Source organism: Phalacrocorax carbo, chromosome 15, assembly GCF_963921805.1.
Source record: "Phalacrocorax carbo chromosome 15, bPhaCar2.1, whole genome shotgun sequence".
In the NCBI taxonomy this organism is placed as follows: Eukaryota; Metazoa; Chordata; class Aves; order Suliformes; family Phalacrocoracidae; genus Phalacrocorax; species Phalacrocorax carbo.
The window spans coordinates 3,183,890-3,328,068 of record NC_087527.1 but is presented as its reverse complement, the minus strand read 5'-3'; positions in this window follow the sequence as shown (position 1 = coordinate 3,328,068).

The following is a 144,179-nucleotide window of genomic DNA, read 5'->3' as shown; positions in this document are numbered from 1 at the left end:
TATTTTGTTCTTACAGATTAGCAAATTCTGCAAAGAAACTGTAAGATTAAACTGAAAGATGATTAAACAAAAGAAAAATGATGCTTCTCCATCATTTTTTTATCACATATCACAATCGGATGATGTTGTTAGGAGTCGTTATTCCTGGATTTCTAATGACCCTTCACCTCCCTGGGGTGCAGGATCATTTGCCTCCGGGGTGCAGAGGTATCTTGTGGGTCATTGCATTGCTCTGGGCCTTGCAGTCAGATGGGCTCTACTCCTGTCAGACCTAGAGGAAGGATACAGATCGGAGGAGAGCTGGAAAGACGGCAGGCAGTCTGTGTTATTTTCAGACATTCAAAGAGGCCTTGAGTCTTGGTTCCTTAAAATCTATAAGCCCAAAGGCTGTGCAACTGGTGTGGCAAAGATCTCTGGGTTTTGACTCGAAGCCAGGATTACTTCCAGTGATGGCTAGCCTTTTATCCGTGTTGGATGTAAGAATCTGTTGTTTTGTCCAAAGGTGAAAGATGAGTGTCTTACTGCACTTTACATATATGTACTCTTTAAAACTTCTAGAGAGTTTGAGATTGCTGTTTTTTTTTCTGACAGAGAGGAGAATTTTTAAATCACTCTTCTAAGGCCTAGTAGATTATAGTTCAATAATTTCTTTAATTTTTTTCCTCTTTCTCTCCCCTCCCCCCATGTTTTACGTCATTGCAGTGGTGAAGAAGGCAGGAAATTGCATCAGTTCCTGTGGAGGGGACTCACAATTAATTTATTCCCTCAGATGCAAGAGTTTGGATAATTAGGGAAATACAATGAATAGCGTCCACCAGATTTTCAAAAGAGCTCAGCACCCTACAGTGCAGCAAAATGGGGTTAGTAAGTTTGGCTTTTGTCCTCCAAATAAGCTTTCTGTGTCAGATACTGCACTGATGAAACTTTCACCTTGGCTGCTGAGCTCTTGGAAAACCAGATGAGCTCTTTTAAAAGACGTGGCTCCCTTTGATCCTAGTATTCAATCCCAAAATACTGTGAAAGGTGGCGTGGCAGTTTGGCAGAGGGTGTTGGCAGTTACCCTTGCAGTGCAAGCATGTTCTTTTCCAACAGTGTGGTGATGTTTTTGCAAACTTTTTCCAAATTTGCAAGTGATTTAGAGCCCATTTGGAAGAACAGATACTTTGCTATGGATATATCAGACCCTTCAGCTTAAAAACTTAAGAGAATTCCCTGCCACAGGTCTGGGAATTCTGGGGAGGACTTTTCCATTTGGATGTTTGTGCTCAGACCTGGAGCAACCATGTGCCCTGATTTGTTAAGGAAAACCAATGGATCATTCTTCAGTTTGTGGTAAAAGAAAATAAATGAAGGAAAAATATTTTGTATTAAGCAAAACACTTTTTGCATCCTTTTAATGCTGCTTTTTTCATCTGGCTATGGTATAAAATCTGAAAGTTATACAAATCTGGGCTTTTTTGAGAGATGTGGTGGCTTCCCTTCAAATACAAATAGCTAAGGATGTCTTAGAGTTTCATGATTCTGTTCCTGTGGTGGCAAAGTTCAAGCCTCTCCTTGTTCTCATCTGTGTTCTAACCATAAGAACTGCGTTTGAAATGGGCATTGAAACATCATCTGGAGGACAGTTTAGGGAGCCAGTTAAGTGACTGAAATGTCTGCAAATGTGTAGGAGGCAAGAGAAAACATGAGAAGCTTTCACTAACCATGCAGAGCATGGCCAGAAACACCAAGCGCCCTCTAAATATGTAAGTTATCTAGTTCAAAATAAGTAGCAAGAGAAGGGGCAGTACTTAGGCAAAGCTGTTGGGATGGCAGCTTTTCCACTGCAAGGCATAAATCTTGGGCCTGTCTGACAGGTGCTGTAAAATGCTGCTAGTTGAAGAGAAAGGAAGGAGCAGAACCTCTCGGAATGCAATTCTTGCCGTGTTCCTGGGATGCTCTTGGGATGACAAAATGAGAAGCAAGCATGCAGAGGTCTTGGGGTTTTCTTTGTTTGTTTGATTTGTTTGGGGTTTTTTTTGTTTGTTGACTTGTTTTGGGTTTGGTTGTTTTGTTTCGTTTTGTTTTTCAGGAGACCACTGCTTTTAATTGTCATCTATTGTCCTCCTCCTTCCGTTGGTGATCTCAGGATTGCTGGTGTCCAGCATTCTGGCTATAGGCCACCTGGAAGCCCTGTGCTGCAGACACCATTAATCCAATGCAGGACAGGTTAGCCATACTCATTTCAGATCTACAGATGTTGGCAAATCTGATTATCCATCTCCTGTGCAAGTCTTATAGAAAAACTGTAGCTGAGCCCTTGGAATTTAGTGAGAGGACTTAGGGTATAGTTTCACAGACATTTTAAGCTGGCAGTGCTTGTGAAAAGTGTCCTGGCTGATCATTCTTGTCTTGTGCTCTTCTTTACCCTGTGCTAGTACTGCAAGTCTTGAGAAAACCAAGTGTGGTTGAATATGGCTTCTTCTGATTTACTGATCTGGTGCATCCGATTAAAGCTGCTGACTTGTGTACCCATCCTTTGGAAATCTAAAGAATGTACCGACAGTCTGGGTCAGCTCTTTATTCCTCTAGACTCAGTTTAACATTCAAAGCTGGCTGTTGACCAAAGAACTTTGGGAGGTCTGGAAGCCTTTCTCCTTGCAACTTTTGCCAACCTTTTTCCTTGTGGGTCACTTCTATTAGTGAGTAGGTCACTGCTTTTCTCACTATTTAGTGAATGTGAAGTCTGTGGGCAATGTGAAGTCACTGGGCAATGCTGGCTGCAGATGTCCATGTGGGATCAGTCACACTGTGATGCCAGCTTAATAATTTTACCGAGAATTGGGTTATGCTATCTCTAACATACATCTCTCCCTGTTTCTTGAACAATTTTGGATAGATACACCAGGTTGTTCTTCTCCTTAGTCTTGCACCTAAAAGCTCTTCCAAGCACTGTAGCTGTTAGGCAGCCCATTAACAGGTTATTCTGGGCACTACAGAAATCTCTGATCTGGTTCTTCTCCCAGGCATTGTACCCAAAGTCTGTTCCAGGTGATGTAGCAATCCAGTTCAGGTTCTCTTCTGTCTTGCAAATGATTTAGCAAACCACATCCTTTCTGTAAGAGAAAAATGATCGTTCTTCATTTGTAATATCTTTCCTAAAATGTGCTGTACAATCATGTCTCTAAAATATATGAGGCGGTAGAGCAAATATATTGAAAAATAGCACATACTTGGGCAGTTTTACTAATAAGTAAAATATACGGGTCTGTATATGACAACTGCATGTGTTGAAATATATTGAAAACATATTTGGATCATTCCATCTATACAGAAATATTGAAAACTGGCCAAATCTGTAAAAAATTTAAGTCTGTGTTTTATATATTATATATTTTAAAACCATTTGCACAAATAGATAGCAAGGAAACTTGCTATGAAGATGTGGGAAATACTAACCATGCTTTATTTTTTCCTGATGGAAGCCAGTGATCAGGGATGCTGTGTCATTATAGACACTGCAGTAATAGTTAACGTGTCTGCTAGCTAATAATTTGTGTAGTGGGCCTAGCACAAGGGTTCATTGATCTTAATAGAGACCACTCAGTAACAGTGAATTCTAACAGTAACGGCTCCCTTGGCATTGCTGGTGCTGATTTAAGTCCTAGCATTTCTTCCTCTGCAGTCTCTTCGGATTAGTCTGAGAATGGACGGGGGAGTGGGAGCGAGAGTGGTTGTGACAGCTCTTAGGTGGAGGAGCATGCAAGTGCTTCCAGTTTGTAGAGAAATGAGAAATTTCTGGAGAATGACTACTGAAACAGTGAGTCTTAGAGAAGGGATGTGACCCCTTAGAGAACGCAGTTGTCCTGGCCTTTGCATGCAAACAAGCATCTCCATTAATTGTTAGCTCCTGCTGGCATTCGTAAGCATTCTCTGGATAAGACTAGAGATGTCTGGATGCTCTAGATCCTCTGGGGAGTGCCCTTTTACAGTATGACACATAACCTGACAGGGTTATCTGTGATTAGAGCAGAGCTCTAGGCACAATGCAACTGGGATTCCCATGTCCTTTGTGTGTGCTGAGTTTACTGTGAAGCCCTGCTCTGAATGCCCCAGTAAATGTAGCACAGCTGTAAATGGTGAATATAACCTTCCAAACCAGCACTACCACACTCTACCCCTAAAAGCCAGCAATTGCCCCTTTTTGGAAGGTTGTCAGGGTCTAAATTATGCTTTTGAGTTTTTATGGATATATTGTTATATCTCTGAAAGGCATGGGGCAGGAGACACTAACTTTTTGCCATGGAAGATGCAGGGCTTTCTATAACTTTCCCTGCATGTTCTGGCAGCAGTTAGATCCTCAGTGAAGATCCACTGAGAGCTCCATATACACATTATGTATACAGCAGTCACATTGTCTGTATGTGTGTTTCTGGTTAGGGCTGGGATGGTCTACTTTGCTGATGAATTTACTGTGTTTTGACAGGGAAACTATTTACGGTGATGGCAACTGAAAGCAAATTAGTGTTTTCAAGTTAGTGATGAGTGTTCTAGAAATGGTAAAAAGGCGTATGGGCCACTTGAAGACTTGCGAGGAGAGCTGGTTCTGTTTGAGAGTTAGGTTCTAGGAACCAACAAGGGCCTGGTTTCCTCATCCCAGTTAGAATAGGTTAGCAGCTGAGGGAGGAGGAGACCTCATACAGTGAGCAGCGTTTAAAGGAAGGCCACTGTTCCCCCGAGATGACCTTGCTGCCTGGTTTGAAGGTGAATGGAATTTTCTTTGGTTCTTTAAATTGTCCTATTCCTTTGTTAGGAAAAGCATTAAAGACAATTTGGGGTCTTAAATCTGGCTCGCTGTGTAAATCATTGATCTCTCATACAGGAGAGATCAATATTTCTATGATACTTTTGACCAGGTGAACTTACTTCTGTCTACTATGCAATACAGTGTTTGTGCAAACATTTCCTCCAGGAAGCTGGAGGAAGACCAGCCCCAGACAGAACTGAAAGCCAAGTATATCCAGGATCCTGTCATGAGATGATTGATGTGGCTAGGAGTGTCAGAATGAGTCATCACTGTTCTACTCTTCTGAGATCCCTTCTGCTCTGGAGATTAGCTGCTCTGAATGGAGCCGATGCCTAGAGCAAGGGCGGTTATTCTTGCTCTGCAGCGCATCAGCCGGCTTAGAGCTGGAACACCTCAACATCTCACAGCTTAATGAAAACAAGGAGCAAACCAGAATTCTTCTGAAAAATAAACAAGCCCACTTCATGACCTCTTCTTGACCTCCCAATGAGGTGCTAATTACTAGAGGATTAGCACCTCTTCTGTATCACAATGGACCCAGCCAAGGAGCATGAGGTGACAATACTCTGCACAAAATGCAAATCCAGAAGAATTAGTCCAAGGGCAATAGACAAGTGACAAAGTTAAGAACAGAGAGACCTTCTCAATTGTGAGTTCAACCTGTTGTCTAAAAAAACTGCAAGATTAGCAGGTTTTGGAGGAGTTAGGCAGGAATGGATTTTTTTTCTCCTTTCATGTTGGGCAAATATGCAGCTTTTCTTAATTTTACTTCACAGCTCAATAGAAAGCATTTCTTCAGTGTGTTACAGTGATAACAGTATCAAAAAAGGCTTATTAAAAATTAACTGCACCAGCAGAAGTATCTTTATGTATCTGTGCTGAAATATCATATCTGTTACACTACATCCACTGGTAGACTGATAAACTGGAATGAAAACTATATGAATTAGTACTTGTAAAGGAAGCCCTAGCAGAGATTTGTGTGATTCATGAGTGGTGTTCTGTCAGGCCGAGACACTGAGAGCTCATAAGCTGTGTGAGATTCTCTGGCTGTATTTGTATGGTATGGCAGTTGAATGTTTTTGGAATGTGCTCGTCTGGTTTTTGGCAGAAAACGAGAGTGCCCAACAAATCAGCTGGTCACACCAGAAGTCATCTGTCCTCGATGTGGTTGCAGAGCCGTCCACACTACCTCATACTCCTCAAATTCTACAAAAGCACTGCTGAACAGAGAAGGTTCAAATTTGCACTGGATTAGCCGCTGCACTGGAACGTGTTCCTCAGGGTACAGCAAATCTTTTATTTGTGGTACTGCTGAGGACTGAGATACTTGATTTACAAAATGTACATACCCAAGGGAACCAATCTTTGGAAGTATTATAAACTCAGATCATCTCAGTGTCTTCTGTGGGAGCTGATTGCTTTGATGACTGTTCTTGGTTGCTTCTGAAGATCAGCCCATGTGTTGGGTCTCCAGCACAAGGATTGTGTAATTATCTAGAAAGGTGCCTTGTTCTGGGGATTATGTGATGGTTGAAGTGATAAAGTCTTTCTGTTGTGGCTACTGTTTTTCTGCCTGGGGTTTTTCATCTGTTTGGTCCTGTATGGGATGGGAAATAAAATGCTCTGGTTATAAGGCATCTTTACATTTGCATGAGGCTTTGTATTGGTGCTTTTATTTTTGGTAGAAAACATATTTCTCATTAAAATTTCGATGTAATAAATTATGTTAATGATAAGTCCTATTTTAGGAGCTGACTTTAAACATGGTCTTGGCCTGAAGCCAGGTCTGCTTAAAACCTTTTGCCAGCAAAGGTATGAAGTGAGATCCCTGGTATAGGAGGAAATGCTGTTAATGCTACTGGTGGTGCATCAGCAAATTGGTATTTTAATTACTCTTGCATGTTTCATTTGTAAGTGATGACCATCAGCTCGAGAACTTCCATTATATAGGTGTGAGGCATAACTTTTCCACTCCAAGCTCCACGTAGGTTGGATCTCCACTGGGATGGAGACGCCAGGTTTGCCTCGGCGGTGGTGGTTGTGCTCCTGCTCCGGAAGAGCCCTCGGTGCCCTCTTGTGATTCAGGCCAGCAGGTGCAGTTACATCTGTGCAGGTCTCTGGTGTGGGGCAGGGGCTGACAAGTATTGCAAGTTCATGTCCTGCAATGTGTGTCCGCAGGTTATGCCATCACGTGCCTCAGTTTTCTTCTCCTTAGGATGCTCCAGTTTATGAAGGTGTTTGGGAGCTATATGTGAAAAATTCTGTAATAATAATCAAGGTTTATGATTATAATTTTTTTTTCTGAACATCAGTGAGGGCCGATGAAAGCTCTCACCATATGCTCTTATATAACTGCATTTTACATAGTGCGTGGTGATGTGTATTCTCTAACATAAAGTGGCATTGCATGTTGTATTTGTAATGAATGTTAGAAGGAAAGACTCTCTTCTTTAGTCTGTTACCTGTCGTCATTCAGTCCACCGACAATTGCTTCCCTGCACAAGAGGTGTTTCCATTTTCCTTGGTATAATTATACTTGTATCTCTTCATTTGTATGGTTAGTCGTATTGTAAAAGGAGAGTGACTTAAGCTGTTTCAAAATACCAGCAGGAACTTTGTCCTAGGGTTAGGAAAAACTTTGAGGTGTGAGATACAGGTAGACTGGGACAGCCCAAAGTCTGGTGGCCAAGATGGCCACCTGGAAGGTGAGAGATCAAAGCTCCAAGCGCCTTTGCTGACAAGTATTGGGTGAGATTTGCAGATGAGCAAGAGCCTCCTTGGGAGCAAACTGGCCCAGCTGTCCCTCAAAACAGGTAACAGACCAGTGCTCTGCTGAGGGAGGGAAGACTAGCTGTAAACCTGAGTCTCCTGAAGCTCAAGGACCTCTCCCAGGTAGCAGCTTATTAGCTGTTTTGGGTTTTGGTTTTTTTCTGAGTGGAAGTTTACTCATGAACCCAAGAATGCTATTCCCACAACAGTTTTTTCAGTGCTACATTGTTGGGGGGAAAGTTTCTGTCAGTAGAAGATCTTGTCATCAATAAATTCCTGCTCAGCTCTCCACTGACCAGCTGCTTTGCCTTTACTGACTTTCTCTGTTTTCTTAGATGTGAACATGAGCTGCTTATACAACAGTCCAGGAGAACCCAGTTTGGATGAAATCTGTCCTCTTCGCTGGTTAAGCCATCTAAAGACATAGTTTTCAGAGCTATTCCTTGCCTTGTTCATGGCAGTGTGTCTTTTGCACTTCTCTTCCACGGGTGAAGTGACTGTAACTCAGTTGACTTCAGTAATGCTGCCTAAGCTCACACCGGCAGAGGAGCTGTAATTTTAACTACTTGGCTGCATAATGCAGCCCCATTAGCGACAGTGGCAGACACACTGCATAATGTAATTTCCTGTTTTTGGAATTATCTCCCAGATTTTCATATGGTCCAAGAGACTCCCGTCTACATTGTTCTTCTGCAAAGGATATGTGCAGTATGGGGCCAAGGTGACACAATCAGGATCTCCTCAGTGTAGTGTCTGAGTGGGGCCTCTGAATAATAACCAGATTACTATCTCCAACTTATCCTAAACATGCCTGCCTCCTTTTACAGTTTTTGTTACAAAGTATTGTTGCCAGGATGGATTTATGCTGGGCCATTTCCCACTCCAGCTGCGTCATTACAATCATTGTCATGAGAACACAAAAGCAGAGACTGAATGCCTTGTGTCTTCCGAAAAATATATTTGTCCCATTGCACTGTTGTGACCTTTGGAGTACTATGTGGCTTGATCTGCTAGTGGCTACTAAAATGAAGACTTCCTGATGCTTGATTACCAACAATCCTCAAAGGCCACAGTGACTCCTTGTTGTCTCAAATAATCTGGCTAGAATATGCAAAGCAAAATTGCCAAGTGAGGAACATTTCCTAGAGGATGGTAGTCAAGATGCATGCCTACAGCTGTTTTGACCTAAATAGATTTTTTTTGTTGTTCTTTTACGGAGTCTTATGCCCACCCCCTTTTTCCACGCATAAGTGTTATCTAGCCGCTAGAAGGCACTGTTGTACAGTGGACAGACTGGGTGGTACAGTCAGTAGACTCTTGAGTGACATCAGGAAAGTCCCTTCCCCTTTGTGTGCCTCAGTTTCCCCATCTGCCAAATGGTTAATATTTTGAGAAATGTTGACCGATGTGGTGTAGAGCAACTGGGTGTTATTAAACCACCAAAGCAGTCAGTCAAACCATATGCTTGCTTTAGGAAACTGAGATCAAACCAGATGCCTTCAGGCTCCTCTGCATGACACAGAGCCACAGAAGGTGAAGAGACTGTTTCTTCATTATTGCATTAGTTTCCCATTGTTTTGTGCCTGCTCTCATCTCCAGCCTCCTGTAACATTTTGCCATGGGGCTTGAAAGAAAACGACTGCTCATTCAAAGGGGCATGTGCTAATTTTATAAGCTTACATGGCTCTAGCATACAGCATGTGAGGTCAGTACAGAGCCCTTCCCCGCTTAGCTTCCTGAGACACAAAACCTAGAAGAGCAGCCTGACCCCGTTGGTCACTTTGACACCAGTCAGGAGCCCCTTTATGCAGCTCCTCATCGTGTGTGGTGGATCTGATAGCAATCAGGTTTTCTCCATCAGTGTGTTGATGCTGAGACGGTGGGTTAGTGCTTCTCTGGGTCTCATATGCATCTCCTCAGCTAGGACATTGCCTTTCATTTGTTCTGTTTGCAAAGCTCTGTGTGGTAGAAAGTGGTTTTCTCTAGTGTCCATGGAATAATCTGAAGAAACTATCTGAGAATAGTCACAGCTCCTACTGGAATTCTCTGCTTTGCAGGAAGAACATATGTGATTTCGTACCAGTCTCCTCCTAGCTGCAGCCTGAATGCTGTCAGTGTTAATGGAGATGCAAGGTTATGGGCCTCTTACCTGCCTCTCCCCTTGAAGGTGTTCTGAGAGTAGGGAAAGCCTCCCTTGGTTATCACTTCCATTGTGTCCATGGCAAGCTGGAATGGGGGTGTCTTCAACTGTGTTTATAACCTCAGGGAGGGGAAAAAGCTGCCAAAGCCTCCTAATCATTTATGTTCATCATAACATCAGCCTAAAGTGCCAGTCTCCAGCGGGCTGAGCATTGCAGTCTGTCACTGATTTCTTCATTATGGATGAAAAGGAGGTTGTGGTGCCCTTTCCCCTCTCCCCAGGGCTGCACTGGGGAGCACAGACTTAATCTTCTGGGGCTGCATATCTGTGCTGGCAACTGCATGCATCCCTGCACTAAAAGATCCCTTTTCTTCCTTCTGTCCAGAGCTTTGGGCCTCTTCCTGGTGCTGCACTCAGCGTGTTTCTCTTTCTTTTCTCTCATTGTCTTTTGTTTCTACCCTACTTATTTCTAACTTTTTTCCAATATAGTTCTCCCCCAAAAAATGGTTCAAGACACCACCCAGGCCTTACTTCTCTTTGCAGCCAACCTAGTGAGGACAAAGTTCTTGCATGGGAAATAATTTCATACTTAGAATTCACTCAGAGACTCAAATAAAGAAAAAAGCTTTCTGATCCCTGTCTTCTGTGCAGTCATGCAATGAACAGGGACGGTCTGGTCCTTCATGCTTATCACCTCTTGCAATTCATGACAGCCAGCTGCTGCTTGTTAGTATCATATGGCGCAGAACCAATGATTTCAGCAATTGATGTGACTACAAAATACTCCCTTCACATCGCTAGGTCCACCAATCTCATATCTTCGTTCCAGCCCTCGGGTACATTAAATGTTTTGGCCTAATGAAGCTCTCTGATCTTAAAATCACTCCAATCTCAATGACCTCCTGTAGCAGCAGGTAATATTTAAAAGCCTTATGTGCCTGCAGAGGCTCCTTGTCTCTCTTTTGGGTTAATAGTTAAAAATTTATGGTTGTTTTTCAAAACCTAAATTGCTTTACTCTCTGCAAATGATTCCCCTTTCAATTCAAAAATCAAACCTTTGTCTAGACTCAGCAGACTCTTGGCTAATAGCTCTGGCAGGCAAAGATACCAACAGTTTATCAAGATACTCACTTTCTACCCCAAACTCACTCATATCAATTTCACAAGGTGGTTTTTGTTTTAATTTTTTTTCAGTGGCAGAAGAGTGTTTAGCTAATTGGGTTAAGGAGCCTTAGATGTTACTTGGCTCTCCACAGAGTGTTTCTTTTTTAGCAGTGCCAATTTCCTTAACAAATGTATTTCATTGTGTGGCGCATTTGATCCTCATATCCGGAACTGTATGTGAGTCCTGAACCACCCCGGAGTCTTCTTTATAGCTGCCATGTTACTGACTGTAACGCTGCAGAAGGCTCCATTGACTTAGAAAATGCACGTCAAAATTCAGAGGCTTGTTTTAATATGAAATGAGAATATAAATAAAGATAAATAATGCATCTTCTTCAACTCCATATTTCCCCTGTGTAGCTGCTGATGTGGCTAAGTGGCATCACCTGCAGTAGAGCTACACAGAGGTTTTCATCAAGTCTTCTCTCAAGTCTTTGATAGTTGTCTGTAGAGAATGACCTTTCCCTTTACTCAGGGTTCAGAGGAGCTCAGCAGTGATTTCCAAGCATCTGCACTCAAAAATTCAGCTGCATTTGCATAAGAGCTTGGGAAACATATATATGTGCCAAGCTGGGAGTTTTGAAAGCCTGACTATGTATGTCAGCATTACTAGGCCTAGGCAGAAAACATTTATCATGTATAAGAACTTGACTACAATTATTTTGTTAAAAGAACAGCTTTTGTATGAGATTTTTGTGTCTGTGTTTAGGGACTCTGACTCTGATGGATAGAGGCAAACCATTTGTTACCAAAAGGTAGCCTTAAAGGACCTTAAAGGGCAAGCTCAGATCCCAGTGAGCAGTCAGTTTTAGTCTTCTATTTTTGCATCTCCTCAACAGACTTACTGTGAACTATTGAAAAGTTCAGAGTCCAATTTGCCTTTCTACTAAAATCCTGTTACAAATAGTACCTGAAAGGTTTGAAAATTTACATACACTTGAAATCTCCTTTTTTGCTGCCAGAATGGTGTAAAGGAGCCTTAGTGTAAATGTGAAAAAAACCTTCAGTCTTTGTTACAGTAATAGGTTGTGTAAAGGTAGCGATTACACAGTGTGGTGTTCTCACATTATGAAATCTCCACTATAACTGAAAATTGCTATGCGAGCTTAATCCTGACACTGTCGCCTGTAGTAACGTAATAGTGAACAAAATAGTACTTAGCACATATATTTTATTTGCATACTGAAGCATCCTAAAACTGTATTTCTCGGACCACCCAAGATGAAAATAAATACTGTTTTGTAAATGGGGAAACTGGGGTGGGGGGGAATCACTCTGCATCACAAAACATTTTGAAGATGAGACAGAGCTGAGACTAGAGTTTCAGACCGCTGTATGGCTTTATGGCAATCCTTCATTACAGGAAACTGTAGATATAAGCATTGTTGCTTTCATAGGGAGGATACATGCTGCTGGGAAAAAGAGGACTACTTTTGGGTAGAACAACTACTTTCTATTATTTTATTTCAGGATTAAAGTGGGCAACTTTCTCATGATTACTGATAATCAATTATGGCTAGAAATAACCACATGTTAAAATATGCAATCATAAGTCAAATGGAAACAGACATAGCATGTGGGTTTTTCTAGTGGTTTGTAACTGGAACGAAATAAAATGTTAAATAAGCTTTGCAAGTATTCAGTTGTGGTGAACATTTGTTTTATTTTGTTTTAAAGGCCAAAGACTGGGAAAGCAGTACACATCCTGTACTGCAAAGTGACCGCTTCCAGCATGGACACACAGTCTAGGCATCAAACTGTGCACTGACTACCACTAGAACAGACATGCAGAAACTCTCCAGCTGTCGCCTTAGCCAGCAGCTAGCTTAGACCCGCAAGCATTCAGAGGGCTATTTTGGCATTTCAGCTTTCCAGTATTGAAAACCACAAGCCTTTGGAAACATGAATCAGGCCTTCCGAAATGGAGACTAGCTTAAAAATGATGAGATTTTAAAAAACCAAAAATAATCTAAAAACACATTTGTTGTTTTTACATTTGCTTTCTGATTTTTCCTCCTCCTGGGTCTTATGCCTTCAGTCTGTCCCCTGAACCCAGGATGATTAGAAACTCTTTTTTCTTCCTCTTGATGAAATTTGACAGTCTTGTGTAATCATGTGACTCCAGGCACCAGTATGGTGAGGAAGAGAAGTTTGAAACAAAATTCTGAGAGCTGTCTCCACTGACATGGAGGGATGACTTCTGAATCCAGGTATGGGGTTTTCAAGTTTTGATTTTTTGCTGGTTTATAATGTAAGTGAGCTAAACATGTAAATGGTCACCAAAATGAAGCTACAATGAGTAGGACTTGTCATTGGGACTGAAATTAGTCCTCAAAATGCTTTCTGCACATAAATACAAGTTGTGAGTTAAATGAGGAAGATATGTGCCTGTGCTGCCTGTTTAGGTGCCCTACTGGGTGGGACAAGTTTACATGTTGTCTCAGAGTAGTGGCCAGTAAGCTCCTGCAATACCAAAAGAAGTCCTGTCTCCAGTTGTAGGGCATGCGAACCGCAGGAGGCAAGAAGAACCAACACTGAATTGAGGTAGAAAGTTGTGTAATTCAGCTCTCCAGAGTGTTACTCTTTTACTCTCCAGACCCAAATACTGCCTTCTCTCACTCTTCCCAGACGGGGAGAAGGTAAGCCTGGAGAGGGAAGAACCACGGCTGCAGGGAAACATCATCCTTTCAGACTTCCCACATTCAAAATCTGGGGGCAGATCAATAGAAGTTAATGTGGCTGAGGTTCCCCAGTCCTCACTGTATACTGGAGGATTTCAGCTGGCACTCCATAACAAATATTAAGTTGCAGGAAACAAGCAGCATACTACTGATGCCTCTAACACCTCCTTTCACCATGTGCATAGCTTCCAATGTCATTAGAGCTTTCACAGCTTGACAGAGTCAGGACTAGGAGGAAACTCATGGTGGTGCACTTGATGAGATTGCTCCTGATGTGAACTGAAGCAGCACTCACTGCAGCTAGAGCAGATGGCAAAGATTAGTTTGTAACGTCTTTATTTCCCTCTGCTGAGGCATTGGCTAATCACTGTAAATGCAGAAATGCTCCTTTTCAGGCTGCAAAAGGTATTTGTGATGTGGAGGTGGGTATGGATACTGTACTACCCAAGTGTTACCTTTTCAGGAGGACTCTCCAACGGGCTGTCTAAGTTCATTTAACAGCCATTATGTATCACAGAGGAAGGTAATGAGGACTGTACTGGGCCTCGAGGGTCAGACCCGACATAGCCCTAAGGGCTTGTCTTCACTGCAAGATTTGCTCTTGCCTTGTATATTGCCCCAGCCTGAGGTCCACTCATACAAAAATACTCTCTGCTCAAATGTAGCAGTGCTGTTAATTCAAATGGTTTGATCCAAGTGGAGATGCTGGTGTTTGGTTAATGCACCTGCCAGCCAATAGCACAGCTACTTCAATCTGGACTCAAGGTGATCCATTTGAGCCCTTTCACAGCTCCTCTTCGGGTGCGATAGAAAATTCTCCTACAGGTTACTGGGAAAGAATCAGTGGAGCAGCTCAGCAGTGCAACAAGTTACGGTATTTGTCATGCAAGCAAATTTCAGATTCAGTAGCTGGAATATTATTAGGTGATGTAACTGCTCATCCTTATGGCTCAGGAGTAGTATTTTGAGGGTAGGCAAATTAACGGCACAATGCAGCTGAGGTATTCCTTTAAAAATCTCCCTTGAAGTAAGGAGCAATGCCCAGCGAAATCCTCACAGCCCTTTTAAAAGGCATATTCCTGTGCTATGGAGGACCAGTAGACTCTTATGCCGTTGGCATTGGACAAGGAAGAATCTCAAGACACAAAGGATTTGTAAGACGTGGTGTTGCTCTATCGTCCACATCCACATCTGGGTCGGAGTTGAACTCCTCAAGTAATTCAATGTGAAAAAATTTACTCTGAAAAGTGTGGAATAGAGGAGGTGGGAGTCCCAGGGTGGGGATGCTGCTAACACCCAGCAATAACCGGTTACCCTGCTTGGCAACCCCCGTGCTGGTCTAGGTAAATGGAAATGATTTCATTATTTGTTTGTCCCTTGTCCTAGTGCCTTTTATTTTTAAGCCTGCATAACGCAAACCACAGCCCCTAGGGAACTTAACGAGGGTCTAAGTGGCACCAACGGTCCTTGTTAACAATGGGCTTTTGTTGTTCACACTTTCCCTATCAGAGTGTCCCGGAGGAACGTCCTTGCTTAGGAGACTATATTGTGATGTTATGACCTCAGAGAGGGGTGGGAGAGGAAGGGAGGGTTCAGGTGTATCTTTAACTTACTTGAATAACTTTCTTCTAGTTGTGTTTTCTTCCCACCAGGATCTTTAATAACTCCTCTGAGGGGGCTGCCTCTGTGCTATAAATACAGCCGCATTATCACTTGGCTGTATTGTGTGCAAGCGCTAATTTTCTGTGCTGGGTTTGAACTTGTTGACTTTTGCGGTCGGTGTCAGGAAATGTTGGGTGGGAAAGGATTAAAGAGGCTATTGATGTGACTCGGAATCTCGGGCCAGGAAGACTGGTTGTATCATCTTAGATCTAGAGACTGTGGTGTTGATATCCAGCTTTGGCTTTTTTAATAGAGTCACTTAAGTCAGATCCCTGTTTCTCCCTCCCACCTCCCCCATTGCAAGCACACTGACTCCGGCACTCTAGGCCTTAGTCTCCAAGGAGGAAGTAGACCCTGTAGGCGAATTTCCTGGTATTATGCCATTTTAACAACCTCTCTCTTGATTTAGGTGTTGCAGGCTGGCTAAGAATATTCCTTGACACTTGAAAGGGACCTTTATTGTTTTCTTAATTTGTGAAGAATTGCTTTTTTTTTTTTTCTCTCCAAACTTTTCTTTGTAGGGTCAGACTGGAGCCATGTTATTGTTGTTAAATTTAGATCTGAGACTATATTAAGTCCTCTGGCAGTCTGCCCTAGCGCTTTCACTTCTTAAAACAGGAAGGCAGGCCTTGGCCTACTTGTGCTCATGTACTTAAAACGGGTGAGAAGATGACTTTTTACACTGCTGAGAAATAAATATAAAACTGCATGGTGTATGTACAGCAACTGTTCCGCTGGAGCCAAGAGAGAATTTCAAAGGTATAAGCTCTCACGGCTCATAGTTCTTCAACAGGAATTAGGCACATAAGTGCCTTTTTGGAAACTCTGTCCCCAAAATAATCCTGTCACATGAAAAAGCCTTGTGTTATGTGTGGTGCAGAGAGAGAGCTGATTCAGCAGCGTAGGCTGATCATGGCAAGCTTTGAAAGGCAGCAGGTATGTAATGGTGCAAGCATCGTAAAGGTTTGAGTGATTGATGAGGTATAGCATTTTTACCAGGGAAATAGGCTCCTTCCCAAGGTGCTGTGTGCATTTGGTGTAAGAGTTCTTTTTCAAAGCATTGTGGAGGGTCTCATTAAAAAGGTGTCCACCATGACAAATAGGTGAAACAATTCCAAACTTTTTTTTTTTTAGTGTCCAAAGTGCAGAAAAGTCAGCATTGGGGAAGGAAGGAATTGCCTTGTGCGGTCAAAAATCCTGAAGTTCTGTCTCTGACTTTGCTAGTGACTTAATGTGTGACTTGGAATATTTATTAAGGATTTGTCTCTGCTCATCTGATTGTGATGTTTGACACCCAGATTTGAACGTCAGTATTAGTCTACCCTTTTGTCTGAACATTCAGGTAGAAATACCATGCTCATGGTGCTGTTCCTGTGGTTTTCCTTGTGGGTCAGGAAGAATATCCCATGATTCTGTTTGACAAATAGTATTAGCATTCTTTTCCTGGTCAGTGTGGAGCAGCTGTGGGAAGGCACCAGAGCACTATCAGCACCTGAATGATCTTTTCTTCATTTTCAAACCAAAGTGGATACATTCCATGACTAGTGAAAACATTGTCAAGCTTCTCAATAACTGTGTCTCAGTCAGGTAAGCTACTCCAGACCGAAGGCACTTCCAAACCAGAGAATGTGTTATATAAATACTTAAATGGGAATTACATGCAGCTGATACCTCTTTGTCCTGAAAAGAGTGTGAACTTCGTGAGCCGCCTGCGTTATGCTTCAATCTGTGGCGATGCAGAGGAACCTGGTTCAGGTTCTCTTTCTCAGGTCTGTGTTCCCAGGTAACATTATGATTTGCTGTGCATCCTGTTACAGGAACTCTGCAGCTAACTGTCCCTCCCACTTCATTTAGGAGCCTTTGCATTGGAGCTGCCTTCCTTTTTTTTTGTCTCGGAGCTACCTTTCTTCATGTGGCTGAGTGGGTAGGGGATAAAAGGTAAGGAAACATTTGGCTGAAGTAGGGAGATGTTGAACTGACATTTGGCTGCAGCAAAAACTGAAAAGATTCTCTCTACACTATATTTTAGGCCAGTTTAACTACAGATATCTGTGCAGGAGGTGCAAATAATCATCAGATTAAGCAAGAGGTCAGGATGAAGTCCTACTAGCGATAATTGCATTATACTTGGGTCCAGGGAACTCCTTAGATCTGGCGTTCATATCTTCCTTGGAGGCAGCCTCGACTCAGAATTCAGGATATTGACAGGGTTTGGGATCCACCCAGTTTGCTGACAGACAGCACTGGAAGGTGCTTCTAGGAAGGACCCCAGGCCATCTTCTTACTGTTTACCTGGGGGCAGAAGGAATAGACAGAGGCTGGCACGTTGATTACTGTGCGTTTGGTGTTGAAGAAGCTATTTTTCTCTCTGGTTACTGGATGTCCTTTCATGCCCCTGATGAAAATAGCTCTTATTTTTTCTGAATACAGTTTTATTTCTAGCTTCTGGTTAACGGAATCACCAGACTCCTTAGCTGAGAAATTGCTCAGCTCAAGATGGCATGTATTTTGAAGACATAGAAACAGAGGTCATGTGGATTAAGGTTTTCTTTTGATGGGGAGGTTAGTGGAGGATTTGTAGCTCATCTCTCCCTTCTAGGAAGAAAGTTCACAACGCGTCTGCTTCTGATGAGAGGTAGAAGAGGAAACTGAAGAGGAAAGGAGAAACATAAGGAGATACTGATTGTGTAGTAGAAGCATCAATAAATCTTAACATTCCATTTCAAGTATCATGATATTTGGTGTCATCTTGTTTGTTGCTTGTTTTTAACCAGCCTCCCAACTCTTCCACTGATTTGGTTATGCAGTGATGTTGGTGTCTAAAATGTAACCTCCTACATTATTTTTGTGCAGCTTGAAGAAAGTAACCTGGCTCCTAAGATTCCCAAGATTCCTGCAGAAGGCAGTGAGGGGGGAATGCTCAACACTTCAGGAATAATGACTAACTCAAATTATAAAGTCTGGCATTGTAATATCTGGCATCCGGGTTTGAAAACTCTGCCTCTCAGTATTTAGTGTAAAAACAGATTAAAATATCTGTCCATGTTTGTAAAGAACAACTTGAAAACGTAGTCCCTAAAACAAAAAATGGTGGGGAAGGGAGAAAGCATGAATACATTCATAACTTTAAATTTTCCTCTTTTATTTTAACCTCTCTCAGAATTTTGGAGCACACTTGACTCTTGCCTTTTATGAGGGATGGCACAGTCAGAGTGAAAGGCAATATTGCAGCACCTGCAGTTTCTTCTTTTATGGAACTGTGGCTGAATGTGAACAAATTGCTTGGGTGGGCTGGAGGTCTGTGCTCCCCTCTAGTTTTGACTCTTTCCCTATGCCATTTCTGTAGCTAATCCTTCCTATCAGCAGACAGCTAGGAGCCAGCAGCCCATTGAAAAGGGAACTAGACTGAGGACAGGCTGCTGAGAGGAGTCTAAAAACTGTTCCTTCGAGGACTCTATAGATTTTTATTTTTTTCTGTGTAAAAGCATTCTTGTTCCAATATATATGGTGGGGGGGAGATCAAACTGCAATAAAAATACCTCTGTGCTTCACCAAGGCTCTTTCTACCTTTTCATAATTCAGGAGTCTGTCAATCACAGCCCAACAAGAGAAGCTGACGAAGGAGGGTGTGTGAGGATGTATATGGGGAGGGCTGGGGCAGGTAGAGACAGCAAAATACTGCTGTCCTCCAGATTGCTGACAGTCCTATGTCGCAGGATACCACTGTAAATGGGCAGGCAGGAGCAAGTGACCCCTTTTTGTGGAAATACAAATATGTTATTGGATTCATGTTAGGAGCAGGCTGGTCCTGGAAGGGTTCAGGTTCTGTCTAGAGAAAGACAGCTCTGTGGGTACCAATTCAAATGCATGGGGTGTGCGCTCCAAGTTTGTTGACACGCTTGTATGTGGTGCAGAGCTGAATGGTTTGGTTTGTTATCAGAGAAGTGGTCAGCATGAGTTCCTACAGTAAATGGGAAAAACTTGCTCAGATAAGGATTGTCTTTCTACTGCCTTTCTTTGAAGCTGGCTGTACAAAACTGAATTAGAACGCTTCCAAGACCCACCTCTCTAATAGTATTTCAGCACTTCCAATTTTATGTCAGATGAAGCATAGAAGAAATTCACAATGTTGGTCAGTCATTTCGGAACACCCTGAATATTCGGTTCAAGACAAGGGTTGGTAAGAGCAAGGCAAGGCTTAGTAAGAAGGCAGCAGCGTCTGGAAGATTGCTGGAATTTTTCAGTGATAATGAAACTTTGAAGAACAAAGTAGTTGAGGGCTTGGGCTGAAATGCCATTCCTTCTCTTCTAGGAAGGCTTATAGCAGGGGAGAAAGTGGAAAGACAGTATTAAAATAATATTCTCCTCTTCTCCAAAGGAAAATCTTGTAATGTTGCTGAATCAGTTCTTTTTGGATTTGTTTTTCCCCTTTAAAACCACTGCAGCATTCCTTAGTTTCAAGCAATTCTTCACCCAAAAGAAAAACTTCAGTGCCAGAGCTGAAAGTCTTTTCACTGGGACCAATCCTATCTGCTCTTATCTTCTGGGTCCTGCAGCAGGGCCAACGATAAGCCAGGGCCTCAGAATTCTTTCGTTTGCACAATCGCCCTGACAAACACTTAGATGAGTGACAAGAAAACCTGAAAGCGTGTAAAAAGCTCAGGCTTTCTGGTCCTCTGAATCTCCAGATAGATTTAGGATTGTTTTATCTGAACTAACTTTGGAATTATTTTTACAGGGGGTGGTTGGGGTGGAAAGGCTATTTCTTTTTGTACACAGGATCTAAAGTTTCCCCAGGTTCATTTTCTCAGAACTTTACTCCTTTATCTTTGGTTCCTCCTGGCCCTGAATTCCATTGCTGCCTAACTGTCTGCTGCCTTCTGTCTCAGCATCGTGGGATGCTCTGGAATGACATGCAACCTGTGTTACTGTCATTATCTTGGCCTGAAGCCTGCAAGTTTGCAAGGCAGAACAGTCGGTTATTTAGTGCCTTCCTTCCAGAGGCAGAAGATGGAATCTATGATCGTTTTTTTTCTGCTGCCTGCTGCATACTTTTAACTTAGTGCCTTCTTGTTTACCTTCTGGCCCCGTTTCTGTATTGTCTGACCAGATAGCAAACTCATTGAAGTAGTGGTTGTCTCTCTCTTTGTATACAGCTCTGAGAACAGTAACACATCCTCAGTACAAGTTTTTGCCTCTCAGTCCCTTTGCCGTTTATCAGTCAGTTTGTCTTACCCATCAGCGGCATGTTGTTGCAGGATGCTGAGCAGGGTGTTGCAATTTCATGGCAATCTTAACTTTTTGTTTCTGTGTGATTGTGCTGGTTTCTAAAGAGGCTATAAATCAATTGCTTTTAGAGCCTGGCCTGTGGATGTCGCCTGAACAAACAGCCTCTGACTCTGTCTGTTAGAGCACACCTGTCTCCTCAAACAGAGAGGTTTGCTTTCTGTGGAACCTAAGTATCTTATCCGCGTCCCTTCCCCGGAAGAGACAGGTGTCTCCTGGCTGTGAAGCCTTTACACACCCCTCCTCCGTCACTCTGCAGGCACGGTTCTCCACTTATCAGACCGCTGGGTGGACTGGCTCATTAAGCAGGGGGCGTGCTTGGGAGCAGAGGAAGGAAGGTAGAGTCAGAGATACTGAGACACAGTTGAAAAGCCCAGATCAGTGGACAAGATGTCTGAGGCGTATGATGCTTATCTGCTGGAGTGGGTGGAGGAGGAAAGGGCATCCCTTATCTCTTCGCTAGTTCCCAGCCCGCTCTGGCTTCTTAAGGAGGCTCGCTGGAGTCTTCCCACATTCCTGTACATTCAGGTTCCTGCTAGACAGGAAACGGCTGCTGCTCCAACATCCATTACATCTCAGCTGGTAGTGTCATTTACAGTCAGATTCCCAGAATCCCCCAGGGTTTGGGGTGGAGTGGGTAGAAGTGGGGGGAGTGGAGGGTTGGAGGGGATGGTGATGCTTGTTCAGTGACCCCCGGGTGAAAATATCTCCCTGGGAAAAGAATAAAAACATTTAAACTTGCCTAATTTCTTGAGCAGTTGGTGAGCCTGGCCTGCGGTATTTAGGCACTTTATGAAATACAGAGACCCTTTGGAAAGACTAGGAAAGTTGCAATATGTGTAAGCCTGTATCTAATAGACCCTTAAGAATAAAAAAAGTCAAACAAAGAAACAAAACCAAACAAAAAAAAAACTGGCCTGCAACCATATCAACAGTTAGCAGATAGCACAAAACTGATCAGGGTAGTCCCTGATAAGCAGGACTCTGCTGGGAGACTTGATCAAGAAGAAGCCACAGGAATTGGTTTAGTGTGCACAGATTCAGGGGGATGTCGCCTTCCACTCCAAGTTAACACTAGTTGGTGAGTGCTGCCAGCTAACGTAAGAGAGGAGCGGTCACCCCCTGCGTAGGCCCACAGCCAGTTCTCTGCAGCAGAACCAGGTTGGTGTCGGAGCGCAGTGACTGTGGGGGCAGTGCACCAGACAGCCCCAGATCTTCCAGAAAGTGTGGTTTCCGTGGTCCTGGTGAGCAGTGATTACTAAAGCAAACGTGGCCTGTGTGCAAAGATCAAGATGCTTTTCGATCAGACTGAGCAAATTCTCCTTCCTAAATTCTGGTTCCTGTTTCAGTTTGATCTGTATACAAAGGCATTCTCACTCGCTGCAGGGAACTAATGTGTATTTGTGATTATATTGTGCATTATTAAACAGTGGCCGCTGCTATTTCTGCCCAAATTCTCTTCTGTGCTTTAGCAAAGAGTAAAAAGTCTCTCTTTCACTTTCATTAAATAGTACAAAAAGGCAGTTACTATTCAACATTATAGGAAGGAGCTGACCATTCCAGTATTATTTTATGTCTCAAAGGAACCTGGTAATACAGCATTTGTAGGTAGGATTTCTACTCGTGCAGATGCTCTTGTGCATTCGTTTGGTTACAAGTGCGGTGAGGTACAGAGAGACACAGATGCCACTTAAAGTGAGATACCCCATGAGCTGCAAACATGGCTTGTAGTCTTTTAGGTCTGACGTTCAGGCATGTTGAAAACCAAAACTCCTGATAGTGACTGTGGTGGTAATGTTATGTTTTTTAAATTAAGATGTATGTTTTGTGATTTGTTTAGGTCGTCAGAGTGTTTGCTGCTGAAGGTAATATTAATGGCATGCTAATATGATAATTGTTTAGTGTTGCAATTTAGGCAACCTCTTGAAAAATGTTGATATTTATCACATTTGCCTAATTAACAGGATAAAAATAGATTTCTTCTTTCTTCACCCGACCAAAGTTCTTGAACCTTTTCCTCCCAACTGCTTAAAATACTGTTCTTTAATGTATAATACATATTACAGGTGCTCAGAATAAGTTTCACCATTCACATGTAAAACATTCATCATTTGCACTGTGATTATTAGAAAAGAAAAATCTTCAAAGGGTCTAGAAGACTCCCAGAACCTGTGATTCTTCAAACTTTGTGTCATAGTCTCATCTCTTTGCATCAGTATAATTTTATTTAAGTCAGTAGGGTTACTAATTCTTTCTTTTGCTGATGATAAGAGTACCGACCTTGTGCTAATATGAACCTATTGCATGTACAAAGCGGAGCTGGAAACCTCATTATCTTTCTCTGGTATTATTCATTGTATTGTTCACTGCCACTCAGCCTTTCTCCATGTATTTTTGGTTTGTGCGTGTTCAGTCTGAGTTGGCAGACTCGGAGTCATAACCTGTGTTTTGAGATCATTATCACATATTTTATATTTAGTTTCTCTTGAATCCATTCTGGAGGACTGGAGGACTTGATAGATGAAGACCCTTCCACAACTTGTACAATGCTAGTTTCTGCCCGTTGCAACCCAAACCTGTTCCAGGTTGATCTAGTATCACCCCAGTATTACGCACAGGTTTCCCGTCTCTACAGCTAGAATCCCACGGAGGTATTTAAGCTTCGGTGAACATGGGTAACAAGCTGTCCAGCATGATGTAGTACTTGGACAGGGTATTTATCTCAGCTGGTAACCTTCAACAAATCTTATGCTTCTGTTCCTCTTTTTCCATTGGTGTCCATTGCATCTCACTCCAGGCTTGTATAACACCCAGTACAGTAAGTTTTGACATCAGCTAAAAGTTCAAGGTGCTAGTGATATATAAATCAATACTGACAGTAACTTCTTCAAAATTTAATCTGTTACAGAAAAAGGGTGTTGACTGGAGGCTGGGAGTTACCGTGCTGCTGACTGTGCTGTAGAGAGACTTCTGTTAACTGCTGGGAAATACATCTTCTTCCCCTGTCCCTAGAAAGGCTGCCTTTAGGATTCTGCCTCTTAGGAAAAAAGAACTGAGAGTCTGTGAGCAGAGAGAATCCCAGCAAATTTTCCTAAACTGAGCTTCACTCAGTTGACTGGAGGGGTGCAGTATCCTAACGCTGTCACTTGCAACGAGTTGTGATCAGTGGCCTCCAAATGGAGAACAGCCAGCAGCTGTAACATCAAGTGTAATCTGTCTCCTGCTGCAGATGATGCAGGGTAAATCCATGTTTAAAGACATAATGGTGGATTTAAAACTATATTCTTCCAACAGGTGTACTGTATTCTGTCAGGCTCTCCAGTAACACGGGAGAGCTTCAGTGAGCAGGCCAAATGGAATGAATTGGTTTGGGAAGTGCAAAAATGTATTCTTTGAATAGATCCACTTGCTTTTTTGTGTTTCATTGCAAGTTTATTCTTCAGACAGATTAAATCCTTTACCAGGTCCTGAGCAAAGGGTTGCATGGCATATCTCTGCAGATACGGTGCAATGCCAGATGCTATGGACATCTGGTTTTTGTCTTGTGAGTTTTAATCTTTTAGGATGGGCTATTTCAAATTGTTTTCTCTATCTATTTTAATGGATTGCTGGGGTTTTTTTGCCCCAGTCTTTGAAATTAATTCCACATTCTGATATGAATTTCAGTTGGGTTTTGCTAGACTTGCAGGTGTGTTGCAGTCTTCCATGGTTATCGCTCACTTCTCAGCCTGCTTGAAACCCATGTGAGTGGAATCAGAGGTTATTGACTTATTTGCCCAGTTCTCATGAGTAAAAACTCAGACTGTCCTGGGCATTATGTTCAATTAATCATTTGTAATGGCTACATCCATATGTGGGGGACATTTATGGCCTGCACTTTGGTTTTTTTTGGTTTTGGGGTGGTTTGTTTGTTTGTTTTTTAAGAAAGTACAAAAAACCATCCTGAAATATGGTTAAACTTCTAAATTGGCCCTTCTTATGCACAAATTGAGAATCCTGTTGGAAAGTATTTGGGTGATTGTGGTGCTAGAAGGTCTTATAGAAAAAACATTAGTAATGTGGAGAAGGTCAGATAGATCCCAAATCTAAACATCTTTTGGAACTCTAGCACTGTTACAAAACAGTTTCATTTTAGTTGCCATTATAAACAAAAGACAGGAAATGCAAATCCTGTGAAGTGGAGTTTTGCGATTGGATTCCTGGTTCTATCTGTATCAGGGAAAATCTTGAATAGGTATGTGATGGAGATTGGCAGCTATGTATTGTTCATCCTGCACGTGGATATAATTAACATTATATTGCACTTTTGCCCTCCTTCTGACCTTGGTGAGTTTCCAGTTATGGCATCGCCTGTCTATTGTCTGACATTGCCTTACATCTTCAAATACGTTCTTCCTTCCCGTGATAAGGAAAAAACTGCTGAGGCCGAGTGTATGGCTCCTCCTGTGCTATTTGGCATCTTGGTCTTTGTAGAAATTCCAAAATGACATAGAATTCATTTTCCAGGCCATCTTTTTTCTACCTTAGTTCTTCAATATATTTAAATTGTTGCCTTCTCTCACATCTACCTTCTATCACATCTCCTACTTGATTCATACCTTTGTCAGAACTTGATTTGGCCAGTCACATTTCTTCTCAGTGTTGGGCAATCCTGGATTCAGGTCTTTATGAAAGTTAAAAGGTTCAAAATCCTTTCAAAAAAAAGGTCGCACATAAACAAGTCCAGTCTGTGCAGCTGTCAGCTGTCCAGTTTGTGCATGTCTTTCAGTAAAGAGAGCCCTTCTGGGGAGCATCTTTCCCACTCTCTTTTGTGCCTGTGTTCTCTCTTTCTTTGGAGAGAAGTGGAGGGAGCTGCCAAGGGGGTGATGGCAAAGAGGTGGGAGTATAAATGAAGAAGCGAAGCCTATATTTGTGTCTGTATCCTTGAGTTAATGTTGTTGGATATTACGAACTGCAATATCCTGCAATTGCAGTGCCTGCCATTAGAGTACTGAAAGTACCAGACTGGTTAAAAAAAAAAATTATATCAAAATCATCCTCACAGGAAAATGAATTTCATTTGAAATGAACATTGTTCTAGAAGGCTTCTCTTCCTTCAAAAAGGGATCAACTTCTCCATTGGAAAGCAACTTTTAAAGCTTTGAGTAAAGTCTTCAGGCTTTCAGTTTGGGGTTTCCCACTACCCAGTTAAATACATTGTATAGCTTTTGTGGTGTGGGGGTTATTTTTGCAACTGTCTCTCCAAGAAAATGCATATTGTCTTCTGGATTGTAAATTTACACTTGATTCTACCTATGGTACATTAGGTTTTTGAAATACAGTTTGACCAGTTGTTCTGACCATATGTCTCTATTCACACACACTCCTGATAACTCTTTCTCCTGTGACATGTATCATTGGTACTACACCGTACTGCGTATCGCCAACCTTCCTGCATTTGTGAAGCAACAGTCAGCCGAGGATGGCTTGGCACAAAAGGCAGCATTCAACAGGTGGTTTCATGAGCCCTTGAATTAATGGTTCTGCTGCATAGATTCTGTGACGAGGGTGAGTTTTGCTGTAGTCTTTCCAAGCGAGGCAATAGTACTATCTCCCTTTTCTTCCCTTGCTGCTTGTTTGCATGAAATTTAGAGGAACTGAGTGTTTTGGGGGTGCTGTACTTCTCTGTTCAGGTAGGCACTGAATTGGCACAATGGTTTGAGAACTGTTGTTGGAGAGGGAGAGTCAGTCACGTGCCTGGGATGAAAGTAATTAATACTGTGTTTTAGACTGAACGGAATGAATGGATTGCCTAAATACCCGTGCTGAACCGCTCACTTGTCACTCCTAAGGCTTTTTAATTTTAGAGACCCAACATTTCATTTTAATTGACAAAGTTTCAATGACGGCCTCCAAACCAGAAGCAAAGCATTCAAAATTGTGAAAACGCGCAGGACTCTCTGGAGGTCATTCATATATTAGAGGGTCTGGATATCACTCATCTGGAAAGAATACAAAATTTGCCATATGTTTCTTCTGTAAAATATTTGTAATGATATATCACAGATATTTAAATATTGGAAAATTGGCCAATTTCCATGGTATTTAAAATATATTATGTTGTACCATGTAAGCTAAATTGTAAGGAAACTGGCCAATTTTCTGAATTACTTTTAAAATCTTTGGTGCATTATGATATACACACACCAGAGGACGTCTAATAAATATATATTTATGCAACATGGTTATAGGAAATATATGCCCCTAAATGTGTGTATGTATTATATATGTACCTGTAAATGGAATATATATTGTTTTTCCTTTCGAGTTCCTTTATTCACTTGACAGCACAGATAAGCCTCCAAATGCATGCCAGAAAGGCAAGGTTGTTTAGCCCTTAATGATGATGTTAATAATCTAAGTAAAAAAAACTTTAATTTTAAAATTAAAAGTAAATGCCGATGTGGTCTCAAAGCAGCAGAGCTCTACTTGTGCATGCGCTGGGGCGTGGGGATGGCTTGTCACTTTCCAACTTTCTTTAATATGATTTCTGGAGCTGTCGTTAGTAGAATATCTTGTCTGCACATCCGGACCAGTCTTCAGGCTTTTGGAGACCCTTCTGTGAAAGAAGCTTTTATGTTGTGTCTCCAAGCTGTGTTTTCCTTTTGTGCCTCTGCCCCCCTGCCAGCCCTCTAGTTACACGTGCTGTAAGGACACTTGAATTTTTGAACAGCTCTAACAATTGTAAACAGTACAGTCCACTATTCAGACAGAAGGGTCTGAGCAAAGGCAGAAATAGCCAAGATGGTGTTGGGATAAAGGGAGAGTCTTTGCACCTGCTTACTGCTTCTCCGAAACATGAACTGGTGTAACTCGGGAGGAGAAGCAGCCAGGCTGATCCCATCCTGCTACCATACTGGCTTTTGTTACCTAATTGTTTTTAATTTAAGCTGTTACAAGGGAGATTTAAAGTTAGCCTTTAACTTGGTGGATATAGATTTTTCATGCTGGTGGCTTATGTAGCACCCCATTGTATTTATTGTGCAAACTCTTTAAAGTTTTTGAGTTTTATTGAACCACTGTGGGAAAAAAAAATGAATTCAGTGTAAACTTAAAAGAAGCAGTGAGACAAATTTCCAAGTTGTAATAACCACTCTTGCTCCATCCTGGCTTTCTGTGCAAGTAGATGTATACTGGAAGGGTGGGAGTGAAAATAGGAGGCTGGGGAGATATTCTCCACTCATTAAAAAGAGGAGGTGAGCATGAGTGTCAGCGCGGACACGCAGGCCTGTGTGAGAGTGAATGGCCATTATGGACCTCTTGTAACTCTGATGTGTAAGGGGTCTTCTGTTAAACTTGAAGGGGAGTTCCAGACATCGATCAAGGACGGTATGTGTCCTTAAGTTCCCCTTCTGACCCGTTCCTCTTGACTCATTAATCCTCAGTAATTTAGATTTATGTCTTGGGGCTTCAAGAACGATTTTCTGCCCTGTTCTTAGGGCTTCTCTCGCAGTCTGCCATGTGAAATGTCCCTGCTTGGTTTCATTTGGTGGAATCTTCCTTCTCTTCCTTCTCCTGTTTTCTTTTCTCCCCTCTTCCCTCTCTCCCTGGTAAAAGTAACCTGCTCCAGTAGCACAGGTTGCAGCATGTTGTTACGTGTCTAGTTTTCTTCCTCTCTGGAAGAAGCCAGCAAGCTTCAGTTCTGTGGCATTGCTCCGGTAGCGTGTTGGCAGGCACATGAAGCAGATTCTTCAGTCACCCTTAACGCCAACAGTGAGATTTATTATCTCCATTGCTCTTAGGGAAATTAGCCTAGGGAATTAATTTATGGTGTTTTGAAATGCTGTTGTCTTATCGAGTGATTGCTTGCTTACACCCAAACTCCCTCTTACCTTTGGTCACAGGGATTGCGTGTTTAATGTGTGCTTTAATGGGGGCAATTAAAAGGGCACAAGCGAAGCACAGTCACACTCTGGGACGTTTATGGCATTTGATCCTTGTACAGCAGGAATGACCCCCTCCAGCTCACCTTCTCTCTCAACATTGTATCTGGGAAGAGAGATAAATTCACAGTTAATAAAGATAAGAATGGAAAACTCCCTTTGTGAACTTGTGAATAGCTCACAAGTTGCAGTTCAGTTTCTAACAGCAGGATGCAGCAGTATCTCATAATTCCATGGTCCAAACGGAACCACTGTTGAGGGAACAGGGGAGTCTGAATACCTAGGTTTGACTGTTCTGGACAGAAAGATTTAAAGGGTTAAAGTCCTCGGCATTAGTGTACTATTGATAAAGTCCTTTCATTTCCCATGATACACGCTGCAACCTTTTTGTGATTCTTCAGCATTTCTGTATGTAATGGTGCTCTTGGCAGGGAAGACTATTGTGGGCACATTGCTTATCCAAGCATCCAAGATGGTGTTCAAGATGGAGTGGTGACTCTTACCCTTCTGTCTCCTACATTATTCATATTTGTATTATCATTAATTAATGATTTATGGAACCCATTTTGCAAACCACAAACCCATTTACGGCAGCATAAAGCAGCGTGTATGTAAAACGTGCACGCGCGTACATACGCACGCAGGTGCTTATCCCTGTGCAGAAAGGCAGTAACATTTGAGATGGAAACTGGCATTAGTTAGAAAAATGTACAAAACCTATTTAGGCAGAAAGCAGAGTGTCCTGTATCCCAAGGAGTCAGAGAAGGATCATGAATAAGTAGAATGTAATTATTCTGAATTGTATTTAAACATCAGCTTTCTCTTGCAGAAGCACTACGGTGCCTGTTATATAGTTGGACTCAGACTCTTTACTGAGCAAAATGGCATAACATCGAGTGGATGTTGCCCCTGCAGGGAGTTTCTTCTCAAGTACCTGGCCAGGATGTTGAGAGGGATATTTCATCATGGTAATGGAGATATATATGCAAGATACACTGCTTTTCTAAAATGAAATTAGACACCCACAGTTCAACAGCTACCTTGGGGTTTTGTATCAAACCACACATCTAGAGGTCCCCAAAGGGCTTGTTTTCCCCTAGTTTCTGCACTGTATGCAATACCTCTCACAGGGTTTCTCTCCTTTCATCCCAACTCATATTTACAGTTCATTTTCTTGGAAAGGTGCTTCAGGAGCTCTTCTTGAACTTCCTTTTTCTTTGAATCATAACTCACACCTGTTTGGATATGTTTAATATGCCAGTCTAGCTTTGTAAGGTTTTTATATATTACCTATCACTGACACAGGATAGCATTAAACAAAGTTGAATTAAAAATCCAGCTGATGCTAGAAAACATGTGGTGTGAGAGACACTGAAAGGGCAATTATGGTCACTTGTTCTTCATACAAACAGGCTGTATCCCTGTCATTTTAGAGTGGGCAAAATGCACTGGTCAGTCTTTTCACCATAAACATAAACAGTAGCTCTGAGGTCTTCATGGTTCAGGGTATAAGGATAAATGTCCTTGCCTGTATTTAAACCTACATCTTCCGCTCTGAGTTGGATAGCATAGTGACAATTGCGTGTGAGCTTTTTATTTGTTTATTTTTATTTTGTGGCATAGAGCACTCATACTAGGTTGGCTTATGATGGAATATCTCAATCACTGGCATATTACATGCAGGTTACATCAGTGCAGCTGAAAGCTTTCTCTGTAGTTATGCCACACAGGTTTACCTCCGTGCCCATAAAACCACATCCACCAGGGACCTCATCAATGCAAATACACTCAAGAGCAGCTAATGAGGATTTTAATTTAGCTTTAAATGACTTTGGTGCTGGGTAGGCCTTTATGGCACCAGGCGGAGAAATCTCCGAAGCTCTGGCGGCTTTCACCATAAATGTCACTGCACCATATTTATTATTTGTTTTAGCCGCATTTCTAATGACCAAAAAGCTCATTTCTCAGATTACACCGATGCTGTGTGTTACTTACCAGCACCTTGGTTTGTTTAAAATACAGTGCAAAATGCAGGGGTTGGCCAGGAATAATTTTCCCTTATGGGACTGAATGGGGGAGAACTGACAGGCGTCTTCAGAAAGGATGTGAGGGAGACCCTAGGAAGGTCCTGACTTTACTGGATGGCAGGATTTTATGGAGGTTTGGCTGAGGCGTAACAGATACCTATGATCATCTATCAGCATGAATCCTTTGGAGGACTTTCCTCAGGTTTACTTGATAAAGAACATTTTGCTCTATGTAGCTGAGCCAGGCTTGTAAGATGAAGGTTTGTCTTGCCAATGTTTTATAACTGCCCAGCCATTTGCAGGCAACGATTACTTATTAATGTCGCTGTTATATTGAGTGTCACCTTTCGTTCTAATTCCCTCAATCCTAAGTGAGTCATTATATACTTCAGAGCTGACTTCAACGTTTCTCGAAGCTTGTGTTTGCCAGACCCTATCAATAGGAGATTTATTGCCCTGAGGTGGTATTTTCCAGCCTTGGTCCAGAACCGGTCTCTTTTATGGCAGGCTAAGGGCAGACTTTTCATAGGCTCACAGTATTGGTCCTTGTTTGAGGCACCTGTCTTAGGGTATTACATGCTCCCATTACGACGTAGTTCTGGTGCTGCTTCTCTTTAATTTTTTTTTTTCCTTTCCTTCCCCACCCACACCCCTCCTTCTCCCACACCCTTTCTAGTGTCCACTTTGCACCAGCTTGTCCAGCTGGTCTCCTACCCTTGGAGTGCCCAGAAATTCCAACTTTTCTTAACCTTTTCTCCATCTGCAATTCTCTCCTTCCACAACCTCTATCTCTTGACCATTTTCTACAGTCCCAAGTTTCTGTAACCCAGTTTGTCCTGTGTGGAAAAATTATACCTGGTCATATGCTGGGACCTAGCCAGAAGTAATCTCCAAGTCACCAGCAGGCTACGGTTTAAGGCTACAGTATCTTATATGTGATATATAACTTCCTTAAATCAGAGGGAGAAAAACAAGATGCCCAAAGCCCTCTTACCCAGACATTGAGATCCTGCTCTGTGCCACCCCATGTGCACTAAGACCAGCAGTAGTGGGGCACAATGTGCTGAACAGTGATTCAGTCTGCCTTCGTGTCTCAGGTGCTTTGCGAAGCAAAGGGGTCTGATGAATTGCTGGGATAATAGTTCTTTGCTATATTTCCCCAGCTAGTTAGGGGTTTGTAGTGTAAGCTTCTAGGAGTTTGTTTGCACAGCTGGAAACCTGCATTAGCCAACGTGGTTTCCTCCACTTATAATGTTCTACTGACTGACATGTTTGGTAGCCTCCGGGAAGTGCCTCTCAGATCTTAGACCAGTGCCTGGCCATTGCTGTCAAAAACGTACTGTCCCTTCAGTTTTGTGGCCAGCCTCAGCAGAGGCAAAGGATTAGCCTGTTCCTTTGAATAAACTTTATGTGCGGACAAAATGAGGTGAAAATCCTCCTTCTGGCTTTTCTTAATGGAGTTTGCAACACCTGCCTTCACCAGGTGGCAGGACTAAGTGCCCAGTAAACATAGAAATATCGTTCTGTGTGTATACATTCAGATACTATTAAAAGCCCACCAATAAAAGCCTGCGCTCAGAATCTGAGCTTTCTCATCTGATTAATGCCTGGCTCCTGCACCCGAGACATTTTGCTACTTGACGGCTGTTCTGTGGCCTATATACAAAATGAGTCAGAAATTTCAGTTTGATCATTACAGGACTTGCAACTGCATCACAGAATCCACTCTCACAGTTTGACAGCCTGGAAGGAGATGCTGTAGATCTGGGTTCAGATGAATTCCTCTTGGAGTTTTAGGAACAGGCTTACAATGCCAGGCAGAGGTGGAGAACTAGAGACTTGGCAGGGAAAGCCTTCATTTCCCAGGCATGTGTGTTGTGTTTGAAGCATGAATTGAAAGCAAGTTTTTCCAGCCTTTTTAAAACTTCAAGAATCCCTACCTCTGTCCCACCTTCCACCATGACACAGTTTCCTTCCTAGCACCTGTTTCAGCCCGACACAGAAGCCTGTGTGTTGACCTGTCCGGAGAGACACAGTGGGCTGGCAGGAGCCACCTCACAATACCTCAGCAGTTAACACCTCAACTCATAGTGAAAGCAGCTGGTTTGCTCCATGCCTCATAAAACCATGAACAAACTTTTACACATTTGTGCTGAGAGAAGGGATAGATATTCCTTATCCGCTTCTCTGCCACTCTGCAGCACACCCCAGCAATTACAGTCAGGTCTATCGTTATCAGGTGAGCAATAAGGAGGAGTGTGAATGGAGATAGGTGATGGGATGGGCACTGTGGCAACAAACAAGTTATTGCAGGTTTGCTGGCGCCGTCATGTCTGTATCGGCTCGTTTCAGTGGCCATGCTGGAGCAGAGAGAGGCAGGCACCATGCTGCTACTGGGAAAGCGGCTGTGTGCTGAAGTCAGAGGGCTCTCTCATCTGTGTGCAGGGATGAGTAAACAGCATACAACGTGCCCATTGATTTCCAGCCCTCACTGTCGCCTGCCCTCATTTATGGTGGGGAGATGAACTTTCACCTTTTGTTTGTTTGCTGTGTCTCATTTTTTTATTTTCCCTGTCAAAAACCAGAGCAAGTCAAGAGTTGTTCAGCTAGTGTCATAGCCTTCCTCCTCACAGCCTGTGTGTCCTCCCAAAATGTTTCACATTATGGTATCCAAGCAATTCAGGAACACCCTTCTATGTGCGGCTTTTAAAAGGGTCTGCAGAGAAACGCACTGTCTTGCTCAACAGACCAAAGCTCATCTGAAAATCAGAACCTGTGTTACCAGACGTGTAAAAAGAGAGAGAAGTCAACTTGAAGTCTGAGGTTGTCTTTGCAAATCTTAGCAAAGCTGTTAGAACTGTGTTTTTGTTAGTCAAGTGTCTTGCAGTGCAGTAACCACAGAGAGATGAGACACATGGGAACTTAGTATATCAAGTTTTCTCTTTTTGCATATGGTGCGAGCCCAAGATGTGTAGAAAATTAATGGCAGAGCTGGAGGCGGAACTGTATTTTCTCATCTTGGGACAATATATTTAAAGATTTGGGGACATCAGATGGCTGAATTCTCTGTTTCTTTGAAAACCTTTCTTGAAAATCCATCTCTCTCCAATTAAAACACCACACCACACAGCTTAAATTTTTAATGCTGATTAAGGATGTCACTTTTTACATTTTCAAGGACCATCTTTTAATATTGTCAATGGATATATGTTCAGAGTTAAGTTTCCTAAGAAGACTGAAGGAAAGAAGGACTTGTCCTTAGAAAAGAATGAAGGAAGAATCTTCTAGCAGTAATGAGGTGAGAGGTGCTCAGACTATGGTGCTGTGTTGGTAAGGTCTAAAACCCTAGAAATTCAAAACTTATTTGTGAAATCTGGGAAAGTTTGACTCTAGTTCTGATCAGTGTGAGGTAGATCCAGAGTGTTTCTTTGTCCCAGGAGTATTACTGTGTATCAGTATTGTAAAAGATGGAAATGACAGATGATTCAAAAGGAAAATAAATGCTTAACTCAGAAATAAATTGCATTTCCCTTTGTCATAGCAAGTGCTTTACTAAATGGTGCTTCTAAATCTACTTTCCGATTTCTCTGTAGACTCTAGATAATCTTTGTTCTCAGGTATTCTGAATAGGTCTGACTACTGAGTTCTGACAATCTTCAGTAACTAGAAATGCTCCATTAGCTAATTGCTCAGTGACAGTGACCTTTCTAGGTAAGTCCACATGACAGCCACATAAATGCCACCTTAGTGCTTCCTGATTAACTTTATAAGCCATTGGCTCTATGACTTTAGTACTCAAATAACAGCACCTTTGGCTTCACATGACTTGTGTGTCACAGCTGGTCCAGTAGATGGGCTTCACTTGTTTGGAGTCAACAGGTAATGTCAGCCTCCTTTACAGGAAAGACTTGAGGAATTTCTTCAGGAAACCCAATCAACGCTACGTTGATAACGGCTCCAGCAATGCCATGGTGTATTCCTTAACCTTGCAAAGAAACACCCTGCTGGTGACTTCTCAACGAAGTAGGCTGTTATATATGTAGACGTGAGATAAAAAAGTGATGAGCGGAAGAGGTAATACAAGATGGACTGATTTGTATTGGCCAGAATGGTGTTGCTTTGCTGGCTTGGTGTTGCCTCAGGAGCAGGGTGGCCTGAGGTAGGAGTACAGAGGTGGCTGGCAGTATGTGAACTGTGCTTTTCCCTCTGTTGCAAGTATGTCTGAGTCTCAGGGGTTTTGACAGCGAAGTATAGAGGCAGGCATTGCAAAGGAAGGGCTCTCACTGGCTACAGGCCTCCAGGTTCTAATACTCACCCTTACTATTTGTGCATCTGTGTGATTTGGGCTCATACGAATTTCCCATTTTGGGTTAGTCTTAAGGCCCGTCTAGCCTAGTATCTAATAATGGATCTCCTGGGAGAGAATATAAAGAAGCAGGACAATTACAGCTGATCCATCCTAGCTTCCTGAAGTTGGTAGTCAAGGTATCAGAAGAGTTTTAAGTCCTGTGCGGAAATGCACATAGAATGATCTAAGTAGTAAAAAAGAAATTTAATACTACTAGGCCTTGTTGGGAGGTAGGTGATGCTCCAGGTCTTCTAAGAATTTTCCCTTGTCTTTAAGCTGTTGTGTTTCCCTTTTAACAGCATCTAGAATAAACCCTGCTATTTTTGAATTTTCTTACTATTTTTAATCTTGGTATGCCTGGGACTCTACTTTAGCCAGCTGATTTATGCCTAGGCCGGATACGTAAACTGTGGGATAACAGATCTCTGAGGTTTGATATCCTTGCCTCCTGTACTTCAGTTAAAGACATGAGGCAACGTCATGGAGTCGTGATTTAACCCACCAGCTCTGGGTGGGAGTTTAAGCACTATCTAGTGCCTGAGCCCTTTTCTTCAGATCTGAAGATAACTAAGAGCCAATCTGGATAGAGATCAGAAGTATGGCCTGTGTGGGTGTGGCCCATAAACTTTTACGATAGCCTTAGATACTACTTAGAGGTTTGTGGCTATCTTGTCTCAGATCTTCCAGGCTCTGTCTTTCATAGGGGGAGATACAGTTACAAGTGGTTGTGTTGCAAAAGTCCTTAATAATCCCAGGTTTATGCAGAGGGCTTATGCTGGCTCTGGGCTTTGCTTTTGTATCTATGGAGGTTTCAGTAGGGGCAGGAGAAAAATGAATGCTGACATTCTTAGAAGTAGAAAAATCCTCTCTGTTTCTGTTACTGCACCGTGCTAGTTATCGCGTGGGTCGTGATGTCCTGTTCATTGCTTACAACCCTCAAAACATTCATCTTTCAGGTGACAAAACTCAAGAAAGAATTAAGCATGCAGGATGCAAAGCCTAATGAAAGTTTAGCTTCAGCAAACACTGAATCAGAATGAACTTAGAGTGGGGAAAAGAGAGGCTCAACGAGAATTTTTGTTGAGGAAAAAAGAGGACAGTTTAACTGAGCAATTTTCCTGTTGTTTCTCTTTTGATATCTTCCACTTCGGCTGTTTTTTAGGGCCCCTCTCTAGTCCGGTCTTGTTCAAGCTCCTGCAAAGAGCAGTTTTGTCTGCCCAGTGTAAAGCATGGTTTAAGTCCTGACAACCAGATTTGTAAGACCACTTAATTAGATGTTTCCTTCTCACCCTAGGGCAAAGTAAGTTTCTGGTGCCATCGTAAAGGCCGGTTGGGAGTAAATGTCATTCCAGTGACAAGAGAAATATTGTGATCATACTGGGTTTTTTTCTAGTTTTAGCATGTGTCTTATGTTAAGCATTTGTATAAAACAGAGGTTGCATCAATAGATTGTCTGTGCCTGTGTTTCCTTACGTGGTTGTGCAGTGCTGCTCCACACTCACCACTCAGAGTTGTTTTACATTTGGTGATGGTTGATTTATGGTGAAATGTACAATGGTATAACCAAAAGCAGCGTAGGCTCCGGGATGTAAGCCTAGTGCTGTTTCCTCTGAAGTTAGTAATAATAATCCTGATTACTGGCTGAAAAAAAAAGTGTGCAACTGTTCTACCACCCCAGAGCCTTTTCCTTCTAGCAAAATTTCTGCAGACTTCAGTGCAGAAAAATTGTGATCTCTATCTCTTTGCCCTTTTTTTTCTCATGGGTTCTTTCTCTTTTACTTCCTACGCCTTATTTGTTCTACTGTTCAGAATCAGAAATAGTTCTGGTAGTAAAACATACCTACTGGTGGGACGTATGGGCTATTCTTGCAGTTCTTATTCCTTTGACATACTCTTTGAATCCATTACATCTTCCTCTGAGACTGAAGAGGTGTGAAGAGACAAGTAATACAACAGGCAAATATTTTAGCACACCACTTTGAGTGCTTGAGACCAGTCTTTTAATGTTCTCAATATTGCTGTGTCATTTTCACCCAGATAATGCAGTGTCTTCAGTGCTCAAAAGGATCTGAACTCTATAATATCAGCTCTGATTTTGGATGATGGACACTTGAATCTGTGTCCATGAGCTTGTTTGAAAGTCTGGTCCTGGAGTCTAGCCTTGCTGTGCTGCTGCCTGGATTTCAAATGCTGCTGAGAGAAGTGAAAATGAATGTTACTGTGTTGCTCTGAGGAAGTTTGTCTGCCTTGCATCAGAGAGCCAGATGGCCCAAGGTTTTGGTCACAGCTTATGAAGCCTTACACTTGATTGAATTTTGGATAGGATACAGTGCAGGGTGGGTCTTCTATTCTGCTGTGGCCTTTGCCGCAAAGACTTAAATCTCAGTCCCTCAATTCTGTTGAAACAGCAATGCTTAATATATCACTGGACTTCACCCATAACTTTCAGGTTTACACTCATTGTCCAAGCCTCTCCAGGTATGCAGTTCTTGGGGTAGGATGGACCTGCAGCAATGATGTAATATTAGTGGTGGCTCTGTCATACTGCCAGTGCTAAATGACGTACTCTAGCAGAATGACACTAGAGAGCTGACTTACCTAAGCCTGATCTTCTGCTAGTATAAAGACACCACAGCCTGACTTACTGGTGTGCGCCTTGACTGAAGATTTTACCAGACATTTAGTGGTGATATTCCTGGACTTCCACAGTGTTCTGAAACATTTCCATGGGATTTAATATGAATGAAATGAGTAAGCTTTTCAGCTGAAAGTTATTAGATAACTGTGTAAATGACCTAGAGAAATAAATGGGCAGTGTTCTTCCTTTTAGACTTTTAAAAAATCACTGCGTAGAATAATTTAACAAGAACAAAGGTGAGATATAAATTTAAGATATAAATGACAGGAACATGAATCCATACTATAGGTTTTAGACTTGACAAGTTTATGCTTTGCTCTTTTTTCTAGATGTCTTTTCTGTTACTGTACTTAGCAATGCTAATTTGAATAGCACGATGATCGTGTGGCTATTATTTTTCACTGTTCCTAAGTTGCAGCTGTTAGTGCTGAGCTGACGAAGGGATTCATACTTTGCGTAAGCACGGGTAAACATCTCTTCATTATCTTAAAACACACTACAATATTAATTTATCACAATAACAACCAGAAACCATAATTAAGATCAAGTCCTTGTTATGTGTACCCAGAATGAGTGACAGTCGCAAAAATGGAAAAATCACATTTTAAAAACACAAAAGTAAGGTTCTTATTGCCTTTCACAGCTAGGAAGACTGAGGAACAGTCAGTTATGTGCTCGATGTCACACAGGTTGTGTGACAGAGCTGAAATTAGCCTGTATGTCCAGTTTAAGGCCTTTATGCCATGGCTTTCTCCTCTCGTTGGGTTATTCCTTCTCAAAGCTGCTGGTGTCTTATGTACCACTCCAGCTTAGCTCAGGCTGTCTCTTATTTGACTCTTTCTGACAGAATAGTGTGCACTACTTTTAAAAGCCTCCCGGGCTTGCAGCCTTTAGAACCACGTCCCTCCTGGAGGCTGGCAGCGACAGCTATGCTGGTTTGTACTGGCACTGCTTAAGAAGTATTGCAAAGGGATGTAAACAGGGTGTTACTGATCTGCAGTGCAGGCACGTTTGTGCCATTTAAATGGTGGGGGCCAGAAGAAAACAAAAGACCAAAAGGGCTGGAGTTAGTATTCTCACTCAGCTGTGTCTCCTACTCCCCACCTTTCTTTTGTCCCTGCCGGTGGTACATTAAAGGCAGCTGCTTCTAGTCGGTATTCACTTACTGAGGCATAATGTACACATCAATTCATGACAGAATTTTTCCTTGGGGCAGAAAATCTTTTGTAGGAAAGGTGGAATTTTAAGGGTTCTGGACTGAAGAAAGAAAAGAAAGAAAGGACAGTCCAAAAATCCTACCTGAGTGACTAAGAAAGGGAGATCTGGTTAGAGAAAGAACACTCTGGGCTGGGGGGATTCTCCATATGCTTCTGAAATGAGATTTCCTCAGAGACTGTGGCAGACATTGTGACATTGAATTACATTTTCCTTTACATTTGTATACCAAAAATAAACCCTGCCTAAGTCATTCAGTGTCTTCTTGATGGTTTAGAAACAGTCAGGATGACAACAGCTACTGGTCAGAATTGTCAGAATCAAGCCTCATTATCACAGCTTGCAGTACTTGACCTAGAGACCTGGCCAGAAGGAGACATTCAATAGGGTGCCAAATTCCTTTTGAATTAAGATCTTGCATATAGGATTCATGCTTCCTAGAAAGATGCTCTTCCTACTCGTAGATATTATTGGGGTAGTACTGTTATTAAGGTAAAGCTGATGATGATCTGGACACTCCAAAGGCTTTAAAGGGTAATAAGGATTACAGAGTATATTCATTCCTTTGTGAAAGAGGGCTCAGATGAGTGAGAGGGGGTATGGCTGTTAGTACTATGAATGTATAAGACAGCAAATTTTGTAGAGCCCTTCCGCGAGAACAAGTTTGCAGAGGAGCTCCACTCGTGTATTTTTACACATAGAAAAAGGCTTGATTTTCAATATCGCTTATCTGCAGTTTTAAGAGTGGGGATACATATTTTCGAGCTAAATGTGAGTTGAAGATTTAACAAACTTTTAAACTGGACTACAGCTTTATGTTCTCTGCTGTTTAGTGTTGTTTAGTGGCCAAGTACAGGGAACAGAGGAGTGTGTTTTAAAAGTAAATGGCAGCAATACCCCAAGTGAGATGTAAATGAAATGGGAAGCACAGTCCTTACAGATATAGCCAGAGGTAACCTTTTGAGAAATGCATAAGATACTTAGTCCCACATGCAAATTTGAGTTAAGGCACAGATTTTAATAGGTTTTTAGGTGGCTCATTCTTGCTGGATTCAGTGGAAGTGAAACATCTGGAAGCTTGTGAAAACCTCACAGACCAATAAATTCTCCTGTCCAGGCTCACCGCCCGTCATATGCTGTTAGTATCCAAAGAATGGTCGGTGCTCTGTTACTAGGACCAGCCCCTTGAGGATGCTGAGAGCTTGGGCCTCTTGTCCTTGGTAAGTGCCTGCCTTCCTTGCTTGTTTTCCTCCTTTCTTTCATCTGTCTGTTCGTCCCATCTTGCTAAATCTGATCAAGACCTGAGAGATCATCTTGGTAGGTGTTTCCTCCAAACTGTTTGTCCATTTTTAACACTGAAATCAGATTTGTTACCAAGATTTTAGTTAAAACCATGGCTTATCCTTCAGGTGTGCTCTGTCCTCTAAATCAGGAGGGAAATGTTTGAAAATACTTGCAGGAAGGCTGAATAGATAGGTGTCACAGAACTGTAGGGCCTTCATATATGAATCATGCATCAATATCTTCAGATCTGTCCCGATGTCTTGTGTTTTTGAGAATCCTGAGTATTTCTGTGGGGAAATTCTTAGTTTCTATGCAGGCTAGGTTTATATCAACACAAAAAGAAGCTAGAAAGAAATTGTTTTAAAAATACTGGTGTAGCTAGATTTTTATAAAATCTCCATAAAAAGAAGAGGGTTTGGCCTAAAAGCTGTATGCGAAGAAGATAAACCTTGTATCAATGGATAGCTTATAAAAGAAATTAATTCTTTTTAGCCAAACATACACATACCTGCCTTTTTATTTGTTATGGGTTTGTTTTGTTTATTTTACATCAAAAATAAACTATAGACAGAACATGGGAAGCAATAAATCTGGGTGTGTCATTAGTAAATGCTCTAAGAAGTTCCCATTGCATAGTGGTATGAAGTTCCTCTGGGAACATATATTTTTATATACATGTCAGACGTCTAATAATAGTTTACTAGAATAAGCCATAGTGTTAGAAAAGAGGAAAAGGGTTTCTCCAATTTGTTTTATTGTTCTGTTTTGAAATGAGAAATTGTAATCTGAATGGGAAAAAGTGGGTTTTTTTCTAAAAAAAAAAGTCACAGAAAGTGAGCCAGATTAGACTGGATCTAATGAAACTGAGGAAGTGCGGGACTGATCCGCAAAGCGGTTTCTAGCATTTCTATGGAGGTGACTGGTAGTCTTTCCATTTGCTGTAGCCAGAGTTGCATCAAACCCGGCAGTCTGAGGGACTGAGGCAGTGGTTGGTTTCCCTCTGAGTAGGCAGGAGATGATGCACTGTGGAGTGGTTTGGTATCTGCTCTGCCAGCATTACCTGGAGGGTTGTCCCTTGAAGGGTGAGGTAGGATGCAAACTTCCAGTGAGATCATTTGAATATTTAGCACTTTCTATCACTGGCTTTCAAAGCATTTACAAAGGTAGTACAAATGATACTGTTTCCCCAGTCTAGAGATGGGGCACTAAGTCAGGGAAAAATGAGGCCAGGAGTCCTGTGCTACTTTAAGAGCTGTTGAGGCCCAGCCTCCAACAGTCAGTCACCCATGAAGTTGGAGATCACTTTCAGGTCTGTCAGCCCCTCTTAGGAGCCTTGGCCACAGGGTCCTGTGCTATAGTGAACTTTGTGAAATCAAAGCCTCCCTTCTAGCTTTGTTACCAGCCGCGCACAGCTCGTGTGGGTTGTCCCTGATATACGTCTGCTGAAGTTGCTGTCCCCAGGGCAGTGTCTTTGAAGCACGGCTGCCGAGATGGGAATCAGGCAAGGGGACAGGAGTTCCTTGCACTAGTTCTGGTCGAAAACAGGAAATGGGCAGGGTGGTGCCTCCTGTCCATGCCAAACTTAGGGCAAGCGGCTCCTTTATTCACACTATTGCTAAGCTTGCCTTTGATATTTATGTTTCCTTGGGGTGGAGCGGTGTTATGAGGTTCCATTTGAAAAGATGTTGAGGGGCTAAAGCCACATATCCACACATGGATGCACATACACCTTCACTTGCAGGCACACAACCCTTACTGAAGTCAGCAGGAATGGCTGGCCTTCTGCACCTCTGAAAAACTGCTCTTTATCAACTCTGGATGAATGGAAGACCATTTTTGAAAGAGAATGTCTATTTTATTTATAATAGCCTAATCAGTCAGATCAAGAGAGCCTTTTTACATGTGTTTTCTAATCAGAACATACCACAAAGTTTGTTTGCTTATCTCTTAAACCTCTGCTGTCCAAACAGAACATATGGTATCTTTGCAATAGCAAAGGTGAACTGAAATCCTCAACTCCTGTCATCAGAGAAAGAGCTCAGGAAGATTTAGAAAATAATGGTGTCATTCTGCTGCAGTCCGTCAACTGAAAGTGCTGGGGCTGCCCATGTGCTTGAAGGTGGATCTGGCTTCTCTCTTAGTGCTGTCATGCAAGCTAGAGGCTAGGATTGTGCAGTGACGGGTGTCCATTAACTCGTCATCAATAAAGTGTACGGAAATTGCATGATAGAAGACTTTTGTAACCTCAGATATAGTAGGGAATATTCAGATCTGAAAGAGAAAGAAAGTCACTGACTTCACGGAGGATGGACCTTGCATTTGTTTTAGCTTGTTGTCATGGGTGGAGTCAGTTCTTTCTAATTTTGTGCCAAGAGGTCTTCTTCCTACATGTTCTGGCAACTAACCTGTTTTTCAAGAAACTGGACTGGAATGGGCCAGCTTTTTTGTTACGAAATGGAAATAATATATTTGTGTTTATGAGTGAAGAAGAAGAAGCAAGTACTTAATTATCTTTCAGTTACACGCACCATATCTCTATCGTGTAAAAATAGCACGGAGAGTTAAGCCTCCTTAGTCTTTCTCCTGCTTCAGTTCTACAGTGACTGAGTGATGACTGCGGTGACTCCCCTCAAACACCTCTCCCCCTCCACCCCTGCGCAGAGATTCTTCTCCTTTCCTTTCTTTTTTTCTTTTTTTTTTTTTTCCCAAGATAAACATTGTGTGTAAATTGGATGAGCACAGAGTACAGTAAAGGGGGATAACAATGACACAAAAATAAAACCCTAATTAATAGTTTTGTAACTCAGGGAATGAGAGAAGAATAATTTGAGGAATAACAAGAACAGTTTTTCAATCTGTTACTTGGTGTGTGTTTGTGCATGTAGTTGTACACTAAAATAATTCCAGCTGTCCTTCCTTCTTTTAATAATGGTTCATTGCTTTCCTGTTGTGGGGCCATATTTGGACAAACATTAACCAGATCAAAGCCTAATGGATAGTTACGATGGCTCTGATTCAGCAAAGCACTTAAGCACAGTGTTTCATTGTAACTTCAATGGAACATGCTTTGACTTCAGCAAGATATAGGCATTGCTTCAGTGACAGGGCAAATGACTGTATGACTTGGCGGGGGGTGGGGGGTGTCTGGTGTGCTTTAAAATCAAAGGTAAAGCTAGTTCCCATTCTAAAGAATGATAATTGAATGTTCTTCCCGCAAGGTATTGCTGTTGGACTAAGCACTCCTTTGCCTTCCTTGATCTCAGCCGTACCCATCATGCAGTGTGTTAATAGCGAGAGTACTAGATCCAGAAGACATTGTGGAGACCATAGGACTCCAGTCAAGGGGAAAAAGGGCAGAGGAATAGCATGAGGGAAGAACGGGAACGTGCTCATGAACTAGGGTCTCAGACCTGATAGTCAGCATTACAGCGAAGATCCGACTGTCCCCAGAATCTGCCTCTGACTGTGCCTTACAGCAGGTGCTTAGAGAAACAGTGTAAGAAACAGGAAAAGTACTGAAGCCTCCCCCCACTCCCTTTCCCCCATATAAACACTCAGGTAGTGGGAGTTAGTGGCCTGGGGTCTTGCTGAGCTGGACACTGCATGTGGACTGTAATGCTTGTTTTGTGCCAGGAACACAGCAAGGGGTCCCTTCAGACTCGGAGGATTTAGTCCTGATGCTGGAATGATTTCACAGGAGAGTGTCACTGTTTAGCAAGACATGAAGAAAGAGGCTGAAATTATTTTTGCTGAAATCCCCCTGTTGATTTCTTCTTCTTGATGGCATAAAGTCTTCGGATACAATTTTCTTGTCTCGTCCAGGCCATTGAAGTGTAATAAATTGTGGCAGCTTCCAGGTTTTAAGATATTTTATTTTTAGTGGATGGGCTACACAGCCTTGGAAGCTCTTGGAATTCCCCTTTGTGACTATAGGTGGGTTATTTATAGTAAGTCCCTATTCCAATGGCAGAGACTACATCACAGTTTGAGAATGGCTGATTTGAAGGTGGGTGTGTAGTCTCACTTGGAAGTTTTACTCACTATGTTTGCAATTTCATGTTTCTGTGTTTTAAACTGTTGTCATGAGTGAACAGAAGCCGTTTGTAGGCACATTGCCACGGTTGCACAAGACAGTCTTGCTTTGCTTTAAGCACTCCCTCTGGAACTGCCGTGTGAATTGAACATCCTTACCATCAGTATTATCACATGCATTGTGCCTGTGATGGGCCAAACTCTGTCCTTAGGTACAGGAGTGGAAGCCTGGAGAAAATGGAGACATCAGGGGAGGGGAGGGAGGGGAATTTAATTTCCTTTACCCTGACATTGATGTTGTAAAGTCTCTAAAATGGCACCTTCTGGCTCAGAATTAAGCAGCCACAATGACATGTCTCAGTTTGTCCAGACTGGTTTTCTTGTCCAGTTAAGTAGGAGAGTCTTACGCCTTTAAAGCTTCCTGGCTCCCAGGAGGAAAATGCCAAACTTGTCAGAGAAAACAAACAGTGGCTTTCCTTGCCTGTGTGTGTTCCGATTAACGAATCTATTAGGCTATAAAACCTGGGACCCCCGTTCCCAGAGAAAGAGCATACATTAGGAAGCTGTTGACAGTTCCTAAGTCTGACCCCTTGCACAATGCTGGAGACCTATCAGCAGCTCTGAGGAAGGCAGCCAGGGCCTGTTTGTTCTAGGAGGTCTCGGAGAAGTATTTGACGCTCAGTAAATGCCAGATGCGCTGCTGTTTTAATCTGTAACGTGGGAGGCCAGGAGAAAAAAGGAGGAGCCGCAGCACAGCTGAGTGTTTTTGTTCTTTTGGTGTAATCAAAGTGTGTTTGGAGGCATATTACCTTGGGCTTGGATATTGTTGGCTTCTGCAAACTAAGCAGGGCCTGGTTTAGCAGTAAGTTCCTAGGTAGGTTTACTGTGTTGCTACAGCAAGTGACCAGAGTATTGCAACTGATGTCATTCTGTGCTTTTGGTTATAAGGGAAGCAATTGCCAGTGTTGGATTTTGCAAGTGCTGTGCTGATCTAAGCATTAACTTTCCAATGAGACGCAAAACCACAGTTCTGACATTTGAGGATGTCCAAGACCTATTTGACAAGAAAAGAAGTGTTAAGCCCTGTATTCTTGCCATGTTCCAGTGAAAGCAATTATATTCTTCTTATTTCCCCTTGCCTGTTTCACTTCTGTTTTCGCTTGTTAGGGATACAGCATTTTTCTCTGGCACTTTGGTAGTCATCAAGCGAAAATGCAAATAATTCCTGCGTTCCTTCATACACTGCTCAGAGCTTTTTCATGTTCAGAGCATTATGAATATTTCAGTGAGTTTCAGCTTGCTGATCTGTCCTTTGTTTGGTACGTGATGCTTTGTCTGTCACAGAGCAGATAAACCAGACTGAAGTAAGGAGGTTTCAGAGCAGCAGGCTTTTGTTGTAGTTTGTTCACAGCTGTGCACATAACTGCGAGCCATCCAGCAATACAGCTAGCAAGGCTGGTAGAACCAGTGGTCTCTCCAACCCACCTTGTGAGTGAGTCATCCCTCTTCTTGTAATTAGTAATTAAGATAACAAATATGTGTCAGTGAATAATGCAGAATGTATTGAAGAGTTACCGATACGTGACCCGACACGTTTGAGACAAATTGCTGCAGCAAAATGAACCTATTTCTTACTTTCCCAAACTGCGCAGAAATTGAGCAGCAGTCTCTGCAGTTCCAGCCCGGTCCCAGTCTCTGTTTTTCTGTCGGTCGTGCTCATTTGTCACAGGTGGGTCTCAATGGTTTGGAGTCCAGGCTTTTTGTAGCAGGTGGCTTTTACTCTTGATACAGCACATGACATTTAGGTCAGTCCCTGGGAGACCTCCAAGCAGAAATTCTGAAATTCACTGTAGCACGTTTTAATTTGCTGGATGAGATCTCTGTGTCTCCCAAACACAAGACTTGTTGTGAATCACAGCAGGATATTCTCTTAAAGAGCCCAGCAAAATGCTGCTGACAGTGTCACAGAGCGATGCTAATCCGACGTGAGATTGGTCATGGCTCCTCGGGTTACCATCCAGCTCTGTAGCAGAGGAGGCCTGTTTCTGTGGGAATGAAGGACCTCGTGCTGTAGGGACACAGTCAGGGCCTTAGGAGGAAGAAAATCTATCCTATTCCCATCACTTCCTGAAGGCTATGTGTCAGAATGACGCACGTACTCTTGGCTTTATTTGATGAGGGGGCTGGAGGGGGAGCGAGAAAGGAATGAGATGGTCTCAAGGGACACGGGATTTGGCTTCACAGGGTCATGATGCTCTGAATATTCATTTTGAATTGCTGAAACTGAAGGAGTGGAGAACAGGCCTTGTTGGATGCACATTTGTCATCTTCGTGACTCAGGAGGGCTCTTGTGGATATTTTAGACAGACCATGGATTATGGTGGGCCTCTTGATAGCTTTTCTCAGCCTCATAAACAGACCTCAAGAATGAGACAGGAGGATCCAAGTGATGGTGTCGTATGCTGTGACTGAGTACATTCTCCCAAGATGCTTCTAGTAGGATAAATCACAGGAGCAAAAGACACTGGGAGTCAAAGCACCCCTTAACACACATTCAGTCCTGCCTTAGCTTTCAGGCTAAATTGCAGCGCTTCATTTCAGCGTATGCCTTGGTGTCCCCTCTAGCCTGGCTTAATGTTGACACAAGAAATGGAGCTTTGATCCTTTGACGAGATCCACATGTTCTCTGGTTTTCCTTGCTCTTGGGGAAAGATACCTGTGAACGCTCTTGGGAGATGGGGGAACCTAATGATTAGAAAACTTTGGGTGTAGCCTATGAGGGTTGGTGCCAGCAAAACTGCAAACAGCCTCTACCACCCCCTTGGAAGAATGTCTGTTACAGGACAGCAGGCAAGTCCAGCATGGTGTCATCAGGGGCAGCCCACGAAGCTATTTGGTTTGTAGGAATGTGGATAGCTTCAGTCAACGTGTGTTCAGTTTTCTGGGGAGAGAGGGTCTTTTGAATATCACTGTGTTTATGCTTTCCAGTGTAGTAAACAAACGTAAGGCTGGGTCAGTAGCGAGGAAGGCAAGCGCGATCTGTGCTGACCAAAGCCAAGTCACTTGTTGGCTAAAATCTCTTCTTTTCTGTTGTTCTTGCCCCCTCAGGAAATACAGATTTGGGTCGGATGAATGATCACACAAATAGGTGCTGAAATACATTGGTTAAAGCAGAGACGATGTGCCCTGCTACTAGTTTCTGAAAACAGTCAAAACCCTTGGACACTGGGAGGAAAAAAGGCAGTTTAGTATTTTTGTTTCAAATGAGAAGCTTAGAAATTAATTTCAGTGTTATTTTTAAAGTTTTTTTTTCCCTTGGGGTCAAATTCAATGGTTTGCTCAAGGCCAAGATGTTACTTGTTTCTGGATTTCAGTCCACTAAAAATAATCTGAAAAAATTATGATTATTTTGGGTTGCTGCCCAACTGATCTCTCTTCCTTCATTTTTCTATAATGCAAGCAAAATGCAAGATCAGTTATTTATGCATCTGAAGTTCTAACTTCTCTTTTAAGCATGCATCAGATCAATGGACTCTACAGCGTGGTAATTTTTTTTATTCTTCAGATGCAGTGCTGTATTTCTGTTCTCTGATGGCTTGTGAATAAGAGTTGCACAGGGAAGGAAGAAAGTAATGAAGTCAGTGAGATCTTGGGTTCTGTTTGCAGAGCTGTTGAGTGATTCCCTAACTGAATGGAGAGGCTGGTTGAATGAAGGTGTTAACCTTGATCTTAATACCAATGTCCCCCTTGCTGTTTGAGAAGTCAAGAAATGATTCACTTTAACTCTGGCATGATGGTTTAGTCTGGGTTCTTGCTTCTCATAATAAACCTCATCTGGGAACAAATGGGAAGGAGGCCATTGGTTTCCAAAAGAGAGGATTTGTTTAAAGCGGGAAGGGAAGAATTGAATTAAAATACAAGAGGATCAGATAATCTACCACCTCCTGCAACCTCATCTGGTGGCTTAACCTTTGATACTTTCTTTATTTTTCTTCATTTGTGTTACTGTCCTCAGAATTCTCCCTGCTTCCCCCATGGCTTGAGAGAAAATTATGCAGTGGAGGTTTAACCTGTTTGCAAGTGGCTTCTGCTGAAGCACTGGAGCGATGTAAAACAAGCCTCGCTCCCAATGGGCTTTAGTTTTTATGGGATTATTGTTTCATTTTGTAGCATAATTATTTTTGTGCTCTTTTCATCAGAAACAACTCCTGTGGGTATGCACATATCACCTGGAGGTTCAAGGAGTTGTTCTGGATGTTGTGCCGAGGTGCGAATGCAGGAATTGACTCAGATTTATAGCTACTTGTTTCTACTCCTCACTGCATTTATGCACCACTGTTTGGTCTTGGTAAATCATTTTATCTCTCTGTGCCTCTCTGCTTGGCTGAACTCTTCCTACTGCCAGGTGTTTGGGAAGAGACAGTTCCTCACTTCGCTTAGGTACAGTACCTAGCCAACAGGTCTGCAGTTTCAGCTGGTGCCTCTAGGTGCTACCACAATACAAACAATAATCAATCACTGACCAACACCTTCAAGGCTCTTAGGGAAACCAAACACAATAAAAAAGTCTCTCCAGGGGCCGAGTCTACTAGGCTATGTAAACGATTTTCTAGTGAAAGTGGTAGACACCATATCTCTTGGGATATTTAAAACTGTGCTGCAGAACACTAGCAATCAGTGTGTTGGGGAATAATCATATGTTGGCAGAAGGATCAAATAAAGAGGACTTCATTATTCTGGACTGCCTGTCCAGCATTGTATCACTATGAGCAAAGGCACAATGACTTAATAGATCTCTTTCAGCTTCAGACTGCTGTGGTCTTCCACTGCAGGTTCTCACAATCAAAAAAGAAAGTAAAGCAAGCTCCAGCCAAAATGGAACATATATTTTCAATCATCCAGAAAAAACTTTGATTTTTTATAGATTTATTTTAGGTATATATTTAGGCCAAATCCTGAACTCCTTTGTTCAGGTTATTTGCTCCAGCAAAACATTGGGTAAAAGTGTGCATTTGGACAACTATTAAAAACTAATTAACTAGGGGCACAAAAATGATCCGAGGGCTGGAGCACTTCTCCTGTGAGGACAGGCTGAGAGAGTTGGGATTGTTCAACCTGGAGAAGAGAAGGCTGCAGGGAGACCTTATAGGAGCCTTTCAGTACTTAAAGGGGATCTGTAGGAAGGATGGGGACAATCTCTTTAGCAAGGCCTGTTGTGACAGGACGAGGGGTAACGCTTTTAAACTAAAGGAGGGTAGATTTTGACTGGATTTAAGGAAACAATTCTTTACAGTGAGGGTGGTGGAACACTGGCTCAGGTTGCCCAGAGAGGTTGTGGAGGCTCCATCCCTAGAGACATTCAAGGTCAGGTTGGACGGGGCTCTGAGCAACCTGATCTAGTTGAAGATGTCCCTGCTCACTGCAGGGGGTTGGACTACATGGCCTCTTAACGGTCCCTTCCAAACTAAACCATTCTATGATTCTATGAATTATGGGGTGATAATTGCATTAAATCAGAAGCAAAACATAATGTGAAAGTCCTGGGAAAGAACTGCAGCTCAGTGCAGAGGGAAATGGAGGTAGATACAGGTAGGAAATGATTCCATGGAACTTGTATGTAAACTGTAATTCTGCTTTTGATTCTCATCTGCATTTTGTTTTCTCATGTTCCCCCATTCAACAGAACATAAATTTCCCAGGTAGGTGAGCCCAGGCAGGAGTGGACTGAAACATTCCAATGGAATGAGATGGGATTGTCCTATAGTCCATTTTATGGTCTTGCTCACCAGCCTGATTAGATGATGCAAAACTGCTCCATCCTGGATGGAAACAATGGCTTCTGACTTCTAAGACGGTGCTAATCCCTACAACGGGCATTTTTTCAAGCTAGCCCTGCAGGTGGCACAGCGAGCCTTGTGTTTCCAAGCAACGTTAGCAGTTGCTGTCTTCCCTTCCTGTCATTTTACAGTGCAAAAGCAGCTGTGATGGGAAAGACTTTTAGTACAGAAAAAAACCACCATAACATGATATGCTGGCTACCAAAACATGATGCCTTTTCTCAGGCTGTTTCCAGGGCTTTGCTTTAGACAGGTACAGAGAAACCAGATAATTTTCCTTTCGCCGTGTCAAGATGTTTTGGGTGCTCTTACAGTACTTCCATGCTAAAGTTGAGAAAGAATGTGCAGCCAACCTCCTAAAAATCCAGATAACTCTTTTTAAGTCTTACTTGCACACTCTTTATGTATTCTCTGTCAGGCAGGTCTTGCTATCAGAAAATCTCTTCAGAAGCCATTGGAATCAAGGGGAGCTGATTTGGAAATTGTGAAAAAGGTGCATAGAAAAGGGCCTGGTAGCCTGCAGGGCTTCTGGGAATTCCTGCTTATTGTCCTTGCTCTAACTTTGCTTCTCTTCATGGCCTTGGGCAAGTCACTTAACTTCTTAATCTCTGGCTCAGCTTCTCTGCCTGTAAAATAAGGTAAGTATTACTATCACATACCTACCTGACAGGATTTTTCTCCCTTAGTAATAATTAACATGTAAAATACTCTTTGACTATGTTTATTTTTATTATAATACTTCTAGATTATATTACAATACTGACGCTGTTGCTGTTGCAGATTTGAGCTCCTGTACAAGATTACACCGGAAATTAAGTAATTTTTCTAATGAGATATAAAACAACTTGTGGTTGGTGTGGTTAAGCTGAGTTTAAAGCTCCTTTGCAGCATAACAACAGTATGAAGAAGCTGAAACATTCAGGTGAATCTAACCCCAGTATCTGTGACAAAATGAACCGCACACACAGAAGATTATTCATGATCTGATCTTAACTCTAGCAGAGAGGTTAGTTACTTGAAGCATTTGGTAAGTAGGACTGAAGGTTTGAGGTTTCCTTTCCATTACCAGAAGGTGTGAAGTGCACATCTTGTCAGGTTGTGTCTTCATGCACACTTATATCTGGGATGCTTCTTGCTCCTACAGTGCAGGCTAGATTGTAAAGAACTGAACTAAGGGTTTCTATGTTTGAGAAAACATCTGCTAGCCTAATGAATCTTTCTTTGCATTTCTCTTTTTTTTTTTTTAACTACAATAGTTGGCTCAAGTGCGAGTTGCCTAGAAATAACATATGTTTTCCTCTCTATGTGAAGGAAAAGAAATAAGGCTGAGACCTTGGCTTTATGAACCAAACTACTGTTGCTCCAGCAACTAGTCAGCAAGAACTGGAAGTTGATTTTCGTTTAGGGATGCTGTGGTTCCAATACCTTTGTCTCTGCCCCTAGAATGCTTTCATTTAAAGATTGATTCCTGCCTCTTGTCCCTCCTTTCTGATCTCGTCTGTATCAGTGTAAACTTTTGACATGTGTCTCATCCTGTGGCAATGAGTTCCATCGTTTAACAACAGTCGGTGTAAAGAAGTGCTGCCTTTGTTATTCTGAACTCGACATCTGCTACCTCCATTTGATGTCCTCAAATAATTACGGAAAAGTATTATGACAAAACAATGAATGCTTATTTTCTACCATGCCTGAGATGCTCATGACCTCTGTCACAGGCCACTCAGATGCTTCTTTTAGAGATGAGAAATGATAGAGATTAGATGTGAGGAGGCAAAGAAAGTGAAGATGAAGGAGAGGGCTGGGGTTTTTTTGTTTGGGATTTTTTTCTCAGATACCAACATGGATTGATTCTAGACAATACTAGAAGAGCAAATGATGTGGGTATTTTGCAACATCTGAACTGATTTTGGTCCTCTCAAGATGTACGATGTCCAAGGTTAGATTAGCATGTCTTCTCTCTTGCCCCTCAACACTTTTCAGATCAAAATGTGTCGACTGATTTTAATTAATCTGGGAGAGAAAGCATGTCTTTAAAATTTTAATTGAGAAAACCTGTGAGGTGCTGCCAGGGGTGGTTACTCTATATTTGCACAGTTTCTTGAATCTTTCTCCTGAGCATCTGCTAGCAGCCACTGCTGGAAGGAAAGTGTGTATGGGGTAGGCTTTCGTTTTGACCCAGTGTGGCCGTTACTGTGAAGGATGATGCTCTTTGGGCCTTTTCTGAGCCAAGGGAGGCTTTTCCTCATGGCACCCTGAGCTGAGTTATTGAAGACTATCCAAGGAAAGGCGTAAGGCATTTTAATCCGATGTACAATGCATAGCTTCTTCTCTACTTGCTGTGCTCTTTAGCACCCCCCCACACGTAACCTGTCTAAACAATAATAATAAGGAAAGTGTAAACTAAGCAGGATTCAAATGCAAAGAGGCAGAATATCAAAAGCGACTCCCTTTAACCTGACAAAGAGGAAATTGTTGACAAAGGTCCAGGCTTGATTGAGCAAAACACAGAAGAAATATCTTTCTTTTTTTCTTTTTTTTCCTTTTTATTTTTATTTTTATCTCATCTTCTCCCTCCTTCCCGCCCTCAGCTCCCCTGGAGAGAAGTCTGGATGTAACACTATTGCTAGGACTAGGCCTATGATTAAGTTCTGTTTTTCAAAGGTGATCCCAGCATGATTAAAACCAGGTGGCCCCATGGCGTGCAGCAAGGGAGCCAGATGTGCTCTGCAACTGGATTGCCATTTCCTAGCCCAGCTGCAAACATTTGATTGTCCACTCGCTCTGGGTATTACAGCGTGACCTTCTCTCTTCCTTACCTCCCCCGTCTCCTGTCTACTTCCCCCAGTGACATTTGAGAGGAGAGAAGTCCCTTTAGACTTGTTTGTCACTGTTACAACCATCCCTTTCTCCCTTCGCCTCCCCGCTCCCAGCCTTGGTTCTGCACTTCCATTATTCACAGATGTTAGAGGGTAGGAGCTGACAGCATTGGCTTTTACCTCTCTCTTTCCTTTATTTGGATTTTTTTCCCCCTGTCCATGTTCCGGCGTGTGTGCACTGACCCCAAAGCACTCTCAAGTCAACTGGCAGCGTCTGAATCCACTTAAAGGTGAAGGGATAAAGCAATTTTCTTCAAGATGTGGCATAAACTGTTTAGTTTTTGCTGTCTCTGAAGGCATGTAATGAGAGGGTGGCCCTGTCCCGGAACAAGACCCGTCTCACCCTGATCTATAAAATTTGGAATAGGTTAATCTTTTCCCACAGCGCTGGCCTGTCAGCCCTTTTTTTGCTGAATTAGGGCTCTAATGCATGGATGGTGTCAATAATTGCCTAGTAAGCCATACTTAAAAAAAGAGTCACAATCAATCGTCCCAACATTAGGATGTCATAATGCATCAGTCCTGCATTAGGAAGTTGTAATCCATCAACTTGACATCAGAAGGGACAGTGGATGGTAGGAGCTCAGTTCAGGCCTAGGGGAAGCTGGAACTACTCCATAGGCTTTACATCAGCTCTGGATTTGGTCTTGAAGGGTCATTCGTTTTGTTTTCCTACCTACCCTTTGCAGTTTAACAGTCAATTCAATGAATATTGAATTCTCTGGGAAGTGAAAGGCTGGTGATGCTAGTTTGAAGAGGTCTGGGACAACAGAGAGTTTCAGAGCTTCTCATCTCCTTCTGTCTAGCAAAGTACCTTTTTTCTTGTCTATACATTCTCCTCCTCCTGTGTTTGATACATGAATGAAGGCATCCGCAGTTATTCCTGACCTGACTGGTGTCCACTTTCTGTGGAAATGCCTATTTGTGCTAGCTTGTAGATCACCTCTTGCTCTATTCCATTTTAAGATTCAGCTTCCCCAGATCAAACCTGTCTGGTTTGCAGCTCCTTTACACAGCTTTCTCTGCACAGCTCTTTCTTTTCTGTTCTGCACAGTCTTCCTGTTTAGGGTAAAAGTCACTCAGCTGAGGAGTTGAATGTTGTTTCAGTTTTGTGGAACAAGCCTGAGGATGGCAATTGGTACTCAAATTGGTACTGAATTCAGCTCCGTGCAGGTGAGGCTGAAGAGTTCCCTTGATACATCACATACATGCAGGCCCCAGTTTTAAAAATGTGCAGCCAGCCTTATCTGTTACGTGAGGTGTACAGTTCAAGCACAGGCACTGAGGGTCTGAAAATCTCTCTACTTTAACACTTGCTCTCTCCTTTCTTACCAGGTGTAGTAGTTGAGCTAATTAATCTTTCAGTCGTACAAGTTTTGAATATTAGAAAGAGCCTTCAGCCTGTGTCCCAGAAAAAGAGAAGCAAATGAGCTACAAGGAGTTACATCGAACAGATCTTATCCAGAAACTCTTGTAAAGGCGGCTGCAGAAGTCAGCCGTGGGCTAGCCTAGTCACCCTCTTCTTCATAAGTCAGTGCTTGTAGGCAACTAACTGTTGTGGTGTTTCCCCGTCTCTTGCTATCTACTTTGAGAACCTAGGGTGACAAGTAAGGTGAAAGTGTAAGTTATTGTTAATAGCAAATCAGTAATTTCACTTGCATTATCCTTCCTTAGGTATTTGATACAGTGTGAGGGGCTGGGTTTGGGATGAAATGATTAATGGGACATGGTGCAAAAGAAGGTAGTGGTTTTCCCCAAACTAGGGTTGAAGGCTGCTAAGAAGCAGCTGTCTTTCAGTACAGAGAACTGGTTCATGCCATCCGCTCCAGTGGGCAGCTGTCAACATGGCCAACAGAGTCCTTAGTCTTTCATAAAGATGCTGCCAGAGGCTCCGACAGATCATCTTTGGAAAACATGTTCTTCTGACCGACTTGCCTAGGCACCCATTCTGTTGCGATAGCAGATGCAGCCATGTGTTCTGCTGTTTGGTAAGGTCTGACTGTATCCTCAGAACTGGTCAAAATATGAAGGAAAGGTGTAACTTGTACCCCAGAGGTCAAAAATGGAGAGGATTCACAGAAGATGAGGTCTTGTGGATTAATAACTTGATTAAAAATGTGATGTCATTTCTTTTTGGTGATGAGGAGGGAGAAGCAATTATGAAGGAAACAAGAGTGCAGTAAAAGGCAGTGTTTTGGTCAGTGGCAATGGGCCGGGTGGATCGTTCACAAGGAAGGACCACAAGGCTAAACACAGACCACAGCGTATCTCCACAAGTTCTTGCATTTGATAGCTGTGCTGTAGTTTGTTACTTTTTTGAAGAAAATGAATGATCAAAATAATCGCTTTGCTCTTTAGTGTTTCTTAGTTTCTCTGTTGTGTAGTTTCTTCTGTGAGCCCAGAGGTTTGTCACATGAACCTTTACATTTTCTTGGCTTGAATTTAGTAATTACTGGCTTTGTGTAGAGCAATTGCTGTGCATAAGTGATAAATTGAATGAATATTGATGGTAATTTTTTTTAAAAAGTGAGGGATGGCTTTTAGTGTGCGGAGTTGGTTAAGTATTAGCTCTTGACTGAGATTTTCAAAACTGCCTTAAGCCATTTGAAATGGATGTCCAACCCTCCTTGAAAGATTGAAAATCCTTTCCTTTGAGGGCCTTGAAATATGGCTGAGATTGGCAGAACAGCCAAGAATAATAAACTATTCCCAGTACTTTAGGTGCAGTTACCTTGCTTTTAGTCCTACATTGATGAAGGACTCTCTGTCACCATGACTGAAAACACTACTGTAGTTGGCTAAAATTGTTGGTAACATCTGACCAGTTGCTCACTTACAGCTGTGCAAGGGGTCTAGCGTTGGGTCCCAGAGACGTTGATAGGTTCTGGCACCTCTTCTGTTCGTGTGCCATCATACTGCTTCTATCTTTTCTGGGTAGAACACCGAGATGTTCTCAAGAGAGAAATGCAGTACCTTTTGCTTCTGGAAGGACCACACTGACAAGACTGCAGCTTAAAGGATGAGGATTAGGGTCAGTTTTAAGATTAGCCTCTGGCTTTGGCTGGCTCAGTTAATCCTTTGAGGAGGATTTCAGCCACGAACAGTCCCGTGCCAATAGTGACCACTAAAATCACACTGCTCAGCTTTATTGGCTGAATTATCTCTGATGCCACAAGAACACCACTCTAGAGTGACCTTCGTAGTTTATCTGGTTCTAATTATAATCCAAGTAGTTTTAAACATTCATTTAAATGTCTTCTTAACTGCAACCTAATTTCTTCAATTGTAGCCCATTCATCAGTTGTTAATCATTTTTTAATTGTGTGGAAAGTTTGAAGGGTTAGTAACAAGTCATTTGTTAGCTAGAGGTCATGAAAAGGGTTATAAAAATTGCTTGACTAATTTTAAATAATAAATTAACAACTGGATGTACTCCCAAATTTTAAGGTATTTCAATATTTGCTCATTCAAAAAAAGTATTACAAGTCAGGAAGGATGAATTTTATTTCTTATACAAATATGGATGTTGGATATCTGTTGTGAGTGAAATGCTGTGTTGCCCTTTTCTTCTCAGGAAAACAATGAATGACAGAATGAACGTTTTTTTAAATGACATTTTAATTTGAGTTGGATGGAAATTACTAATGAGAGTCTGATTGTAATCTTTTAAAGACATGCATGTTATGTGAAAGAAACAAAGAAAGAAAACCAGTGTCTTTTTCAAGATTTTTTAAAAAATAAATCTCTTGACTGTTTCTAATAAGACCAGCTGTGAGCAGGAGTCACTGGAAAAAGAAAGGATGTGAAGCTGAAATGAAGCAGTGTTTAGGATCACATTCGTCACTTCCTCGGGTTCTGAGCTTGTATTTCAGTTCGTTGCTTGGCTTTGTCTCATTCATAGGGGTGACCTTGTTCTTCACTTTGGGCTTATTACAGCAGTGAATCTGGGGACTGTGAGCTGTTCAGAGTTTTCTCGTGTAGAAAATGAGAGACTCTCTGTGCCTTGATAGTGTTCGGATGAGATTCAAGGGGATAAGGAGCCCAGGCTGGAATAAATGTCTGATCAGTTGTGTCTCTTTGGATATGGGATTGTGGTGTCAGTCTAAGCACCGAGAGTTTGGGAAAATCCCCGCTACCTTGTAAGAAATTTTACAGGAGTAACAGAAGTCCCCTGTCTAAACTGTGCTGAAATAATCCCAAGAGCATCGCACTCCTCACACTAACAGTAATTGAAAACAAAATTTCTTGTACCTTCCCCACTCTGAAAATATAGTGTGATCTCTAGATCTGGTCATATTTTCCTGTGAGAGGCAGCATAGCAGGGAAAGACAAAATACTATACAATGAGAAAGCCTTGCTAAAAATTGTGTCTTATAAAAAGTACAGGAATTCCTCACTCTTCTTCCTTTCCTAAACTTTTACATTCCCCAATTCATGATACTTCCGCAAATTGACTGTTCTGTACAGGTGAAAGTTTCCATTTATTTCCTTAGTCATCCTCCTTTGCCTTGCTTCTCAGCTTAATATTTTGTAACTTTTCCTGATGAGAAAGACCACCTTCCTCTCCTCTTACAGCTGCATGAGAGATGCCTGCCATATGATTTACTGCCGAGTTGGGGGGAGCGATTTGTATCGGAGGGTCCCTCCATTCAGCTGTAATTTAGAGCCTTTTCTTAAATTCCCCAGGACTTAACTCTGGTGAGCTTCCCCTGCTTTGTACCCAGCCCAGCAAATAAATATGCATCATCTTCAGCATAGATCCCAATCAACATATGGGCAAAAGTGAAGGAGTGATTGGAAATTGAAAGCGTCTATTTGCCATATATCAAGAAGGTATTTAGGATATATTGTCTTTCCTTACGGGATGTGAAGGGAGCTACAGGCAAAGCTCACGTATGGAGTGCTCTCACCGGAAGGAACAGATTACCAGAGGAAAAAATCCTTTAGACAATCCCTAAGATGGAGCAGCCCAAACATATTTTGTTCTGTTGGGACTTTATAACCTCAGTGAACTATAATCTTACCCTTTCTTTCCTGTTCTTCCATCTCCCCACATTTGCCCCTGAGACTGGCAGCACTGAGAAATTTGTCTCCTCTGAAGAAAGGAGAAGAGGAAGAGAAGAAGGAGAAAAAAAGTGGTGCTGGTTACATGAAAACAGGAGTTCTGTTATGGTGACTTTGTGCAGACAACCATGACTTGCAAAAGACTTGCCTTTCATTGTTGTTTTTGTTTGTTTATTTTTTGAAGCTGGCCTTAGTTTGCTTCTTTATAATGAAAGCCTCTAAGGGTTTTCTGTTTGTGTGTTTATTTTATATTTTTAGAAAATGTGTATTTCTTGTGTCTTGAAAAGATCAGAAATACAAAGTTACCTTTCCTGTGTTTTCCTAGAAGGCTGCTTGTATTTGCCAGAGATACTGTGTATCTTAACGGAAGAGACAAGTGAATTTTTAAGAAAATTTATTTATGGCTGACATGTTGTTATGAATAGTATCAAGAACAGACAAAAAGAAAAAAAAAACCAAACAAAAAACAGAAGCCAGAGGACACTAAATGGTTTGTGCCAAATTCCTTCCTTTCTCAAGTTCTTCCAGCCTTTTGTTCACTCGATGTCACAGTTTCAATGACAATCAGTGAAGTCTGCTAATGACACCTGCTTGTGGCAGGAGAAAACATCCCACAGCAGAGGTCAAGGTGAGGGAGCTCGCTGCTAATACCTGCTGGTGAGCAAAGAAAACTTAGGAGTTCATGCTTCATTTGCACTTCAGTCAAATGTCATTGGGAGCATTTGTGCTTCAAGTAGTGTTGAGCTTTGAAGTTCACCCCACCACTTTTCCCGTGGAAAATGCCAGAAAGAAAAAATACAAGATATGTCTGTACTGGCTAGTCACCCCAACCTAGACTGCAGCCTAGGACCACGGGGAGAGGAACAGATTTATTTCTTATGCTGTCAAGAATGCTATACAGAACATTACATTGTTCTTCTAAATATCTGGAAGAAACAGATATTTCTAACAGGCACTTAATCTAAAATTGTATGGAACAGTGATCTGATAAAACAGTTCTGAGCAGCTAAAAATGCTTGGTTTGGCTTTCGTCTTTGTAACGGTGTGTGAAAGTGAAATAACGCCCGAGCGCTGGTGTGGTTCACAGCAATGGTGCACACTGTCCGCAGGAGGCTTTGCTGTAGGGTGAGCTTGTGGCAGCATCCCTGGGGCTGGGTGCGTGTGCCTGGGGTGCTTGAGGGGATGGAGCTTCACCTGTCAACTGCTCTTCTATAAATAAGTGGTGGATTTCTGGGATGGCATGGTGTGCGAGACCTGCACCTCCTGCGGTGGGGCAACCACCAGACTGGCCAGTTCTGGGTGTGAATGGGGAAACAACACTGCCAAATGCTGATATCAGTCTGTAATGCTGCAGCTTTTGTGTAGCTCTTAAATACTATTGATTATAGAGAGAGAATGTAATATAATAAGTCAGCTTTTAAACATATTTTTCTTTGGATGTACAGTTTTCCTTCGGTGGGAGATTTTTTTCTTTGTGTGGGACAATATAAAGCTAGGTAAAATTATTGAGATTTCTTTGCTGTAGTCTCATTAAGATACCAGAGCAGCTGGCAATTAAATGAACTCACTGTTTTGGAGAAGCTTTTTGCTTTTGCATCCTGATGTGTCTTGCTCTGTCTCCGAGACTTGTCCTTGGCTCCTTGTTTAAATTTGGGGGTACCAACCCAGCAACCTGTCCTTTATTGCATGTATGCTTCCTGCCCGGGAGGGCTGGGTTTGTATATCTGAGATTGAGCCTTCCGAGTAGTGTTGGGGTAACTCGGGTGGGGCTGTCATTACTTGTCCCCCCACTATTTCCAGCCGCAGCTGTTGGGAGTGCCGCAGACTTGAGTTTGGCTGTGCCAGCAATAAGAAGAGTAGTTTTACAATTCTGACTTTATCCTGACTGATACGCTTAAAAAGAGTGAGAAAAGCTAATGAAAGTGATAAAGGATGAGTGAATCCAGATCATGTCTTGGTAAGAATTCATTTCCTACTATTGCTGAATTAACGTAATCAGTAACCAGGGTCTGTAACAGACAGAAAACATCCAGAGGGATTAGGTCAGTAGTGAACAGCGTTCTTATCCAAGTAGCCCTTTTGTAAAGGAGAACTTTGAGAACCTCTACGTTAATTTTCAGGGAGTGAAGTAGTTTGGGATTCCTCTGTAAAAAAAAGTATTGGCGATATCCTAGAGATAGCGCTCTCTGGCCTTTATTAGGGGTTGTAATTATTCAAGATTTCAGGAATTCAGTAGGGTATGTCCTTGTTATACCACACTGAGACTTTTGGCTAACTATGTAGATTAAAAGTAATTGTTATTAGTGGGAACAGTGTCAGCAGTATACTTCTAATATGTGAAGAGGTACTGTGACCTGAGGGCTGCCTATAAAGGGAGAATGTTGTGAAATACTGCATCCTGGCTACATTTTCGTTTTCCTTCAGGAATCTCCATGTATCTTTAGACAGTGGTGCCGCTTTTAGAAAAAACCTCTTGCTTTCAGAGGCAGTAAATGCTAAACAGACCAACTGGTGATCCAGCCCCTTTCTCCCCTGAGCCTTTCCAGGGGAAATTTTCTGTGAATGACTTTAGCAGAACCTCTTGAAGAGTCATGAAATACACAGCGATGAGATCACAAGGACTCTATTTAATAGGATTTCTTTTTTGGGGTCCCAAGAGTAATGTCATGCCAATAATTCACCACTGCAGCTCCCATTCTGTTTCTTAACAGCACTAAAGAACCCTGAACAACTTCCTCTGAAAAAAGCACGCCTGCAGTTCAAGGGCCTGGTCCAAAATGCACAGGAGTCAGTAAACACTAATTTGAGTAATTTTTATACAAATCTGATACCAAAGCTGTTTGACACCAGTAGGTCACAGATTTGTGCCTGGTTCAGGTTTCAGTGCATTTCACTCTTGTCAATTAGAAAACAGAAACAAAACAAAAAAACTCCGAGCTGGAGAGCGACAAGGAAAATGATATTTTGAAGGATGGACTTGGGCCAGACCAGGAAATGTTGTGTTGTCCCATCAAATTCATTAAAGTAAACATATTTATAAATACAGTCATACTCGGTTCTGGCTTTGCACAGAGAATTCACATAGTAAATGGGAAAAATAGAGCCATTGTCCAAAATAGAAAACATTTCCTGAACTCACTTAACTTTTCTTTCTGGGGGAGAAATAAAATCTAGGGGAGAGGTAAGCTTTGTAGCCAGATCTTGCAGATCATTTGAAGGGGATGTGAATAAGGCAAGTGTTTTCCAGATTCCAGACCTGAGGAAGGACCTGTCCTGAGGGGTTGGTGGTTGGAGCATTTCAGCTGGACTCTGCAGCAGTCTCTCTCAAGTCCTCAATGTAAATGAGATACTTCCAATAGCTCTCAGGTCTTTGAATCACACCCAAATGAGGACGTGATCTTTCTCAGGGGACCTTGCTACGTGTCTGTGTTGTAGGCGGATTTACTAGGTAAAATAGGTCCTTCAGCCATGAGATTTTTCTGTGAATTTGAGGCAAGCAATTGGGAAAAGTGAGGTAAGGTGTTTTTTTGACACAGTTCTGCCTTTTCTACTTTGAAGCATGAATCAGAAAGTGCAAAACTCAGAGAACCTTTTTTTGTAGCACTTGAGTATCATAGGATGATCTCATTTGAAAGGTCTTGTTCTCATAACAGTGGCATTTGGGAGGGCATGCCGAAGCAGTGGGAATTAAATCTATATAGTGATTTTTGGGTGCCTGAGCTACTGGACTGTTATGCTAAGTATAACTGGTGAATGGGACGGCACTTATCTTTCACTGCCCAGAGACATTGTCCTTTAGCAACTCCCCAAAACCTCAGTCTTGTCTGTCATCTCTTCAGACAGATCATAGACGTCTCCCCCCAATCCATTCTTCTCTTAAAGGGGATGTTAACCAGGAACACAGGATTAAAGAAAGTTAAGTTTGCTTGCAGCTGCTATGTCCTGTCTGTTCCACTTAGCATCAGTGGTATTAAATGCCTTCTTTTGGGTGTCAGGTTCTGCATGTGTGTAGCACCAAATTGCCAGCACAATCCAATGCGCTGATCACTCTCCCTTCGCTGATTGGTTCCACCTTTGTATCTGTTTCCTACCCCACTGACTAGTGTCAGCAGCCTATTTGATGTCGAATGAATTAGCACCAAAGAAATAACTGATAAAAAATAGACGTTACCACCAACCAAACTACAAAGAAGAAATCGGCTTCCTGAAGTTAGCATCCAGTAAGCATCTGGGAACTCTCAGTGTCTAACAACAGACTACATTTTGCCACAAATACTTTAGCTTGATTAAAAATTTCTCCCAAAGGAAAGAACTAGTTCCAACACACAAATAGTATTTTGTGCTGAGGCACTCAAAATAAAGGTTTTCCATCATGTAAGTGCGGAGTTGACACTACACAAGGAAGTTGTCTTTCATTCACAATGAGCATTGTGTAGTTTTTACAGTTTTTATGCATTAAAGTATGAAATTTCCTCCAAGTACATGGATGTCGACAGGTCAGGGGGATATGCATGTCCCAAGCTAAGCTTTGGAGAGAAACATGCAAATAAAAGCAGTGATAATAATGAGAATGGGCAGCTGATGTCCATGAGCTTTTTGGGAACCAACACAATCCTGACTGCTGTGGTGGACTAAAGCCAGAGAAGTCTCTCTTTTTTGGGGTCGTTGGTGGAACATGCTGAGTATTGTTTTCAAAGCAGGGGAACTTTCTGGGAAATCTTTCATAAGTGTTTTAATCTGTAATTTGGTGTCAAACTGCTGCAGAGATTGTCTCTGGAATTCGGTACTGGTCCTGTGTACAACTTTTTGTGCTAAAGCCTTTTGTTTATTTCTCATCCCTAACTTCAGTAAAATTATCTCATCAGAGAATTCAGTCGGCTCCTGTGCCTGAGACAGAGCTCCGAGGGGTCTCACACAAACAGGTATGCGGCACTGTCGTGGTTTAGCGGCAGCTCAGCCCCACACAGCCGCTCGCTCACTCCCCCACCGGTAGATGGGGGAGAGAATCAGGAGGGTAACGCTCGTGGGTTGGGATAAGAACAGTTTAATAATTAAAATTAAAAGAAAACAACAGTAGAAATGCAATGTAAAGGAGAACAACGAGAGGCGCAAAGCCCCGGGGGGGGGTGGGGGGAAGGGAGGGGAGAGGGGGAACGAACCGCCGGAACAAACTGCCCGCGCCGCAGCCGCCCGCCGACCCGACGCCGCGCCGCCTCCGCCCCCGCTGCAACTGCCCCCACCTCAATATACTGGTCATGGTGTCACATGGTATGGAATGAACCTGCCATTGGCCAGTCGGGGTCAGCCGCCCCCACCATGGCCCTGCCCCTCCCAGCCCCCCCCCCCCCCCGCCACGCGGCAGAGCGCGGGAAGCTGGAAAGGCAGCCGCCCCCCACAGTGAGGAGAATTAACCCCTTCTCAGCCAAAACCAGCACAGGCACCTCTGTAGAAGAGTTCCCTTACCTCTAGGGGGAAAAAACAACTCTCTGAGAATCCTGACGGCTGTTTTGAGTGGTTTCAGATACATAATCCTCAGTTTTAAGAATTCCCAGGAACATCCCCTCCTGCCAGGCTACCCAGCAATGCTGTTAGCTCTGGATGCTTTGGAATCTATGGCAGATAAAAGTGGAAGTTTTTGCTGGAGAAGATATACTTAAAAACAAAATATCCTTCTTCCCAACACGTGAGCTGTGGGTTAATGTGTCTTGTAGCATGGATTCTCCGACGAATGGAGCAGTACATTTTTTGCGGCTGCTGTGTTAAAAACTCTCAACCTTGTCTTACTGATATCTTTATCAAATTCTTGTTGAAACATGTTTAAAAAAAAACAAAACACACACACACGCACACAACCCAGCAGTGAAAGCTCTAACTTAACGCCTCATGTTCTTCTCAGATTTCCAAAGCACTGAGGCCTTGAGAATATGTTTCCAATATCCTCTCATCTCTCTCTGTTAGTGTTTTACTCAGCTCCATGCTGTGGAGGTCCTGACCCCTGCAATCTCCAGGGGAAGGGGGCGGGAAGGGGGGTCAGGCCATGTTAGAAAGCTGCAGGCCACAGCCTGTGAAATAAGCCTGGTTTCCTCGACTCCTTTAATACATTTAACCTGGAAGAGGCCGTTGCCGGCCAAAGATTAGATTACCAATGTTGGCATGTTTGGCCTAACAAATGGCAAATGGATGACGTGCCAGGCAACAGCTAATCACTGTTGACACAGATCTATTGCGAGGCCTTTTAGAGGAGGGGATAGTTCATGTCTGCAACGAAGTTTTGTCTTGATGACTGAAAAGAGAGTTGAGAAGGCCACCGGAATACCTGTCTCTTTGAATCTGAGGACTCCCAAACTGTATGTCATTTTTTAAAGGTCTCGCTGGCCCTCTCAGAGGATGATGTAAATGTCCCGGCCTCCTCCAGGCAATAAGACATGAGAGCTTAAACCTTTCTCATAGCAAACCTGCTCTGTGTGTGTGTATGTGTATCTATATATACACCTATATCTTTACTGTCACTCATTTCTGGACAAAACAAAGTGAATCGTTTCTGCAGTGTTGATCTGAAAGGCTAGTAGGGTCAACCGGCTTTACGTAGAGAAATGTTTTTCTAATGCCTTTCCATGGTCATGGCTTTAAAGTGTTTTCTGGCTCCTTTTCTGTGATGTGTCTCTCACAAGAGGGTCCAAGTGGGAGGTAATGAGAGAGACGCAGCTGGTCTCTCTGGCTGAGCAAGGCTCCTTTGTAGTTCTTGAGCTTACTTTCCAATTGTCTGTTCTTCGGTTCCTCTGATGTCTAAGAGTCAGTGTTACATCTTTCTTCTGTACGCTGCAGAGTACTTTCACCTCTGCTCTTGGGTCATTGAAGAATGAAGGTAGTAATTCTTACTCCTGGTGCACCACGCTTTGTGGGTTCTAGTTCCAGATTTATGGTATTTTAATTTTTTTGGACGGTGGAATTGATAAGGCCTTGGAAAGACGGTGGTGACAGAGAAGTTCTTCCTAAATGATAGATTGTCATTACTATTAGTACTTTGCATCCAGAACGTTCTTTACATTATTTTGCTAAACCTTAGACTTTTCCAAACACTGCTCAACACATAGTGAGAGTTGCACGTGTTGCCTCCCATTTTGCCTAGCTTACATTCATTCAGTACCATTGCACAGAAGGGCATTTTGCTCCCTTATAAATATTCTAATGAAACTCATCAAAGCAAGTAGCAGAGCCTGATTCCATGTTCTGTTCTGTGAGCTGCTTGCTCATGCTCTCTCTAGCTCTTTTGCTTCAACAATAATATTTTTTCCCATTACTTCTGAGTTGTATTTTGCGCCATTCTCTAAGTTTGCTGTCTTGGCTTTCTAAACTTTCTTCTCCAGGGGAGCAGAGCACAGATACTCAGTGCTGTTATGGTTTCCACACTTGGGTGTGAGCTCCTTTTTGCATTTCTTCCTGTAATGACCATGTACTCTTTTTAATGGAGGCTTGACATGGGTACCTGTCGCTGGTATCCTCTCCTCCTTTCTTATGTGTCCCAGTGAGAAGGATCCTTCTCTGAGTGTGATCAGCCTGGATCTGGAAAGGAAGAGCTGTCTAATAGGTAAAACTATCAGTTGCAGGATCTCAGTTCCATTCCTAGTTACTATCTTACATAGCCTTAGTCAGACTAATTGTCTTTTAGCTTTGCAGTTCTTAAAATCTAAAATTAGATTGAAATATCTTACTGAATAAGTGAGCTCTGAAGGCTTACCAGGGTGGCGAGGAGGAGGAGGAGGAGCATCACTCTGAACCACTTAATAGTCTAAACAAGGTTGGGGGAAGGAGATTGCAATAAGGTCTTGTTTGAGAGCTCTCACTGGTGTTCAGGATAAGACCAGGCTATTTGAAACCCTCCGTGCAAAATCAGAGAGGATTTAGGTGAGATGGCTGCCTGTTAGGAGGTACATAGGCTGTGCTCTGCATAAGGAGAGATGACTAGATAGGACATGGAAGTAGTAGGTGAAGGAAGGGGAGAGGAAGAGTACTTTAGCAAAGTGGAAAATGTCACGTGCTGAAACTTGACGTCTAGTAAGCAGCAAACAGGCTGAGAGTCACCTAACAGGGCATACATTTTCTTTGCTTCATTGAACTGATGGCAGTAGATCCATAGCCTTTCTTCCTGCTTTCCTGTTAGTATTTAGAGCTCATATGCTTGATGGCAGAATACCATTCTGGTACCTTTCTTAAGAAGGCATCTGCACAATTGTTTTTGATGCTGTTGACAGCCTGGTTGGCTGCCAGTCAACTTTATCTTCAGTGTCTGATTTCAGTTATAAGAATTTCTGTTGCAGATCAATCTTGTGCACATAGATGCTTCAGATCTTCCTAAACCTTGTCAGGCTAGGATATATCACTTAAAATTTTTCCTTGGTCCAGACCACAACTTACCTAATTTTAGACAAGTAACTTCTGTCAAGTGAAAGGGAACTGTCTGTATTTCCAATAGTGAAGAAAAATAGGCTGTTCTACAGGGAGTATTCATCCTATCTTGAAATGTAAGATGCATGACTAAGATCAAGGAGTAGCCCTCTGGAGGCACCTGTTTTGTCTTTTGCAGATAAAGGGAGTCTAAGTGACCAATTTAGATCTGGAAAGCTATCAGTCATGGGAAATGAATCCCAACTTTTGAGAGGAAATCTGTGCTAGATGTTGAAGACTGAGTACTTCTGGGAACAATGTAAGGTCTTCAGGTGCCTTCAGTACCATTGCCAATAAAGTCCTGCTAAATCTACTATGTGCCATAGCAGGAATGGCTAGTGCTGTTTGAAATGACTGTTGTTCCTTCACATGCATTCCCGGATTGTGGACAGTGGCGTGTTGGTGGAGAAGGCAGTGCTTTGCTTGGGCTCCTTTCCTGTTCCTGCGATTGGGATGGCCAGTGCTTTATTACTTCTGTACTGACAAGATGTATCTCTCTATTTAATTTCCAGCAGGGCTATCCAGTACCAAAAGGAGTGTGAGATTTGTCGTTCTGAATATAGTTACTGTGAGAAGAGCAGTGAGTGTGGCTGCACATTGATGAGGCTCATGCATTTGTGAGGCCTGATCTTTTTTTGATAATTTATTTACATTCTGGCTTTGGAGTATTGCTTTTATATCCATATCTGGTTTGAGGAATACTTTAATGTTTTGTTTAGCTTTAGAAACTGGAGGAATTAATGAGTCTCTTTACCTTATAGACACGTGTAAGTGGGATAGATTTCTGTAAAGGATAAGCCTCTCTTGCCAAGGCAGGCTTGCCTTCATTCTTAGGGTGGTGGTGGGCCTGCAGGAGGAAGAAGGGGTGGGTGAGAAATTATAGTTGTAGACACATTGTGGTTAATTTGCAGCGCAGCCATTGAGATCAATAAATGTGCTTCAAATTTATGCACAGGTGTAAGAGTATTACAAAATACAAACATGAAAGGTAATTTTGAGTTGGCATTTAAGTGTGTGCTTATGTCTTTGGTTACATGTACTGGAAATGTGTGTCCTCAGTTTGGTTGTTATGTGTGCCTTGTGCTCCTGTGCAGAAAAATGTGGGTAGTCATAGGCCCTGTGTTCCCCATCAAATTCAAAATGCTAACAATCCAAGTAAAAACAAGGGAGGGAAACAAACAATTTTTTTTTTTTGCCAGGGGATATGTTTGCTGCTTTTGCTTTCTTCAGAAATGAAAAGAAAAATAATGGTGAGGAGGCAAAAGGGAGGGGGGTAAATCTGTGTGCAAGGAGGCTGGAGTTGGGAAAGACAGAGACTGTATAGCTCATAAAAGTCTCATCAGCCCCTGTCTCAGATGCTGAAAGCTGTTCCTTAGTCATGCATGCGAAGGCTATGAGGTGGGGGCAGAGTAGGTCCTGGGGGAAGGAAGAGAAAGAGTGAAGATGTTGAAGGGGGTGGGGAAGATGTGGAAAAAACAAAACAGTTACAGGGCAGAGGAAGGGAGGATGGGTTTAGTTTAATTAGGAGGGAACATGAGAGAAAGCTCAAACAGCGCACGCACACACCCTCTGCTCCACACCCTCACCCCCCAGAAAAAAAAAAATTCATCGCACCGATTTTTTCATGGTCTGGCAGTCAAGTGATAAAATTATCAGATGAGGGTCCCATTCTCCTTTCCTGCAGTCACTTTCGCCAAGTGCACCATGTCTGAAATAATGAAGCAGATTTGATTAAATTTTCGCTGGCTGAAGCAGCCACGCTAATTTGGAGATGGGCTTATTAGTTTAATGACCGATCCGAATAATCAGAATTCATTAGCATTAGTGCCACTATTGTCAGCTCAACATTAGCCCTGGGCTCCAGTACACAAAGATGCATAGTTATATATTTATATAGAGAGAGGCTGTATTTATACACAGTGAAAGAGAGGGAGAACGCGAAAGAAAAACTATACATGTGCATTTACATTTTATACTCTTATTGTTATCCCTTGACGCATATCCTTTTCCATTAACAATCTAGTAAAAGAAGTATCAAATTATAATGAGGGTTTGTGAGAGACTGTTGGTCTTGGTCAGCCATGGGTAATCCAGTCTGACACTGGGTAGGTAGACTTCAGGGGCCCAATTTACAGATAAAGGCAGTCGAGGGTTTCTTCCTGTAAGATGCTGTTGACTTTGATGGCCATTGCTTGGATCCAGAAATGCTAGGAAAGTGCTCTAGGGTTTGGAGCTGAGAAGCCCAGAGATTTTAAGGTCCGTAATCTGCTTCTCCCAAAGCACATTTGAAATGAGTTATCTGTCAGTTGGTGTCAGTTGGTCTCTCAGAAAGACTTTGGGCCTCATCTTCTGTCATCATGAAGGTATGATCTGGTAGTTCTACCAAAATCAATGAAGCTTGTAGAAGGTTGGCTCAAATGAAGAGAGAGGAAATTCAGTTCCCAGAGCTCTGATGGTGGTAGCAACTTAGCTGTCAGCTCCAACTACTGCTCAGTTAAATGCAATAAAACAAGATTAATTTAACATTAAGGCAGCATAAAATGTCAAAAAATACAAATTATGAACCATGATGTTTACTCAAGCTGGCTGCATGTCATGTCTGTCTTCTGATAAGCATCTTTTCATGTAGAGAATACGACAGTAAGTCCCACACTTAGTCTTACAAGTTCCTGCATTTCCTGCTACTTATGCTGTAGAAAAGAATGTATGTTATAGTTCATAACTGTATTTGCATTTCCTTACATTGTGATCTTTTAAAGTGGTAAAATTGTATCACTATTTCCGTTGGTTTGGTTTTTTTCTTTTTAAATTAATATTCTTGCTTATAATACCTAGGTTAACATGTATCATTTTTGAGCTAAACTGTACAGGAAGCCTTCACTTTCCATAGGATATTTCCAGGTACCTACCTATTGATCTAAAATTTGTAAGACAAGTACTTTTATTAGCCTAGATTTTATTTCACACAAAAGCATACCCATCTCCATTACTTTGCATGACTTGCCAGGCCTCTGTAGTGTGTCAGAGTGTGTGGTGGGAGAGCCATATAAGATCTAAACCTGACCTGATAGACATTGTGTCTACATCGACTTAACTACTGTTGAAACACAGGTGTTTATAAGACAGTATCTAACACATCTTGCTTGTTTGCTTTTCCTCATTTCTTTCCTACTTTGAACAGAGGTGCTTTTCTTTTCACCTTTACAACTCACCTGAAGGGGCATTCCATCACAATTATATTGACAAAGTAAGATATATTAAAATAATATCTCAGAGACTGGGAATAAATCACTAATATTTGGGGAAGCATTGTAACACCCATCTGTCCATGACCTGGGTTTATATATTGATGTATTGAGGAGAGCACAAAGCACGGAGTCAGATGAGTAGTAGCAAAGTCAAAAGCATTTACAAACATAAGGATGATTGACTACAGAGAGTTTCTCTGACTGATTCATTTAAACACTTGTGAAGGTTCTGTGCTGCGGGAAGACACATTCATTTTAACTTTGGACCTTCAACTTAGATGCCTGAAACAGGTCCTTTGGCCCTTTGACCTTCTGTGCTGTTGTTGGAATCTGGAGAGAACAGCAGGAAGGTCCATACCTGAATCACAGACTTCCTGATTATTAAATAGGTGATAAAGGATTGACAAGGAGACTCTTCTCTTGCAAGTCTAGTGTCTCAGAGAAGTTGTTTGGAGAAAGGACATCAGCTCTAAGTGGGGGGTTCAGTTGCTTCCATATAACCATTGGCATCAGTTGCATTACTCGGGTATGGAGAACTGAAGAAATTAACGTTTTCCTATACTAACTTCAGCTCCTCAGTAACTACTCCTCCTGGGATGCTTCCTTTCACCTTGGTCATTGCCACTGGATTGTCTCACAGTATTACCTACCAAGGTCTTTACAGCTGCTGTCGGTCTGGTCTGGCAAACAAGTATCTGGAACGAGCATTCCTCCAAGAAATAGCTGGGGTATTATATAATCCCCTTATGGCTTCTTCTGACTTCTAGTAACTCCAGAAATTTTCCCTTCTACATGGCCTTACATGTTGCTTTGGTAATTTAGTGTTACTTACAATTTTTCTTTTTCTTCTCCTACTGAGATCTTCAATAACGGGAAGCTGGTATTACTTTAAATATTACTTGTTCATATCAGAGCTTTTTAAAACTCTAAACTCTTGAAAATCCAATTTTTAAATACAGGTTCTTCAACTTTTAAAGTATAACAGAAGTTCTCTGGCCTCATCTAGATGTTTCAGGCATATTATGACTTTAAAAGTTAAAAAATACAAAAACTAGGAAAAGGCAACAGGTGAAGTTTTCTTCATCTTGTAACTTTTGGGTTGTCTGCTCTGCTGAACAGCTTACTTCCCAATTCAGCCAGGTCAGTAGGGAACAGATGCAGTTGGGGGGAAAAGTGCCGCGGTATTCCAGACATGAATCTAAGCTAGAAGTCGTCTAGATCTTTTTATTTTCATGTAGAGAAGAAGGGGCTGTTGTACCCAACCAGGCTGCCTTCCCCTGGACATCTACTTGGTGGAACAGGTATTTACTTCTCACTAGGAGAAAGAGATCTGCGTCTCTCCGGAGGAGAAGTAGTTTCAAAGGAAGAAATGGATCTTTTGGAGAAAGATCTGGAAATCTTAAAAGGCCAAATGTAGTTTTGTATACTGTGTATTTCAAGAATAATAAATAGGGGCAGAACTTGGTGGGATAGCGTGGTCTGGCAAACTGAGAATAGAAGGAACTTTTAAGTGTAATGAGGAAGAGGGAAATTTGCAACACAGCAGAATGGGGAGAGCATTCAGTGAATAGGCAGTGTTTGTGCTCTCCTTATTTGTTGATAACCAAAGATCGACTTTCTTCAACTGTAAGTCAAATTTTTTTTTTAATCTTTGAATTCTTCTGTCCCTTGCATGTGAGTAAATGAGAATTAACACCACTAGAATCAGCAAAAAGGATTGGGAGATGAAGTGAGGTAAATGAAGTTAGGGCTAGGCTTAAAATAGCAGTGACATACTGTTGGCAGGCATCTAAAACTGAGGCCATGTGTTTCACTGTGTTTTCAGGAGTATCAGATAAAGAAGAATTCAGTACTGGTCTTAGGGATCTTTTTTTGCATGTTTTCATTGGGTGTAGTTTACCGAGTCTTCTTTCTTGGATTCCTTTGATTAGTCCCATCATTGCATCGGCGCGATTCTTGTCACTGATTAGGTTATTTCTTTGGTGTCTCCTCATGACTGCTGGATGTGGGAGTGGGATCTTTTTAGAAGTCCTTATTCCTGTTTAGCCATCTGAATAAGTGAATGGACTTTCATGATTGCTTAGTTTGCCAGCGTCTGACATCCTTTGGAAATCTGCCCTTCTTTAAGGGATTCAATAGATGTTAAGTTCTTTGAAATCTGGTGCTGATTTGATGGTTTTGAGTGCTTTAAGAATCTGGCTCTTAGCTCATTCAATAGTCTGACTCCATGTTTCAATTTCGGATGTAGTTCAGAGTGACAGTTATTAACCTTGAGTAGCTTTTGGTCCCTCAGTTCATGCAGTATTGGGCGTTGGAGGTATCGATCGTGTTTTTTGCTTTGTTATTAACTTGTTTTGCAGATGAGTCATTTATTTTACTCTGTGATTCATTGTCCTGTGAGCTCGGGAGTCTGAATGTGTCCAGCTTTTACATGGGGTTTGATACTATGTTGTATCCAGAACCATGCAACTGAAACTGGAAGCAGCCTGTGATCATTTTGCTTTTCCTGTCTGTTCTTCCTTTCTCTTCCCACCTAACAATGACAATGTCAGAAGATGATTGCTATTTACATGGGATTCACCATACTGGATTCAATCAACGGCCTCTGCAAATGAAATCAATACCAGATGTTCTAGATGAAAGTGCACAAGTTCCGCTGGATGAAGAATTTAGCAATTATATGCCCATAGATAAATTCATTTTTTAGCTCAAGTTCTAGCCCCAGATGTACAGAATAGGGGAGTTACTATCTGGGGACTCCTATTTTCAAATTCCTTCCAGGGAAACGGATGCAGTAAATGTTAGAGGTACCTCTTCTTCTTTGCACTTTGTGTACTCTTTCCCTTGTGGCAGGAAATTCTGGCTGCATAATAATGCATCATATTGTAAGTTTAACTTCGATTCTGCCTTTACTGCACCCATTTGCTGTATAAAAGACAAATCTTAGCAAAATGTCAGGCACTAAACAGCTACAGAACTGTAAAGGTATGTCTTAGCCCTGGCCACGAAGAATGATCCCAAAGAACATGCCATTTAGAAGCTCCTTAGTCTTTTTCATGTCCTCAGATTTGTTTGCTGTCTCAAACGTTGCCCTTGCCAAAGAGTGCCTGACGCGCAGCTGGCAAGCAGGCAGCTTCAGGGTACTGGGAAGCATTTATGTGTAGTAAATCCTGTGGCCTAATACTTTTATAGGGTAGGTTTATACCTGCTTTGCAAGTCTTAGTTTATTTTGAAGGGAGACTGTTACAAGATAGGTGTGCAAAGGCATGTTTGTGCTGGGAGATTGTATATCAATTAAAAAAAAAAAAAGTATCTTTGAGTTATGGATCATTCTGGAACTCTCTCATAGTCCTGAGCTGTGAGATTTTGAAGCCTCAGTTAACTTTGGTTAAGCACTTTTGGATTTGACCCACAGCTGAGCCGTTTGCTTTCACTTACTGGGTGCTTCATTTTAACAGGACCTACAACATGCGCTCTCTCATTCTAGGAAACAGTAAGTGACATTCAGTTCACTCTAAGTAGTTGTGTATTACATATCAATTCACCACGATGAAGTTTTGCAAGACATACAAAATAAGCCTGCCTTTCTTCTATTAGTTTTAGTTCGTATTCCTGAGCACTAGTATTTAAACTAGGATTTGATTCTACAGACATTGAATTGATCTTGCTGGGTCAACACTGGCTCCAGTTTCTCCTTGCCATGGGTGAGGTTTTTCTGCTGTCTTGATTGGCAGTGGGGGCTGTATGCGTGAGGAGATTTTGGGCTCTTGTTTCCACTTTGGGCGTGATGGGGGAAGATATCTGCGTATGGTTGCATGTTCCCTAATCAGTTGTTCTGAATCAGATACAGAAAAATTGGTGCTGAGGGTGTTCCCTGCACAGTCAAAATGACTGCTGGCATCTGGCCCACCTTTCTGTGAGAATAGGTTCTCTGTCTTTTCTAGTACTATATTGAAGACACAGCTCGCATAAGACTGGCATTGCCAGAAGGCAGCTGGAAGGTCCAGATGACATTCAAGTGTCCACTGAAGTCTGGGTAGCTAATGGGAATGTCCTCAGCTAATGAACCCATGGGGATTTTAAAGAGGGACAGACACTTCTGTGATGAATAAAATGGAGGAGTAAGCTTGAGAGACCTGTACTTGGGAACGGGAATAGCCTAGAGATAATACGGAATGGTGTCAGGAAATATTACATATGTAGGCACTTGTTAAAGGCCGGGACATTGAAGGAAAATGAGAGTCTCTCACAAAAGGATAGCTGCTAAAATATGTGACATAAGAAACCAGGTCTTCCAGAAATACGAAAGGATCACTGCAGTGTACATAATTACAGGGATGAGAAACCACTTTTGTTCCAGTAGAGGTAAAGCAAAGTTTAAGCTCTGTGTAGGATGTCTGTATGTCAGTTCTGTTGACTGCATAACCACCGGGAATGAGTCAACTGGAGCTGACCAGTAATGTCTTTCCCCAAGCCATGCCAGCTCTAGTCTGGACAAATCAAGAACGTGTCAGCTTGATGGTACGAGGATGAGTAAGTCTGCAACACCTAAAAGCTGGCATGAGAGAAGTATCCTGCAATTTCCTACACAGCTGGCATGTATCTGCGGCCAGCAGGCTTGTTGTGAGCCAAGTGCATAACCAACTGACAGTACGAGTTACAGCCTGGTTGTTTAAGTGCAAGGTTTTCACACAGGACCCCGTCGGAGGTGAATGGCCTTTTTGCCACTGTAGCAAAAACCTGGAAACCAGGGAACACCAAATAGCCACCCGGTTTATTGTCTTACACACCGTGCTATATAACAACTCGCCTGCATATAGACTAGAAATGTATTCCGGGGAAATTTAGAAGCTGTTTTTGGTGGGACCAAGAGACCAATGAGGAGGTAGCAGCAGCAGAAGCAGGTGTGCACAGTACCCTATAATCACTGCTTACAGCAGCCTGTTTTGTGGCCAAAATAGTACCCAGAAGTGGTATCAGCTCAGCAGTTTCTTGTCTGAGCAGTTTCCTGCACAGCAGTTTTTTGGGACTTGTGTTGGAGAACTGGCCTAGGAGGAGCAGCTGGGGAAGAGTGGATTTGGAAGGAGATTTGCCAAGCTCCTAAATTTCTGCGTTGGGAGTTTTTCACTTCTCCTTGTTTTGAGACAATCTCTGTTCTTTTTAGTAATCCCCTTATTTTCATACTCTTCATACCTTCCTGTAAAGAAAGAATTTCTTTCCAAAGAACTGCAGGTTGTGCACCGATCATTAAATAGTAACAATTTCTGGCTTAGCCCTTTGCAGGCTTCTGATTCACCTTGCGTGTTGTTTTTTGATTCACTAGGAAAAAAATATTCTGCTACATAAAAATAATACATTTGTAACAATAGGATATTGTTTCATAGAACAAAGTGTAATAATTACCATCTGAACAAATTTGTCGTCTTTCATTAGAATTTAAATGCACATTCAGATGGAACGTTATTTACATTATAGACAACTGAATTCAAAATCCACCAGCTAAGGTCCTTCCTCCAATTTTTTTGCAATTGGAAGCCAGTGTGTTACATTGCGCCATTCCCTGCGACTATGAGGCAGTCTCTCAGGTTGGAGACTACTTTAATTCTGCCCTGTGATGTGCAGTTTCTGCCTGCTGTTTGCAGTGCAGTGCGTAGAAGGCAGAACGCACACTCCTTGGGGTGTGGCTCTGCCCTGATTTTACCTGCAGCCCCTCAGCTACATAGCACAACTGTTCATCTTCCAGTGGCCCACACAACACCTCACCAGCCATCCACACCTGAAGGTGCTAAGGGAGGCATAAAACAAGCTGTTTTCTTGGGTTGCTAGGGAGTGGCAGCACGAAAGCTCTCTTTGGAGTGGAATTATGGGATACAAGCCATGCACCTACGCAATCCTCTGCATTTAATTTCCCTGATTTATTAGTGTGAGCTTCTTGCACCTTCAGGGATAGTGTATTATCTTCCGTTTTTGTAAAAGGGGAATACCCATCGTTCCGTCCTCTGTTTGCCGACTGGCAGCCAGAGCAAAACTGGTGGCTGTGGAAGGTTAAGTGGTGGATTGGTTGCAGAGCAGAGCTTTGGAAATAGATTGAACCGCAGTGGTATTGCTGCTCCTTTCAGACTTTCTAACTGAAAGATGCCGTTGGATGCAGTGGGGATTTGGAGCTCTTAAAATCCCTGAGTGCTCCACAACAGAGAGAAGTTTACAAGAAGAGCTTTAATTTGACAGCTGGGACTTCCAGGTTCCCAGTTCTGCAGGGATGCTCAGAGGGAGAATTCTTCTGACTGGTTTCCTGGGGTTTGAGGCTCTGTGCCCTGTTGCAGAGGATTTGCCCTGCCCCTGGGGGTGCTCTCTGGGATGAGTGCCAGCAGGAGGAGTCTCCAGCAGCTGAGACAGCTTCTGCTTCTGCTTCACCTGGGCAAAAAGGGAGAAGAGAAATTCACTGGAAATACAATTCTGCTGTGTCATGGCAAATTCTGAATTCTGGTCATCTGAAGTGGGTCAGTACAAATCATTCTCTGTGGACAGCCACTGACAGCCACGGTGTGTTTCTGAGAGGCTATTTAAGAAAATTATAAACTGAGAGGGAATTAGCTGTTGCCTGTTTGTCAGAAGTTTTCAGTGGTGCAAAATGCAGCTTTGATATTTCTCCATGGCTGTCCCAATTTCCCCTTAAAAGAAAAAAAAAAAAATTATTTTCAATAAAGAGGCTCCTGACAAGCAATTATTGTAACACTGGCACAGATTTTCCTTTCTCAAAATCGGCTCACTTAAGTGAGCCAAGATTACAACACTTTTTGGAACCTATTGGTCAGAGGTATGGAGCTGGCTTTCTTGTCAGTTTTCTAGTTCTTCTTGGCTTGGTACAGAGGAGGGATGCCAAAAGGGAGAGGCGTAAAAATCTTTCCTTTTGAAGTTAATCAAATAATTTGAACATTTCTCACCTCTACCTTAAGACTGTTGGGACTAATCCAGTGGCATACGGTAACCTTGAAAGACCTCCAGCGCGCATATCAGAGTTGTCTCTCTGGTTTTAATATGTATGAATTTTCCCCTGCAATCTTTCCTCATTCTTGATGACATTAACAAATCACTGTACAGGTCTGTAGTATTTCTCTAGAGATTCCCCAAAGCAGCAGCAGCCTTGGCCATTTGAAGTGCTGAAAGACTGTGGCACTGCGTGTGCGCTCTCAGGTCTGTGCGTTTGCCGGGTGACAAGAAGGCCTGAGCAGGGAGCCTGTGATGAAATACTTGGGCTCACACATGAAATGTATAGTTGCTTTCTTATTTGCAGCTATTCTTATTTTTCAGGCTTGCTGTTTACATACAAGGTAACAGGGAGAAAACCTTAAAATGGCTCTGACAGCACCGTAGGGAGAAATACGAGGAAGGGTGTATGGAACTCTCGAGCTGCAAGACTTGTGCCTGTCCTTCTGAGGAGGCCCTGCTGGGAGTAGTTTAAAAGCAAGGGACATGGTAGGGCTGGATGGTTCAGTGTTGGGGTGCAAACCTAGGAACTGGTGGATTTATGACCAAGTCATTGTCGCTGCTTTGCCACAGACTTCCTGTGTGATCCTATGCAAACTGCTAGAAGTTTCTGTGACTAGGGTTGTGAGTTTTGAAATACATATTTTTAAAAGACCATTTATAAAAAAAACCACTGTGCTGGAGCAGGCCAGCCTGTTTATACTTGTACAGTAACTTGAGCAGCAACTGGTTTGTCCATAGTTAAACTTGCCAGGCTTTTAGTTCCTAACCTCAGGAACAGTACTAATTGTTTTTCGTCACCTGACAAAAAACATTGAAAGAATGAAAGGTTGTGAAGTTGCCTTTAAATTCAGATATGGGGAGAGTGAAATTATAGAGAAACTGGATATATCACACTGAATTAGGGAGGTGAAGACAATCCCTTCATCTGTGAAGATATTCTCCCACCTTGGTGCAAGACAGTGAAGGTAAAACCAAAGGAGGGTGGGAATAGGCCATGAGCAGCATCTGAGTTACTGCTTTTTATCCAAAAGAACTGTTAAGGCTGTAAGATTTTAATGGAAAAGACCTTTGAGGTCATCTTGTTCCAATACTGGATTGTTGGGATCAGAAGGCACAGAAATCTCAGACACTTGGCTTGGCTTTGCCACCCAAATAAGGAGTTTTTTTCTGCTGCTGAGGTAGGAGGATTTACCCACTGAGCTCTTGGAGCACCAAGATGAGAAAATCAAAACAGCATTGATGAACTAAGAAGTTAACGCAAAAGAAAAACAGATGCAAGCCTTCATCTAAGAACTCAACTGAAACAGAACTGATTTTGTTTTTTCTTCCCCTGAGCTTGAAAAACAATTCTAGTCATTGTGATTATTCTTTATGGGTTTTTTGTGGCTGGATGGATGCAGAATAAGAAAGTTCTGAAGCTCTTCAAGAAAGTTCGTTGTAGTATCAGCCACCCGGTAGCCCAAATTACGGCTGCAGTTAAATTCAGATAAAAATCTGTATTTGCTTTGATTCAGCAAAGCAATTAAGCATGTGCTTTAGATCCTCTCGGGATTTGAGTGTAACCTTAAAGTTAAGCATGTACTTAACATTTTGCTGAGCTGGGGCCTGAGTCTTTAACCCTTGATAGAATATAAACTCCTTTCTAATGAGTGCTGGCATATAATAGGCCTGTTTCTCAATAATGTTTGATTTTTTGCAACCTAGAAGTCTTTCTCTCAGCTTCAGTGGGCTTTGGATCAAGGCCCAAGAATGCAATCCAGAAATAATAATTTACCGTATTTACATTGCATGTAAATTATATATGAAGAAATGAAACAGCGTAATGAATCAACCACAGGGGCTTTTCTTCTACACTGATACCAGAAGAGAAAAAGCCTGTAGGCAGCTCACAACTTTTCTTACTAATACTCTTGAGCCCTTCTCTTATTAAGTCTTCTGTTTTCTCTGGCAAAGTCTCCCCTAATGTTACCCTCAATACAACCCTCTTAGTCCATAAATGAGATTTTGATTCTGCTGTTATTAAAATGTACCACTGAGCACAGGGTTTACTGGTGGGAAAATCCCATTAAGTATTTCTGAAATACCCTGTAACTGCTTGATTTTTAAGATGATAGGCAAAACTTCACACTCCGCACAATTATATGTACAATAGCTGAATCTTATATTCACCGCTCTGGCAATATGGAGGGAAAAAAGTAGATCTCAAGTCTTGTGTTTCAATGCCTTTGATGTCAGAAGGGTGTGGAGGGCCCTAATGTTAACATAAATTGGTGCTTACTGAGGTTTTGAACCAGTTCTGTGCTGTCTGTGAGAGTATATTAGTGGGATGAAGTAGTCCAGGATCCAGTCCTTACACCTTACAAATATAAGAGTGAATAAACAGGTACAAGCTGGAGCTCATAAAACAAGGATATATTTTGTAGGCAAAAGGCTTCATCTTTAAGATGTTCAGTCTAGGGGGTTGTCTGTTTCTCTGCGCTGCCACGGGTGCATTACGTGCATTGAATGTGCAGGATGGTCCCTCACTTTAAGTGGCTGCGTATATGCAATGAGGGCTTTCTAGGCAGAGCTTCTAGTCCGAAGAGATTAAACAGAGATTTTGCAATAGTTTCTGCTACTTTCATCACTGGAGTCTGTGGCTCTGTTTATTCCTTTGTGGTCTATGGTTTTTTCCCTAGAAACAACTCAGTATTTTTCCTCCTTTGTTGTCATTCTCTGAGATGGCTTATCCGTGTGCCTTCTAACTGAATTTGGGGAGTCTCTGAATACTTTTATCCTGAACTAATGCTTTGGATCTAATCTCTGGGAAAGGGTTTGAACTGAACCTTTGATTCAAAATCTGTTCCTTGGGCTAGACAAAACATGGCTGCAAAATGTATAGCTCTTCTTCTTTTGCCTGTTATTATTACTCCATTTGGTGAAACATTAGAGTAAGAGTATATTCATAAATAAATTTAAAAGGATTAATGCATGATGAATAGACTGTGTAAGCATATTACAGGCATGGTTATTATGTGATATAGGTGATCATAAGTCATGGTTAAATGCAACCTATTGACCAACTGGACTCTATAAAAGTCTGTAACAAGACATTAGCCACTTGTTAACAGAGCTAGTAATCATTTATTGATCTTACATGCAGTATTTATACATCCGCCACCCTAGAAAGTGTGGAATTCAATTCCAGGATCTACTTTCAAGTCCCACTTACTATAATGGGTGGCACAAATCTCTCACTTACATATGTTTAACTGTCAGATATTGTCAGGAGCGGTAATAGGTGAATGCTGTCCTCAGGTGCATGATGGTCTTGGGCTGTAATACCATGAGTATTATTAATACTGGGTTGCTTGTGTTGGAGCTATGCAGAAAGAAGTAACTCAGTTTTTGTGAAGCATGTTGATATTTTTACATTAGGTGTTGTTCAACTTGGAAATGATATACCCAGATTTTGAAATCTTCACTAACAGGTATTGAGACCATCATCAGGTCCAAGTGATGGGCTTCCTGGGAGACCAGGACTAGAAGTCTTATGGTCCTCATTTCTGCAGAAGTCCAAGTAGACTGGTCTGCCAAGGCTCAAACAGATCTCAAAGCTTACATGAGAAATGAGGTAAACTAACTCGTCTCTGCTGAATCTTTCTGTTTGAAAGAACTAGTAATTTCCAAAACAAGTGTCTAGCTTGAATTTTTCTACCAATCTTTCTTATTCCTGTCCAAACACCAGTGAGAAAGCAGACTGAACTAACCGCCCCAACACAGTGAGATAACAGGCAAATAAGGTCCCCAAAAGTGAGAGTAAAAATGTTAGAAATACTCCCATGGCCAGAGGTTTGGTAATCCTCTCCCTTTAAGAGATGGGTAACTGATGTTAAGAGATGGTCAAATGGTCAGAGTGGGTTAGGCAAGGAGAAGGAACAAAAAGGTGAAAGGTGCGGGGAAATGAAAGAGAAAGAAAGAGAGAAATGAGAAGTGGGGAAGGGGACAGCAGCTGAAGGAATCACCCTTGTTAAAGTAAGGCAGTGCAATAATAAATATCTTGGAAGGCCCATAATGCAGTCCTGCAGTGTAGAATGACATTACGAAGAGGCCAGCATTTCTCCCCTCCTTCTTCTAGTGGGAGCAAGTAGAGATTTTATCATGAGAGTGAGAAAAAATGGTGGAGTGGCTCATCCATGAAGCAGTACAGTGAGGAAATAGAAGGTGCACAGCCCTGGAGGCTCGGAGAGGATGGCCCTTATTTCTCTGTCTCTCTGTGTTCCTCTGGCTCTGGGACCCAGAGCACACACAGCCCATCTGATTTAATAAAGGCAGGAAGCAAACAGTGACGGAGCCATGAGAGACTGCAGATACGGGTTGAAGAAGGGTCAAACTCATTAGTCATAAGATGTGATGTACTGTGTGGGGAGGGGGAGAAGCTTTGAGGGTTAAAAGGAGTGGAAATAGTTACAGCACTCAAAAAATTGGTGTTAACATAGCTGACCTGAATGCTCTGCTGCAGTGTGACTTTTAGGGGTAAGGACAACATCCTGGCCTTTCATCCTTTCAGTTTTCTCACTTTGGGGCATGATTTTATAATTTCATTTCTTAAAGCCTTTTTCAGTATTACTAAGAGATGGCTATATTTAGTGTTTGAGGCACACAGGGACTCAAATCAGGGGTTCCTGCAGGGCTATTGCTGCTTCAGGGTCAAAACATCTGCCCTTCTTCAAAAACTGATACTTCCTGCTAGTTGTAGCAAGGGCTAAGCATAAGCTTCTCAGACTGTGCATTCCTCATTCAGCAAGATTTGAAATGAACCTTTCACTTGCGTGCAGAGGTCCTTCAGAGGATATTTGTTGACGATGGCAAGTGATGAAGCATAAACTAGAAGCATAACAAGAGAGAATAATCACAACCACAGCCCACACATTTGTTCCTCTTGCTCTGTGAGGAACCTAATGAAAGATGCCGGGATGGCCACTCTGTGCAGTGGCATTTTCCATGTGTCTTTGGAGCAGGAGCAGCACGGGCAGCTACCCTGGTGCCCAGTCTAGGGGGAAGGTGGTCACTGAATACCCAGTACGAGGGTACCTTGCTCAGCATGCAACAGGGAGGTAAAGAATGGTCACAAATATGTCACCCGTTATTAATGAACTTTCCTGAATATATACTAATTAAATGCACATAAATACTTCAAAAAGTGGTTTCTATTGTTCGTTCCAGGAGGAATTTCAAGAATTCTAGGTACCATGTTGGACTGCGGGACAAACTTTGCTCATGGCAGCAAATCTGTTTCTTTCTAATGTAGCCTTTTTTGATTGAAAATTAGGATTTTTTAAAAAAATATGAAACTAAAAGCAGTCATTATAGGCATCACATCAGAAAACAATGAGAACAGAGCTGAACTTTCCCTCAGAGATGTTTATTGAAGTTCAAGGGGTTTTTATCACTCCTTCTTTCTTGCAGTGGAAGGAAATCCTGAAATAGCAGAGTCAAAACTTTTTTCTCAGCATGTTTCTGGTTCAGCAAGGAGTTACAATTATTGAGTCATAAAGGGTGGAGAAAGGCAATATTTAAGTGAAAATATTTTCCTTTTTTATTTTCTTCCTGATTTCTCTGAAGTGTTAAGGGTATACCTGCAAAATCAAAAATCTTACATACAACTTCTGCATCTGGCTAGAGCAGGTTATGTTCCCTGAAGTCTTCATTTCTCTCCTCAGTTAAATAAGTAAATTTAATTTGGCAAAAAATTAGCCCTGTACTAAAGATTATAAACTCACCAGTCCTAAAGGTAATTTTTCATTCTTCAGTGCCTCCTGCATCATTATTGTCTCAAATAAATGGGCTGATGAATGAGAAGGATCAAGCTGTTAGCTGCTATAGGATTAGTAAAACTATGCAAGTTGACAGCCTCTGAATATCTTGTCCAGGGTTTATAAAAGCATCTATAGTTTAATGTGATATCTTTTATAGAGTCTTCTCTCTCAGGGCTACCTCATCAGAGCTCTGCAGAAAATGGCAACACGGCTTACATGGACCTTTCAGGAACTGGAAAACTCGCATCAGGCTTTAAGCACTGGCTCTACCTGGAGTAGGGTAGAGATGGGACTGACAGAATATGTATTAGGCTGACTAATGGAGGAAGGCTGTATTTTTCATACTTAGGCAATGGTTACAAGCCCTAGTGATAAATGGTGAATTAATGCTTATTAGATATGCTGAATGGTTCAGAGCTGCAGCTGAAATTCTGGGAATGTAGATACTATCAAATGATGGATTAGTTATAATCTCATAACAAACGCTGTATGCCTAGACTATTTGAAATGCAACATTTGGAATAGATTTCGTTGCTTGTTTGGCCTGCTGCGCATGCAAATGCACCAAAGTTATCAAAACAATAGCCCAAGCCTGCAATTGCAGCAGAAATGCCATAGCTATGGATATAGGTTCTGGCTTTCTCCATGCACCAAAGTCTGGTTCCTGCCTCAGGTGGGAAGTCTGTAGGCAGCTATGGGGTTAGGATTATCACATGTAGAGTGAACATGAAGCCTGGTATGCTTTGAGTACTGTGCTGTTTTGTCATCCTGATGCTTGTGATGTTTAGGCCAAACGTTTAGCCATAAAACATCATACCATTTAGTACGTTTTTTTCCTTATCATCCTGTAATCTACTACGTTTACCTCAATTTTCCTCTACTGACAGTGGCAAGACCATATTAGTCTCTTTATATTATTTTAATATATTATTAATTTACTTACACTTTGGTAAAGCACCTGCAGCATTCTGGGAACAGACGCAGATCTACTAAACAGTATTGATTTGTGCTGTACACTGTCTCCTCTGTTGTAATGAGGGTTTTCTCCCTTCCTCCTTCAACCCCTTACACTAACGTGTCCTCTTTGCCACCTTCACTAAGTCAGACAAAACACGTTTCTTGGAAGGTCAGTGTAACCTGTAGGAAATTCCTCCTGTCTCTGAGCTGGCTCATTCATCACTAGTCATAACCATTCTGGAATGTGAACGCGTAGTCTGTTATCTGGCTACTGCTAGTGATGATGCCTGGAGACGACAGCTTGGTTTTCAAAAGCTAGGTTGACCCTGAGGGGCGAGGAAAACTTGTTTTGACAGAGCAAACATGACACGGAAGCAGTGCAAGTGCCAATATGTGCAGGAGCAAGGTGTTATTTTCGCAAGGTGGATTTTTTTTTTCCTCCCAACTGGGGAAAACAGCAATGTTCGGGAAACAAAATATTCTGTGTGTTTTTTCCTTCCCCAAAAATGCAATTAAAGCAGAAAGGCTATCTGTGTGTATTTTGAATGAGAGAAAAAAGATTGAAACAGGTTCATCTGGGAAAAGAAACAGGTGTGTCCTCCTCTCATTCCTCTGTCCTGGAACTGCAGTGGACCGGGTGAACAGTGCAATGGTTAATGAGTTATTGGTCCCGAGACTTATCTGATGCTCTGCCCTTTTACGCTATTCCTCTTCTCCACTTGTCCGTTTGGAGGATGATCTCTCTGTACGGTGTCTCATGCAAGGAGGCTTCTGTCCTGGTTGCTGCTTCTTACCCTACAGTACAATGAAGAATGACAACAATCTCAACTCTTGACCCTGGTGCAATTATTGTTCCTACATGTTCTGCTTCCCTCAAAGACATAACAAAACAGATGACTGTGTATATTTTAAAATGTCAGACTGACATTGTGGCATTAATATAATTTAAGCCAAACATTGCCAGTTAATTCACTTTGCTTTCTACTCTCTTAATGTCTTGCATTCCTTGTTTGTGGTGCTCAAAGTCATGTGGTTCCCTTGATCCTGCTAAGCCAGGGTTTCCAAATGTTCCAAATTTGAACAGCCAGATGTTTCTTCCTTCACTTGTGCGTGGCCTATCCTGTGTCTGGGAGCTGTGACTGTCACTGAGTGTGTCAGAAAATAGAAATTGTCTCTCCTGCTAGAGCCATGGTATGATACGGTTCTTTTCTGAGAAGAGTGCTTCTCTGTGGGAACCAGGATTGTCACTGAACTGAAAAGGAAGAAGCAAAATGCTGAGGCAAAGCACCCCACAGGTAAGAATAATGTTTGTGAAAACCAAGAGCAGAATATGCCTCTGGGGAGTAGCCTCCCTCTCCTTTTTTTTTAAATGACATCTGCGGTAGACTGTTTTTAAAAACTATCTGGTTCTGTGTCCTGCTAACACACTTGATGGACCTACATGGTATTTTAAAATGTAAGTCATAAAGACGATCTTGAGCCGTTTTAGCAGCAGCTTAGGTCTTACAGAAATTAGTGTTTAAAGGCAGAACCTGAAAATATTTAGATAAGCAGACAAGTTATGCGTAGATATAGTATTCCCTTTCATAGTCCCTCTAAAGTATTTTGGAAGTCTGAAGACATCTTTCACGACTTCGGCGTGAAGTTGAAAAACACTTGCTGAAGACTTAACAACATACTGTGATTGTGATAAGTTAAGATGGTTTATGTTTTAATACTGACAGCTCGCTTCCTCTTCATGCGAGAACCAATAATGACCTCAAAGTGGTGTCAAGGGGAGAAGCAGCATCTTTCCGCGATTGGTGGGAGAGAAGCAGTGGGAAAGTACAGTCATGGGCAGTCCCATGCAGGATGCTCCCCTCTGTAGCTCGGCAGTGTCCTCCAAGGTTAATTCCACTGCACAGCTGCACTGCTTGGGGCGATAAGGATGCGTTAAATGAAAAGGGATTTCCCTCTTTGGGAATCAAATTAGAGCAGTCCGGATCAGGCCAGTTCTTTTATCTCTTTCTCACCCCAACAGGAAGTTTAGACACAAGTCCCCAAAGGTCCTTTTCTGGTCAGAAACATCTGCAAGGCACTGAACTGAAAGGACTGTGGGGATAGTGCTAATAGCCTTCCTGTTAACAGTTGAGAAGATAGAAACTAAGTAGCAGTGTCTTGTGAGAAAAATGAGGAGGCTAACCATACAGACACTAGAGATTGCTCAGAGTCGTGGATTAATCCCAGGCATGAATGGCAGAGTCATTCCTAGGGAGGAGCGCTGCCAGCAGCAGCGCTGTCATTGCAGTAGTACGTTCTCTAGCACATGGAAGGCCATGAATCTTTGACCTCTATGCAAAGACCTCGAAACAAAGAAGGAAAAGAAAGAAACAAAACATATTTCTCTTGTAAAGTTTACTGTCTGAGCGTGGGTCAGGTGCAATGTGTTCAAGAGAGTTCTTTGATTCAGTGTTATTCCATAGAGAAAGAACAAAAATAACTCCCTCAGAAGCAGAAAACACCATGGCTGGCTAGTTGCTGGGTGGGATTTTCAGCACAGACCTAATTCTTGACGAAAATGAATTAATGTTGATCTGTAACTTGAGTGAAAGGAGTTGGTGGTCCCAGTCCAATCCTGACTAGATGAGAATTCGCAGCATTAGAGAATCAGCAGTGACCTTGCTACTGTTGTCAGTGGAGTTGTAACAGCTGATGGGGAATGAACTCCCCTGATGCAAAACTGAACTGCTTCTCTGTAAGTCAGGCTGTGAGGCTCAGCTTCCAGGAGAGATCAGTTTCCATCACACAAACAAAGCAGCTGTACAACATTCCTCGTGCTGGCACATCGGTTCCTTACGTATGTTTGCTGGCATCAAGACTTACAAGACTTTTTTCTTTTCCCTGTGTCAGACCTATAAAGCCCTCCAGGGACCAGCTATATTCACCATGAAATTCTATAGAACTGTTTGGTAGCTGATGTAGCATAACCTCACTCCAGTAAGTGGCATGGAAAGTAGCAGCGATGAGGTGCCTCTCTCTCGTTTTTTTTTTTTCCTGTGTTCGCTAAAACCACCTTTTAAAATTGGTTCTGCTGAAGGTCACTTGAATATAGCCAGTGCTATAGAAACCTCTAAAGCTTTTTGCAACAATAATGCCTTCATTGTCTATGCAGCTAAGTTGCAATCAGTAGAAACCCAGATGTTTGTCTGAAAGGGAGGCCATATTGGAGCATTTTTTACCTTACAGCTCACACCAGAGATGCTAGCAACAGCAGCACATTTATCGCAGTGTTGGCATGAATCCCATTAAAACAATGGACCAAATTCATCACTGATAAACGCCATTGTTTTAGTGGAGTCACACAAGAGGAGACATTGCCCGGTAGAAAGATGGTGTTGCCCGTCTTAGTGGAAAAGGTGGAAAAAGATGTTGTCTCCTTTGATACCAACACAAATGGTCTTCTGATCTCAGCTGGCACACATGAACAATTATCAGCTTTTCAAAACCAACACATACAAAAAAAGACAATAATCATAAGGTTGCCAAGTGACATCCTTAGATCATTTCCACAGACTTGTGTCTTCTTTTTTTGGCCAGAATTCCTTTGGTCTCATTGATGTTGCTCTCTCTGCATCCCGTCATTTATTCTGTTCGACAGCCAGCGTCATATACTGAGAAATCCAGCAAAGAAAGGCAGAGGTCAGACTTGTGACATCTTTTGAGCTATGTATGTTTATGTAACCCAGCAGGGTTCATTTCCATCAAAGATGGAAATAGCATGTATTGCTGCTGCCGTGAGTTACGATGGGAGCAGGGTTGAAAGGGTTGGGAAGAACTGTTAAGGAGGCAGCTCTCTGCTGTGTCTGCAGGCCTCGTACTGTACTTGTCTCACTGGCTTCTTATAAGGGCCCATTCTAGTTGTATCTTGCTTGTTAGAAGTATATCTGCTAAATAAACGATGGTGGAAAGGAAGAGTGAAAACTGTAGCAACCCAGTGTGAAAACACTAATACTTAGCAGTGAGTGAATATGGTAGCTCTTCAGTGGTTGCAGCAACAGAGGGAAAGGAGGAAAAGCAATGAAAGCATGTTGGGCGTGTGTTGGAAAACTCATGGAACTGCTGGGCCTTGTGTGTCTGTGAGTGTGTGTGTGTGAAGAATCTTAGAACCCTGTTCCTGCTTTTCTTCCCAGACTTGGCAACTGGTTGATGCATAGCCATGGCAGAGGTACCTCAGTCTGTGCTTCTGGTTGAGAGCAAATTGTCCTTTTCTTCTCCTAGCTCCCTGGTCATGTTTTCTGAGCAAAGCATAGCCTCACTTCTGCCCACAGGAGCTGCTGCTTGTCCCTTGGGAAAGTGTAGCCAAGGTGGGCTTGTTGCTAGGGGCAGCAGAGCGACAGTACTCTTTTTCTTGACATTTCATTCTTGGAACTTTCTGGCCTTTTGTGTGCCTTTCTGGAGGAGACACTCACGAAGATTTTCTGGACCATGATGTGCAGGAGATCAGATGAACTGAGCTAATTGTTCCCCTGATTTCCTAGGTTAAGGTCTGGTAATAACTAGGTAGTTATTACCTGCCTCTGATTTGGCTAAGACCAGTGAGGTGACTCCTGGTCTTAATCCTGACTTCCATGAACACACTGTCACACTTTCAATTAAATACACATGCTGGAAACAAAGATGAAACTTTCATTTACAGAAGTGTTAGGAACGTGTTTTGTGAATGCTCGAAATGTGCTTTGAGACCCATGCATTGAAGCTGCCAGATTTATTCAACATATCAAAACCCCACAATGAATAAGTCTAAAACATAGATGCTTTTAATATTAATCTTGTACTCCTCAGGTTCTTATCAACAGTAGCAAAGGTCTATGTATGCTACCATCGTGGAAAACCAGCAACACCAGCAACACTGGAGAACTGGGCGCAAACTCACAATTCATTCCCTGGACTTTGCTATTCCTTCTCATGGGCCTAAATGGGGGAGAAAGCTGGAGACTTTCTTTAAAGACAAGCGTTCACACATGACTGAAATACTGCTTATTTTTTATTTATTTTGTTAGCTACTTAAGGTTTGCTGTCTGCACTCCTGATCTAGTCAGACTCGGCAAATGAGGTAATGGTCTCTGTGTGAAGTCAGCTCAGAATACGTTCACTCTACCGGAACCTCCCTTGCAGATAGTAAATCACTGTCCTGAACAGGTTGAAGACAGCTTGGTTAGATAACAGTTCTTTGTATTAGATGGTAACTATCAGTCCCTACCACAGTGAAGTCTGGCTGCTGAGTAAACATTCAGGGAAACATTTTTCTTGCCCTACAGAGCTTGCAGTCCCAATAGACGAGAGGTAAAAGGGGAGTCTGAAGAAAAACAGAAGCTTAAGTTGCTCAGCCAACCGTCCTCATCAGGTCTGTGGTGGAGCTTGGACCTCAATGCAGCTTACCTGACTTCCAGTAAAGTATCTTAATGTATAGGTACAGTATCGCTCCTACAGGGTATTTCTTCACAGTAGCAGACCTCAGGAGACCTCAGTGCAGCTCTGGTTTAAGGTCACACCAGTAAATAGATGTGATAGCCTTGCATGAGTATAAAAGGTGGATCTATCAGGTGAAAGGCTTGAAATGAAACAGCTTCGACATGAACAGTAGATGACCAGGAAAGCAGGAAGTAACCGTTTCACATACAGAACAACTCCAGGCTGGTCACTGGCATTATCTGGACTGTTTTCATGGCATTTCACCTGGCCTGAGTGCCCTATTGCTCTTTTGTAAGCATTCTTCTTCGTTCTAAAGTGATTCTGAAAGCTATAAAAACTTTTCTTGGTGTAGAACTATTCCTCTGAGCACACACAGTGGTCAGAAAGCTGATTAAGACAGTCTGATCATCTTAGCCAGTTACACAGCCATAGCTGCTTTCCTGCAACTGGGATTAAGAATCCAGACGATGTGTTCAGGATTTATGGTTTCCACCGGGGTTTATGCTGCTGATGTTCATTTTGCTTCACGCAACATATTACGTCCCATTTTAATCTCTGTCAGCAGAAGAGAAAATAAAGGCATTGTCTCCTGGAAAACCCTGCCTATGCAGTCACCCTTCAGTGGAAGACTCGAATGTGTAGATATTCTGGAATAAGATGTGTAGCTGGAGACTACTGAGGTTGGTTTGGGGGAAAGGAGAAAGGGCTTGGGGTGTGCCAGTAAGGGAAGGAGAAGATGTAGTAAAGAAGTTGGAGGTTACTCACAAAAACAGCCTTTGGCCTGTAACTGAAGAAAGATTGTGAACAGACCTAGGATGGTTCTTTTCCAGAAATCTTGACACCCTGGAGTCTCTTCTGCAGCAGGGTTATTCAGAGAGTGATTTTGTGAGGTCAGAGATTGATTCCAGGTTTTTGTCTTTCTTTGGATACTTAAATGGGCAACAAAATGTACTGAGGGCTGCATTCACGCCTGTAATTACAATGCATGGGTCATTTGCTCATTGTCCCTTCCAACTTGAGATATTCTGTGATTCTCTGATTCTATGCTAAGAATGGTAGCTTCAGTTAAACTCCACTCTCTGAATGCACGTTGTAGGCATAGATGTACCCTCGGAAGGTGTATCTAGAATAATTTCAGAGCAGGTTTATTATAGGCAAGTTTCATGTGATGATGGATTTATTGATATCATCTCGGTGTCATGCAGTTTGTTTATGTGAAGGGAACACTGGATGGGGAGTAGAACAAGAGCTTGCTTCTCGGTTTTACCACTGACTTGCTGTGTGTGACAAGGGGCAAGTCTCTTTGTTTTCTCTAGCTAATGACTATTGAAGTCATATATCTCTTAGGGACTCCTCTACTGCTGAAGGGCCCTCCCCTGAGTTAGTGTCCCAAGCGCTACTGAAATATAAAGCTGAGCTAATGAGGTAAACCTGTTCTTCTTTCTCTGTGATAAACTGTAAACAAAACGATGTCATTTTTATGGCAATTTGGGATTTTGGAATATGTTATTTTCTTTTGGTTAAGAATGCAAAACCCCATCATCTGCTGCTGTCAACCCTACGTTGTCTCATTGACCACCAGTATATTTGCACAAGACTGTTTGGTACAGTTTCTCAAACTCCCAGGGGACCACTTTGCTTGGCCTCACTCCCACTGGCGTTCTGGAGAGTGCTGCTGAGGGAGCCTTGGCCGTAGAAGCTCCCAGGCGCTGGACGTGTGTGTGTGTAGGTAAGCTGCAATTAATTTCCTTTCTTGCAAGGATAGAGGAGAAAAACTGGCCAAATTCTCCTCATCTGGCTCTTTGCTGTCCAGGCAAAGAAGATGAGGCAGAATAATATGCCTGTCCCTTGCCACCATGGAGTTTTTTTCTCTATATCACGGCCTTTGTCATTACGGGATAGGTCACCGCAGTTGTATGGGAAATGGGGTAAGTGAGGGGAGAGATGCTTCCTGCTGTACAGTGCCCTCCAACAAAGGCACAGAATTTCACCTGAAGAGTGTATGCACTTAAAACACATTGCTCTAAGTAGAGCTGAGGGAAGTTGGAGATTGGAAACATTAAAATACCACAACGAAGGCTGCTCTTGCAGTATTTATGATCAGAGAGAATGCAGAATATACCAGAAAGCTTCTGTTGGTGTCTCTTAACTCTTTGCACAAGGTTTCCCATCCTTCATCCTCAAGAGTCTGGGATAATTTGGATAGAGTTCAACTACACACCCAAACTTTGTGTGATTATCTGTACTGAACATCTGACCCCTTTTGAGGTTTGGACATCTTTGGGCAAAAGGAATCTAACAGAGATAAAATCAGGCTTTATTTTTCATGCCTGAAGTTCAAAAGTCCCTATTTTGGTTAATGAAGCTGTGGCATGCTCGTGGGGTTTTTTGTGCCTCTGTACCTCTCAGCCTGGCCAAATCTTTTGCTAAGAATAGCGCTCGTTGCCAATGTGCTACCCATTATTTGTTCACAGATCTATCACTAAAAGACCCTGTTTTCTATTCAGCTAGAAATGTTCCCCTCACTTGTATTTCCTGGATACCTTATGGGACTGAATTTTAGCCCCAGTGGTGTTTGCAAACTAGTGGTTCAGACCGTCTTTTCAGTTGCTTGTCCATTTGTATTTGGGCTGTGGAGTTTATTAACTCTCACAAGAAAAGCAGTTCCGCAGTTGCTGTGAAAGATTATAATTCCAAAGGCCTCAATTAAGCTATAAGAAATTATACTTGCTGAGGATTTAGATACTCAATGGGGTTTTTTTATTCCCCAAATTAAATAGAATAAGCAAAACAGTTAAAGGAGAGTGATAAATGACCATTAGTGAGTAGTGAGAAATTGCTATTTTGGTTCTTTCACATCTTTTGTTTGTCATGCCAAAGGTCCAAAAATTTTCCTGCATATTCTTATAAATCTTCTCAGTATTTGCAAAATGTAATTGCTTCTTGAATTACACCAAAGCAAACTCACTGGGATTGATGGGCCTTTGACCTACAAATTGCATAGCTATTTATACCAGAGTGAAGTGGAGGTGAAATCTTGATCTGGCAACATTTTTGCCTCCACTTTGAACTGATTTTATTGGAGGGAAATGACCAGACAAGATATTGTATGTTATATATGATTCAGTGAACCTTCGCCTCTGCCTGTGTCTGTCGGCTTTTGTAGTAACGCAAACAGTTCAAAAGTCTCTGTACTCTGAGAGAAGCTAAGCAGATGTGAGAGAAAAAAAGAAACCACTACGTCTGGGGCATAGTTTTCTACTTGCTTGCACCACTGTAACTCCACTGAACCCCATGGAGCTATTCCAGAGTAAACGGGGTGTGAGATCAGCATCCTTTCTGCAGGTTCAAATGCTTACAGATCCCCTCACTACTGAAAGTGCATTGTATAAACACATCATGGACAGGACACGTGGCAGAGAGGAGGCGGAGGGAGAAGACAGACTAGGCTGACAGACAGACAGGGGTCCATAGACAGCCAGACAACAATTATAAATAGCACCCTTTGAGGTCTGTTTGATGTGTTGCCCAAGGCCAGGTGGAAAATCTTTCCGTTGCTGCCTCTTCAACTAATCGCTTTCCCCTCATTTTTCAATAAAGATTCCAAGTTTGGTCACTTCTTTGGCACATTTGTTTCCCATTAGAATACTTTGTGCTATTTCACTGTGTTATGCTAGATAATTGCTCTAATAACAAACCAAGGAAAAACTTTTGAACATTTTAGGAAGTAATTTTTTCCCTTATGAAAATTCAGCGATCTGGGGAATAGCTAAGGAAAGTCAGAGAAAGAGAGTGAGAGAAAGGGAAAAAGGGCTGTATTGACTTTTATTGATGGTATTTCTGCACTTACATGTAAACCACATGCCAAAAATTTAATTGCAATCCAACTGAATATTTATATAGCACTTTATAATTTTGAAAGCTCTTTAATGAGTATAGTTTAAGTGAACCTCACAGTGTCCTGTGATTTGGGGACACAAGGTTATTGTCCTTCCACTGTCGCTGGAGAAATTGAGACAAAGCCTCAACTTTGCAAAATGGTTGCAAAGCAAAGATATGAATTCAAGAGGTCCTCACATTGCTAAACTTGACCACTTGCCACATATTGCGGGCAAGGTTGTTCAAAGTGCCTCAGTAATTGTCTAACTCTGCTTCCGCTCATGGCAGAGTGAGTTTCAGCAGAGTAGTGCAGGAGAAAACAATTAGAACATGTTTAGTACTTTCAGTAAACTCCCCCTGTGTTTGCATACTGCCAAGATGCCTTTAAGAATTTAGCGTGGTCAAGGAGATAGGGAGATAAATAATATAAACTGAGGAAAGGAGGCTTCGGCTGATTTACTGAAGCCTCTTAGCTAAATTCTTTCCACTCATAATCTGAAAGAGGTGGAGCTTTTTGTCTGCAATGTCAGTACATTTCCCAACTTACAGAAAAAAAGCTCCAAGTGCACTCAGTGCTCGAAATTCGTTCTGGGATAGAGCTGTCGTGAGGTACAGGACAAACGTTGATGAGGGTGCAGGACACACGGTGTCTGTGCCTGGCCTGCCATTAGGTATCGGGTGTGTTTGTGTGCGCTCTCTCCTGTCACTTGGAGCTTCAGTTCCCCTGTTGCACAAAGGAGGAATGGTGGCACTTACCTCCTTTGCAGAGTGCTTTTAAATCTAGTCTTGAAAAATGCTACGTGAGAGCTGAGTTCAGAGCCCTTGGCTCCTCCCAAAACTAGCCTCTGCTCTTGTCTTAAAGTAGGGTTTTCACTTACTTATTATCTTCATTTTTTCAAACCATCTTGATATTTGTGGTGGGAGGGGAAATGAAATAAGAAAATAATCTTCTGCTAAATTTTACTTAACTTGACCGCTGTATTTGCTGCAGATGGCCCAGCTCAGATACCTCCTCTGTTGTGGTCCATACAGATTGCGTGGCCGTAGGTGTGGCCTGTCTAGATGCTGGATTTCCCTGTGAGCAATGGTGGAGTCATCCTTCCACTGAGCCAATCCTGCTGAATCCCAAACACCAGCACAGCTATTGCTTCTGCTGATCACATCACCCCTGCTTTCCCCAGGGCTCTGTTGATGTCTGGTTTTGCTTTGCCTTTCTGTGTTGGCATTGAGTTTTCCTTAGTACAGCAGCTGCTAGATTATACAGACTTGATTCTGGTCTGGTAGAAGAAAGAGGGAGAGGTTGTAAAAGTTTTGTGTGTCTCCCCCTTTTTTTCCCTCCTTTCTAGGAAGCTGTTTGGATGTTGCAGGATACATGGTGGGAGGTGCACATGCTGAAACCATGGGTAAAAGGGACATTGCAGGCTTTCAGCCACTTTTCTCTTCTGCAAATTCCTCACTGTGCAACCTCTGCCTGAGCAGCTGACAATCCTTTGATGACAGCCCCAGAGAGTTAATGAACTAAAAGGGCTATGGGTTATCTATTCCCAGAGATTGGGGAGCATGAATTAAATGGTCTTTTGGAAGATGAGAAATAATTATTCTTCTGCTTCAAAGCCATGTCCAATTGAATGATGTCGCCAGCACGAATCAGCAATCACAATCACTGATGAAGACCCATTAAACAGATTGGGCTGAGTAATGCACAGGAAAAAATGTCAGGAGCATCTTTAATTCTGAGTCTCTCAACCCTACAATGGTCTTTTTTTCTTTTCTTTTCTTTTCTTTTTTTTTTTAACAGAAACTCTTTAAGTGCCTAGAGCAGAGCTTTCCTATCTCAGCACTTTAAAGCTGGAAATAGCTAGGAATGTGTTCCTGCACCATCCCTGGTGGAAAGGCGAGGACTTGAGTAGCTAAGCTTCCTGGGTATTGTCTTCCTGGGTATTGTCTGGGATATCTGAAGGGTATTGTTTAGGATATGTGAAGTAAAGAAACCTTTTGGGAAAAGGCTTGGGCAAGACCAGTTGGGAGTTCCCAGCTCTCGTATATTGTTCTGCAGGGCACTTCCTTCTGGCAGAGGCTGGGGAAGGAGCAAGGTTCCCCAGGGCCAACACTTTTGTACACTTCAAGAGAAGGGCGAGTGTTGAGTGATCCTTACTGAAAGAAAGGCACATTCTTCTGTGGTTTAACTATTGCAAAAGTGACATAATGAAGTCAAACATTAGCGCATGATCATTAGGGGAATTCATTAGAAACGCTTGGCTGTACAATGAATTCAGTTGGAAGTTATGAACTATAACTCTAGTGTTATTGGAGGGAGGCAAATCTTATTACAGGGTTTTGCTTTTTCACCGTATGAGATGTAACTTCAGGGAAGTTGTAGGAAAGGTAAACTTCGCCATTTTGTTCACATGCCAGAGAAACAGGTCGACAGGTTGGGCAACAGGTTAATCAACTGGGTGAAGTTCAGCGTCTCCTCCAGAGGACAGTAAGTTGCACAAACGGTGAAAGGAGCCTGAGAAAGGCCTGTATTTAGGAATAAAGGAGCTGTCACTCCTCAGACCCAGGGTCTGCCTAGTCCACTAGTGTGGCTCTTACTAGTCAGTTGCTGTATTATCTGCCTCTCTGTTAGGTCTCATCTTAATCCCTAATAGGTCAAACCTGTTACATTGCAACATTCACAAAACAGATATGGGAAGGGGCAGTGGCACAGCTGATTTGCAGAGATGTAGCAAAAGACAAATGTTGTCTTAGGGCTGTACTAAATCACAGTCCTGGACTATTTTTGAGGATGGTGCTCTGGCATTATGTGAAGATGCTAAGAAGGAGTGGTAGCCGCCCAGTCTGGAGCATCACCAGACTCTGAGACCCTCAGCACCTAGCTGGGTTTCAGCTGCCCATATTCAGACAGCAACAGTGTAGGTGTCTGGCAATGGTGACAAAGACATTTCTGAGGCAATTTATCTTAAAGGAGCCATCCAAAACAGGTCTGGAAATCAAGTATGGTCTGGAAATGCCAGTTTCTTTGCATTTATGATAAAATGGAGTTTACTGGCTCAGCTGTAGCAATCCAACAGCAGATGGAAGACATATAACCTCAAATCTCAGAACAACATTTCAGTTTTCATTTTCCTTCCATTCCTGCAGAGACCCACAGAATTCCAGCTGTCACAGATCTGAAGAAAGGTTTCAAAATATGGCATGAGTGACATTTGCCTGATGCTGCAGCCTATCTGAAACAAAAGCTTCAACAAAAACTTATCTTACAGATAAGATAACAGAGATGTGTACATGGGAGGACCATGTAGGTTCTCCCTGGAACCTGGGGGCTTTTAGTCTGCAGTGGCATCCTCTGGTGCTGTTGACTGATATACCTGTTGGATCAAAGCTCTGTTTTCCTCTATTGGATTTGATATATATCGGTAGTCCTGGTGTCCTCTACCCGGATGTGGGTACGTTCCAGCTCGATAGCAAGGGCATTTGTACAAGCGGGATAGCAAACAATGCCTGCTTGTTTTGACTGTAGGTTGTTAAAATGCTACTTTGGAGATTGTGTCATGCCGTTGGAATGTGATTCAGTATGAAAGACACAGAAGTGTTTTGAAGGGGCATCATGCAGATCCCTGCTCAGCTGCATGAGGATATATACGTGAAAGGATGCAGGTCACTGCGCTCATATTCCATGCACATGCTGCAGAAACGCAGTTCTTTCAACCTCTCTTTTTAGGTTTTGTTTTCTAAAGTTCTTCAGCATGTCTTTTGCTCTCTTGTAGGGTTTATCCACCTTGAAAAGCAGTATCTGGAAACTAGATGCTGCAGTTAGCTGAGAACTTTCCTGTGCCAGAAAGGAGTCATTACATGACCTCCATTGAGTATGATGCTCCTGGTAATACGCTGTGAGATTGGCCTTGCTGTAATAATCAGGGAAAAGTCAGAGGGTTAAAGTGGGAAAAAATAAATTACCTGGAAAAAAGTCTCTTGAGGGCAGTTAAGTCCAAAGGAACCTGTTCTGCCTCTGAAAACTGAAATGACAATTATTGGAGGTTGGAAGAGCATTCTGCAGTAGAAACATTGCGTGCTTGTCCTGTCTTTTAAGTCTTTCCTAGACATTGACTGCCACAGTTGGGTACAGGACACTGGGCTGAACTGTGGCCTCCCCAGAAACGACCATTCATATGACTTGAGAAATAAAGGAGACAGAGACTCTAAGGAGCAAGTGTCTTGTTCCGCTGCTGGTGTGCTTTGTCTTGTGGGCAGCAGCTTTGTCTTGTGGCCTTCCTACAAAGAGGAACAATTGAGGTCGTGGACAAATTTGTCCACCAGTCACACTGGACAGCTGTGTGTAGCTGGGCTGACATTCAGTGGGGTTAATAGGATGCATTCATGAGTATGGGAAATTTGGAGACACTGGAAAATTGTCTTGTGCCAGACTGGAGTGAAAATCCTGAAAAACGTCATCTGCTGACAGACAAAACAGAAAAAAAAGTTAAATTTTGCTCAGTTGAAATGTTTTGTTTTGTCATCTCTATGAAAAGCTGAGAAAAATAAAAAATCAAAATGAAACATTTCAAAATTTAATTAAACTGCACAGAAAGCTCTTTTGAACAAAAAGCAAATGTCCTCAGTGACTGTTCAAGCAGCATGATTTGATTATTTTGGACTTTTTCCCCCCAATCTTTTTTTTTTTCCCTTGGGTCTGGAAATTTAGTGGCACCAAACCATTCCTAGAAAAAAGGTTTTGGTTTGGATGACTCCAAGTTTTTCAACAACAACATATTTTGTGAGAAAATTCCCTGCTGCTTCTGTTCATCAATAAAGTTGATGAGTTTAACCAGTCTCATGGCTGGCTAGGGAAAAAGAAGATCCCCCAGTTAGAGAAGTGGATAAATAACTTGGCACAAAGTCCTTCTCTGTTGACTCAGTTTACTTTGTGGACCCGGGCACGATTGTCATAATAAATTAAAGCATGAACGTTCCCATTTGTCACTTCACCACTTCCTTTTGCTGCCTTCCAACATGTGGTAAAACCATTAGTTTTAACACAGAGAAAAAAAGACCAGATGAGGGAAGGAGAATAATGCTAGAATTAAGGGGAGAGAGGAGATGGGAAGACTTGCCGGCTGGAGTGAACGCGCCGCTGAAGCAGACACAGCACCAGTTGCATATTTATGGGGGCATACTCGTATTAAAATTGTTGGGGTTTATGATCTCTCTCTGGAGGAAAAAAAGGAGACAACGGTTCTTCTGGGAGCACTAATATCCACCCTCCAAATTATTAGGGTGGCCCAAAATCTAAGGGTAGAGAAAGACTCCTTTCAGTCACACCCTGTCCCAGTATTTTAATTAGTTGTGTACTGAACCGTTCACATGTAAGATGTTCTTTGCTGTCTCTTCAGTTCTGCACAGCTTCTCTTCATTGCTCCTTGCCATCGTCTGTGGTAATTTCCTAAAGCTAAAGGAGGATGTGTTCAGATCAGGCCCCTTGTTGACAAGGTGTGAACAGATTAATGGCCATCCCATCCCACCTGGCTTTACAGGAGTAGACTTGGCCCAAGAGCGGGCTTTCTGGGAATCCCCCACCGAACTTGAGCCCCTGCAGAAACACAGGTTTTCAGCTTTGAATAAGAGCAGAGGTCAAATTCAGAAATAGCAAAGGGTGTGTGCGTGTGTATGTGTGTGTGGTGGGAAGCTCAGAAGAATGTAAGTTTAGGATTTGAAAGCATCACACTCCTGAATTATGATTATTTATTGTCATGATAGTGCCTAGAGGCCCCAGCCTCATTGTGCTAAGGACTCCACAGACATATAATGAAGAGACAGTCCCTGCCTTGAAGATGAATGAGGAAAACCTCCCTAAAGGGGGCTGGGAACAGGTGTGGCATATATCCATCAAGCTGAGGGAGCGTGTTTACGAGGTGTGTATGTAAGTGTATGCAAGTGTAAGAGAGACAGCAAAAGAAGGAGAAAGTTGGATGTCAATTTTCATCTCCCTGGCTCTAGAGAAGGGGTTTTACTTTGGTTTACTTTTTTTATTATTTTTTTTTCTCACCTTTCTTCTCCGGTAATGATTATCCACAGGTAAGATAAGAATTAACAAAAAAAGTCGTGATTTTGCTAAAAATCTGGATATTGAAAGACATGATTCAGTAGTTCACTCTGGATCTTTAAGCAAGTCACTCCTGCTTAGACTTCTTTTAAAGGTAATTTGGTGCCTAGCCCCCATAATGTCTCTTCAAAAATCTAGCTTTTTCTTTTACCTTTTAGTGCTTCAGTTTTACTAAGTCTAAGGGAATAAGAAAGCAAATGAATAAAGAAATAAGATTTTGCATGAGCAGCAGAATTTATGAAGCCAGGTTTCCCTGTGGACTTGTATCTTGTGTCTTGCAACTCAGAGGACTCATGACACCTCTGCCCTTGCTGTGTCCCCCACCACACTGCTGCTGGGCAAGGCATAAAACGTATTGTTGGGAGCTTTTGGGTAGGGACCCTCTGCTGCTGCTCATGACAGGGAAGCTGCTGGCTTTTTACTGCCTTCCCTTCAGTTGGGAAACTCTACTGAAACCTCTGCTCCTCTGTCAGATTTGTCCAAGACTGGACCATGGGCCCAAAAGTTATGTGATCAGGAGGGAAATCGGCGAATGTACTGACAACGCAGTCACAGAAGATGGGATTTTTGGGGGAGTCGGGCTAGCACTGGTGGTCACTTAATAGCAACCTCCTGGAAACCTAGGGGTAAAAATTGCTAAATATTGAGGAATGCTGTGCTTTTCAAGGGTTAATGAAATAACTGCTCTGAAGCTCATAAAAGAGAGGGGAACAGCGCATTCTGCACATCAGTGGGACATGGTAATTCTTGAGTACCTTAGGGAGAAAAAGGAACAGAAGAGATATGTATAATTTTTTTTCTTTTAGTTCTTAGAACAATCACTAACAAGAAGAAACTTAGCTATTCTTAGTTGCATCTAGGGGCTATGCATAATCTTTCCTGCTGAATTATGGAATATGATAGCTTTTATTAAATCCATTACAATTACAGTGTCTCTGCTGCACAGGTTTAGAATATGGAATAAGTAGGGTGCATAATTTCAAATAAATATTTAAGATTTTGATGCATGATACAGTTTTAGACTCTTAGGAGACAATTATATTCAGTTAGGGCTGTTTTCTTTTAATTCACACAAATTATCCTATCCAGCTACTTTACAGTGATGGATACTTTTTTAAAAAAAAACTTCATAATGGGGAAAAGGTCATGGCTGCTGCAGGTTTGCCCAAGATTTTGTCTGTATTGGTGACTTGGGTCTTCTCTAATGTAACTGGGTATATAAAGTCAGAAAGGATCTTTTTGAAAGATGGAACTAATCCTAGGATGCATGCAACTGGAAAAAATAAAAATTTTGACAAAAATTAGGAAATACAAAATTTGGACAAATTTTGTTGAACAAAGGAGTAGCAAGTGTATACTATTCCAGAATCTGGGTTGTGTCTCATTGCCGGGGGCACAGGAGTAGTAGGAGAACAGGAGATTTGAATACGGCTCTTGCCCTGGATCTCCAGCTAGCAGCTGCTGTTGGGTTCTTCCATGCTGTGCAGTTTGCCAGCAGCTCTCAAATAGATGGGTGTACAGGGGATGCCTGAGCACGGGCAAGTGCAAGCTCCTTTCCTTGGCTTTACTGCATCCCTGCCTGGGCAGATACTCTCTACAGCCATGTAAGAGAGATGGTGCCCTTTAATCAGCACTGGTCTGAGCCTGTCCCTGTGTTGCTAAGAATTTTTTGCTGGTAGCCTTGGCTGTTCAAGCTGAGAGCTCTTTGCTGGCTTCTCAGTAGCCCCTGAGTAATCCAGTTTCAGTCTCTCGCTGAAACTTACTCACTTGAGGAAATAATGTGGGAGTGCCATTGGTATGGGAGGTTACAAGCAAGCTGCTCTTAGCCTTGTAACTGCTTCACAACCACCACTGGTAACAGGAATACCTGACCCCCAAAGCAGCAAGGACAACACGGAGTTTTCTCCCCGAGGAAACAGCCAGGGGTAGCTCACTGTTCTCCCTTGCGGGTCACCCAGACAATTGACACTGGAGGTCTTGAAGAGCAGTGAACCCCAGTGCCTCTTAGAGAAGCAGTGATGGAAATCTCTGAGCATGAGAGCAAGAGGGAAACCCCCCTCTGTATGATTCTGTATTCTTCCTTTGTCTTCCCCACACCTGCTCCCTTTCCTCTTCTGTTCTCCCCACCCACCACCCTTCAAGAAGATGCTCTAGGTGTTGGCTTTGACTTGGCTGCCAATACTCTGTGGAGATGTGTTAATGATGACTGGCAGGTTTTAAAAGCACTGTTTCAACACCTTGCTGTCACCACACCTCATACTTCAGCAGCTTAGCACATGTTCCAAGGTGTTTAAAGAGCTTCCTGTGCAGCCCTTTTCCAGGCACTAACCTCTTGCCAGGAGCAGTAGCAGCTCCTGACCGCACTTTTCTGGCTGCGACCTTGTTAGTATTTGCCTGCGACATGTAAATGAGCAGCGCGGTCGTTAGCTAGCAAAATGTGTAATGTTTTCCATTGTGTGGAAGGCTCAGAGCTGACAAGACCAGAGCCTGCGTTCCAAAGTCTAAAGCAGTTGGCAGGTTTCTCAGTACCAGGTTTTTATGCCCCCAAGTGGGTTATGGAGCGGAAAAGGGGGTGGAGAGGAAAGGAGCGGGAGGAATGTGTGTGGATGTATGGTGGGGGGAGAGTTAGCAGGAGAGAAGGGCCATTTGCAAGCCACCAGCTTTGAATGTAACTCGCATGGGCCTTGTGGTGGTGCTGAAGGGCCTGTTGTACTCGTTTGATTGACTCTAGGCTTAATGCTGCTTGCCACTTACCAGCACTTGTCTTTGCTCATTAGCAGGGGGATTGTGGGCAGATATTTAGATATTCAAGAGAGGAAATGTTAATCTTTGCAGTGTTCACTGAATATTTAAATGAGGCAGCAGGCAGTTTTGCTCTGTGTTTGACCTAGACTTACAGTGCTGAGGAAGCACTTGAATCTTGGGATGAATTTATAGTCTCGCACCTCCCTACTATTGGGGTTCAAGTCGTGCGGTGAAATGCAGGCCTTTTCAGAAAAGGACATGCAGTCAGTCTCCACAAGGCCTACTAAATATAAATGGCACAGAAGCTTTGATCTGGCCAGTTTTAGGCACAGATTGGTGCAACCAACATGGAGTTAGAACGGTACGGGCTGCGTTGCAGACCCTCTGCTCTGTACGTAGGAGATGGCCGTGCAGTGAAGGCTGAAGGTAATGATGACTAACGATTGCTGGTAGACTGGGCACTTGGGGTGCTCCATTTAAGAGAAGAATAGAAAAATACAGAGATTCTCTTGAGGTTTGGACAGGCAGATCTCCCAAATAAAAGTATGAATTAGGAACTTTGTGTGGTTAGAGATGGACATGGTATTCATGCTGGTCTCCTGATGTGTCTCATATTGATCTGGTGGATGATGGATAGACTAGCTGTCTTCTTGGAGTATGAAATGGACTTCGGTGGGGTTAGTCTGCACTGACAAACTCAAAGCAGGTAATGAGAAGCTTCCTGGTGGACAGGAAGCTCAACATGAGCGAACAGTGGCTGCTGCAGCCAAGGCGGCCAACAGGATGCTGGGTTGCATGAAAAAGGGCATCGCCAGCAGGGAAAAAGAAGTCATCATCCCGCTCCACTCAGCGCTGGTCAGGCCACACCTGGAGTCCTGTGTGCAGTTCTGGTCCCCGCTATACAAAAAGGATGTGGCCAGGCTGGAAGGGGTCCAGAGAAGGGCCACCAAGATGATCAAAGGACTGGGAAGCTGCCATACAAGGATAGGCTGGGAGAGCTGGGTTTGTTCAGCCTTGAGAAAAGGAGGCTCAGAGGGGATCTCATCACCGTGTACCAGGACTTAAGGGGCAGCAACAAAGAAGATGGAGACTCCCTTTTTACATGGAGTCGCATGGAGAGGACAAGGGGGATGGACACAAGTTGCTCTTGGGGAGATTCCGATTGGACACGAGAGGGAAATTTTTTACAGTGAGGACAGTCACCATTGGAATAATCTCCCCAGGGAAGAGGTTGACTCGGCCACGTTGGACACCTTCAAGAGTCGGCTGGACAGGGTGCTGGGCCATCTTGTCTAGACTGGGCTCTTCCCAGAAAGGTTGGACTAGATGATCCCTGAGGTCCCTTCCCACCTGGGGTTCTGTGGTTCTGTGAGAAGTGTCTTGCATCACTCGTTATTACCCAGAACTTTTCTCTGGATTTACTTAGTTTGGGTTTGTGTCCCTTTTCATTGCTACCTTCCAGAATTGTTCTAGAGAACAAGCACGGAAGCAGCAAAATCTAATTTGAGAGTGTTGCAATTTTGTAGGAAATTAATATTAAATTAGCAGTTCCTGACATCTGCACTTGAATCTTGATTATTTTGTGTCAGAATTGGATCAGGAATGTCCTGTGTAGGATGTATAACCTGTTTGAATTTGAGATATTTAGTATCTACAATAGTTTCTTACAGAAAAGCTGTAGGCTAGGAATTACTTATGGGAATAATATCATTGGATAGGGTTGAAAGACAAATGTACCTGTATACATCATGACGGATGAAGGGCCAAGAGGAGTAAATCTGGCAGCTGCTTATTTAATCCATGTTTTAAGGGAGCATAACCTAAAATGAACATGGTACTAGCTTTAACAAGGTGAAGGTGTAGGTAAGTTCAAGCCAGATCCTTCAAGGTGCTAAGCATCTAGCCTGACCCAATTGCATTTCTGTGGATCAGAACCTCTGTGTTTAAAGCAATTCAGTTAACCCAAAATTTCTTATTTAAATTGATTATTTTTCTGGGAAATTATTTACTTATTCCTAAATACAGTCACCAGTTACATCCTGACAGGATGAAGCAAAAACATTTTTATGGAATTTATTATTGATGCAGTTCCTAAACACAGTTTCTTTATGTTTTCTGTCTTGTATTCCAGTAGCTGCTAATTACATATTTCTCCAGTAAATTCGAGGCTTAGATAGTCGCTTGAGAGTTGCAGAACTCCTTTTAGTGCAAATTAAAAGCCAGTTACTGTAGGTTTAGGCACATCTGACAGTTCTATCCTGCGTGCTCTTTCTCCGTTCGTGGCTGTGCCTTCTCACCTGGAATCTTTCCCTGTTTTTCCTTTTGTCCTTATTACTCCTTTTCTTTATGTCATATTGTTGCTTTGGGGAATTTTGGGGAGGACAGCCAGTTTTTGTTCCAGTCTCCATTTGACCTTCACTCAGGACAGGACATCAGCAATGCAAACCATGGTTTTATACCGCATGGGCCAGCTATCTGCTGGGAATAAGAAGCAGTGAGATATGTTTCACTGAAGCCAACTTGTGAGCCAATAGGTAGCAGCGACTTCATTCACAGCCACTGCAACAGCTTCTAATCATGCCACTGTATTTGAACTGGCAAGCTAGTGCTGATAAGCACAAGTTCCCACGTTTATACCATCTGGCTTCACAGGTCTTGGCTTTTTTAGATTTTCGGTGCCAGATTGGCAGAGCTTTTCCATGCGTACAGTAAATGGCTGCGTGTGTTTAATTTTTGAAATGCCCTTTCTGAGCCTGCTCTCATTGTCAGGCTTTTTTGTTGTTCTTCTTCCTGACTAACCCTGGCATCGTGTTCAGAAAACTCTGGCTCGTAGCTCTCTCGGATATAGGGCACTTGCTGCTCTAGGGAGTGACGCAGTAATGGGAGAGAGCATCAGAGAGTCTCCTGCAGTTAGATTTGTCAGCTGCACCCGAGTGCATCACACCCAGCAGAGTAGAATTCCTGCTACCGCTTCTTCCACTGATACTCCCTTCTCATAGTTTTTCTCCTCCTCCATTAACTCTGCCTGGAGCCTGGTATGAGCAGAATGGTAGGTATGGGGGGCAACATTAAAACAAACCTAGAAGAGCCTAACACCAAACAAATTCCCACTTTTAGGCTGCAGGTCCTTTGCAGGAGCATCCCCGTCTTTGCACTACCTGAGGGTTGTTCTCCAACTGCTGTTTTAAGCCATCTGATTTTGAAATTATGTTAGCTGTAGGAAAATACAAGCATGTTTAACTGGGGTTTGTGCCAAAGACACAGTGTATTATACGTCTAGGTGGAAACAGGCTCCATGTCTCCATCCATCACCTCTTCCTCTGGAGCTTCTCTCTCAGCAGGTGTGTGTAGAATAGGTGGCAAACTGTAGTGGCTTGTGCTCAGAAGAGTCAAAGGAGCAGCAATAATCCTGATAACAGGTCAAGAGAAAAAGGCAGAGAGCTGTAGCGTTCCATAATGAAGGGCTAATGGGGATTTGAGTTTTAACGTCGTACCTGTTTTCTACATTTTTCCCTACAGCTTCAGCTCTATGTTCCAGTTGCTGGTGTCAGACTGAAAAGTTCAGAAAGCAGACAGACCTCCGTCCCTTCATGGGACAGACTGCAGAAATTTTCATCTCTGTCACTTGTTCAGTTCTACCTGTGGTGGTTACATAAAAGTCATTCTCTAATAGATTTTAGAATCCACAGATTCCATTGCTGATGCCTGAAGAAACTTGTGTGATAAAAGATCGTCACATTCGGATGGGCAGTACCAGGCACTACGACAGATTCAACAGAAGGGCCAGGGCCACTTTGGCTTGAAGACCTTGTCAAAGAGGCAGGGACGTATTCTGTACTGGGGCAGCTATTCTTCGTAAATGAATTTACACCATGTAGAAGAGAAGTAATTCCCTCTAGCCCTCACTGCTGCCCTCCCAATGGGATTTATTATGCTGACTTTTACAGAGCAGTGAATTTGAGTCTAGGTGGATGGGGGCTCCTGTCCCCAGGATCATTCCTCTCCTGTTTTTTTCACTATATTATGCTGTTGTTGGTTCATTGATTTAGGTGGGGGAGACGTTGTTGTTGTTTTGGCATTTTTTACAACAAAGAAAAAAGTAATAATTAAAAAATGAACCTTCCCTTCATCCCCACCCAAAACCAGAAACCAGAAAGAAAGCTGTCAGTTTGTGATTCTTGATTGTATGTGGCAGGAAGAAAATATTTAATTCATTTTCCAGTGTGAGCCATTGTGAACTTGAAAGGGACATTGTCAACTAATTTGATTTTCCCACAAAGTGTTGCAACCTATCGAGGAGAGTGTCTTTTTGGTGTGGTATATGCCAAGCGCCAGAAAGGAAAATGCTACTGAAGGAGCGCCAGCTGGCTGTGATCCCAAACTCCATTTCCAAAGCCAAGGTAATGGCATCAGCAAGGCTGGCATGAAAGTGGAAACAAAACAATCTCAGTGTCTTGACTGCAGGCTCCCTTTGGAACAGCTTCTGCAAGAGGCAGGGCAGGGGAGAGGAGGCGGTGGGAGAAAAAGAGTGTTTGCCCAAGTGAAAAGCATTGAAAAAATTTCCAGTGGAGCAAGTTGTTGATGAAGTGTGCAGTTCTGTGGAAATCAAAAGACTCTGGGGAACAGTCAGGCTCAGTCAGATATTTCAGCAGGAAAAATCTAAATCCTTAATTTTTTACAAGTAGCAAAATGGTAGATGTTGACAGTGCTGAAACATGATATTTTGATAATAATTCCATTTCAGTTTCTTAATGACATGGTAAATTTCTAATTCAGAAGTATACATATTTCATTTGAATATACTACTATATTATTGAATCAATATTAAATCCAATAAAAATATAACTGTTGATATCATAACAAAACCTTTAAACTCTACTAAACACAGTGTCGATTCCCCCGAATTGTTGGATTTGGGTAATTCTGGATTTTTGGTTTCACGTTCTCGTTCAGTGCAGTTAGGACATTTATTTCTTTGATTATGAAAATTCCTACAGAAACTGCTTCTAGACCAGTTTTAATCAAGGCGTGTTTTGAGAGCATTTTAACTGTGGAGACACAGTTTTTTCTTTCAGTGCATTTTAGAACGACAAGAGGACGTTCATAAGATTACGTATAAAGCACTCAGGTTTTAGCCTGTACCTGAATTGATGTTCCCTGCCAAGCAATGGGGCAAAATAGCTGGGCTACACTTCAGGTGTATCCAAAGGACTTTCTAGTAATGGGAAAGGTTTTCATCCTGCTAGCGAGGAGTGCGAGTGAAATCAGCTCACGGCTATCTGCATCCATCTGTTTGGATTTGTGTAATAGCAGAGTAGCTCAAGGGATTTTCAGGTCATTTGAGAAGTCGGAGGGACTCAGGGGTGCTACTTTGGTACCGTGGCTTACTGCTTTTGAAGTGGTTCTGGTAGACTGTAACAAAAACTCCAGAATGGATTTTCAGAGGCTGTTATAAAATGCCAAAGGCTTCACGACCATCCTAGCTGTGACTGGTTAAACCTGCCCTCACGTATCTGCCTCCTGCACTGTCCAGGACTATTTTGCCATTATTTATCTGTATTCTTTTCATGTCAAAGAAACAAAATATAGGTAGAACTAGAGCTGTCTATACATTGCCCTCTCTTTGAGCAGTGAAAGATCAGTACAGAGTACAACAAGGTGCTTGTTTATATCAGCCGCCCTCTTCAGCCACTCTGTTTTCAGTCAGTCCAAGCCATAACAGATAAGTTTTATCCTTTGTTATGTATGTATTATGAGTTACTATGTTACGTATTACGAGTTTTATCTTTTGTTACGTGTTTTTGGGCAGAGGCTGGGGGATTAATGCATGCCAGAACATCGTCCGTAGCATGACGCTGTGTAGGAAGTGTTGGAGTTGGGCACTGGTAGATACTGGTTTTATTCCTGGCCCACCCATGGACTCATTGTAACTATCATTTTCTTCTACATGTTATGCTGTGTATTTCTAACACATAGGTGAGGTTACAACATTGAATGCTGAAGGTGTCAACACTGTTAGCTGCAAAAGAAAAATAAAAAAGGAAGAAGTTATTTGGGAAGGCTTAGAAATACTAGGTAACTAGAGACCTAGTAATATAAATACAGAAGAAATCAATGTTTCTAGAGGAAAAAGTGGCAAAATAATTGAAGTGGCTCTTTCTATTAGTGTTAACATTGTTAATATGGGTCAATATGAAGTAAACTTTGCCTTCTGTATATGTAAAGTTAACTTTGTGAGTGCGGAAATGCTGTTGTTTTGTCTGGAATACTTATTAGCTGTAGGAATACATTTGAAAGATGGAACACGTCCCAAAACTCTTTAAGCTTCCCAGAAGTAGGAGGTACTTTGAGGGGTTAAAAGGCATCTTTTAAATCACTGGGGGAAGAAGGGAAGGAGTCAAAGAGAAAAAGAAAACTTGAGGGCAGCAAAATATTCTTTTGCTCCATCTTATTTTGCAGTAAATGCTGGCAGAGGTTACTGCTGCAACTTGACTCTTCAGGTAGTGAAGGTGAGACACTTGGGTGTCAGGAAGTGGTAGTGTGGATGGATTAAATGGATCACATCCAAGAGCTCTGGAGGAATAAAAGGTCCAAGATGTGACTTAAACAAGCGTCCTCCATGGGGTTTACTTTAATTTTTCTCGCTCTTCAACTAATGTTCAAAATTGTAATTTCTAAAAGTTTTGGTTTGGGGTTGTTTGGGGTTTTTTTGTTTTTGGCAAACTTTTTGCAGATAAGAGAAGGCAGGATTGGGACAACAGCCCCACTGAGCTGTACAGTGAAGTGCTGCATGTTGTCTTGGAAATTACAGACTCCTGGGCTGTATTTCAGTACCTGGTAACTAAAAACGGCTTTGTGGTCAGAAAGCCATTGATGTTTGCTTCAGAGGTAGTAGTTACTGGCAGAGGCCCAATAAAAGGCAGAACAATTTTATCATCTGTCAAGGAGACAGGATGGTGGGTTTCAGGACTACTTCTTTGTTTTATAATGTAAATGCCCATGTCTGTTAATTCTGTTCTTAATTAGCTGTATCAGTCTGGGTTTGTTGCTTTTGTTTGATGCTGTGTTTTATCTGCAATTGACTATTTACTTTTATTTTTTGGAAAGTGAAAGATGTAAGAGCAGCTCTTGGAGTCAGTCTTTATTGACTGCCTGTGCAGTTCCTGGTTACCCTGACCCATGTCAAGAGACTGTGCTCAGGCAATAATTAGACTGTCACAAGAACTCCTGTGTGAATCTGCTGACCACACAGATATCCCGCAGCAGCTTCCTTTGCTCTCAAGGGAGCTGAGCAGAGAGGAAAAACGAACAGGCCTTTTCTGCTCCTTCTTTTTTTCTGCTCTTTTCTCAGGCCACCCGGATCTGTTCTCACTGTTTGTAAAATAGAGTCTGGCATCATTTTATTTCTTCTGAGATTTTCTTTAGGACCAGATGTGCACTGAGCCCCCTGCTCAAGAAGGAGCACGTGCAGAAGGGCTGATTCATCGTCTGTTTTCTCTTTTGACGTCAGTCAGCGTGGTTGGCCTTGATCTCCCTGGGTTTTAGGATGAGGAGACTCCAGCCCTTTTACCTTGGAAGCTAAAGGGGAATGCCTCTTAGTATGAATGGCTCCCTGCCCCAGTTCATACTGGGTGCTGAGACTGAGGTGTGGTGTTTCGCACCCGGTGTGTCACCAGTATTTGAAACGATTGAGTGACGCAACCTCTTGCAATGTTCAGGTCTTAGAAGATATTATCAGGACAAACCGAGATCTTAGCACTCAGGCCCCAACAGGCAACTTGCAATCCCGATCATCTTCTGAAATGCAGTTAATTGTGTGCCTGCATACACACCCTGTTAAGGAGTACGTAGTCTCTAAAATTTCAGCTTTTACAAATACTTGCAAATTGATGCTGAAATGTCCCTCAAACCAATGAAAAATTACCTTGGGTCTCTGATTCATGAACTGTTCATAGCTGGGAGCAGATACACCTACAGATTTAGGTGTAAAAATGTCAGGTCTCCACGAACTAACCCAGAAATACTTAAAACTGTCACAAGAAATACTCCTGGCTCTTTGTTTCTTTCCCCTGATTTTTTTACTCTACTTGTTATGAATCTCACTGAATCTGTTGTGAGAATCCTAATCCCAAGTAAATCCCAGAAAGAGAACAGCAACTGTGCTGAGTGCAGTTGGCAGCGAGTGGAGCGAGCTCTCGCATTGCCTGAGAACCGATGGACTTGCCTTGCTTGTCCCGTCATGGCATCTGGCAGAGCTGTCTCTCTCACATACTGAACTGAACTGCCGTATAGGTCAGGACATGTTTGGCCAGGCCTGTGACTGTCTTCCGGACATTCACCAGCCCTGTCTCCATCTATCCCTGCATTACCACATTCCTTTCTCTTTTTATGCTAAGATCTTCCTGTGTCTGTCTCTCTCTCCCTAGCCTCAAACCTCTGTATCTGTCTCTCTGTTCCAGACATCACTATAGTGTATGAATTATTCCTGAACGTGAATTATTTTATCCTGATAATCCTCTGTCAGGGAAAGAATCGGGTTTTTGTTCTGCTTGTTTCTCTCCCTCTCCACTTTTCATCATGCTTCCTTCCCTGCTTTCCTTTAACAATCCAGTTCTCCTTTTCCCTGTCTCTCTCATGAGGAGAGCACATTACTCCCGTTAAAGCTAATGGCTTTTACCTGCTAATGGGAGAACTGTTCTCTTCTGTCCTTTGCTCTTTGGCAGCCCCTGAACTTTGCTATTTCCTGTGATGTTTGATAAGCCTGGAAACTCCTTTGGCAAGCACCGGAGCAGCTCAGGACTCTAGCCTGCACTGTGAGTTTGAGTGAATAGTCATAGGTCCTCTTTTGATCGTAACACCTACACACTCTCACAGTTAAGTCCTGTAAGCCTTGCAGAATTTTTACTAAACATCTAGCTACAAAGTGAATTTTATGAGCAGTATTACGGGTATGAAGCAGCTTTTATTAGGGAGGAATGTGTGAGGGGAAACTCTGCAGGTAAGATTGCCCAGCTGCCTGATGTCACTGTAGGAATGCACACTGCATCCTATTTCCAATGGACGTAAGAGAGAGCTCTCGCCACCCGGGCTAACTTTAGTCCCCTGATTGTTGGGGAATGTGTAAACCATGGTCAACCTATACTCAACGTCACAAGTTCTTGATTTTGTGACTGCCCCTTCTGCAGAAGGGCACTAACTTATTTTGCTTTCATCAGAGCTTTCCACCATTTTGTAAGTGGTACATCAGGCTGGCAGACGCATAATAAAGCGCTGTAAGCAGCCCTGGCAATGTGGCATCATTGACATGGATTTTCAAATGGCTTCTTGTTGTGCCAAAGAGTCAGAAAGCCTGGAGGAGATGTCTGAAGCCTTGGGCAAAGAGGCACTGTGATTGTCACCCTGTGAGGACAAGACATTCCAGGGTCTGCTTGACAAACAGCTATAGGAAGCTGACAGGTTTTAACATGTCATCTTACAGGAAGGCCAGTAAAGGGAGTAAGATGCAATGGATAAGAACTAGCCTGGTGCTTGGAAGATGCAGGCTCTGTCTCCAAGTCTGCCAGTGAACTGCTGCTTGATGTTGGCTTTATCCTTCCATGCTCTGTTTTGGCTTGTTTAATAACACCTTCAAGACATCTGTGATTTCCTAGTATGTATGTGTGTCTGCCATGCGCAGCACAGGGCTCTCATCTGAGAGGTTTCAGACTGTAGTTACCTATTGATCAGACCTCTAGAGTAAGATGCCTATGTAATTCTAAGACACCAAATGAGAGCTAAAGCTAGGAAGCTGGATGCTCAGCTTGTCTTTTCATACTTCTTTCTCCTATGCAACTTTCAGTTTCTTTGAATAATTTTGACAGCATATTGGTAGTCAGGATATTTGATTAAGGAAGGAAAAACCTATCTGATCCTTCTGCTTCCCTTATTCCTGCAAGCTGAACAAGTTTTGTATTTTTTTAATACCTTCTCAAAGTAGAAGCCCTGGAGAGGCAGCATGCGCTGGTACTAGGTGATTGAAAGTGGGTAGCGTCTACTCCAGCAACATCAAATCGGACAGGTGGTAGATGATCACTGTGCGCTGTCTGTGTGTTTTGTGATAATAAAGTCTCCAAAGAAAGGAAGAGAGGGAAGGGAAAAAGCAGCTCCATTTCCTAACTGCCTTTGAATTCAGAAGACAGCAAAAGGGTTTGTTTGTTAGAGAAAAGAGAGGCCAGCTTTAACAATGTCTCTGAACATGAAAATATGTTTCTGTGTTGATTTTTTTTTTAATCTCTTATGTGATATATTTTTATGGAGTTTTGGCTTACTTTATTTACATATATTATAACCTCCCTACTGAGTAAACAAGAGATGCCCAGCTAAGCAAACAAGCCTGAGGGTGATGGGAGAGGGAGAGAGAAAGGAGAAGGATAGCAAGAGGGAGAGGAAAAGAGAGGTGGCAATAGGAAAAGGGTAAACAGACAAGCACTAATTAAGGCCTTCATCACAAGCAGGGAGATGTGCTAGGCTGACAGTCAGTCAAGCAGATAAGGGGAGATGAGTTAAAATCTAGCCCCAGGTTTTGAAGGCCTGAGGGCCCTGGCAGACAAGAGCACACTGAACGAACAGGAAGCCATTGAAAGGTCATTTGCATGAAATGATGTTCAGGATCTTTGCTTTTGTTGTTGCCCTGATGGCTTTAACCCGTTCCTGGCCCAGGAAACACACAGAGATAAAACACTTGCAGCCAGTCTCTGTACATGGCTTGAAGGCTTCTTTCCGTGGCCTTTCCGGGAGCCGTTCTCCAGGGAGCATAGGCTTCGCAGAGGGAGAGAGAGGGCTTGCGTTACTCACTGAAAGTAAGGGGAGCTGAAATTCTCTGGCAAGTGATGTGATCACTCTCTAGCAGAGCATAAAATGGAGAAATCATCAGAACGGGAGACTCTGGGCACGAAATGAGCCACATGCTTGCCAAGTTGAGGGAGGATGCGGGGACTGGCAGTCGTCAGAGATATTCAGGTGTTCTAGACTTTGAGTTTTGTTCTTCTTTCCAAGAGCTCTGGACACCAATCTCAGCAGTTTCCATGATGGAGCAATGTCAGAATCTACCGTCGTTTGCCCTTGCTGTAGTGTCACAAAGATGTCATGACTAGCAGGAGCATTGTGCAGGTGGCTCCCGTCTGCCCCTGCAGCTGGAATTGAAAATACATCCAAATTTTTATTGCTTATGAAAGAACGGGCAAATTGTAGTTGCAAGTTGTTCTCCCCGAGCTAGTTCAGGAAACAAGATCTTGCTCAGATCTCCAAGGGAATTCTGACACTATAATGATTATTATATGTTCTCAACGTGCTTAGGCATTTAGGCAGATTGTAATTCTTAGTGACATGGCAAGAGAAACGAATGCAGAAGTGCACACCATTTTGTAATAGCACACAGCCTAGCACACTCCCCCCCCCCCCCCCCCCCCCCCTTCTGTTTAGACATTTGGTAAGTCACAGTCGTTACTCTTCTGCTTTTTCTTCTGAAACATAAAAACTGGTTATAGCAAAGCCTAGAAGATTAAACAGGGGTCTGGGCTATTGGACTTCTGGGTTCTTCTCCAAACCACTGCCACTTCATTACTATTTGACCTTCTCCATCTCATGTCAACTCCTTGTGAGTAATGTGTCTGTCTGGCACGGAAGGGCAATAAGTTTACTTGCCTCCAAGAAAGGGGATGATTGGAATTATTATCTCTGAGATTGGTAGAGTGCTCTCAGATCCTTGGGTGAAAGTGCTGTTCGAGGTAAGGCAGTGGTTAACAGTAGAGTAGCTCTCTGGAACGGGTGGTGAGGCTGGGCACTGAAACTTCACGTTTAAGGCCAGACCGTGATGGCAATCATAGAATCTGGTGAGGTCTTGAGGCACGTCAGTCTGTTACAATGTCAAATCTCACACAAAAAATCTCACTGAAGATTTCCAGTGGAGTGAGCTCCATTCAAATGATTTCCAGGTATAAACCCCTTTCAGTTCCATATCGGTGCTGGAAAGTTTGAACCTGAAGTCCATGTTAAACTGAGACTGAATGGATCTGTGCTGTTACATTTGGTGAGCTCTCAGATTTTCCCACTGGAATCAGCGCTGTCCAAGCCAATGCATTCCCAATTCAGGTATGAAGACTCTGGCTCAAGCCCAGCTGTAGCAGATATCTTGTTCAGTGCTGTGGCTAGCCACAGCTTTCCCTGGCGTGATGGTGCTCACTGGCATTCGGTGTAACTAATCTATTTCTCTGCTTCTAGGGTACAAATCATCTTGATAATAGAGGCATTTTTTGTTTAAAAGAAAAGACAACAAAAACGTTCCCAAACTTTTCTTCTGTTTCACTTTGCTTGTAGTTTGCACTGCATTCCAATGCAGGCTAGTATTACAGCATGCTAGAATCCCGTTTAGATATGTGTTTTTAAAAGCTACTGTATGGAATCAGTGGAGATGATGGCGTGTAGGATTACAGGTAATTGTTCTGTGTTATGAATACAGTGTCATGATTGTGAATGGATTTTTCTAAAGCAGGGACTATGAGCACGTGTAAGAGTAGCAGAATATGGATAGCCTTTGGCTAACTGCTTATTGCTCCTGCTCTCTGTAGAATTTTAAAAGGCCAGTGTCATCAAGTAATTTTTCTTCTACTTCACTACATGTAATAGCTTCTTTAAGAGCCTGGAAATTATTTTATTTGCCCTTTTACTCTGGACAAACAGCAGTTTCTTTTTCTTGGCCTAACATTCCATCAGGAAGACAAACCCAAGCCCTGTTCAGTGTGTTTTTGCTTTAAATCCCACGTAACGTCAATGCTAGCATCAGCCTAAGAGGAAGAGATTTCTAAAAGTGTGATTAATCTGTTCAACACATGACCTTGAAAGCTGAGCAAGTGGAAAGGAAATATTGATTATTAAAGGTGAGGTCTATGGTTTGGAAAGAAACTTTATGTTGGTGTAGTAAGAGAGATCAGTGAATTTGTATGTTGAGAGAAATCATTTGTATGAAAGAAGAGCCCTTGTGCTCATTTAATGAGGAAATATGTGTTGTTCCATTCTGTGTTTTATGAGTACATGCTGTTGTTGAAAGACAATCCTGTAAACGTCCTGTAGTGTAACATCTGAAATGTATCCTATACCTCGGGGCAAAATGCAACCTGGAACTGCAGATTTTCCTTCGCGCCAATAGTATAGGTGGTGAGGACAGAGGACTTGTATAGACTGTATAAAGCAATGTGGAATAAGTGTTGTCCTGCTTCTTTTCAGCCACTGAATTTGGTTGTTCAGTGGAAGAATGAGTCTCTGAGAGGAATGCAGCCTGTAGCCCTGTGTGCCACCCTTCACCTTCTGTTGCAGTGGTGATCTCGCTCCCCTGAGACCGTGTTGCGCTTACCTTAAAGAACAGCCTGGGCATTCAGCACAAATGAACAGTAGGGTGACTCCTGGTTCCAGCAGGGTTTTAAGTAACAATGTGAGTGAAGCTGAGCAAAACAGCTGCCAATGGTGGCAACAGAAGTTGCAAAGATAGTGGGGTATTTTTCTGTCGGCTCTTTGCAGTTCATCTTTAGTACCAAATGTGCCTAAAAACTTGTGATCCTACATCAGAGAGGAGGGGCAGCCAAATGTTTTTTCACTCCAGACGGTAGAACAGACCATACCTGTTTTAAAAGATACAAAGTGATTTCAGACTGCATTTCTAAATTCTCATTTTAAGACAAGGCCAGCCCCTCCTATGCCAGTGTGGTGCGTTGCGTGTCCAGCAGTGTGGCATGGGGTCAGAGAGGTTTATTTACTGCAGGGAGTAGCTTGCGATTTCCCAAAGCCCAAGCAGGCGATTTTTCTCTCTTTCTCTCTCTCTTTTTCCCCCCTTTCTGCCAGGGAAGGATGCAGCATCACAGACCTTGTCACCCGGAGCTTAGAGGACAGCAACCATATGCCTTCCGACCTCCCCTTGCTTTTCTAGGAAAGATTCAGCCTGCTGGGCATTTTCTATCAGAATCGTTAAGAGACAACGGCTGGGATGTAGCCCAGGCTGGCGTTCCTCTGGTGCTGTGCATGGGTGGAGGGAAGGGGGGAGGGCGAGAAGGGAGCGCGGCAGTGGGAGGAGGGTGCGGAGACTGGGCTGCCAAAGAGGAGGAGGAGGGATGGAAGAGAGGCGAGATTGGCATCTTCATGTGCATGAGGCTGGCCAGCGTCAGGACAGCTTGATGAGCCTGCAGGCTGCTATCTCTTGCAGTTGTTCTGATTGCAGTGATGGGCTTGTCTGGTGGCTTGGACACCAGCTTTCATTATCGTGCTCTGTAGCATTTGCAGTGGCAGGCAAAGAAGGGAATGGAGGAGGTAAAGAAGCCCTGGAGTTACACACACACGCACAAATCAGAGACAGGAAAGGCAGAGAAACAGCTTTGGCTCCAGGCTATTGATTTTGTTTCGTGACACTTGCTCATTTCCCACTTCATGTGCCTCTCTGCTGTTGTACCTTCCTGGTACAGCTACAGCAGCTCTCCATAAACCAATAGTGAACCCAAAGTGGTGGGGGCTTAGCAACTGATGGGTCGACCCAGTGATTTGAAGCCATTTTGGAAACAATCCCATATGCTCACAACAGCACACAAACACTCCGATGTGTCCCCACACCCACCAAGGAGGTGCATTTCCACGTGCTTTTCTCACAGATACACACATGCATCCGCTACATGCGCCTGTACTTACACTCCTTACGTGGTCTTCCAAATACTCAGACTCACCTTTTCTCCCCCAGCTTCTCCAACGGTCTTGTCTTACTGTCAAGTTAAAGGAATCTGGAGGTAGAGCTAATAGAAACATCTTCTTAGAAAAGTGATGCTTAAAAAAGCATGGCCCCCAGTGTTGCACTATTACTACTAGGGCAGTAGCTTTAACCTCGGTTGCGCTACAGGCAAAAATACTGGGACACTAATATTATACAGGCAGCATCAGACTGTTCTTGTTTCTTTTTACCTCAGTTGTAACTTTATTCCCTGTGAACTGGACATTGCTTTCTGAGTCACATGTGGCGGTTGTGGCAACAGCAGTTTTGATCTTTGCCACTATTTTTTTTTTTAAAAGTAACCAACTGCCTGACCCCAGGGGAAGGGAAGGAGGCTGCTGGCAGGCAGGGGAGTTGAGTGAACCAGGACTGTTACTGTATATCACAGTACTTTGTGGTAAAATTGTATGACGCTCTGCTGTGGCTGCCCATGTTTTATAGCTTCTGAGGGTCTCGAGGATTATCAGACAATTGCCTTCACACCAGCACCAGAAAGTCTGGGGGCATGGAGGAGATCTGCTGAGTTGATGCTACTTTGCTGTCAGCATCATTTTCCTTTATTTAGCTGCTTCTGCTAGAGCTTCTCCACCCCTCTGCTCGGACGTTCAGTTCAGCTGTGAGAGGAGAAAGGGACTTCTGAGTGAATGTAATTTCTTGGTTATTGTCTCCCTTTCTGGCCTGAACACACATGCACACGCAGGCATGCACAAACATACATACACTCTCTATCACATGCACATGTACGTATTCAATTTTCCCCAGCGATGTTGGAATGCCATGGCCGGCAGGAGCTACTAACTGGATTAGCTGGTAAATCCATCTGGAGGTCCCAGTGGGAGGGATGGACAGGTTCAAGATGAATAACAGCTTGTCTGAAGCAACAAAATGGATTATTTTATCAAAAAGAAGGGGGGAGGAATACCCTGTTTCTCCTTGCGGACTGCTGCCTGAGATGGGGGGAGTGGTTTCAAGAAGGTAAGGAGAGAGGAGATGGTTTTTGAAGAAGGAAGGATTCTTACTGTGTTGCTAAATACGGTTGTCCATCCTTTTCCAGTGTATTTAACTGCATCTTGTCTTTCTGTTAAACTGTTCCTTTATTTCATCAATCTTCCTTATGAATTTGAGAGCATAAGAGGCAAAGCAGCTCCCCATCGGGTTTCTTAGTGACGTGATGAGGGGAATTTATTTTTGTTCCTCCTTGTCTTTCTTTTGTTTTGCAAGACGTAAACCACTTCCAGAAACATGCCTTGGTGCTGACCCGCAGGACTTGGCCAGTGCACTGGGGCTGAAGCCACGGGGTTTTGCAGTGTACTTTCCTGTCCATCTCTCAGGCTGAGATTTGACATTGACTGATGGAGTGAAAACAGTCGCTTGTTTAATAAGAGCTGCGCTGGGATCAGACAGCTTCATCTGGGATTCAGCAACAGCTATACTTCAGATGTACCTGTGCAAAGTAAGCAAACCAGCAGAAGCTGAAATGCAGGCGAGAGGGAGGAGCCTCTTTATGACAATCGATAGACTTGAACAAAGTTGCGTTTGCTGATGTATTGCTTAGCTAAGTGGCTGAGGAAATAAAAATAGCTTTTCTTCCCCCTACCCTCATCCTGTTGCATAATGTTTCCTACACAAAGCCAAATACACTGGAATAAGAAGGGAAGCGCCTTTCCTTTTTCGTTCTGGCTGCTTTATCCATCCATAGCGTTGCCGATTGTATTGCAGGCTTGCAAACTGCGCAGCGTGCAAGTGTGCGCTCTACTGTGAAGTGCTAGCTCCTGAAAGCACTTCGTCATGAGAGGCTCAGAGGCTCCGTTTCTTTTTTTGGGTCTTTCGTTGGGGTTTTTTATGTTTGCTTATTTGGTTTTTTTAATTAAACTTCTAAAAAGTAATGTCATGTTTACAGGGAAAATGCTTTTGAAAGAATGACCATCCTCAAGCCAAAATTTCATAGTATATTTCAGATACAATGATTTTTTAAGGTAGGTTTATGACTTCCAAGGGTCTGCTTTGAGATTAGTGCTGTTAGGGTGAGCACACATAGCATCAGGGTTCAAGTCCTAGTTCTGCCTGATTGCTGTAGTCTTGGATAAAGCACTTATTTGGCCCTGTACTTCAATTCTACCATCACTAAAATGCAGAAAATCATCTAATTATGTATTGTGTTTAAAAATAGCACAAGACTAGTGTCATCTTATTAAGTTTCCCTCAATCTTTAGCAAAGTAACTTAAGATGCTGTAATTTCAGTTTAGCATTCTTTACTGTGAGCTTTTTCTGTAGGTCTTCTGTTACCTCTTCCAGAGGATTCCTCCTGCAATCTGTGCTTCTCCAAGGCCTGTGCAGGTTGCTAACTAAATATCTGGGGAGGGAAAATAAAAAGCATAATGTCTTTGGAAAATATCCAGGGATGGTTTCAGTAACAAGAGTTACCTAGCTAAGGATCCCAACTGATGGTGCTAGAATGGGAAATGAAACAAAGACCCTGTCTCCAAAATGGGAGCAGACACAAAGACAGGTTCTTTGCCAAGTATGTTCATGACTCCTTTGGTGCGAGTGCTGGTAGCTTTGGGCTGTTAAAATGTGAGACTGTTTCTGGTGCTGAGAGATCCCCTCGGCCCCCTTGCTCCCTACAGCCTCCTCCAGCCACTGCTGCTGGAGCCTGAGCAATGGTGAGACCCTTTCTTCCTTCCAACAGCACTGTTGCTCATACCTGATCCTTGCAGCTCTAGTGGCTTTCAGCCTGTGTCCTGTATTAAATGCATACAAGTAGCGTAGAAGATGACAATGGCCTATATACCTTGTATGTAGGCTGTGAGGTTTGAGGCTTCAATACGAGAAATCCCGTGTGATAAGGGGTTGCTAGCTGGTCTGGAAAACACGACTGAGTTATCAGAGGCTGATTTAGGTAGCCTTCGGCATCATCTGAAAAACACTGTACTACAGACTCTTCTCCCATCTCATTTCATGTCTGCAGCCTGCCTTGAAATCCAGTCTTAGACACAGCCTTCCATCCTCTCATGCACGACGCTGTTACCCCCAGAGCTTAAGGTAGGAGCTTGTTTTTGCTCTCATTGTGTTAACGAAACAGTCTTGTGTCCAGAAAGAAACTGTACGCAAGTAGTGCCATGTCAAGCAGCTCAGGGTCCAGTGACAGTGACGTTGTAAGAGGGGTTGAGGAGCACGGGGGTGAGGTCCTGAGGGACCCCTTCCTTTGATGCTGGGCTGGGAGTGTGTTGTGCTCCGCACAAAGCACAGCTCGCAGAGCCCAGAGAGCTGCAGAGGAGACCTCTGGCCCAAAGCGTGCACACTTACGTGCAGTACCTAGCATAAAAGGGCCTATGTTCTATATAGGTTCTTAGGACCAAGGGTAAGAGTTTTAATTAATAAGAGCAACAATAATAAAAATAATTCTGGTGCCATTAAGCTGTGACCTGAAAAACAGAACAGCTGATGAGAAGTTGTGTGATCTCTCCCCTCCTCCTTCTCCTCCACCCACGTCTCTCTGCTCATTTCTCTCTTATATTTCTTTTCTTTCTAATATTTTTTTTTTCTACTCTGGACATATCCTTGAATCCTGGCCATTCCCCCAGCTTATGGGATTCCCATTATACATGCTTGATACTTAACAGCTTTGGCGTCTTCCATAGCTGGGAGTGAAAAGAGAAAAAACAGCTCAAAAATGTAATGGAGCAAAATCTGCATACTGAGCCCTGGTTCCATGTCCCTTTACACTGTTTACTTAGATCTTAAAAGCTACGAGCTGTGGCATCTACTCAGACTTCATCAGCCCATCCTGCCCTGACGCTGGCCTTGGAGACACTGCCAGCTCCAAGTTCCCTTCTGCAGCCACCTCATTAGACCAGGAGGATTTTGTGGTTCCTGTGGCCGCCCCATCCCTTTTCAAGTCTCCTCTATATCAGCTGGCTTTCCTGCAGCCCACTCCCGTCTGTCCCGGGAGGGGGCTGGGGGGCTGCTTCTGCGTTTGCGGGGACAAAAGATATTTAGTTTTCTTTATTCAGAAATGCCTGATTAAGCCCAAGAGCTAAATTTACTCCTACATGATTATCTACTTTATTTGCTCGGTAAGCTGTCGTGCATCTTTTTCACATGGCAAGATGTTGGTGCGCTCTGTGCCGTGCAAATGGGATGAGGAGTCGTTCCTTATCCCAGGAGATCCTGACCGCTCTGTTTATAACTGTACATGCATGGATGTTTTAAAACTGTCGTCGTCATCTTCATATAGAAGAGAATATTATGCCATGAAGGAGTGGAATAGTTCAGTATGAACTAAGCCTTTTAGAAGAATAGGTAAAATACCGTGTCTGAAATCCTGCCTCCTTGCCTGCAGGCCTAGTGCTTCTGAGCTGGTCTTGGTGAAAAGGAGATGGGGTCTGGTGGACCTGAGTGTCATGACCAAAGCAGTAGCCATCCCCCACCTTCTCTCCCGCTAGCTTTCTGGAGATCTTTCTTTTCTGTTGGGGTTTTTTGTGTTTTGTTTTGTTTTGTTCTGTTTTGTTTTGTTTTGTTTTGTTTTTTCCAGGGGTGTCTTTTTCTTTCTTTCTTTCTGTTTTTCTTCTTTTATCCAGTGGATGTGAGTTGCCTGGACATCACGGGGGCGGCGCAGCATTCATGGTGACCTGTGTGTTGAAGTCAGTTATGAGAGAACTGGAAAAGTGTCTTGAGTACTTAGATAGTCCATTTGATCTCCTTCCTTTACCTGTATAAAATTTGGAAGTCAGAGTCTGAGCATTGCAGTGTCATTTCCTGTGAGTCAGTGGGAACAGCCAGACGCTTCCAGAGGGCACTTCATGCGACTGGTCTTCGATGTTGATTTTACAATGAGGTAAACTGCCCCTTTACCAAGGCTATAAAGAAAATACAAGGGAATTAGCTCTGAATTAGACACCTTGGGTTTAGAGATCTGAGTTAGATCAGTCTCATCCCATGCTTTAATTTCCAGTTTCCTTAGCAACTATGAAAGTCTTACCAGAAACTTCTCCTGATGAAGCATCTTCTTTTCTGTCATCCAATGTCTGTATTTCCCTGTTCCCATCTCTTACACCTGAGCAAAGTCAGGCATTTCTTTTTCAGTGCAAGAGCCAAAGGATTTTCGCTAAAGTTAATGGTGACACATGTAAAGCTCATGAAAGCAAATATAATTATGACCCAGTGCTTTGTTGTGCTTTGTTACTGAATTGGAACCATTGTTACAAGGTATCAGTGAGACTTTAATTTTTGTGGTGTGGAAGATTTTATATGGTTTGTGACAGCATCCACAGTTTTATTAAACAGATTAAAAGTGAGTAAGCATCAAGATGTGAGCCAGCTGTTAACTGATGGGTATTAACAAAAAAATTCCCTTAGAATCATCCATGGCTCAGCACGGGGAAATGCTCTTGATTCTTTAGGAGCATCCTTTGTGGTCCTTGCTGAACATCCACTTGGCTTTTTTTTCATTATCTTTCATCTAGTGGCATAGAAGGAAATCATCCTCTCTGATACAATTACCTCATCTGACAGAGTCCCCTGAAACGTCTCAAAGGCAACAATTTTGGTCTGTTTTCCCAAAGGATTTCTTCCCTTTGCATTAAGGGAGAAGCTATGGCTGAAGCCCTTGTCACCTGTGAAGAAACCTTTCCACAGTGCTGCTGTCTGGGTCCCGTTTTCCTGCACACTCAGCTTTCTGGGTTTGTTTCTTGCCCTGCCCAAGAGTTGTGGCCTCAGGAAAGGCTTGCTTCCCTCATCTTGGGACTCATCTATTTGAAAAGCCATTGCAGACCATAGCTGTCGAGGCTGGAAGGTCAGGATCTCTGAAGGTAACTCTCTTCTCACAGGAGAGCTCTGAGCATCAGTCCATGAAATGACAGGGGGCAGCTTCCTGCACTGCACTGATGAAGTCTCCTGTTTAATGATGCCAAGAAAAAGCAGCAACAAATAAATACTTAAGTTCTTTCACACAAGCTGCTGTCAGATGCCATTGCCCACTGGGACTGGAGAACCCTTACATACTCAGGTAAAATTACTGATTTCCGTACTGGAAGTAGGGTGAGAGTTGGGCTCACTGGGTTAACCGCCTTTCCTTAGTTGCACCTTTCAGTCTGGTAGATGTTCACATATTTATAACTCTGTGTACAAGCAGGTCAGCATATTCTTCAAGGGCCATTATCCTGCTGCTCCCTACAGTGTTAGGTACACAGCAGGGAGTTGCATCAAGGAAATGCATTAAGACGAATCAGCAAGAGAGAAGGGTACCTCTGGGCCAGCTCCCTGCTTCTCAATTATTTATACTTCATAATTTCCAGCAAATCACTGGCTGTTTATTGGTGCTCATCTATAATTGAAGAGTTTCCTAGATCACTGGCCAGCTTTGCTTAAGATGTAGCTGGCCGTGCTTTTGAAAGCTGTTACGAAAAGCCCACAGGGAAAGGCAGGGTCTCAGGAGTGGCTGGTCATCCATTGAGGATACACCCTTTTAATTTTTGGCTTTTGTGGGCACCTGGGACTGGGAGGTTTCCAGCATGTGGTTTACCATCTCCATTTGACCACACCACATTGCGTGCTGCAGTACCAAGATGACCCTGACCAGGAAATATTTCAAGGATTCTGCCTTTCCAAGCCCTTGCTCATACAGTGCCAAAAAAAAAAAGGGAAGGTTTTGATGTTCCTAAAATTTTTGAAGAGGCCGTGAAAAAGGAAGCTACTGTTCTCAATTTCAAGCCAAAGCCTTGAAAACTTTCAAGAACTTAAAATCTAAAGGGGAAAAATCAAGTGCATGTTTATGCAGGGGACAGAGTTGGCTTTGCATACTATGGATGGCTCCTTCGTCAGGACTGGCTGGTCTTTCTCCAATAACATTTTGACTTAGTTTTTCACTTCTAATTTCAAAACAAATTTATTTTGGCTGAAACAGTTGAAATGTTCTGTTTAGAGGCACTAGAATGGGCTAGTTTGAAAATTTTTTTCTGGGTTTGTTTTCAAATCAAAATATTATCTGGAACCAGCCATTTCAGTGTGAACAACTTCACATTTGAGCAACTAGGAAATTATAATGAAAAAATGCTTTGTTGAAATGTTCCCAACCAGCTCTATCCATCACTTCCTTTCACTACTACCCAATAAAAATAGCTCCCACATACCACTGTAGTCAGGAGTGCCATGTTACAGAAGAAGAAATAACTAAGCCAACAAAATGACTCACATTCCAAAGATAATATATAAGGTAGGGCCTGGCCAACTGGTTAGATTCAAATTAGAACCAGCCTCAGCCTTCCTGCCTGAAACAAAATGATCACAAAATATGATCTGTTGTTATTTTTTGATGTTTGCTCATTTTATTTTTGCACACTTCTATTCATGAGCCCACTTTTGACTTAGTGGAAGTGGACATGCTTTTAATGCTACAGAGGCTGCCATTTCTTCTTTTTAGCCTAACTAAAAGCAGGAAACACTAGGACTGTGGCAAGGGGATTTGTTCTTGCAAAGAGATTTTTTAGCTCTGTTTTGCCAGTTCGGAGTTTGGATACTCTGGTTAAAATATGCATGAAGATCTAGACCCCTGCACAACTGAAGTTTTACACTGTTGGGTTTCTCTTTTTGAAGTGATATATTTTGAAGTAACCAGAATTGCAGACTCACAGCTGGTAAAATTCTGTGGGATGTGTTACGCATGAGCATAAAGAAGTGGACCACTGTGGTCCCATATGTCCTCAGAGCCTGAAATACCCTTCTTAGTTTTAAATGTATAATTCAAAGACATAACATTTTAGTTTTATTGTTGTTATGAGGTACTGAACTGATCCCCTGAAGTTTTTAGCTTGTTAATTCTGTTCATTTCCACTAAAGCACTCGTTCCAGCAGAATGAGTCCTCATGTATATATAACTTTTCAGCCAGGTTGGTAGTGCTTTTAGGAGCAGCTCATGGTTTAGGGTGAATGCATTTTAAAACAATCTATAAATCTTTATGATCTTTGTTTTTCTTTCTCTTGCATGCATACTTGGCAAGGATTTTCATTTTGCATCACTGAAAATTTGATTCACCTATGTACAATGGGTGAGATTTGTCCACATCTGAAAAGCCAACATCAAGCCCTTTGCACCTTTTAAATCTTCAAAATAGGACTGAAGCAGGACGTTATGGTTTGCCAAACTGTTGCACTGCCTTCCCCTGAAGCTGAACTGAGTTCAGCCAGGCGGAATGAAGCGAGTGATGGTGGAGAATGAATTGCTGTGACCTTGCAATGTGCTGTGGAAGAAAAAGGTAATTTGGGGCTGCAGTACTGATTTTTGTTTTCTTCTCTCCATGGCTCCGGTGCTTTAGGTGACTGTTTGGACTATTGCAGCCTGTTTTGGGCAGCCTCTCGTCAAAGTTTGGAAGCTTAGGAGGAAGTAAATTAATGTTAAAGGTCTACAGAGACCGACTTACAGGGAAAGGTTCTGAGTTCAGTAGGTTTAGTTTAGATGAGCAATATGCAGCACGGATAGAATAAGAGGCCAGTACTTGACGGGCACACACGCGAAGCAGACAAAAAAGTAATGGAGAGCGGGCTGCAGGAAGAGCTGGGAACAGTGACTAGATGTGAAAAGGGGAGGTTTTTCTGTGTGTGGATTTGTCTGCTGGAAGAGTCAGTGTGCTAGCTGGGAATTTTCAAAAGGAAGCTTAACAAAATCCTGGATGGTGTTTGTGGGCACGGCCGCAGGGTCACGCTGTATGGGAGAAGCAGATATTCTCTGTCTCTGGCTTAGTTTTGTGACATCTCATAAGGGTATGAATAATTGGGATAAATGAAGCTTTGGGAGCTTGGTTAAGACCTCAGCTGTACTTCGGTGGCAGTTAGTGTGTGCTTTAGGGCAGCGCTGCCCCAGAAGGGTCCCTGCTGCAGGCACTGCCATGGCAGGGTGGCGGAGTCCCTGCCCCGAGCAGCGTACAGACCAGGCCAGCGCAGTGCAGCGGGCTGCGCTCCGTCCAAATTCACCTTTGATGTCTGTCCATCTGGCTTCTCCCCTTTTTCTCTGAAAAGAAAGGAAGCAGCTGTTTTACACAGCCAGTCGTTGATTAAATGCCTTCTCCTGACCACAGCCAGCTCCCACCCTGGAGCCACTGCCACGACTGCACCCCAGTCGCGCAGGGCAGGCACACGTCCTAGGTGTGCATGGACCTGAAGAGCCCCAGGCTGCTGCCACCACCTTTCTGAAGGAAGGATTGGAAGAGAAAACAGCCCCACAAACGCTTTAGGTTTATTGTGTTTAAGAGGGGCAGGGGCAGGGTTCGAAGTGGCCGGAGCCCTGAGGTGCTGCCATGTACCTGTGAGGGATGGAGAGGGACAGAGGAGTGGTGCAAATGAGGAAGGGACAGCCTGAAACCGGGGCTGGACCCTTTGCCTTGGATCTGAATAAATAAATCCAGGCAGGGTGAGGGCATGGGACATTTCATAGGAGAGTCCTCAAAAAGGCTTTTGTGCCATATAACTTTGACTCCCACTTGAATGAAGCCTGGAATCACCAGCATTTACAACTGAGCACAAGGGGGACTTGGCGGTGTTTAATGCTTGGCCATTATTAATCACCTTTGCTGCATGTGAGCTTAGTGGTTCCTGGGGACGCTCGGGGAGGTTAAGGTAAGCAAGCTGAGAGCTGGCCATTAAAGCGGATGCCGGGAGTGCCGTGAAGTGGCCTTCCGTTGTTATAGTTGAGTCCCTCTTCTGAGCTCTGTAGTTGCACCAGTGACTATCCAAGGCCTGCGAAAGTACCACAAGGGGCAGGATGCTTGGGAGGCGTACTAACTATCCCTGAAGTGTCTGTAGCATTTTTCTTTGCCCAGGTACAGGGGGGCTTTTTAACACTATTGTCAAATGTCCCTGGCAAATGTATTGAAATTATCTGCACTAGGAAATAAATAAATAAAAGACATAAGAACAGAAAATGCACCCTCCCAAGATAGCTTTTATGTAGCTAGAAAAGTGAGGTGGTTTCCTGTTCTAAATATTTAACATGATGTTTATGATATGTCCTCTGGGGGAAGAGATGCTTGAAAGCTAATGTTTATGAAGTAAGTCAGGAGGGATGGAAAGGGGAGGGAGGGCACACTAACTAGGAAGAAAGAAAAGGAGGAAAAAAAAAAAAAAAAAGAACCTCAGGAGATGTCCTGATTTATGGCTTTACTTGCTGGAGAAAAATCTCTCTGTTATGTTAAAAAGGTTGCAACTGATGGAAAGCAAGTTCAGCTCAGCTCCTTTTGAAACCAGAAACCTGTTCCCTCAGTCCAGACAGGATCTGAGTCTGGGCCAGCAGGAATCTTTTACTAGCTGCTGCCTTCGTGCTTTCGAGCGCTGCAGAAGGCATATGTCTATGGATCACGTGAGGGTTGGAATGATGGTCTGATGTTTAAGAAGCTGAGCTGCATTTCAGAAAGGAGGGGTGAGTTCAGTTTCCTACTCTGCCAAAGGCTTCTAGTATGATATTTGGGTGTTTAATCATCCTTTGTCTCTGTTCCCTGTCTGGGAATAGCAACAATTTCCTGATTCACTGGGAGATTGAAAATAAATCACTTTCTTGTTATATAATTACAAAATAAAGGCCTGGATTGCCATTATTTCAGGAGGGATGACTGAACTCCTTGTGAAGCCCACTCTGAATGGATGGTATATTTCAAACCAGTTTATTAAAAGCAAACCCATGCCTGATTTGTTTTACCTCAGAAAGTCCGTATATAAAATGCAGCAGTTCAGGACCAGCATCATGTATAGCTTTGCCATTCCCGGCCCAGGGTGTAAATCTTTCGGGGGAAAGCTGTAGGTCAGAGAGGTGGAAACACCAAGTGTTTTCAGTACTTTGATTTTCAGTAGTGCAAGTTATTGCAATTTTATATACCGACTATGTCTGATACAGGGTATGTCATGAAAGAGGCTGCGTTTGAAGAAGGTTAGTGCGACTCCAGCATATTTTACTGTAAAGTCTTCTGGGTCCTCAGCGGAGCCCTTGGCGGTTCTTTTGGCACGTGCAGCGGAGTGCAGCAGGCCTTAGATCTTGGGACTGAAGGATGCTGGAAGGTAAACATAAGAAAGTTCAAACATAATCTTGTCTAAGATGAAACTCCCTGTGGCTTTAGCACTGGACTTTGAAGGTTTCAAAGAAGTCAGAGGCCAGGTACAAAAATCCCACGTCTTAATCAATACTTTAGGTTTCTTTAGTGCATTGTGCTCAGCCTGGCTGAAAGTCAGGCCATTTGTTTCAATTATTAAATACAGATTTATGACCTGTTGTTTTTCTTGGAAATAGAACCAGGCTTGGGACCAGTTTTCTCCTTGCAAATAACTGTGTATGGCTGCAGTCAGTCCACGTACATAGAAATGTGTCAGTCGTGTCCATAAACATCCAGTTTCCTACTCCATTTTCTCTCTGTCCTCCTGCCTTGACCTTTCTCATCAAAGTGTAACATTTACACATTCTTTTTTCTGGGATTACTGTGTTTTGCACAGGACTAATCTGCACTTGATGGCTTTTCTTTGGAATGCTATCAGAAGCTCTTAAATAATTTTCCAGCAGAGAAAATCACAGCACTGTGATGGTGCACCACTGGGCAATCCTGTTTTGATGACAGGCAGGGTTGATTGGTCCAGCATGGGAAGATTTCAACTAGTGTTGATCATACTAGTGTACTTTCTCACTCTATTAGCTGGTCTGCTGTAACATCTGTATTCTTTCAGTACCAAGTATGGATATTTTCCTTTTATTTAGGTATTCATATGTGACTTATTGAATAAAGTAATTTCGATAATAGTTGAAACGGTGGTTGAAAAGGCAGTTGAACTTGGGTAAACTTCGGATGTTTTGGGTAAAATTTAACAGTGAAAGCTGATAATGTGTGCTCCCTGTACGTCATGTTTAACTGTAGCAACTCGTTCACATTGAAAAAGTGGGACAGGGAGGCAATAGTCTACTGCTTCTTCCAGCTAATGAGTTGGGCTGCTTCCCCTAGAGGAGGTGTGAAGAAGGTCCCTTCTCTAAACCTTGTGGATAATAGGCAGAGAAGGCCATTCTACGCACGTGGCATTTAACTTTTTTTTAATACTCCCCTTTGCCCTGAAGTTGTGAATCTCTTAAATTCCAACATGAGAAATTACTAAATGCAAGAAAAACAGCAAACCCTTCCCCTCCCCTCAACCCCACCATACACACACCTCCAAAACTTCCCATATTACCTGAGCATCTGGAGCATTCAGCTGAGGGGAACATGGTTTTTAAAGGTTTTTTTTTTAAACAAAAAATCCCTAACTCTAATCTACAACCCCCTTCAGACCTGCCTCTAGGGAGAAACCCACCAATTACTATTTACTTTACCAACCTAGAGTGATTTGTGGACGTATGTAAGAATTATTTACGGTTTCATGCAGGAAAAACTTTCAGCTCCCTATTTGCCCTTGTAAGTAATGAGTTGCCTCAGGGGATCAAAGGTCAGATTTTGGTTTTAATGCCCACCTCCTCTTAAAAAATAAATAAAGCAATCTATGTGAAAAGAAGAAGAAAAAAACTAACAGTCTGAAAAGGCTCTGACTCCTGCTCTGCTTTGATGTTTTAGGTCTGGAAGGGATCATAAATTTGCTGGTGTGAGATAGAGTGATAATAAATGTAGCTTTTAACTGCTGGGGTTTTAGCTCACACAGCATCCATTATCACTGGCAACTGCAAAGGGAATGTACTTTTTTTCCTTGTTGCTCTTTAGAAAGATAAATATTCACCCCACTATCCGCTGATGTCCCAAAAGCTCAAATGTAGCCTCTCCTGATCATTCCCCAGCAACTTTCATTCTTGGTCAAAATGATTCAGTGGTGTTGATAAGAGTCTGGAGGGGTTAGCTTGCCACTTAGTTCAGCGTTCACCACTTCAGCTCTTTGCTGGATGGATATTTTTCCAGTAGTTTGAAGTGTGGTGAGCAGGGAATAGCCAGGGAACAATTTGAAACAGAAAACATGTTTGGGCTGCAAAGTTTGACAACTCTTAAGGTTCCCAAAAGAGCTAGAAGCAAAACTTCCATTTTTAGAAGGTTTTAGAAGGACTTTTGCATCTATGTTGTCTGGCTTCCTGTGAATTTCATACCCTGGAGCACCTCCTTCTTATTTTTCCCTGACAAATAGGCCTGAGACAATGCCCAGGCACAGTGAAGTCTGCGTGCCGTGTCAGCACGCTTTCATGCCATCCTTACAACCGTATTAAGCTCAGACAAGATGCACTATTGGAAATTACTTTAAAAGTCTGACAGACAGTTTGTGCCCGTATGGAGCAGTGCTTCCAATGCAACCAGCTTAGTCATGTTGTAATATTTTAAAACTACGTTGTTAATAAATGATTTTAACCACTTAGATGTCTATTAATGTCTTTTTACCGAATGCCAGCAACCTCATATTCCAACAATTTCCACAAGGACTTATTGATCATGTATAGATTTGGAATGAATTTTGCCAAATCAGTTTATCATCCCTATATATCTTCTTCTATCTGCTTTGCTTTGTGAAGTGAACACTTCAGCTATTGTTTTTATTTTCCCTAGATCAGCAATTAAGTCATCTTTACTCAACTTGCATCCATTATGGATCACTTCTGTTGGTAATATTAGTTTATTATAATTTTTTTAAGTTCAATGATAGATTTGTTTCTTTGGTGCTGCAAAAGTTAATGATTTTCCATATATTCTTTCAGGCCTCCGATCTAAATGAGAATGTCATCTACACTAAATTCATAGCTTTGAGAGCTTTTAGAAGCTCTTAGGAAACTCTGGGAGTAGAACAAATACTAGACAGCATTTATTTAAATAAATAACATTCAAAAGATGTATTTAAAGACACTGACTTGGTCTTTACTTGCAACTTGCATGTAGTTAAGACTGAATATTTTTATTTATGATAGCTCTTGTTCTTATTTCTTCTAAGTCTTCTCAAGTTTATTACATCTTTATTTAATTAATATTGATACATTACATGTATCAGAGGTTACCTTTTCTTACTTGGCTTTTCTATTCCAATCATGGAAATAAGCCTCTTCAGACATTCAAAAAATGTGAGGTCAAAGGGATGTATCACACTGTCGGAATTCTTCTGCAAAGGAAGCCAGTCCATTTGATCCATTTAGTTATAAGCGGCCTGACACGTCTTCCAGAAGAGTGTCCAAACTTTCACAAGAAGGCAATGCACGACATTTCCTAGCAGTTTGTTGTAACAGTTAATTGCCATGACTTTTGCGCGTTTCACTGCTAATATGAATATCTTTGGCTGTAGCTTCCGATCAATCTAATCCGTGTGTGGTTTTACTTTAAGCTACAGTAGTCTGCCTTTTCGTGTTATCGGCTTTACTTCCGACTTTATCTTTGGGGCAGACCATATTTTTTCTAAGTACATCGTCTTGGTTTGTTTTTGAGGCTGTGTCTCTGAAGACATGAGAGAATTATTTCTGAACGTTGTCTCTGTTCATCACATGGACTTTAGCTGCTTGTTTTGACCACACTTTTGCTTCTTTCTGGGTCCGTGCAGATGGCCGTACCTGTTACCCTGAGGTGGTATCCAGCCTATGCTAGTTAGAAGGTGAGCCATTTCACAACCCAAAGGGTATCTAGAACAGATGGGTTGTATTACCTCAGGGAGATGCCTGTGCCATTGCCTCAGCAAAGAACCTGGAGGGTTATCTTGGCTCGACCTCATTTTCTGACTCCCAAAATTAGCTGAGATTAATCCTGCTCAGTTGCACAGAGTTACCTAATTTCTATAGCCCTAGAAATGTTTTTATGGAAAATTCTATCTTAGCCGTCTGATTTTATGGAAAGAATCTTACTACTTCAGACTGGCCATTTTTATCAGTTCATTCTCGGTTCTCTTTGTGGATTACCTGTCCACTCAGACCAGCCCAACTGACTGGGATACTGTATAAGAAAATTTGTACGATTGTCAAATGAGAAAACAGGTTGCTCATTCTGTGAGTAATCTCATAGTAAAAAGGAGGCCCAGATTTCAGTGACCACCTGGAACTGAGTCTGGGAAAATATCTTAGTGTAATGTAAACTTGAGCTGGACTCCAACGGCCATGAAGGTTGGGCTCTAGATAAGGTCTGTTCTGTGATAAAAAATATCTGCTTCACTGGACTGATCTTATCCATACTCCTCGGAATGGCACAGCTACTCATGGGGCAATTCAGCCAGGTTCTGGATGTAGCTCTAGTAAAATCCCACAGGAGGCTCCTGCTGTTCGTCCTCTGCACGCGCTGGAGCTGAAATACATTGGGAAGATGCATACTGATCTTTACGGCTGCTCTTCCAACTTCCGTACCATGAACTGGCAATGCTGCATGTCCAGGTGGGATGAACTGATGATGACTATGTTGAAATGACATTTCAGTGGTTGCGATTAGGCAGTAAAGTACAAAGAATATCAAGAACTGGAAATGGGCATCCTCAGCTAACCTGCAATTGCCTTTTGAAAAGCAGTTGCATACGCGCGTGTACATTCCGGCTAGAAGCTGGGAAACACTCTGCTCAGTAGAAGACTGCACACCTAAACACAATGAAGTCATTATTACGGCTGTAGCTGTGATGGTCTAAGGATTTGAGAGGCAGGTTTTATGAGCAGAAGATAATTTTTTTCTTTTTTTAAACCAAGTGAAATATTTAGAAAAGCAGTCAAAGTTTTGGGCACATCTCTCTAGTAATTTCCTATTTCGGGGAGGCTAGCCATAGCTGGATACCTGAATGCATACATGTGCTGGCCCAAAAAGGGTTTGGAAAAGAGTTCCAAGGGTAAAAACCAAAGAATTCCTGGGTGGCCTTAGGAATAAATGTCATATTAACATGCTGTTTCCTTTTTGTTATCAGTGACTAATACCTATTCTGTCCATGAACAAAATAATCACTGTGATGTGTTGGATTGTTTTAAACTGGGGAACAGGGATAAGAAAATCTGAATGTCAAAGCAGTCATGAATGAGGGCTTATCTGTGGAGCAAAAGTGGAATGAACATATACACCAATACATTTTAGAGAGTTAACCTCAAGGTCTGATAATCTGCATCGCACTAAGGTGCGGTTGGATTTCAGCAGTCAAATAGAGACAGATAGAAAAAAAAAACTTAAACATTTAGCTAATCAGGATTACACCCAGCTAATGGAGAGAGGTTGTTTTCCCCCCCTTCCCTATCATCCTGGTCGATTCAAATTGATCCTAGTTCTGCTGAGTGAGAGCAGTCCTTCAAAGTTTATTCTGGTGTCAATTTTTATAGTTTCCCTCACTGATCAATAGAATGCATAATCATTAAGGCAAAGTTTGTGAAAGGTAATCCTTCAATACGAGTTTTATGAATGGCTCAGAGTCATGGCTCTAACCATTTGGATGTAAGTGGAACCTTTAATCAGGTGAGTGACAGGAGACAGTCAATAGGATTTGCTGAGATTGGATTCTGATTTTCTATACAGCTATGCAGAGTGAGCAGGAGAAAGGGAAATGGGGGTGGCCAGAGGAACAGACATAGGCTAAAATGGAAGTTTCTCCTCTTTTATTATTTATAAAATGTATTTCCAGTATTTTTAAAAAACCCTTTGCACTTGCATATCATTTTTCACCTAGAGAGCTCAAATGTCTTGGGGGACATTTGCTGATTAAACACTACATCATCTTTTTGTGAAGGTGAATAACAATTAGTGCTACTTTACATTGGTGAAAGCTTACGGGGGGGTGTTTTCCAAGTGCAACATGTTTGTAGCTTCTCAGAAAGGTGAGAGAAAGCAGAGGCAGATGAAGAGACTTCCTTTAGATGTCATAGGGTATCTCAGTGGCAGAAGAAAAGGAGCCTTGGAATCTGAATTGCTTTGGGTTTGCCCGCTAGGCATGTGGGTGGTATTGTGGATTTGGGTTTTTTTCTTTTTTTGACACATCCTTATCTCCTGAATTTGCAAGGGAGGGATGACTTGAATCATATCTATTAAGAAGAAGAGTAAGGAATTATCTAAAATCAGGAACTGGAAAATTGGAGGATAAGTGAGATTAGCTGTTGTACAGAACACGTCACTGCCGTAGCTGACCAAAAAACACTTGGTGATGGCATTAATGTCTGTTCTTCTCTCATTTTCTGCCATTTCAAATGAAGTGAAATAAGAAGAGCAAACATGCTAGCAAGACAGTTTTTCTAGAAGCAAGAAATATTTTTGCTTGGGCAAACAACTTCTTTCTGTTGAAGGATCTGCCATAGAGTGTCGGGATGAGAGGAAAACAGCCAAGGGAGAATTTGTTTCCATTTGGTATGTTGAAATGTAACGGGCTAGGTTTTAATATTGGTACAAACACCTGTGTGGCAGTGAGATGCTCTGAGCGTTCAGCCCCAACACGTAGCTGTCAGATTGGACAGTACATTGAGGCAGGAGGATGAAATTGCTGAAAAGCAAAACTGATGTTTTCATTCGCACTTTCCAAGAAGAACAGAATAATAAACATGAATAATGTAAATAGTGGTCAGTAAATTCCTTTGCAGCTGGCAGACTGGGAGTTGCGACAAATTTTTGAAGATAAGTTTAAAGTTTCAGTGAGTCGGCTGCTCTAAACTGATACAGCTCCATGGGCTTCTCCTGCTTTGCTTTGGCTGAAGAGTTGTCCTAGGGCTTATAATCTGGATATTCCCTTTAATGATTTCACAGATATCTATAAAGCAGATTCTCATGTGGGTGATTGAACAAAGTTGTCTTGAGCTTCATCAGCTGAGTACTGGCACAACATCTACAAGTGGGCTAATGTGGTAGGTTTGGGAGGGGGCTATGTCATGGCACTCTGTACATTAAGCTTGGTGCATGTCAGGCTCCTCACCTTCTGACATTGCTGTACTGGGAAGTTGGTAGAAATAGGATTTTTTCATTTTAGCTGAATGTGTTTTCTTTATTTATTGCTGTTTCATAGTCCCCAGAGCATTTTGTCATTATGAGTGAATAGCAGCATGAGTAGATGGATGACAAGAAATAGAGACAGAAACTCTGCTTATGCCAGCATCTTCAAAAATTTAGAAAAGACAGACTTCTGTGGGAAATGTAGCACCACTTGCTCAGAGGTGATCTCGGAATAGATCGTGCCACGATAAACTCAAGGGCTGTGGGGATATTCACTCCACATTCTGGCACAGACCTGGAAATATGGACTCAAATGTTTTCAGACTTAGAGGCGCAGATGCAGTCCCAGTGCAGGCAGGGTTATGAAGGCTGTGATGGGGCAGCACCTCCACTTCCCCGTGATAAGGTCTCGAGGGGAAGTGTGTGATGGGTGTAAGCCTCCTTTGCACAGCTGTCCCTTGCCTCATAGAAAAGTTACTACCCAGTGACTATTGGTAGTTTCACACCTAGATCTAGATCTGAACTTTGCTTCTTGACCCCATTGCTAAAAGACTGGGCTTTGGAGTTTTCTGTGAAATGCTTGCAAGCCTCTACCCTGAATTTCTTTTGAGTGACAAAGGAAGATATGGGGGCAGCCCTGAACTTGGAAATTATTAGTTGCTGAGATGTATTTCAAAGCTTTTGGTCTGACAAGAGCTAACCTTTGATCTGGTAAATGAGAAGTTTACCCTACAGAGGCAAGGGAGGGGAAGGAGAAGGGGAGGATTGATAAATAGGGGAAGGGTAGGATGACTTGGGAAAGATCAGTGGGAGCTGAGAGCTGGGTTTGTTGGTTCAAGCTCAGTTGGAAGGAGAGACTGGGAAAAGAGTAATATGTCCTCCGTGGGGTTCAGGAAAATACAAGCAAGTGAGCTTGTAGACTGTGAGAGTGCTTCAACTTTCACTCCTCTCCCATTCTCCACCTTCTCCTGAATGCACTGGTCTGCTTTGCTAGGGTAATTGGGAGTGGACAGGGCACACGGGGATTAGACAGTGGGAAGTGTTGTCCTGACCATCCAGCTGCAGAGCGGAGCACAAACATTTATCTTACGGGAAGCTGTGTCTGGAGAGGTTTCACTTTCAGAGCAGATAGTGGTTGTGGTTAGGCGTTTGGGAAGCTCACTGGACCTTGTTTTCACATTAACCTTGAGCATAGCCTTGCTGTCATGGGGCTCATGGAGCCGGTGTGAATGAGGGGACGAAGAGCTGGAGTTCAAACTGGCCTTGGCAGGACCAGCATCAAAGGTCCTTTCCCAGGGTTATTTCTCCAAGAAGGCAGGGGAGTCATAAAATGATGACATTTCCATTGTGAATCTCAGCTCAACAGTTTTCCTGTTGCACCGAATGCTTCATTTCCTGATGGGCCCTTCACAGGCCAACGATGCTGTTGACGAGGACTGCTGAGATGCCTCTCTGTGAGTGATGACCCTCTTCCCAGTCCTTCACCACACACCCTCCCCCTACCTTTCACTATGGTAAATAGTTTAGTACTCGTTGAAATCAATTGAGCCTCATCAATTGGAAATAGAGTGTAAATCACTGGGACTTTTGCATTCACCCCAGAAATCAATTTTCACACATTAGGGCTATTAGCTTATTGAGAACTGTGTGATAAATGGCTGCGGGCCATCATGGAGCCACACCTGCCAGCTGTACATTCTGCATCTCAAACAGGCTCAAAAGTAGGGAGACGCCAAGGGAAGGAAGATCTCAGGTGGGCGAGGCGGTGCAAGGTAGGAGACGCAAGGACCGTGCAGCCAGACAATCTGTGCCTGGAGATCAATAACATCTACAAAGCACTAACTCATCCTCGCAGGGGCTGGAGACAGCAGGCGGCTCTGAGCCAAAGTTGTGGTTAAGCATCTAATTTTTTTTCTCTCACAAAGATGAACATAATTTGGGGAGGAAAGGTGAAATGCAGATTATGAACGTTTAATAAAACTAATGCAGTAGTTTAAAAACAGAAGCTTTTCCATGAGTAAATATCTTTCTTTCACACAGCAGCAGCCATTGGGGTGTAGAAATGCCACCTTCTTCTGCCATCCCAGGGCTCCAGGTAAAGAGGATGTACAGTTTATCACCAGCTGTGATACGGGGATAGCTGGGAGTTCTACTCTCACTCTGTAATTCCTCCCTATCCCCTTGAATTCTAATAGTGCAGCTAAAATTAGCTGTTTGTTGAATGAGTCAGGGGGATGTGAGGGATCTGGTGGCCTAGCTGGATGAAGTGTAGAGTGCCCAGCAAGTACCTCTGCGGCCATCTGGAAGACCTTGGTCTCTGTTTCCAAGACGCGAGATAATTCATTCTTCTCAGTTACTGCTGCCAATCAAAAATGTGGGTGACTCCAGGGACTTGGAGGCTCTCCAGTGGAGCAGTCTGTTTATGTGCTTTGCAGTTTGGCGTTCTACACATATAAGCCACCCCTGGAATTGAGGCAGTCGTACACAGGTAGAGCAGTCTCTTTGGCTGGAGATCTTATCTCATCCCTGTACTTCTCCTAAAAACTTGTGTAAAGCGTATGTTTCCCAATGTTGGATATTTGTCTCTACGATAGGAAGAAAAGGGAACCTGGAACAATAGATGACCAGATAGACTGTGCAATGTAAATAGCAATTGATTTTCTTGCTGAGAAGTGAATACTGCGCACCCATACCCCTGTCATTCTAGGAATAAAAACCAGAGCTACTTTAATAGGCATCGAAGGTCTGTGTCATCAAAGGTTCTTTCTTAAGATGAGCGATGTGGGCTTAGAGAAAAAGTTCTGTCCTGTGAGGATCTGAGAGTGACTCAGATGCTTCTTGGTCTGTACATTTAGACAAGGAAGCCCAGGACAGTGGGGTAATAGGAGGTGTTTCCTTGCTCAGACCCTACAGAGACTTGCCGTGGCTTGGTTGTTTTTAGTGGCAGTGCTGTTGGATGGCCTTGAATTGCATCAGGAATGCATCCCAAGGGCAACAGGCAGCCAGGAGAGCCAGAAAATAAAGATGTCCAGCAGTGAAAGGCTTGGCTAACACTTGTGGGTAGCTTTGACCTGCCCCCTGGGATCCACTAGTTGGATGTTGATGCTTCATCACTCCATGTGTCTGTTTCCTTCTTGCTTGCTTGCTTTGAAAGGCCAAACTGAGGGACTTAAGAGTCCTGACTCACTTTCAGATAATCTTTCCAGGCCAGCTGGAAGCAGGAAGCAATGACCTGCTTCCCAAAGAGTGCCAGCATGGTTTAGCAGCTCTCACAGCAACAGACAGCTGGCTTTAGAATGTTAGCACCTAAAAGCTCCTGTGCTTCATTCGGCCACATTTCTGGAACATTTTCAAGTTGCTCCATCCAAAATGTTGTCTTTCTTCTTCCTTACAAGTTTTATATCTAGCAACACACCCTGTGCTGTGCAGACCTGTTGGTTAACTTATTCCCAGTATCTGGAGTTTCAGTCTGGCCGGCTGCGATCAAGACTCCCGGGCAGGGGCTGCACTACTTCTCTGACAGTCTTGGGCTCTCACCCTCAGCTAATTACTTTGATCCTTTACACTTTGTAAAAATTCTTACAACACAAAATAAGTCCCCCCTGGCTTTAACCTTGTGACCTAACTGGCCCTTGTAAAAGGGAGGGAGAAAACACAGTCATGCACGCCCGAACACACGCACACGCACTCACGCATATGCCTATATACACATCCCCACAAACTGCCTAAAGCCTGTTCCTTTAATAGTTTCCTCCCAGGACTCCCACAAAAAGGCAAATAAAACTCCTTTTACAAGATAGCAGGGCAGCATGAAGGATCAACTTCACCAACAACAAGTTCTTTCTTCAGTTCATTTGTTTTTAACATACTTTTCCTCCAGAATTTTGATCCTCTGAGTGCCTCTCCCTCCTCTTCCCTTCCCTTTTGAGGCTTCCACCGTTGTTCCTCTTGCCTGCCCTGCTGCCAACAGCTTAATGGCTAAAACAAGCAGTGTATTTTTTCAGGATATGCTTGTTCACAGGGAATAGGACGTGTGTGAACACATCCCTTTCCATGCATAGGGAATGTTTCTTCTTTCTTCTTCACAGGGCCCAGCTGACAAAAAAAATCCAGAGGGGAGGGAAAACCAACATATTTATGAAGAGCAATTAAATAGACCAGGGATCTTCAGTCTGCAAGGTAGCTGAGGAGAGATACAACAGCGGTCTATAAAATCATAAGTGGCCTGGAAAAATGAATAGGTTGTTACTCTTTTACCTCAGTTACTACAAAAAGCAGATTCAGTTCTTCACACAATGTGTATTTCCCTTTCCCCAGTAACCAGAGCTGGGGATGCATTTTAGAGAATGGTAACTTGGTGTACAGTATAAAGAAATCTAAGTTTCTGTATGGTTTAGATTAAGCGTGGGGAAAAAAATTTGTATCTTGCTCCTTTACTGCCTGACCTGTATTTATGAAACTTACGGACACTTAATCTTGAGACTTCTTTCTTTCTGACATACTTGGTTAAGAATGATCAACATTTTCTGAAGTTACTGTAAACCAAAAAGCAGTGCAAGATGCATACACATCATGATTCACAAGCCTTGCCTCTTTAGGAAAACAGAGAAAAAATAAAAACCTTAATTTGCCAACAAAACCCACATTTGGATGCCTTTACCATTTCCTCAGTTAATCCAAAACCAAACTGTTTGCAAGCTTTTAGGCTTTCATTTATTTCTCCCGTCTTTCTAGTATTTTCCATTTCCCATGCTTGAAATAGAACTGGGAAAGGAAGGAGTTCGGGAATGAAATCCTTCATAGTCTGTCCTTAATAGATCACCTGGACACGATAGTCAAAGAAATCTCTAAACTCCGATGAGACCAAGGGTGTAATCTTATGTTTTCTGGGAGCCAAGAAATGGATTCTGGAAACATTGTCTGGGGGGAAAAGCACCCTGCCCTTTTGTTGAATGGTCTGCAGTAGACTGTGCTGTTTGCTTTTGCTAGACATCAAGGTCTTGGATCCAAGGCTCAAAGTCAGTGAACGAAGCCCCCGTAGCGTTGCTGCAGAGTGAATGTGTGTAGGCAGTATCTGCACAGAAACATGCCATCTATGTTCTTTAATGAGAAAAAAACATGTATTGTGAATGTGGCCTGTTTCTGCAAGTCCATTTGACAGTTCTAGTCTTGAGAGAAATAGGTTCCCGTTAGCTCCCCACATGAAGTCCCCATGCATCTACTCTCCTCTTTGCACCACTCGGGTGAGACACAGGACAGCCACAGCGTCTAGTTAAGATCTGTGGAAGCCAGTTCAACAGATAGTGACATAATTAGGAAATGTATATGTTCGAAGTAAAAGAGGGTTTTGCTGATTGCTTGGGCATTAAGGCTTTGGGATCAAAGTTGTGACCAAGAGACTATGAAGGACCAAGGGGGAATCTTAGTAAGATTTTCATACTCGCCCCTCTTGCCCTTCTTTGGAAAGAACAGTTGTTTAGACAGGGAGCTCCCTGGGCCAGGATCTCACTTTTTTGTCCTGTTTGTGCAGCACCTAGCACAAGAGTGCCCTTGCTACTTGCTTAGGAATCTTTGGGATTCTTGTGCTATGCTTTGGCAATGCTTGGGGAAGAAACCGTTCGTGTAACAGAAATACCAAGAAGAATGTTACCCAGCGCCCCTTCCCCTGTGAGAGAATCTTTGTGGGTTTTCTCATACCCTCAAGGTTTGTGAGCCTGGTTTTATCCCATGTCAAGGGACACTTGAATTTCCCAGTGCTGAGGTTTTTCTCCATTTTTGTCTAGGTCAACTTCCCACATGCATGAGTCTGAGTGGAGCCATCTCAAGGCTCAGTCTCCATAGGGTGCTAACCATGCCAGAGCTCTGACCACATCCAAATTCTAGTAGAAGGCTCCGAACTGGCCTCTCTTTCCCCAAGTTGCCTGCTCATATTAAATACTGGGGCAGCTCTCTAAAATAGTGAAGGAACAAAGCATGCAAGGCAGTAAAATGAGGCAATTAAACCTATAAAACCAGGATTTACAAGGGAATTTATAGTGTCAGAGGCTTTTTATAGCTTTTTTAGATTAGTTTAAATAAAAAAGGGGGAGAGAGAAAAAGAGAAAGAGAGCGCGAGAAAGGAGGACCTGAAACTTGAGGAGACTTAAAAGTTCAGAGAGAGGCTTTTAGGAAGCACAGAAGGGTAATAATTAGAGGCACATTTTCCATTTCACTGTCTTTGCAAATTGAAATTAAAGAAGAAAAAAAAAAAAGCATGCACAGAACAACAGGCCGTTTACATTGCTCCCACTTCCTCCTAGTAGCGTTTGATTTTTCTAGTGCTATTCTTTTGTTTTCTGGCCAGGTGAAAGCATCTTGTCACCTGGGCAAAGGGGCTAAAGTGAAAGAGGGATCTCAGGGAGGGTGAAATTTAGGTTTGTTTCCCCCCTCCTTCTGTTGTGCGTGCTTGCTGGTAAAGTTCCCTGTGGATCTTGCAAATCTGGGAGCTCGTGTTGAAGATGTGAAATGGAGCCAGCACCTGATTAAGGCAGATTTGGTCAGGTGAAACAATAGACCCTGTGTTTTAAAGTGCATGTCATATTTCACAGTTCCTCCAGCTTTCTTTTGCATTGCACATACCCTGGGCAATTCAGCTTGAGATTGCCTTTGGTGTGCCGAATTAGACCCATTCTTGGCTTTTTGTCTGCTTCTATGTGGAACTAAGGAAAAGGTGATTCAGGTCTCTCAAATCCTACATCCTTCTCTGTGGAAGCGTCTCCTTTATTCAGGCCTGATTTCCTCACCATCAGTAGAACACACAGTGCTTTTAAAATGGTGGTTTTCCTTTGCTCCATTCGTGCAGTCACAGGATAATTGAGGCTGGAAGGGACTGCTGAGATCTTCTAGCCCAGTGTGCGGCCCAAAGCAGGGTCAGCTAGATCGGGTTGCTCAGGACTTACCGGTAGAGACTGAGGTGAAGAAGACACTGAGTAACCTGGCCTTTTCCATGTCTCTTTTCACCACATCCACTGCCCCATTTATCAGTGGGCCCACACTTCCCCAAATCTTCCTCTTGCTGCTGATATACCTGTAGAAGCTCTTCTTTATGCCCTTCACTGTCTCACCATATTCAACTCTAAACAGGCTTTAACTTTTCTGATGTGATTCTTACAAGTAGATCCTTGAAAAGGCCAAAGCCTGCTGTCTTGAACTCCGAGGCTGTGATTCTGCTTTTTGCCTTGTCTTATAACAATTTTGGTCCCCAAAGTCTGTGCTCTCTGATGGCGTGGACAATAATCTCACCTTATACACGTGGCCACTTGTTCTTTACATGAAGGGGGAATGTCTGCTGGCAGTCTTGTCATCAACGTCTTACCTGCATTTATGCCATTAGAAAAATTACCCTTTCCATGGTGTTTCTAAGATCTTGCCTGCTGCAGTGCTGCTGGGGAGCTTTGAGTGCTACCTTTGCGAAATGCTTTGCTTCCTTCCTTCTCTTTACACTATTTTCTTTTCCAGATAGTGTATGCTGTGTTTAGTATAGTGGAGTATAGATCCTGGATGTTTGCTGGAATATGCAATTAGTAAATTGCTAATTAACTGTAGCAATTCATCATCCTTCCGCTGTGTAGCTTTTTACATAAACCTACCTGTTCTCTAGGGCACTATAAATAAAGAGCCCATCCTTTGCAAAATAAACTTACCTCAAAATAGAAAACAGCAGCCTGCTCTTCATATCAGCTGAAACAGCTTATGTGGGGACATTTTTGCTAATGGAGAAGGTGCCATAAGAGAGTGTTCCACCATCTTTGGGTTCTTCAGCAGAAGGGAAGGTTGCTCATGATAATCTTTGGCTCATCTGAGTTGATGCATTCCTTTTGTAACAAATACAGAATACAGGGTGAAGGGCAAGCAGGAGAGACAAAACCTAACATGAGTGTGTACATGTGACAGAGAGAGATAAGGTGAGGGTAGATAAAGAGGAGTAAAATCAGATCTGATACGGGCACATGTGGCTCCAAAGAGTTACTCTGGCCAACTTGCAAAAGATATGAACATTTCTGAATTGTACATCCACACACCTTCCCATGTGAAAGCAGGTGAAAAGAGGAGCACCATGAAGCAAAATTACCTGTTTCTGATCACATTTACATAGGGGTAATTATCATCACTGGAGACGTTACCATTTTACAGTGAGATTAGAATCAAGCCCAGCATTTTTGAAGCTGAGCGTTAGTCTGCAAATATGTGCTATTGCAGTCACATGATAAATAGTTCTGAAATCAATATAGAAAGCTATTAAAAATGTGGTTTTTTCTCTGTCTAGTATGGTACATTAAGATACATGTATCACTGAACACTCTCTTTCCCTCTTTCTCTGTATACGTACGTATGGGCGGAAATTTTAAAAGTACTCAACATTGGTCAAACTGTCCCCAATGGAAAATATAACATTGACCTCAAATAGCATCACATTTTAGGTCAACGATGAGTGATTCTTAAAATGCTACCCTTAAGTATATATTTAAAGAGAAATTACGAGAGCAAGAGTGAGTCTAACTTCCCTGACCCTAAAGTTCTGTTTGAGAAATGGTGATGAGAGGGAGAAGATGGCTAGGCAGAGCTCACTGTTTCATTCACCCCACTCCAGTACTGCTCTGGCATTTCTGTTGTGATTTCCCAACAGGGGTTTTTTGCGGGGTTTTGTTTTGGTTTTGGTTTTGGTTTTTTTTTCAATCTGAAGACCTGTTCAGGAAAGGAAGTGAGTCTGCAATGGCTGGTTTACACCTTCCATGTTATCGAATGCACCAAGAAACAAAAAGCTGGCTGCATCAAGCTCTCAAAAGAATAGGGGAAAGAGAAAAAAAAAGCTCCACAATTGCTAGTTGCTAAATACAACTTTTGGTAAGCACTGAAGTCAAACAAACAACTTTTACGAGTGAGAAGATCCATCTGCTATCACTAATCTTATAGATTGTTCTGTTCTCTGATACTTCAGTATTTTAAATAACATCTAATGGGCCAGAACGTACAAAGCAATCAATGTTTTTCAAACTCCCCAGTCATCAACTGCAGGTATATGCTATCCCAGCACAGTAGGCTTGGAGCCAGAGCCTCGGCTCATTTAAATCAATGTCAGCAGTTTACAGCTTGCTCAGAACCTGGCCCCATATCCTTCTAGGAGAAAAGAAAATTCTTGGCCAGCAAATAGTCTTGGTCTGTTCTAAAAAAAGACCCTTCACGGATACCATTGGGATGCAGAGCCACGAGGCAAACAGCATTATGCTACTTCAATGCATAGAGGCAAGATTGCTCTAACTCTTTAAAACCTGAGCCCTCTCTCTGGGGTTCGGCAGACCTTAGGAGAGAGGTGGCCCCACTCCGTCTAATAGAACAAAAAGGAGCTAGCAAAGAAAATGAAGCCTGTACTTCATGCGTGTTTATTCTTTACAGTTTGCAACACCCGTGCTCCCAGAGACCTTTGTTGGGAATCCAGATTCTCCTGGCAGGCTGCAAGGTTCAGAACCCAGCTTGCATGCTGAGCCATGCAGTCCCACAGGCAGCATTGATCTTGAGTAGCACTCCCCGAAAAAGACATATACCTGGCTGTGCTGAATGCCTGGCAGTCTGTCTCTCCCATGCGCTGTGGCAGCTGTTACCAATCCTGGCTGCAGACTCGTGGTGGCCAGGAGAGTATGTGGTTGGCCTGAGAGCCTGACGGTCTGTCTCTGCCTCTCTCTCTTTCATTTTGTTGGCACCATATATTATATCAAATATCTTTAAAAAGCACAGTTTGAATGATGGAGCTTATAATTCCATCTCGGGAGTTCTGATGACTCGAGCTTGGTTCTTGTGGTTTATGATGTCACCGGGACCCATCGATGGAGTCATAGCCCCATAATTCACCACTGCCCTGTTATTTATTCTGTGCAATAAATGGCTGCAGTTTAATCACCAGAGTAAATTGCTGAAGCATCTTTGTGGAAACTATAATGTTACTGAGCAGTATCTATGGCAACAATGATTCAGTAGTGGTGGCTAATGCAGAGGGAACCAGTAACACTTAGCCCTGTGCACCCAGTGAGAAAGGAGAACATACCAACCTCGGAAAGATGAGAACCTGAGGGCCAAATCCAGACACGCCGTAAGCAGAGAAAAATCCATTAATTGCTATACAGGTGCGCGCACTGGATGTCATGTGTAGTCTCTCTGCAATTAGGATGTGGA